Here is a 144,179-nt window from a genome sequence, read left to right on the forward strand (position 1 = left end):
AAATGACTTTGCGCATGTCAGGTGCACAAGGGGAAAGAATTTACATACAGTTAAAGAAGGCTGATCTTCTATTACCAATCCTGATCGCCTCACACTACCCTGAATCAGCCAGGTGCAATCTGTACCTGCTTAACCAGGAATTAAAACTCTTCGTGCTGCCGCTGCTTTAATTGATTGATGCTAAAAGTTTAGAAAATAAAACCTAACCAGCTATTACAAAGGGCCTTTAACCAAGCCTTCTCCTTTGAAAGCAGGATCCTCAATTGAAACTGGCAGACCACATTTTTAGGTTTTAAGCAGCTCTGTCATTCTACAAGGAATGTGTCTGCCACTTCACACGATAGCTTGAGCTGAAAGACATGTACTTTGAATCAGAGAATCAATAGAACACTTAATGGACAATTAGGAGAACAGCTGTAGGACTGTCAGAGACCCATCTGTACACAGCTCAAACAGCAAGCCTGGACAGGGCCCGGGAAACAAAGTACACTGCTCCAGGGCACTGGCCCCAGTACAAAACCTCCCTTTCATTTCTCATTTAATGTTAATATAGTGTTCTTTTTCATCACAAATTTTAACACGTGTAGAAAATTATGGAAATTGCTTAAGCCATTTGTCAACTTATATCATGTGAATTGATCAATAAATTTCACCACTTTGTTGTTAATGTAGATAAATTTTGGCATTTAATTAAGCTCCAGTGAAAATGCGGCCACTTTTAATCTCAGCAGATGCTGCCTTTTCATTTGTAATACATAACTACAGGGGTAAATACAACCCAATCATGAATTATCACTAAATATTTATAGACAACATAGCAATTCAGAAAATAGATACAAAAGATTTTTACAATGAAATAATTACTATGAGCAAAATCTGAAATAGGTGGTGATGAACTCCAATAGGAGCGGTGAAGGGAATCTTAATATAGTAGCTTACAAAAGAATTCCATTTGTATATTTTTCTCTCATGATGCTGCCTTTATAGATTATTCTCTATTAGGCAGAAATAATTTGAAATTCTTTTCCAGAATTGTTCCAAATGTTAAAAGACAGTTTCCTAAGTTTGTGGAAGCTTACGAAAATTCATAAATTAAGATAAAAACACATTCCTTTATATTTCTTTCTACTAAATTTATTCAGACATGATTAGGAACCTTCTCTTAATGGATAAGAGGAAAATCTTACAATGTTTATTTCAAAGACATGATTTGGATTTGGGCTATAAGGTTGGTCAAGAGGAGACTGAGATGGGAAAAGGAGATGAGATGCTAGACAATGGGAAAAGAAGAATGAATTTCTTAGTCTTCCTCCATATGGCCCAAGGGGCCCCAATATGAAATCGTGTTCCTGACAGCCAGAAGCCCTATAGGCTTTAACCCTCCGTGGAGCAATCTGACATGATAAACTACTGTATCTCATTTGAGGGGGAAGAGGCAGCCTCTTGGTGATTCTGCTGGTACCTTCAGGGAAAAGAGGATTCAAAATCACATTGCTGTCTTTGCAGTGTAACCCACTCCATAACACCCATTCCCACCAATGTCTACATGCTTCACTAAGAGGGTCCTGCTGGCAGTGCAATCACTGCCTTTTCAGCAGAAAAGCAGACTCAGTGCTTGTGTGTAGTACTTTTGTAAGTTTTTTTTTTTTTTTTTTAGTAAAGTTTGGGGAAATCAAAGCCGATTCCTTATTCCTATTTTTCCAATGTCTCTATGTCAAGTTGGCCATCACCACCGCGGTAGTTTGGCACTTTCCGTTGTTCTGGCAGAGGAGTACCTGGTCAGAAGAGATGATTCTCTAAATTCAGACTCTATTAGAGAAATCACAATGCAGCAGCCAAAGGCAAAATGGATTGGGTCTTCTTGCTGAACCAAATTACACATCTAAATTCCCAGCCAAAATTCTCTCTCTGGCTCACTCTTACATGTTCATATTTCTTTTCGTTCCAAAACTTAACTTTCCTAGGATTTGAAGGCCTTGTTTTCATACCCCTAGAGAGTACAGGGGGTTGGAAAATTCACTTCCATTCTCATGCAGATAATTAGGGATCTTTTTGCAATCTCTGAAATCTAGGCTTTCACATCATAATCCTAGCGTTTTCCTAAGTCGTGTATGTCTATGAATTTCTTTGTCTTTGGGGGAAACCAAGGAAAGATACAGATTATTGCCTCAGCTAAGGAAATACTGGCACTTGTTGAGTGTTTGATATGGACATTAAGATGGTAAAAAAGTTAAGATATAAGATTGATTGAGAAATAAAAACTGAGACCTAGACATGACATTATAATGGATTAAAGATGATCATGAAATTCTTTGCCATTTCTCTCCTCAGTAAATGAAATGTATTTCCACCAGCTGTGAATTTGAGCTGATCTTTTGAGTTGCTTTTGCTCAGTAGAACTTAGCAGAAGTGAAACTTGCAAGATTCTGGTATGAACTTTGATAAGGCCCAGAAGCTACCACATTTGTGCTCTCTTAAGTGTTGCCAGGCACTAAAAAGTTCAGGTTAGAATGATAAGAGATAACTTGAGAGTGGTCTTAGAAGTAAGAGACTATTTTGGATGTTCTAGTCCAAGACATAACTTACTGCAGCTTCACCATGAGGAGCAGAAGAAACTTGTAGCTGAGCTCAATCCACCTGCAGAACCATCAGGAATAACATCCTTCTTACGTTAAGGCATGATATATTCAGGTGATATGTTACATGGCAATCGATAACTGAAACAGATTTTATATTAAAGATCTTCATTCATTTTTTTCTCATATCCTACCCTCCTTTTAAAGTTATGCCAACTTGTAGTTATCACCTATATTCCTATGTCTCTTGCAGAAATGACGCAATAACAATAACACAAAAAGCCAAGATATGAATTGGGAGGAAAGGGTAGAATTTTTCAAAGGAGCTCAGATTGATTCCCTCTGCTATTAGGTTTTTTTTAAAAGAGGAATTCTTTAAAATATTTATTTATTTGGCTGCTCCAGGTCTTAGTTTTGGCACATGGGATCTAAGATCTTCATTGCAGCACATGGGATCTTTAATTGTGGTATGGGGGATCTAGCTCCCTGATCAGGGATCGAACCAGGGCCCTCTGCATTGGGAGCACAGAGTCTTAGCCACTGGACCACCAGGGAAAATAGTTTTCTATTTTCTCTCTTCATGGTTTCACTCACTCACTTTCCAAAGTCTACATCAACACTCAAGCCGGACACCAGAGGAAAGGCAACTTCTGTAAGAAGAACTCCATCTCTTTTCCAGACTCTAGTTTTAAAAGTCAACTGAACAATCCAATTTACTTAAATAAGAGTAGACTTTTAAAATGACATCAGTAGATATTCTGCTATTTATATTCAAATTGCTTAACATTAACTCTAAAATGAATTCTCTCTCAGCTGAAAGAAAAAACTGGATTCTAATTAGAGGTCTGTCCTGTGTAGCTGTGTAACTTGGGCAAGTAATTTTATCTTTGGGGGCCTGAGTTTCCTCATCTGTAAGATGAAGACAATGGACTAGATAATCTTTAAATTTCCTAAAACTTGGTCACCTTTCAAAGACATATATCATTTTTCAGGTGATGCCAGATCACTCATAATCCCTTATTGCAATCTTGTTAGTGTCAACTAAAAAATCCTTCTCTATTGCCCAAGGCAGGAATGAATATATTCTTAATATAATATTCTACCCTTGAATAACTGAGGTGATTGTATAATTAACTTTCTCTCAGAAAGCATAATCCTTATTTTTTCACTCCGTCATTCTATAAGAACAAAGAAGTATGACAATTTGTCTTTACCACGCGGGATATCCATTCTTCATAAAGTTCAAAAGAACTTAGTAGATGTTTAGCTCATGGGAAAGATCTGAGAGGAACTGAGAGAAGGTAATAACTTTTGCATGGAAGATAACAGCTTCAGAGTTCTTCTCAGTTGGCTCAGTGGTAAAAGAATCTTCCTGCAATGCAGGAGATGCAGGTTTGATCCCTAGGTTGACAAGATCCCCTGGAGAAGGAAATGGCAACCCACTCCAATATTCTTGCCTGGGAAATCCCATGGACAGAGGAGCCTGATGGGCTACAGTTCATGAGGTGACAGAGAGTCAGACACAACTAAGTTAAGTCAGACACAACACAACTAAGTCAGACACTTAGCAACTGAACAACAACAATAGCTTCAAAACTTACTGGTTCTTATATCTGATAGTGAAAATGTTAACACTGAAAATTCTGTTGTATTTCAGGGGTCTTCATGAAACCTTGCTAACTTCTGGGTTTTGTCAGAAACGGGTATTAATGTGTCATATGTGCCTATATGTAAAAAACAAATAAGCAAAAATAAAAGCTTAGGGCTCTCTCTTACATTATTATAGCAAAATATGGTAAAGATTTGGCCTGGTAAATGTGGTAAAGTTAGTCTTCACTTATATCTAGGAAAAGAAAAATATGGTTCATTAATTCCATATACAATCCCCAAATTGAGCAGTTTCAACCATTTATGGAATCAAATAGATCTGGGGTGGAATCCTGAATGAATCATTTTCCAGCTGGGTAGCCTTGGGCAATCTGACTAATCTCTCTGAGTCTCAAGTTTCTTCCCTATAAAGCGTAGATTTCTGTCTATGGCATAAAAATGAGATAATGAGTATAAAGTGCCTAGAATAGCAAGCACTTAGTAAATGGAAGTTACAACTAAATGTGAGTTCCATGAGAGCAGAGATTTTGTCTCTTTTATTTACCTTTCTATTTCAAGGGCGTAGATAATATGTATAAGTCAAAGATTATTTATCTGACCAACAATTCCAACTTCTTTTCATGGCTTATTACTTTATCAAGTAGAAATCATTTAGTTTGAGTTTCATGCCCTTTGACCTCCTCTGCTCATTACTAACAAGAAATGAATCATCTAAAAGACAAAACTCGAAGGGATAAACCTTACATAAATCACTGATCCCTGGTAAATTAAAAGTTATGAGCATGAACTAAAGGCAACCATGGCTCTCATGGAACAGGAGGATCCCTGATCACAAAATAGGTACTTTGGAAAGTTGTGCTAACTGCCTTTACAAAGGCCATTCTTTAGGTGAGCTTCTGCTTTGGTAAAAGTTTTCCAACAGACAAACAAGTGGATTGGGTTTTAGGAAATCCCGTGGAATAGCTGAAATTCAGTCTAGTAAAGGAATAAAGGGGAAAGAAGTTCTAGACAATTTTTCCCAAATCAGTAACCAAATTGAAATTAGAACTCACTTTGCTTAATTTTCCTAATAAGTTATTCATTATCAGCCATACATATTTGGTTCCTATATCGGGAATTTGGTTAGTGGTATGAAGCAACATTAGAAAACAAGGTATATAACACATGTTCTCAATCTTCCTTCAGGGAATCTGGGCTGAATTTGCAACTTACTTAGGAAGATCAATGATCAAAGCCTGCCCAGCAGACCTGCTGCCTGAGGTGGAGAATCAATTCTGGTTCATTGACAGAGTGGAGGTAAGACTGTTCCATCCCAAACTGTACCAAATCTATGCCTAATCGGTCATTTCTTATTAAATGAGTCAGCCTATCATTGGGTCTCCACATAAGGCAAACACAAACCACACAAAAATATTCACGCTCCCTAACAACACTCCTGAAGTTCTGTAATTATCGAGAATTCATATGGCTAGAGATAAAGCTAAAGCTGATGAAGATATGATTTAAAAGCAGAAAAGAGAGGGGCAGTCTGCCAGTGTATGTGGGGGATGGGGGGGTCAAATCAAATATGAACCCGGTATTAATTGTTCTAAGTCCTTGATAGTACATGGTATACAACATGAACTCATTAAAATCGCATTGACTTCTTTCATCTTTCTCCATCCCCACTCCTGTGAGAAAGAAGACAGCAGTCTACAGGAAACAGGAGAATATAGTTTATAAGAAGCTTTACCACCGACAGAACTTGGGTTGAGATTTGGGTGCCTTGTTCTTTGTACCCAGGGTTGAATAGACCAAGTTATGCAAGAGTTTTCAGATGATTCTACATCTTCATTTTCATACCAGCTTGCTTGTAGCTCTTGATGAGATTTGAGATTCTAAGAGTTAGTCATCTAAATGCAAACAGTAATAAATAATAATGGTGTTTCTTTTCTTTACATATTAATATTAAGAAAGCATCCTTTATATTGGAGAAGTCAGGTAAAGCATAATCAAGGTAAATCTGTCTGGGCTTGAGGAGAAGCAGACTTGAATCAGAGATGTGGATTTGGTTCAGTTTTCAGAGCATACCAGATAACTTCAGAGGGTGACAGAGAGCCTAATTCTAGTTCTCCTTGAGAGGCTGGTGTGTACATGTGCATAAAATGTATATTAGAAGTATATTAATGCAATTCTATCTCAACAGATTTAATTCTTAAATGCTACATATACTTGTTTAATCTCCCATTTTAAAAGTAGAAAAGGTTAGATTATAACATCAGGTTAGCTCTCTTTGAAGCAGGTAATAATTAAGTTGATTCACTGTTGCAATTACTGTCAAATCCCCCTTAATTACCAGAGATTTTATAGCAGCTTCATTATACGTCTGCTATAATGCATTGTGGCCCTAAGGAGAAGTGTTGCAGGAAATTCTGCATAGCATGGATAATTCTCACCTGCAGTTACAGCTTCCAGCAAAAGCTTCTGCACTAAATTTATCTTTTTTTGACATTTCTCTCTGTTACCCAAGCAGTTAAATGAGGTAACAATAGTAAAATACCTACCTAACTTTGAAAGTTAGAATTGATTTCTCCACAGATATTAAAAACAGAAAAATAGATGAAGAAGGGATAAATTAGCATTCCATAATTCCTGAAAAAGCATTAAATTATGTTTAATAATGAATGTAGATTATGGCATGCAAATAGATCTGAGATCTATATCTACATCATAAATGTATCTCATGTTTCTACTTCTTGTAGGTATTTCTTGTATGATAAGCAAGACAACATTACTGCTGAATCCCTGACAGATAATCTTGAAGAGAATTATCAATTACTTTTTGTTTACCAATGATTCTTCAACGAATTTCTGGGAAAAGTAACCATTTAAAATAGGTCATTTTAAAGTTTCCATATCACTGCTTGTTTTCACTGGAAAAATCTTTACAAATCAGAGCCTGTAAATTGAGTAAAGTTCAAAACAGATAACTGAATAATGTCTCTCAGAGATCTTTTTTTGACCAAGGAATTTACTCCACAGAATATATTAGATTCAGAAAGGGTTGCAGTGTCAATGACATTATTGGCAGCTGTGTTAACAGTTAAGGGCCTGGCTTTGTACAGCAATACAGTTATTAAATTTCTCCAGAGACCATGACTCATTAATCAAATATTCATACATCTCTGTAAATACACGCTGAACAGAGAATACCCTCAGAGCTGAGCATCCCAATACAAGTGCTCTTTCATGTAACACTGACAAAATCCTGAGAACATGCGGTCATGTTTTGCATTTCTAATGCACTATGTACTCTTTAATACTCCATTTCCTAAAAACAGAACACAAATGATCTTACTGATTGCATGTGTTAGTGGGTTACAATTAAAATTATTCCACTATTGCTTCATACCATCTTTTTTTAAAACAAGGACAGTGAACCAATTCTTCTGTTCTTTGTTTACCATCAAACAAGTAATTTTTTCCCAGGCGGATGAAGAAACCCAGGGCCATGCTCCTATTAATACAAGAATTTGTATTAGCATGAAAACAACAAATCACTACTTAAACTAGGGAGGCCAAATAACTTAACATATTAGCAGACATGAACTTGCTATATTTTGCAAAGTCCTCAGTCTGTTTTCTACCACTGGGAGTTTTCCCTCTATTGTACAGTAACAAAAGGTCTTTCTCAATTGTGGTCTCTGGAAAATTGGGGTCTGAAGGCCAGGCAAAGAAGAGAAGGCTCAAATTGTCGCTTCATAAGACTACTAAGATCAGACTCTTCACCTCAGGGTGAGCAGGATGTACTACATGAAGGGAAGAGAGAAAAGGAGCATCTTACGTAAACTTCCCATCTATTTAGCAGTTTTCTGAAACAACAGGAACCTGATTTGTAAAGCCAGTAAAATATAAGCCAATCTGTCACGTGTCCTCTCCTCTCTTATTCAACCTCCTCAAACTGTCCATGTCTTTAATCCCAGTTTTCCAAAATGCTGGCTATGTTAGCTCAAAAGCTTCTCTTCCACGGTTAGCCCCACTTTTATCCCCATCCAGCTCAGCCCTCCTTCATTCTATGGGCCATTTTCCCAGCATCCACTTCTAGGTTCTTTTGAGCCAGTAGCTCACTACCTTCCGGGGAAAACTAGAAAGCCTTTGGAATCACGAGAGGTTTAAACCCCAGCCCTGCAAATCATCAGCTGTGCTAACTTGGCAAGCTACCATGTCTGACACATCAGTTTCTTCATCTGTAAAATGATGGTAATAAAAATAATTAATTTCCCAGGATTTTTGTGTAGATTTAAGGAAATAATACATTTTTATAAAATACTTAGTGAGTACCCAATAAATGGCAGCTATTGCTATTGTTATCATCATTGCAATCATTAATTTTTTCTTCAGTTCAGTTCAGTCACTCAGTCATATCCGATTCTTTGAGACCCCATGGACTGCAGCACGCCAGGCTTCCCTGTCCTTCACCAACTCCTGGAGCTTGCTCAAGTTCATGTCCATTGAGTCTTCTCTTCATATTGACTCAAATTTTTCTTTGGCAATACTTGTTCAGTCACGAAGTTGTGTCTGACTCTTTGTGACCCCACCGACTGCTGCACACTAGGCTTCCCTGTCCTTCACTGTCTCCCGGAGTGTGCTCAAGTTCCTGTTCATTGACTTGGTGATGCCATCCAAACATCTCATCCTCTGCCGCCCTCTTCTCCTTTTGCCTTCAGTCTTTCCCAGCATCAGAGTCTTTTCCAATGAGTCATCTCTTCATTTCAGGTGGCCAAAGTATTGGAGCTTCAGCATCAGTCCTTCCATTGAATATTCAGAGTTAATTTCCTTTAGGATTGACTGGTTTGATCTCCTTGCTGTCCAACGGACTCTCAAGAGTCTTCTCCAGCACCACGGTTTGAAAGCATCAATTGGCAATACTAAATTCTCATTTAAATTCAACCAACAGAAACACCTCTTTCCATCTGAATATCTCCCATTGGGGTGGGGTTGACTTTGCATTCCTGCCTCCAGGTGCTGCTCTATCTTCATCTCTCACCCCCTCCTCCTCATGTGCATCCATTTACTTCAACACCAAAATGCTCCAACTCCATTTTTCAAGCCTTGCCTATGATCCACACAATCTTCTATCGTTCTGTTTGTTTCACATCCTCACTTTAAATCCTTTGGGAGTCTGGTAAAGTCTATGAACCCATTCTCAATAAAATATTTTTAAACGGAAATGAAATGTACATTATCAGGGAAAGAGTTATTAAAATATTTTAAAATTTGTGATATAAAATAATTGATTTGTTCCTTTATCAGTACATTAATAAGTCCTAGCAGCAAGTCCTAACTATAATTTCAAATCAGTATAAACATTTCAAGATAACCATATCAACAATCATCATGAAAGAATGTATGATTTCTATTAGTGACAAAGTCCTGGGTACTACTGATATTACTATATATTTTTGCTACATTCTTAGTGGAAGAAAATGCTATGTTTTAGTTAGATGATAATGAAAATAAAGATGTAGATTTTTTTCACATCCAAGTTCACAGACCGTTGAATTCTACTCATGGGTTCATAAGGTTAAGAACCTCTACATTAAATGACTGACCTTTCCTCAGCCCCATTGAAACTTACTAATTTCACCCATAGACTATAGAATTAATCAAAGTAAAACAGTTTCGAAGGGTAGGGCTTGAGAAATCATATTCCAATTTTAAATATTCATATTTTAAAGTGTTAGAACTAAACCCTAGTTCTTCTGACTTCTATACCCGTTTTTTTCTTTCATCATAGCATCCTTCCACCTGTGGCTCTCTTCCAGGCATCTACCTCACTCACATATGCTCAGTTGTGTCTGATTCTTTGCGACCCCATGGACTGCAGCCCACCAAGCCCTCTGTCCATGGAATTTTCCAGGCAAGAATACTGGAGTGGGTTGCCATTTCCTACTCAAAGGCATCCACCTACTTACATGTAAATTTCAGCATGACCCTCAAGATCTTCAGTAATAGAGCTTTGACATGTTTCCTGCTTATCACTTATTCTTCTATCCTCATCATTGCAGAACGTTTATTATCATCACCCCCTTACTAAATGCCACTAGTGCTCCCTGGTTAGTAGAACAACCAAAACTGGCCACATGTACCTCAAACGTGCCCCAAGGGATTTGTGCTGTTTCCTTATTAGTGCCAATACTTACTTCATCCCTGCCTATATATATATATATATATATGTATCAGACTTTTAGGGTTCATCTCAAATGCTGCCTCTTCCATGAAGATGTTCCTAATCTCCATAACCAGTTGTGAGCACTCTCATGAAACAAAATACAATTCTGTTAGAGAATTTCTATTTTAAGTCTTCTCTTCCTCTACAACGTGTGGCTACTTCTTTGTATTTCCCCCACCCTTAGGTAAATTCCTAAGCTTCCTGACAGAAGAAATGTCACTTTTATTACCTCAAGGTATTCTGCAGAGCCTGACACTCAATACTGGAATGGAATTAAGTAGTTTTAGGTTTTGGTTTTTTTTTTTCTTTTCTAGCTCTTGTTCTTCAATGCCAGTTTTAAAAAAAGCATACTCTTAAAGCCTTTTCAAATCTTAAGACAGAGATGAATGAAACCTTGACAAGTTTTAAAGGTTAACACTTACTGAGTACTCACTATGTGTTTTAGCATGTTTCCTCTCTACTTAATCCTCACAACAGCCCAATGTGATAGTTACTATTATTCATATTTTATAGATGAGATTAAATTATTTGCTCAAGGCCATGTAGCTAGGAGGGCTTCCCAGGTGGCACTAGTGGCAAAGAACCCGCTTGCCAATACAAAAGATGCAAGAGACACAGGTTCAATTCTTGGGTCAGGAAGATCCCCTGGAAAAGGGCATGGTAACCCACTCCAGTATTCTTGCCTGGAGAATCCCATGGACAGAGGAGCCTGGTGGGCTACAGTCCACAGGGTTGCAAAAAGTCAGACACAACTGAAGTGACTTAGCACACACGCATGTAGCTAGTAAGTGCTAGAGTCTCAATTTGAGGAGAGCCAGTCTGACTCCAGTTTAACCAGCTCATTAGTGCCATCTCCACAGTGTACCACTGGAGCTCAACAGGGAAATTAAGTATCTGTTTTTCCCTAAATATAAGGATTCATAATTTTTTCCAAACTAGTAGTATTAAGTGAATATGTAAAGTCTTACTTTTGAAACACCCGTTCTTGTCTCCTACATGACCTTAAATATAAAAGTTGGACTTTGGAACATCAGCTGACAAAGAAGTACTATGAGCTCTGAGCTGATGCTGTGTGCCAGTTAATATCATGATCTTTGTGTAGCAGCTTACACAGTATTAGAGTTTAACATTCCATTTCCCCTTATTTTGTAAACATGACAGGAAAATACAAAAATGAAAGTGCTAAAACACATGGTAAGAAATGTAGGTGTCAAATTTCATATAATTAATATATAAATAATCATTGCTGTTGTTTAGTTGCTAAGTCAGTGGGTCAGGTTTAGAAACCAGTCACAAGACACAGGTAGGACTATAATGCAAGTTAGAGAAACGACATCACTGTGCAAATAAAAGCTGAAAGACTGGTAAGTGGTGGCTCTCTCCATCAAACAGAATGCAGTTAAATTTTAAAAATAAGTATCAAAACTCAACTTATTAAACACAAAAAAGAAGAGAATATTGACAAGTGAAATTGAGGTACCAGAAGTGTAGGTGGATTGTCTTCTACGACATCTACTTAAAGTTTCTTGGGAATAACTGATGCATGCCTGCATGTGTGCTCAGTTGCCCAGTCGTGTCCAACTCTTGGCGACCCCATGGACTGTAGCCCACCAGGCTCCTCTGTCCATGGGATTCTCCTGGCAAGATTATTGGAGTGCGTTGCCATTCCCTTCCCTAGAGGATCTTCCTGACCCAGGTATCTCTCCATTAAAACTTTGATAACTAATGAGAGTCCTAACTGTGGACTCAAGACTGCTTAATTGTCTTTTTAATCCCAGGTCTAATTCCCCATCTTAGGTTCAATTTAACCAACTTAACAGATCAAAACAGTGCTTCGTAAATTAGCTAGTATGTAGATATTAGAGCTTCCCCGGTGGTTCAGTGGTAAAGAATCCACCTGCCAATGTAGGAGCCACAGAAGACACAGGTTTGATCCCTGGGTCAGGAAGATCCCCTGGAGCAGGAAATAGCATTCCACTCCAGTATTCTTGCTAGGATAATCCCATGGACAGAGGAGTCTGGCAGGCTACAGTCCACTGGGTTGCCAGGAGTCGGACATGACTGAGCATGCAGGCACGCATGTAGATGTTAGCTACAAGAATGCCACACTGCACAATTCCAGCAAGTGCCATTCATTAGTTGTGCAACATGGAAGCCACATATCTACCCTTTGGTATCAGTATTTATTTTCTTCCAATGTCTATACCAAATTTTAAATCATCCCATCCCCAGCCTTCAAGCCTTTTTATTTCCTACTTCTTATCTGTGTCAATTTGGTATGGTGTATTTGCCAAACACACTAACTTGCCATCAATAATTCATCTTTTCCATTATCAGACTTCTATTGGACTTATTTTCCTTTGTTTACCTTTCTTGCTTATTACTTCTTTTAAAACTCATGAATTCCCCATTCTTATGATATTATCTGAGTATAAAATATAAATATGTATTATATTTATACTTATTTTTAATAACTTAAAGGGGAAAGACAATTCTCCGTAGAATTTTTTTGTGATTCATTCTTGAATGACACCAGTATCTAATGACTATTGACTTAAAATACAGGAAGACTGAGCTTCTCAATTTCTAGAGGAATTGGTTAGAGGGTGGCACAATAATTTTTCTACCTAACACAAAGAGGTATTCTCCACTAAGCATATTTTTCTTACTGTGAGAGGATAAGTGAAATTTTATAGTAGTTGTGAATGTTTTGGGCCATTGCTTGCCCCCAATAATGTTGAGGAGGACTGTAAGAAAGAAAGAAAGGAAAATGCTAATTCAAAAATGTATCTGCAATACCGACTCTAAATATATTTTCCAAAGTTTATAGGCAAAGAGGAAGTCTTTTGTATAATCATGAAAATCACACAAAAATGCCAAAGATTTCTAAACTGACCCAAGATTCAAACTATAAAATGATAGAAAATTTACATTTTAGAATCAATTTGTTGTTGTTCAGTTATTCAATCATGTCTGATTCTGTGACCCCCAGGGACTGCAGCACGCCAAGCTTCCCTGTTCTTCACTATTTCCCAGAGTTTGCCCAAACTCATGTCCATTGAGTTGGTGATGCCATCCAACCATCTCATTCTGTTGTCCCCTTCTCCTCCTGCTTTCAATCTTCCCCAGCATCAGGGTTTTCTCCAGTGAGTTGGCTCTTCACATCAGGTGGCCAAATTATTGGAGTTTCAGCTTTAGCATCAGTCCTTCCAATGACTATTCAGGGTTGATTTCCTTTAGGATTGACTGGGTTTGGTCTCCAGGATGTTTCCAATTTTTCTTGGTTTGATGTTTGAACTTTTCAATTTGGTACCTCAAGATATTCAGTTTAAATGTTGAACAATATAGTACTATTAAAGTATGGTTGATTGACAATACTGAAGCTATAATAAATATCACTGGCTAAGTATTTATTCTCCTAAAATTTTTTGAAAGACATTGCTCTTCTTTTTTATAGAAAACAATAATCCATTATCCTTTCTAAGAAATTGCCTCTATCAATATATTCTGGATATCTTGCTTCTATTTCACTATTATTTTAAATTCTCAGTATCCTCCTTATCTTGTGTCCATTTCAATAGAAGTTCATATGGTGATTTAATGTTTTCAAAGCATTTTTTCATTATCTGTTCTTCCTACTGTGTCCCTTTTTTGGAAAAAATCCTTCACAGTGTTTTTATGACTGTGTATGAAAATAGTCAAGACACAGATGTACAATGCAAGCTACGGAAAGTGAACTGTGATAAACCATGAAAATAAAACTTTCTCCTAGTAGCAAAGAAATCAGCAGAGAAAAGGAAAAGAAAAAAAGACTGAATTAGTATGATTTTACCAGAAATACAGCACTTTCTGGCATAGAATAATAGAAAGTAACTGAGATCTCTAAAAAATAGAGATTTCTGACTTAAAATTAGACAGACTATACAGATAAGTTATTTTTACTATTTGTCTCCACTCTTCTAAAAATAAGAGGAAATTGACATATGCATATTTTAGATATTTTTGTCCTTTGACAATGCTAAACCCTTAGGTTAACAGGCTTCCCTGGTAGCTCAGTTGGTAAAGAATCCGCCTGCAATGCAGGAGACCTGGGTTCAATCCCTGGGTCTGGATGTTCCCCTGAAGGAGGACATGGCAACCCACTCCAGTATTCTTGCCTGGAAAATCCCATGGACAGAGGAGCCTGGGGGGCTACAGTCCATGGGGTCTCAAAGTGTTGGACACAACTGAGCAATGGACACTTTCTGGATCTATAAAAGAACCTGGCATCCAGACCCTGGGACTTCCCTGATGGCTCACCTGGTAAAGAATCTGCCTGCAATCAAGGAGAACCCTGGTTTGATTTCTGGGTTGGGAAGATCCCCTGGAGAAAGGATAGGCTACCCACTCCAGTATTCTTGCCTGGAGAATCCCCATGGACAGAGGAGCCTGGCAGGCTACAGTCCATGGGGTCCCAAAGAGTTGGACATGACTGAAGTGACTAAACACACAGGTTAACAGAATAGAAAAGTGACCTAAATTTTAATTCTCTGAAGTTGTCTTCTCACTACTACAAATTTAATAGGGTTCGTTTAATGTAAAAAACAGAAAAATGGATACCTCAGGAAAATTCTTTTGGATAGACTTACACTTTAAAGGATCTTCCCATGCAGTCATTCAACACATGATGACTCTCAAGATTGCCTGTTGCCAGTTAATACACTGACAAAAGGGGATTCAAAGTGTCAAATTTTATGAAGAAGAGAGTAAAGAAACCTTCACCACCAAAAAGTCACATCAAATATTTTAAAAATTCATTTATGAAATGCTAATGGTAAAATCTAGTATCTTAATATTGAGGTCCAAAGAGAGGATCCTTCTATCATAATTCTAACAGAACACCCATCTTAGAATTTTGTCCTTTTTCACTTTCCTTTAATTCCAGGCTGAAAGAGATCATCCAATAGCTTTATTGACTGAGTTTATTGGCTGTCAGAACTTGAAATGAAATCTGTGTTCAAACAAAGTCTGAAACATCTATTCTAACAATGTAGTCTTGTTGCTGCCTTTCCAATAAAAGATTAGCACAACTTTTGGCTGGTCCCCGGCTGAGGTTGATTTTTTTATTATTAATAGGTAAGATATAGCCATCAGTCATTCTCTCAACTGCCAGGAACGCATGCATTCATTCATACATATTGCTTGAATGCTTTTTATGCATATATTATTCTGATAATTGCTGATCCTAAGCATTTATTCTCAGACATGGGAATGACTGTATTTTAAGATCTGTCTTGCCTGTGCAATATTCTGAGTATCCTCAATATAATTCAATGTAAAGGAAGTTTCTGCCTCCTCTCACCTCAACTTTGTCCAGGTGTAATTTTGTCTCATTCCAAATTCCTACTTAAAAATGACATCCAAATATGCTGTGACAATAACAGAATGCTATCCTCTAATTCTAAGCTTGTTTATAGTTCTTGTAAGAGAACACTTACAATCAGTTCTGATTCATTTGAAGATATGGTGCTCTCATCTGATGTGTTGTTATACTGACAGAATCCTGTGACTACTGCAGGTATAAATAACAAACTGCAATACTTTAGATAAAGGAACTGTAGTGTATAAAATCTTGTATAAAGCTGCATTGTACAAAATCAGGTGCACCTCTGGCTTCTTGTACCTATATTACTTTTGCATACTAGGAAAATCAGTACTAGACTTAACTTGTCCAGATTTCATCTAGGTTAAAGGAAAATTTTAGATTTCTGAGATGAAGGAACTGTAGTGTATAAAATTGTGTATAAAGCTGCGTTGTACAAAATCGGGTGCACCTCTGGCTTCTTGTACCTATACTACTTTTGCATACTAGGAAAATCAGTACTAGACTTAACTTGTCCAGATTTCATCTAGGTTAAAGGAAAATTTTAGATTTCTGACTGTTTTTTCAGTTCGATAACCATCTTCACTGGGAGATGCCAAACCTGATCTCTCTCATCGGGCATACCAAGGCAATCTATCTGCCCCCTCTCTGTTTCAGTTTTGTATGCAACTCTAAACCTAACAAACAGGCTTCCTAATGGGGAAAAAAAAATCAATGAGTTTAAATGATACAGAATTTTATGTCTTTATGAGTCACCTTTTCACACTAAAATATGGAAGTTTCAGAAAACAAGTTAATATTTTTCTTTCAAAGCAACAATATTTGCCTTCATTATAAATAAACAGGATTCATTTGAGACAATGATTTTTCAAGTGAAAGGATTAAAATAATCCCATTAAAACCAAAACAAAGGCATTTTATGTTCTTATATCTTTATTAAAGTACTTACTTTATAAACCTGACTCAATAGTAACTCATATTTTTATTATTACAAATTTGCCTTTAAGCAATACATAATACACTTAAGACAGATTTACCTCATAGATGGTCTCAGTTCTAAACACCACTACACTGATTTATACAAATAGCAAAAATCACATAGAAGAACATCTAATGATAGCTTTCTTGGTACTTATCTTTAGATTTCAAAACTGTATAATAAGTCAAGTTTCCATAAATTTCATTTTTGAGATAGGAAACAATTTTGCCTTTATCTGCTTTGATTAGATGTAGTTATTATTAATAATATAGCCTTTAAATCTGTGGGGAAACCAGTACTTTACCTTTATTCCTCAGAGAAGGCTAGCAGCAGGCAAAATAAGGAACCATTATAGAATCATACTGTTAAGTATTACCTTAACTCAAAATTCTCATATAATTGTATTATATCACAGCTAAAAATTACTATTTAATATATCAAGATACATCCAAAAGTGTCCTTTGGTTGCATTAATATCAGGAGGCTTAGGTGGCACTTAAGATTCATTCTCTGATCTTCTGGTGATTAGTATAAACTGAAGCTTTTGAAACTACTGGGTGATGCCATTTGGGGGGCCCAATAGCACAAAACCTTCAGGAGAATAGTGGACCCAAGTGGAAGAATTTGAAGACTGGAAGACTTGCAGTTAAGGTAGATTTATCATTAGCAGAACTTCAGGGAAAGAGGAATGTGGTCAGAATCACTTAATATTTATTAGAAATCAGGATTCACTAAATCATTTCTCTTTCAGAAAAATATCTTTAAAATGTGTATATTTCCAAATGCTCTTTTGTTTAAAAGAACATATAAAATTAAGATACTGGTGAAAATAAACCAGTTTTGAATGTACTCGTTTCTCTTCATTTTTCCACCTTCAAAGGATTTCTTCTCATCAAGCATAAATGTGCTAATCTTTACAGCAAGACAAACTCTTCTGTGCTGAATCTTTTTATTCTTTTCTTTTCATCCTCTGAGAAAAGGTCTTCTTCATTCATTGTAGTAGATGTAAAATCATAGTCTCTGGAATGACCATTTACAAAAGTAAATAAGGGATATTTCTCCTTAGAAGAAATTTTCAGCATCTGTAACAGAAAGTACAGAAGAATCCCTTATTGGATGCAACAGCACACAGTAGGACCACATGATGAAATCTAAAGTTCTAGCCCTGAACTGCTCCTGTTAGCTTCTCCCATTTACATTTATCCAGTGCTACTGCTTTACTGTTCTGGCTAAAAGACAAAAGTTGACCAGTACTCTACAGTTTATTTACAGCTAAATACCTACTTCCTCATTAAGATTAGACCATCAAAAATAATATATCAAATCAAAAATAAGTATATTATCATTCCTACCCCAAGCCCCCCAAAGTAAAGTCTTCTAGTCACATTGTTTGAAGACTTACAGTGAGTTAAGATTTATCTTCTGTAATAGGCAGTGAAACAAAACGGCATCACTGATTATGACAAAATAATGTGAATGACTTGTTTAGTACCATAACACAGAAAAAAAATTAAACTAAGTCAAAAAGATCCACTCTAATCTCAATTCTACAACTTAATTTGATGTGACTTTTGACAAATGACTCTACCTGAGTATCATCTATAAAACTGGGCAAAAGATATCCAATCTCCTTACCTCAGAGAAAAGTTAAGATGGCAAAAAGCAATGAAAAGTTATTTTTTAAAATAAATAGGTTTTATTTAAAAGATCAAAATAATAAGTTTGGTCTTTTCAAAGATTTCCATTAAAAAAATATATTTCTGCAATAATCTAGTCAATACAAAAACAGTGTTTGTATATACTGCAATAATCCACACTTTACACATTACCTTCTAAAGTAATGTTATATAATATGGAAGTAAAATAATACCTGAAATTTTGTGGGAACACCAACAACCTTTATATAACCTTTGTCAATTTGCGATTCACTGACAAGCTAATAACTCATTCTAAACCATTTAAGTCTTTCTGTTAAATAGTCTATTTAAAAATTAAAACAATTTTAATTTAGAAGTGAATAAAAATTTTTGAGTGAAGGATGTTTTTATAGAAATAAACATTTCTATAGGTAATCAGGGCTTATAAGAAGGATTCTGAAAAATTTATGTGGGTTACAAAGAATACTGAAAAAATATCAATAGTATTTATACATCATTAATCATGATCAATTAAATATAACTTATTTAAGGATAATTTTAGGAGCAAAAAACTAAATTCTCCCAAATGTTGATATTCAAATGAAGGCTCATCAAATTCTTATATATTACATTTACAGATTCTCTTGAAACAAGGCTAAAACAAATATGTAGCCCTAGGATACGATACAATGATAAATTTAAAATATTTCAATGAGACAGTTAATATGAAATACATTTTCTAACAGTGAAAATGAACCATTTAAAAACAATCAAATACTTAAAAAGCCAGATGTGATGAAAATCTGATCCTATAAATTCATATTGTGCTCCTACTTTTTATTCTCAAATTTATTTAATTTACTTTCTAAAAAAATGGGAGAGAGAAGGGCAAAAATATGGAAATGAAAAAGAGACAGGGAGTTGGCATCTGATCAGGCATCTTTCACCTCCAGCCAATGGTTGGAATACAAGCCAAAATTGTTATCATTTTATATTCATTTAATGTCACTTGTAAAAGTCCAGTATCTAATAGGCAGGTATCATTACATCATTTTTAATTCAACATAGCAGAGCTAACATTATCATCTTTTCTTTCAAAATCAAGAATTAAGTCATTTAGGTTTATTAGTTGTACATTAACTAAAATTCAAATCTGTGCCTCAAGGCAAAATGTCAGAAAGAACTCCCAGTCCTTTAATTAGAAAATGCACCTACTTTTTGCAAACCCACTTGCAATGTAAGGCCTCATTATACATGTTTATTGATTCAGGCTTTGAGAATTATATTTTCTAACTTTTCTAGGTTTACTTTAAACATTTCTAAATACTAGAAGATGAAAAATAAATTGAAAAAAATGTGGAAATGAAAATTTTGTTTATTTAGACAAGTTGAAATCTTATACCATAAAAAAACTTGCACACAATGTTGTGGGTGGCTTTATTCATAATTGTCAAAACTTGGAAACAACAAAGATATCCTTCAGTAGATGAGTGGATAAACTGTGGTACAACCAGACAAGAGAAAATTACTACATACACTATGTAGTATGTATGTATGTATGTGTGTGTGATTCTATCTATATATACACAGACACACACACGCATTTTTACATACACACACACACACACAATTGAGTTGAGCAAAGCTAAGTGATAACCTAACAACATAAACATGATATGATAGGAAGAAGTAAATTTAGGACAAATAAAAGTGTCAAAGAAGATTTAAATTATCTAGCTTATTCTCATTTTATAAATGGGAAAATTGAGACCCAAAGGATTTAAACTGCTTTTCCAAGATGACATAAGAGCAACAGCAAAAGCAAAAAGAAATAAACTGAAAATGAATTTTATCAACAAGCCTTTCAAAGTTCTAAGCACCATATCAAGAATTTTTCAGATTTTTTTAAAGAACAATCTTTGATTTGAACATCTATCAGAAGGGAAAAGTTTAGTTTTCTTTTTTATACTATAAAATAGGATGCACTATCAAAACATTAAGGTCCCTCCATAATGGATAATATAAAATCTACACCAAAAAAATTCCACATTAGGTTACCTATATGACTTGGGGTATTATATCAATTGAGATAATATACAAAATAAAGATAATGAAAGTTATTTAATAACTTGGAGAAATAACTATCATATAATGGTAGAGGAAAAACAGCATATAACACTAGATATAAAATTTAATCTCAGTTTTGTTAAAATAATTTTAAACATGTACTTTAAGAAGTCTAGAAGTGGTAAAGCACTAATATGCAGAAAATAAAGGAATTACACAGTGAAAAAAAAAAAAAAGAAGTCTAGAAGAAAATACAACAAAATATTAACAGTTATCGCTGAATGAAAGACTTAGTGGTGATTTTTTTATACTTTTATCTTCCAAAATTTCTAATATGTATTTCTTATACAGTGAAGAAAAAACCAAGTGTTTTTCTTTTTTTTAATTTAAGCTAACTGGATTTACTATCCCATAGCTATAATTCTAAAGCAGTTCAGTAGTTTACTCAACAATAACTTTAGAACTGGCAAGTCTTCTGTTCTAGTTTAATAAGACAGCTAAAAATACACTGAAGAGGCTTTATTGTCAAAAAGGCAAATCATAAATGTCTTTTTAAGAGGTCAAATACTTTATATAATTTTTCCTCTGTGCTAAATTAATGGGTTTCAGAATTTACAAAGGAAAAAACTGGAAGACAAAAATCAAGTAATTTCTTCCATCATAAAGCTAGCAGTTGTAAAGTAAGAACAGAAAGAGAACCAGATGACTCCTTCTCCCCAGCCCAGAACCTTTTCTACAAGTCTCTGCCACTACACATGTCAAATCAGACCCAGCACACAGCAGTCTGTACCTATGTGGTCCATGCTGACCACAATGGAGGTACATATAAGGTAGGGGTTAGGTTCTAAAGTCAGGTCTTAAAGTGAAAATCAAATATAGTAAAAAAAAAAAAATTACCTTCAAAAAGTCTTTAAATTATTTAAAGGGTGCTATGCATAATTCTGTGTATACAACCATGTTTAGTAACATGTGTAAGTGTACAATACAGTGTTCAGTTCAGTTCAATCACTCAGTCATGTCTGGCTCTTTGCGACCCCATGAACTGCAGCACACCAGGCCTTCCTGTCCATCACCAGCTCCCAGAGTCCATCAAACCCATTTCTATTGAGTTGGTGATGCCATCAAACCATCTCATCCTCTGTTGTCCCCTTCTCCTCCTGCCCCCAATCTTTTCCAGCATCAGGGTCTTTTCAAATGAGTCAGCTCTTCACACGAGGTGGCCAAAGTACTGGAGTTTCAGCTTCAACATCAGTTCTTCCAATGAACACCCAAGACTGATCTTCTTTAGGATGGACTGGTTGGATCTCCTTGGAGTCCAAGGGACTCTCAAAAGAGTCTTCTCCAACACCACAGTTCAAAAGGATCAATTCTTCGGCGCTCAGCTTTCTTTATAGTCCAACTCTCACATCCATACATGACCACTGGAAAAACCATAGCCTTGACTAGACGGACCTTTGTTGGCAAAGTAATGTCTCTGCTTTTTAATATGCTGTCTAGGTTGGTCACAACTTGCCTTCCAAGGAGTAAGCATCTTTTAATTTAATGGCTGCAATCACCATCTGCAGTGATTTTGGAGCCCAGAAAAATAAAGTCAGCCACTGTTTCCACTGTTTCCCCATCTATTTGCCATGAAGTGATGGGACCGGATGTCATGATCTTAGTTTTCTGAATGTTGAGCTTTAAGCCAACTTTTTCACTCTCCTCTTAGTGTGGAATATAGCAATGCACAATATGAAATAAAAAGTACACATGGACAAATACATATCATTGAACTGAAGTAAGTGCATGTGATGATAACTTCATTCTGTCCCCTCACTACTCAATCTTAAATCCCTGTAGTTGAACTTTTAGCCCTTACTATGTTCAGTCACTCAGTTGTGTCTGACTTTTTGTGACCCCATGAACTGCATGCAGCCTGCCAGGCTCCTCTGTCCATGGGGATTCCCAAGGCAAGAATACTGGAGTGGGTTGCCATGTCCTCCTCCAGGGGATCTTCCCAATCCAGGGATCAAACCCAGGTCTCCCGTACTGCAGGCGGATTCTTTACCATCTGAGCCACCAGGAACTAACCATCTACATACAGGAAAATAAAGACTTATATTAGAAAAATCAAATAAATACATGTACTTTAATATACATGTATTCGCAAAATACAAAAGTTGAGGGATTAAGTGACAGTCAAAAGTGCTAAACCATAGGGATCAGTATTCTTCACTTCCTGCTCTGGAAGCACAGAGAGGCAACATACACTCTATAGAGAGATGGTAGATTTTTTCTCTGAAAAAATAAAACAGCCTTAGAGAAAAGATTACCACTTAATAACATTTGGGGGTCACCTAGTAAAAAGTAAGGCTCATCACCTGATCACCCAAGTATGAAGGTCACCAGCTAAAAAGCCATACTCAAACACAGGGAACATCTACTCAGCTCTTTTTTTTTTTTTTAATTTTCTTTATTTTTTTATCTTTTGGCTGCATTACAGCATGTGGGATCTTAGTTCCCCAACCAGGGATTGAAACTGCATCCCCGAGCATTGGAAGCGCAGAGTCTTAACCACTTGACTGCGAGGGAAATCCCATACTCAGCTCTTTAGTGCCCCACTTTCAAGTATAAACAGACACAGAAGATCACCAGTCATTTGTAGGAAAGCATCAAATGGAAAATTGGAAGATTAAAACAAAAAATAGAAAACCAACCAAACAAAAAAGGATCCAGAAGGAAGGGAACATAAAAAGCAAAGGAAATGGAAAATTTCAAAATTACTATAATTAATTTCCTTGGGGGAGAAGAGAAGATAATACACCCATTAAAAAATGAAAGAATGCTATGAAAAATGAGTAATAGAAAAATATAAATAACTCCTAGAAATTTAAATATAGTGATTGAAATTTGAGAACAAAAGCATTAAAAGATAGAGAAAGTTTCCTAATACAAAAACATAAAGACAAGGAAAATAAAAGGGAAAATATACAGGAAAATTAGTGGACAATTCAGAGGGTCCAACAACCATATAACAAAAATTCCAGAAAGAAACAACGAAGAAAACAAAAGATAGGAAATAATGTTATATCTATTTTTAAAAAAATTTTTTTCTCAGACTGGAAGGAAACCGGACTCAAGCAAAAGGAATAAACCAGGAAGTTTATTGAAACCAGGAAGTAATGAAGTTTTAGAATACTAGGGATAATTAGTAATAGCTGACACATTATATAGTACCTACTGAGTACTAATCTAGCAATCATTTACTCTTCATAATGATGCTACTGTGAGAAGTAGCTATAATTATTTTCATTCCATGAGAAAATTGATGCGCAGAGAGGTTAAACAGTGAGACCAGAGGTATACAGTCATGAGATGGTGGAGTCAGGATTCAAATCTGAAAACCTTCAGAGAGAAAAAAATGTTTACATTCAGAGGAAAATAAACCACAGTGACAATTTTTTTTCTTTTTTTTTTTTCACAGTGACATTAAACTTCTCAACAGCAACACTGGACGCTAGAAGGGAACAGAGCAATGTCTCTAACGTTTGGTGGGGCAGGAGGCAGGGGATTATTCCATTCTAGAATTCTATATAATATCAAATTACCAATAAATGAAAAGATGAAGATGATCAGACATGGAAGAATTCAAAAACTTTATCATCCACTCATCCTTTTCTTTGAAAGGTACTAGAAACTATGCTTCAGCAAAGTGAAAGTGACAGTCGCCCTGTGTTGTCCAACTCTTTGCGACCCCCCATGGACTGTATAGTCCATGGAATTCTCCAGGCCAGAATACTGGAGTGGGTAGCCTTTCCCTACTCCAGGGGATCTTACCAACCCAGGGATTGAACCCAGGTCTCCCACATTGCAGGTGGATTCTTTACCAGCTGAGCCACAAGGGAAGCCCAAGAATACTGGAGTGGGTAGCTATCCTTTCTCTAGAGGATGCTCCCAACCTAGGAATCAAACCAAGATCTCCTGCATTGCAGGCAAATTCTTTACCAACTGAGCTATGAGGGAAGCCCATGATTCAGCAATACAAGGGATTAAACTAAAGATTCAGAAGATAGGGGATTCAATGCAGAAAGGTAGCATTAGGAAGTTCCAAGCAGACAATTCTGCATCAAGTTAAGAGAAGAAAGAAGACTGGAACCAAGAGAAAACAGAGAGAAAAGTCTCCAGAAAAAAGAAGGAAAGAAGAAAATGATATATTTTCTTACATTTATATTCATGAAAAATTTGCTGCTAGGTACTTGACAGATATGAGTAAAAAACTAAAAAAAATATCAGTCAGTATGGGATTCCCAGGTGTGGTAAAAATTTCATCTACAATGCAGGAGACAAGGATTCAATCGCTGGACCAGGAATATCCCCTGGAGAAGGAAATGGCAACCCACTTCAGAATTCTTGCCTGGGAAATCCCACAGACAGAGGCGCCTGGTGGGCTACAGCCCATGGGGTCACAAAGAGTCGGTCAAGACTTAGTGACTAAACAACAACAAACAACTCAGTAGGTGCAAAGGAAATAAAAAGGGGAGAGGTAGTATTTACTCCAAGAAAATAAAATTCAGAGAAAAAAGAAATGTGACCATAGCATACCATGTGATTAGTGAACAACATTATGTTGCTGATGCTGTTGTTTGGTCGGTGGCTCAGTCAGTAAGGAGTCTGCCTGCAATGCAGGAGACCTGGGTTCAATCCCTGGGTCAGGAAGATCCCCTGGAGAAGGAAATAGCAACCTACTCCAGTATTTTTGCCTGGAGAATTCCATGGACAGAGGAGCTTGGCAGCTATAGTCAATGGGATCAGAAAGAGTGAGATACGATTGAGTGACTAACACTTTCATTTTCACAGTAGTCAGATAAGAGAACGTAGGAATTGCACAATTACTCAAGGGTATGGGGCATTATGTTGGTAACTTACTCTCAAATAGCTCAGAAAAAAATAATTTTATTATATTTACAACTTTTCTATAAGGATGCAATTATTCCAATTTTTAATAAAGACAAAATAAAATATATTAAAACAAACAAGAACTGAGTGAATTTATCACCAGCAAATAGCACAAAAGAAACAGTAAAGGAAAGTATTTAGAAAGAAGTAAAATGATCCCAGAGGGAAATAAAGTAATACAGGAAAGATTGAAGGGTATCACAAAGGATAACACTGACTTTAAAAAATAACACCTTGTGGAATTTAAAATATGTATAGGGTTAAATTACATAACAATAAAACACAAAAACAGGCTTCAAGGAAATAAATATTACTAGACACTTCCCTTTAGCTCAAACAGTAAAGAATCTGCTTGCCATGCAGGAGACCAGGGTTCGATCCCTGGGTCAAGAAGATCTTCTGGAGAAGGGAATGGAAATCCACTCTTGTATTCTTGCCTGGAGAATTAGATGGACAGAGGAGCCTCATGGGCTACAGTTCATCGGGTGGCAAAGAGTCGGACATGACTGAGCGACTAACACACACACGGTTCTTCACAGGCCACCACCAGCAGGGTACTACATAGAGAGGAGACTGAAACACTACCCTGTCTTCCTGTAAAAAGGCCTATTTACTTAACTAGAGCTTCATCCCAAGGGACAGGCTTTAGGAGCCCACAAACATACAGGCAAAGGAGGCACTCCCAGGGAAATCAGGCAGGGGGACACCATCCCTGAGCACTCCTGTACCCTCACTACAGTTCAGCAAGACTCCCCATGATGGAGCTTAGACACTGTCAAGAGCCCCACTTTTTGTAACTGTCATCCAGGGGACACCATCAAATCTCCTAGGCTGGAGTCCAGCAGTTACTGACTATGGCCCTACAAAACTGCATCAGTTCAGTCACTCAATTATGTCTGACTCTTTGCAACCCCATGCACTGCAGCAGACCAGGCTTCCCTGTCCATCACCAACTCCCGGAGCTTGCTCAAATACATGTCCATCAAGTCGGTGATGCCATCCAACCATCTCATTCTCTGTTGTCCCCTTCTCCTCCTGTCTTCAATCTTTCCCAGCATTAAGGTCTTTTCAAATGAGTCAGTTTTTCACATCAGGCAGCCAAAGTATTGGAGTATTAGCTTCAGCATCAGTCCTTCCAGTTAATATTCAGGACTGATTTTCTTTAGGACTGACTAGTTGGATCTCCTTGCAGTCCAAGGGACTGACTCTCAAGAGTCTTCTCCAAAGCCACAGTTCAAAAGCATCAATTCTTCGGGGCTCAGCTTTCTTTATAGCCTGACTCTCAAATCCATGCGTGACTACTGGAAAAACCATAGCTGTGGCTAGGCAGACCTTTGTTGGTAAAGTGATATCTCTGCTTTTTAATATGCTGTCTAGGTTGGCCATAATTTTTCCTACAAGGAGCAAGCATCTTTTAATTTCATGGCTGCAGCCACCATCTGCAGTGATTTTAGAGCCCAAAAGAATAAAGTCTGTCACTGTTTCCATTGTTTCCCCATCTATTTGCCATGAAGTGATGGGACCGGATGCCATGATCTTAGTTTTCTGAATGTTAAGTTTTAAACCAACTTTTTTACTCTTTTTCACGTTCATCAAGAGGCTCTTTACTTCTTCTTTGCTTTCTGCCACAAAGGTGGTGTCATCTGTGCATCTGAGGTTACTGATACTGATCCCATCCATCTTGATTCCAGCTTGTGCTTCATCCAGGCTGGCATTTTGCATGATGTACTCTGCATATAAGTTAAATAAGCAGGGTGACCGTATACAGCCTTGACGTACTCCTTTCCCAATTTGGAACCAGTCTGTTGTTCCATATCCAGTTCTAACTGTTGCTTCTTGACCAGCATATAGATTTCTCAGGAGGTAGATCAGGTGGTCTGGCATTTCCATCTCTTTAAAAATTTTTCACAGTTTGTTGTGATCCCACAGTCAAGGCTTTAGCATAATCAATAAAGCACAAGTAGATGTTTTTCGAGAAGTCTCTTGCTTTTTCAATGATCCAATGGATGTTGGCAATTTGACCTCTGGCTCCTCTGCCTTTTCTAAATCCAACTTGAACATCTGGAAGTTCACAGTTCACGTACTGTTGAAGCCTGGCTTGGAGGATTTAGAGCATTACTTTGCTAGCATGTGAGATGAGTGCAGTAGCTTGAACATTCTTTGGCATTGCCTTTCTTTGGGACTGGAATGAAAGTGGACCTTTTCCAGTCCTGTGGCCACTGCTGAGTTTCCAAATTTGCTGGCATATTGAGTGCAGCACTTTCACAGCATATTCTTTCAGGATTTGAAATAGCTCAGCTGGAATTCCATCACCTCCACTAGCTTTCTTCGTAGTGATGCTTCCTAAAGCCCACTTAACTTCATATTCCAGGATGTTTGACTCTAGGTGAGTGACCACACCATCATGGCTATCTGGGTCATGAAGATCTTTTTTGGATAGTCCTTCTGTGTATTCTTGCCACATCTTCTTAATATCTTCTGCTTCTATTAGGTCCATACCATTCCTGTCTTTATTGAGCCCATCTTTGCATGAAATGCTCCCCTGGGTATCTCTAATTTTCTTGAAGAGATCTCTAGTTGTCCCCATTCTGTTGTTTTCCTCCATTTCTTTGCATTGATCACTGAGGAAGGCTTTCTTGTCTCTCCTTGCTATTCGTTGGAACTCTACATTCAAATGGGTATATCTTTCCTTCTCTCCTTTGACTTTAGCTTCTCTTCTTTTCTCAGTTATTTGCAAGGCCTCCTCAGACAACCATTTTGCCTTTTTGCATTTCTTTTTCTTAGGGATGGTCTTGATCACTGCCTCCTGTACAATATCATGAACCTCCATCCATAGTTCTTTAGGCACTCCATCAGATCTAAACCCTTGAATCTATGTGTCACTTCCACTGGATAATCGTTAACCGATCTTATTTAGGTCATACCTGAATGGTGTAGTGGTTTTCCCTACTTTCTTCAATTTCAGTTTGAATTTGGCAATAAGGAGTTCATGATCTGAGCCACAGTCAGCTCCCAGTCTTGTTTTTGCTGACTGTAGAGAGCTTCCCCATCTTTGGCTGCAAAGAATATAATCAATCTGATTTCGGTATCAACCACCTGGTGAGGTCCATGTTTAGCGTCTTTCTTGTGTTGTTGTAAGAGGGTGTTTGCTATGACCAGTGCGTTCTTTTGGCAAAACTGTTAGCCTTTGACCTGCTTCATCTTGTACCTCAAGGCCAAATCTGCCTGTTACTCCAGGTTTCTCTTGACTTCCTACTTTTGCATTCCAGTCCACTATAATGAAAAGGCCATCTTTTTTAGTTCTAGAAGGTCTTATAGGTCTTCACAGAGCCATTCAACTGTAGCTTCTTCAGCATTACTGGTCGGGGCATAGACTTGGATTACTGTGATATTGAATGGTTTGCCCTAGAAATGAACAGATATTCTGTTGTTTTTGAGTTTGCATCCAAGAATTGCATTTTGGACTCTTTTGTTGACAATGATGCCTCCTCCATTTCTTCTAAGCAATTATTGCCCATAGTAGTAGATATAACGGTCATCTGAGTTAAATTCACCCATTCCAGTCCATTTTAGTTCACTGATTCCTAAAATGTCAATGTTCACTCCTGCCATTTCCTGTTTGACCACTTCCAGTTTGCTTTGATTCACAGACCTAACATTCTAGGTTCCTAAGCAATATTGCTCTTTACAGCATCAGACTTTACTTCCATCACCAGTCACATCCATAACTGGGTGTTTTTGCTTTGGCTCCGTCTCTTCATTCTTTCTGGAGTTGTTTCTCCACTGATCTCCAGTAGCATGTGGGGCACCTATTGACCTGGGGAGTTCATCTTTCAGTGTCCTATCTTTTTGCCTTTTCATACAGTTCATGGGGTTCTCAAGACAAGAATACTGAAGTGGTTTGCCATTCCCTTCTCCAGTGGACCTCGTTTTGTCAGAACTCTCCACCACGACCCGTCTGTCTTAGGTGGCCCTACACGGCACAGCTTAGTTTCACTGAGTTAGACAAGGCTGTGGTCCATGTGATCAGTGTGGGGTTAGTTTTCTGTGATTGTGGATTTCATTCTGTCTGCCCTCTGATGGATAAGGGTAAGAGGCTTATGGAAGCTTCCTGATGGGAGAGATTGATCTGGGAGAAAGAAGCAGTGTCCCCACAAGAGACTGACCCAGACCTGCCTGTGAGTGTCCAGGAGTCTCCAGCGGAGGCGTGGGGTGGTGGTGGACTGCTGAAGGGCGGGGGGCACTGAGTGCAGCAGTGCATGCATGGGGCCTCTTGAAGGAGGCTGCATTATCTTCATTACCTCCACTATACTGTGGCCTCAGCTCAAACAACAGGCAGGGAACACAGCCCTGCCCATCAACAGAAAATTGGATTAAAGATTTACTGAGCATGGCCCCACCCATCAGAACAAGACCCAGACCCAAAACTGCATTTAGCTGCATATTTTAAAGGCTGCTGACTGAGGGTCTGGCACCCAGTCAGCCTGAAATTAGGTATTAAATGAGGTTCCTCCCCTTAAAAACACTGACAGGTCTCGGTATGCTCTCAATAACACAGGTGTATCAAGAATAAACCAGGTACTCCAAAAAGAGCCAGGATGGGTGAGCACCCTGGGTCCTGCCCTGGTGCACAGCAGTCAAGGCACAAGATGGCTAGGCAAGCCCCCCAGCCCCAACATACCCACACGGCAGCTGACCCACAAAAGGGCCAGGCAAGTGCCTTGAACTCCACCCACCCCTCACAAATACAAAACTTTAATCAATGCTTACCTACACCATGCAGATACTGAGCCACAACTGGGGTGGGTAAGCAATTTAAGTTCTGCCCTCCCTGCACAATGGCCAAGTCACAATCAGGCCAGGTTAGGGCCCTGAGCCCTGCCCTCCCCACACAGCAGCCTCAGTCCTATCACAGCTCGCAGGCGCACAGCCCACACAAAGGCCTCCCATAGAGCGCCCGACACTGGTGACCAGGGGACAGTGCGTTTCTGAGCCACATGGTGCAACTCCCATACAAGCTCACTCCTTAGGTCAGAGGCAGCCACTGTAGCTAACACATACAGGCAAACAGACAGCCAAAAAGAGGAGACAGGAATATGTCCCAAACCAAAAAACAAAGCCAAGCCCGCCCCAAAAACCTTAATTAAACAGATAAGCAACCTATCTGATAAAGGGTTCAAAGCAATGATCATAAAGATCCTATGATCTCAGGAGAAGAATGGATGAGCAAAATGAGAATTTCAAAAAAAGACGGAAAATATAAGAAAGTACCAAACAGAAGTTGCAACAAATGAAAAATACACTAGAGGGGTTCAACAGCAGAATGGCTTCAAAATAGAACATGAATCTAGAAGACAAAGCAATGGAAAACATCCAGACAGAGTGGCAATATGAAAAAATAATTAAAAGAAGACAGGATCTCTTAAGGGGCTTTTAGGACAATATCAAGCAGAATACTGTTTCGATTATAGTGATCCCAGAAGGAGAAGACAGAGAGAAAGGACCAAAAAGTTATTTGAATAATGTCTGAAAATTTCCATAATTGGGGAAAGGACACAGATACCCAGGTCTAAGAAGCCCAGAGAATTCCAAATTAGATGGACCCAAAGGAAAACATACCAGCCACATTATAATGGTAAAAGTTAAGGATAAAAAGAGAATCTCAAAAGTAGAAAGAGAATGGCAACTTATTTTGTACCAGGGAAATCCCATAATGCTATGAGCAGATTTTCAGCAGAAAATTCACAGGCCAGGAAAGGAGTGGTATGACATATTCAAAGTGCATAGAGGAAAAAACCGCCAACCAAGAATTCTCTACCCAGCAAACTTATCATTCAAAACTGAAGAACAGATTAAGAGTTTTACAAATAAATAAAAGCTAAAAGAGTTTATCACCACTAAAATGCTACAAAAAGTGCTAAAGGGACTTCTCTAAGTTAAAAAGAAAAGCACTAATTAATAAGAAAGCATATAAAAGTAAAAATCTCAGTGGAAAAGGTAAATAAATGACAAAGGTAGTAAATCAGTCACTTATAAAGCAAATACAAATGGTAAAAGACAAAAGCAGTACAAAAACTTTAAAAATACAATAATTAGTCAAGGGATACATTAAGTAAAAAGATGCAAAATATGTCAGCAAAAATATCAAACATGGAGTCAAAATGAATGTGTTCAAAATTAAGTTACTATCAACTTAAAAGAGATTGCTATATGCAGAGAATGTTATATGTGAATCTCACAGTAAGCACAAAGGAAAAACTTAAAGTAAATATACAAAAGAAAGTGAGAAAGGAATGCAAATACATATGCCGCCTACAAGACACTCACTTCAAACCTAAAGACAACTGATCGAAGTGAAGAGATGGAAAAAGATATACCATGAAAATGGAAAGAAAAAAGCTAGGATAGCAATACTTAGACAAATGAGACTTTAAAACTAAAACTGTTAACAAAACACGAGGAAGGGCATTATAAGAATAAAAGGCTCAATCCTGCAAGAGGATACAACATTTTGCAAACATTGAAGCACCCACACGGTGTGTGCACACTCAGTCGCACAGTCGTGTGACTCTTCATGACCCCATGGACAGCAGCCTACCAGGCTTCTCTGTCCGTGGGATTATCCAGGCAAGAATATGGGAGTAGGTTGCCATTGCCCCCTCCAGGGATCTTCTCAAACCAGGAACTGAACCCATTTCTGAGTCTCCTGCATTGGCAGGTGGATTCCTTACCACTGAGCCACCTGGGAAGCCCATGCACCCAACATAGGAGCACCAAAATATATAAAGCAAATACCAACATCAATAAAAGGAAGAAACAGATGCAATACAACAATAGTAGGGGACTTTCATACTCCACTTATATCAAAGGACAGATCATCCAGACAGAAAAATCAATAAAGAAATATCAGCCTTAAATGATACATTAGACCAGACGGACTCAATATAAATATATACAGGACATTCCAGTCAGAAACAGCAGAATGCTCACTCTTCTCAAAAGCACATGGAACTTTCTATAAGATAGATTATGTGTTAGGTCAGAAAACAAGTCTCAATAAATTTAAGAAAATTAAAATCATACCAGACATCATTTTCAACCACAACCAACAACAGTATAAAATAAGAAATCAATTACAAGAAGAAAATTGAATACACTATATACCCAAAACTAACATAATATTGTAAGTCAACATATATCTTCTTAAATTAGGGTTTACATTTTGTTCCGATAAATACCCGAAGTGGTAATGCTGGATTGTATCATAGTTCTATTTTTAGTTTTTTGAGGAATCTTCATGCTATTTCTCATAGCAGCTGGACTATATATAAATATAAAGCAGATGGATTTTATATTACCATCACCAGTGCATGACAGTTTCCTTTTCTCCACATCTTCACCAACCCTTGTTACTGTCTTTGTAATTTTAACCATCTAGTGTGTGTGTATAAGATGGTAAATTATTGTGATTTTGCATTTCCCTGATAATTTGTGATGCTAAGCATCTTTTCAAATGCTTGTTAACTATCTGTATGTCTTCTTTAGAAAAATGTTTATTCATTTAAAAATGTTCCCTGTCCATTTTTAAATAGGGTTTTTTGTTTTGCTTGCTATTTAGTTGTACAAATTCTTTAAATATTTAGATATCAACCGCTTATCAGGTATATCATTTGCAAGTATTTTCTCCCATTCCATAGGTTGCCTTTTCATTTTGCTGATGGTTTTGCTGTGCATTAACTTTTTAGTTTAATGTAGTCTCATTTGTTTATTTTTGCTTCTGTTGCCCTTGCCCAAGGAGATATATTTCTTTTAAAAAATATTGCTAAGACTAACAACAAGTGCTTACTATCTATGTTTTATTTGAGAGTTCATCAGGTATACTGGCGTATACGCACCCCTTTCACTTTTGGTAGTGTCTTTGTCTGGATTTGGTATTAGGTTAATGCTGGCCAATGTTACTTTCTCTTCAATTTTTTGGAATAATTTGAGAATGACAGGAATTAATGCTTCTCTAAACGTTTGGTAGAATTCATCTGTTAAGCCATCTGGAACTAGATTTTGCTGGGAGTGTTTTTTTTTAAATTAATGATTCAACTTTAATACTAGCAATTGAACTATTCAGATTTTCTATTTCTTCATGATTTGGTCTTGGAAAATTGTATGTTTATAGAAATTTATCTATTTCCTTTAGGTTGTCCAATTTGTTGACATATAATTGTTCATAGTATTCTCTTATGCTTTTTTGTATTCCAATGGTATTGGTTGCAATTCTTCCTCTTCATTTCCAATTTTATTTATTTGGGTTCTCTTTTCTTGATGAGTCTGGCTGCACATTGTCAATTTTGTTTATCATTTCAAAGAACGAACATTTAGTTTCATTAATCTTTTTTCTACTATTTTTTAAATCTCTTTCATTTATTTCTGCTCTCATCTTTATTATTTCCTACATTCTACTACTTTGGGCTTTGTTAGTTCTTTTTTTCCTAGTTCCCTGAAATATAAAATTAGATTGTTTATTTGAGATTTTTCTTTTTTCTTGAGGTAAGCCTCTATAACTACGAACTTCCCTCTTAGAACTGCTTTTGCTGTGTCTACAGATTCTGGAAAGTTATGTTCTCATTTTTATTTGTCTCTAGGTTCTTAAAAAACTTACTCTTTGATATATTCATTGACTTCTTGATTGTTTAGTAGCACACTGTTTAACCTACAAATATCTGTGTTTTGTGTTTTTCCAGTTTTTTTTTTTTTTTTGCATTTTTGTACACTAATAACAAACTATCAAAAAGAGAAATGAAGGAAATCTCATTTACAACTGCATCAAAAAGAATATACCTAGGAGTAAATTTAACCAAGAAGGTTAAAGACCTGTACTCTGAAAACATGACAAAAGAAACTAAAGAAGACCAATAACTGAATTGGAAGACTCAATATTATTAAAATACTACTGAAAGTAATCTGCAGTAAATGTAATCTCTATCAAATTACCAATGGCATTTTTTGCACAAAGGAAACAAATAATTCTAAAATTTGTATGATTTCATAAAAGACACCAAATATCCAGAGAGATTTTTGGGAATGAAGAACAAAGCTGGAAGTTTCAAGCTCCCTTATTTCAAACTATACTACAAAGCTATAGTAAACAAATCAGTATGGTACTGGCACAGAAACAGATCAATGGAACAGATAAAGAGCCCAGAAATAAACTCACGTTCATATGCTTCATTAATCTAAGACAAAGGAAACAACAATACACAATGGCAGAAAAAAGTCCTCTTCAATAAATGGTATTGGGGATACTGGACAGCCACATGTAAAAGAATCAGACTACTTTCTCACACCATATGCAAAAATAAACTCAAAATGGATGAAAGACTTAAATGAAACCATAAACATCTAGAAGAAAACAGGTAGCAAGCTCCTTGACATTAGTCTTGGTAATGACTTTTTAAACTTTTAACACCCCAAGGCAATAAAAGCAAAAATTTAAAAAGTGGAACTATAACAAAATAAAAGGCTTTTGCACAACAAAGGAAACCATCAAAAAAAATGAAAAGACAATCTACTAAATGGGAGAAAATATTTGCAAATTAGATGCCTTATAAGGGGTTAAAATCCAAACTATATAAAAAACTCATATAACTCAATATCGAAATACAAACAACCTGATTAGAAAATGAGCAGAAGATGAGAATAAACAGTTTTCCAAAGGTAAAACAAAGATGCCCAACAAGCACAATAAAAGATATTTAACTTCACTAATCATTTGGGAAATGCAAAGCAAACCATAATGAGCTGTTACTTCATACCTATCAGAATGGCTGTTACCAAAAGGACAAAACATAAGTGCTAGTGAGGATGTGGAGAACAGGGTACCTTCATGCACTAATCATGGGAATGTAAATTGCTGTAGGCAGTATGGAAAATTATGAAGTTCCTCAAAAAACTAAAACTCAACCTACTACACAATCCAGCAATTCTAATTAAGGGTATTTACTCAAGAAATGAAAACACTAATTTAAAAAGATATAGGTACCCCAATATTCATCACAGCACTATTTACAATAGCCAAGATATGAAGGCAACCTAGATGTCCACTGAATGATGACCGAATAAAGTAGATGTTTTATACACACACACACACACACACACACACACACACACACACACAGTTGAATAGTACTCAGTCAAAAAAAAAAAAGAATCAAATCTTGCCATTTGAGACAACATGGACCTAGAGGGTATTATACTAAGTGAAATAAGTCAGTCAGAGAAAACCAGTATCTGCATGATTTCACTTATATGTGGAATCTCTAAAACTAAACAAATGAACAAACAAAACAGAAACAGACTCATAGATATAAAGAACAAACTGATCTCATGCTCTTGGATTCGAAGAATTAATATTGTTAAAGTGGGAGTACTACCCAAAGCAATTCACAGACTTAATGTAATCCTTATCAAATTCCCCAGACATTTACCATAGAACTAAAACAAGTAATCCTAACATTAATATGGAACAACAAGAGACCCTGTAAAAGCAATCTGCAGGAAAAAGAACAAAGTTGGAGGCAAATTCTCCCAGAACTCAGACAATAATGCAAAGCTACAGTAATCAGAACAGCATGGTACTTGGGCAGGGGGGGAACAGACATATAGATGAATGAAACAGAAGTGAGAACCCAGAAATAAACCCACACAGCTACAATCAATTAATCTACAACAAAGGAGGCAAGAACGGGGAAAAGATGGTCTCTTCAGCTGGTAGTGTTGGGAAAGCAAGACAGCCTCATATAAATCAATGAAATTAGAATACTCCCTCATACCATATACAAAATAAACTCAAAATTTCTTAAAGACTTAAATATAAGACATGACAACATAAAATCCTGGAAGAAAACACAGGCAAAACCTTCTTGGACATAAACCGTAGTAGTATTTTCTTAAATTAGTTTCCCAAGGAAAAAGAAAGAAAAGCAAAAATTAAAAAATGGGACCTAAACAAACTTACAAGCTTTTGCACATCAAAGGAAACCATCAAGAAAAAGAAAAGACAACCTACAGAATGGGAGAAAATATTTGCAAATGATGCAACTGACAACAGATTAACATCTAAAATATACAAACAGCTACACCAGCCCTTCAAGATGTCGAAGGGAAAGAAGGCTAAGGGGAAGAAGGCGGCCCCGGCCCCGGCCGTGGTGAAGAAGCAGGAGGCCAAGAAGGTGGTCAACCTCCTGTTCGAGAAGAGGCCCAAGAATTTTGGCATTGGACAGGACATCCAACCCAAGAGGGACCTCACCCTCTTTGTCAAATGGCCCCGCTACATCCGGCTGCAGCGGCAAAGGGTTATTCTCTATAAGCAGCTAAAGGTGCCTCCTGCAATTAACCAATTCACCCAGGCCTTGGACCGACAAACAGCTACTCAACTGCTTAAGCTGGCCCACAAGTACAGACCAGAGACAAAGCAGGAGAAGAAGCAGAGGCTGCTGGCCCGTGCTGAGAAGAAAGCCACAGGCAAAGGCAACGTCCCCACCAAGAGGCCACCTGTCCTTAGAGCAGGGGTCAACACTGTCACCACCCTGGTGGAGAACAAGAAGGCTCAGCTGGTGGTGATCGCTCACGATGTGGATCCCATCGAGCTCGTGGTCTTCCTGCCTGCCCTGTGCCGCAAGATGGGGGTTCCCTACTGCATCCATCATCAAGGGCAAGGCCCGGCTGGGGCGCCTGGTCCACAGGAAGACATGCACCACCGTAGCCTTCACACAAGTCAACTCGGAGGACAAGAGTGCCCTGGCTAAGCTGGTGGAAGCCATCAGAACCAATTACAACGACAGATACGATGAGATCCATCGTCACTGGGGAGGCAATGTCCTGGGGCCGAAGTCAGTGGCTCGCATCGCCAAGCTGGAAAAAGCTAAGGCCAAAGAACTGGCCACCAAGCTGGGCTGAGTGTACACTATTGAGTTTTCTGTACATAAAAGTAATAAAAAGGCTGCTTCAGCTGGTATCAAGAAAAATAAATAAATAAATAAAATAAAATATACAAACAGCTCATACAACTCCATATTTTAAAAAAACCACCCAATCAAAAAATGGGAAGGAGACCTAAACAGTTACTTCTTTAAAGAAGACATACAGATGGCCAACAGACACACAAAAAGACATTCAACATCTATACTTAAATAAATAGATAAACAAGGTCCTACTGAATAGCATAGGAAACTATATTCAATATATCATGATAAAACAATAGATATAACATGAAAAGGAATATATATACATATAACTGAGAATATATATGTATAACTATACAGCAGAAATTAACCTACATGTAAATCAACTATACTTCAAAAATTAAAAAAAAAAAAATTTGTAATGTACTATATTGTAAAATGTAATTTTGAGTAATGCTCAAAATTCTCCAAGCCAGGTTTCAACAGTACGTGAACTGTGAACTTCCAGATATTCAAGCTGGATTTAGAAAAGGCAGAGAAACCAGAGATCAAATTGCCAACATTCATTGGATCACAGGAAAAGCAAGAGAGTTCCAGAAAAACATCTACTTCTGTTTTATTGACTATGCCAAAGCCCTTGACTGTGTGGATCATAACAAAATGAAAAATTTTTAAAGAGATGGGAATACCAACCACCTGACCTGCCTTGTAAGGAATCTGTATGCAGGTCAGGAAGCAACAGTTTGAACTGAACATGGAACAACAGACCTGGTTCCAAATTGTAAAAGGAGTACATCAAGGCTATTTATTGTCACCCAGTTTATTTAACTTATATGCAGAGTACATCATGCAAAATGCCAGCCTGGATGAAGCACAAGCTGGAATCAAGAATGCCAGGAGAAACATCAATAACCTCAGATACACAGATGACACCAGTCTATGGCAGAAAGCAAAGAACAAACAGCCTCTTGATAAAAGTGAAAGACGGGAGTGAAAAAATTGGCTTAAAACTCAATATTCAAAAAACAAAGATCATGGCATCTGGTCCCATCACTTCATGGCAAATAGATGGGGAAACAATGGAAACAATGACAGACTTTATTTTTGGGGGCTCCAAAATCACTGCAGATGGTGGCTGCAGCCATGAAATTAAAAGACGCTTGCTCCTTAGAAGAAATGCTATGACGAACCTAGAAAGCATATTAAAAAGCAGAGATATCACTTTGGCAACAAAGGTCCGTCTAGTCAAAGCTATGATTTTTCCAGTAGTCATGTATGGATGCAGAGAAGGCAATGGCAACCCACTCTAGTACTCTTGCCTGGAAAATCCCATGGACAGAGGAGCCTGGTAGGCTGCAGTCCATGGGGTCACAAAGAGTCGGACACGACTGAGCGACTTCACTTTCACTTTCACTTTTCACTTTCATGCATTGAAGAAGGAAATGGCAACCCACTCCAGTGTTCTTCCCTGGAGAATCCCACAGACGGCAGAGCCTGGTGGGCTGCCGTCTATGGGGTCGCACAGAGTTGGACACAACTGAAGCGACTTAGCAGCAGCAGCAGCATGTATGGATGTGAGAGTTGGACTATAAAGAAAGTTGAGTGCCGAAGAATTGATGCTTTTGAACTGTGGTGTTGGAGAAGACTCTTGAGAGTCCCTTGGACTGCAAGGAGATCCAACCAGTCCATCCTAAAGGAGATCAGTCCTGGGTGTTCATTGGAAGGACTGACACTGAAGCTGAAACTCCAATACTTTGGCCACCTGATGCAAAAAACTGACTCATTGGAAAAGACCCTGATGCTGGGAAAGACTGAAGGCAGGAGGAGAAGAGGACAACAGAGGACGAGATGGTTGGATGGTATCACCGACTCAATGGACATGAGTTTCAGCAAGTTCTGGGAGTTGTTGATAGACAGGGAAGCCTGGGGTGCTGCAGTTCCATGAGGTCTGCTGCCGTCTCTTTGCTGCCGTCTATGGGGTCGCAAAGAGTCGGACACAACTAAGTAACTGAAGTGAACGGATATTGTAAAAAGTATTACTCTTTTGCAGTTTAAATGTATCAGCTAGACCAACATGAACAGATAAAATCTCCAAGTCAGTCAAATGAAAAAGCAAGTTCCAAAAGGATATATATATTTTTATACAAATATATAATTAATGACAAGTTTAAGAACATACAAAACAGTATATGTTGTTTATGGATATATCAAGTATACTAATTTACACTAATTTAGGATAGTGGTTGCCACTTGGAAGGAAATAAGAGAATAAGATTGGGGAAGGGTAATACACTTCAATAATATATGAGGGCTTTATTTTTCCTTAAGCTTAATAATAGCCCATGGGTATTTATTATGCTATCCTCTATATTTCTGTACGTTTGACATCTTTAAAAACTAATCTAATAATGTCAACATATTGTAAAAGTACAAACTTCTTCAGCCTGGCATTCAAAATTCTCTACAATATTATTCCAACCTCCTTTTCTAACCTCATCCTTTACTATATTTACTATAGTTGTTTCCTTATTTTCACTGTATATGTCATAGCTATTACAATTAATGAACATTTTTCTTTTCAGAATTTTATTTTTTTAATTAATCAATTTATTTGGCTGCACTTAGTCTTAGGTGTGGCATGTGGGATCTAGTTCCCCAACCAAACATTGAACTCAGGCCCCCTGCAATGGGAGCATGCAGAGTCTTAGCCACTGGACCACCAAGGAAGTCCCTCTTTTCAGAATTTTGACTCAAATAGCCTTGTACAGGTCAATGATAAGGAGGAAACCACATGTTTAATAAGCCAGCTATACTTTTCTATTATGAATATGTATATATAAGTATTAGAGTATTTGTCCTACTGTCACCTAAAAACATCAAGTATTACACCTTGGGTTGTGTATCAGTGGTTCTCAAATTTGATGTACAAGGTTACCCAGGAGGTTTATTAGAAATGAAGGGTCCCAGGCCAAATCTCTAGGACTTCTGATTCAGGTCATTAGAAGACAGAAATACTGCCCTACATGTATCCATGGCCCCTAACAAATTGGACTATCTGCCATTTTCTAAAGAAACTACATTTTTCTTTTCTGATACCTTTCCTTTTGTTATTTCCCCTGCTTAAAGCACACTCCCTTCTCCCTGAGCCAATAGAAATTAAGCCTACACTTTAAGGCCCATATTAAATATCATCATCACAATAAAGAACTTTGACTTGGACGTGACATCTCTCTCATTTTAACCTTCTTCCTTCCCCTATCAATTTATTTCTATTTCTGTATGAATGCTTATCACATTCAATGTAATGCATGTCTTCTCTGATTCTGCCTCCTGAACTATAAATGCTACTTGAGAGCAAAAGCAGGGATTATGGCTTGGTCATTTTATGCTTTCAACATGATAGTTATTCAGATACTTGCTGGACTGAGCTCTGCTAAACACTGAATTAACAATTTTTATTAACATTTTAAAACTCATGTGGCAAAAGCATTAAAATATTCATTCATATAGCATTACAAATTAAACATGAGAATCTAGATTATCTGGCCTCATTTTCAAAATGAGAAAATGGAAAATATATCCTATATAGAAACAAATAATTTAAGTTTTAATTTTCAAAGAAAAAAATTAGTTTAAAAATGCCAAATTCAGCTTTTAAGAAGAAAAGCTGCTTAACTTACAATCTTCCAAGCAAAAGTAAATGATCAAGCTATTAATTGACAGAGTGAATTTTTGATACTGCTACAAAACACTATTAACTTAAGAAAAAAAGTATAATTAAACCAAAGTTAATAGACTCTAGCAAAATTCTCAATACTTCCATATGATATTTCAGTATGTTTTCTCTTTGCTTTAACATTACATATCACTAGGATACATCAAACACAATAACTTCTAAGTAGTTTTCCAGCATAAAAACTATAATTATTAGTATAAAAAACCACAAAACTATCTGTTTTTAATCAGAAAATATCAACATGCAACTCATTTATGAATATAATTGTTTTTCAATTTGGTAATAATAATTCGGGCTGTTTTCTATTCCAGAGGTAATTACTTCATTGTTCAAAATATACTTATTTTAACCTAGATAGAAAATAAACTAATGGAAACAGAAATGGGACTTTTTAATGGAAAAATGTTCATCAACATCAATCTATATTACAGTATCATCTGCATCTGTATATTTTAGTACATACATAACACCTTTTAAAGACAGAGCATTGTCAAAATGAAATATACAAATGTACATACTAATTTCAACTAATAAAGAGAAAATGGAGAAAACATATTTCCTTATGTTCACTTGGCCCTTCAGGTTGAAAAGGAGAGTGAAAAAACGACAACTGTGAGAAATGAGGAATAAGAAAATGTTCTCACATATCTCATTTTCTCCTCTTCTCATTCATTTTTCTGTCATATTCCCGTTAAATTTCCTCTTTTACATGGCAAGTCAAGTAAACTAACCTAACTCAAATGAAACTTTTTATTTAACTTTTTCATTCTATTTTTACATTATAAAGATAAAATTTCAACCCACTATGTCCATTTTCCTGAATAAAATTAACTGGAAATAAAACAGTTATAAGGCAAACCATTATAACTGAGCTCAAGTTAAGAATTCCTAAAAATGATTCTAGTACTGGCTTTACTTACCATAAATGATAATCTGTAAGTACTGATACTAATAAAGAGAGCCATCCAATTATGCTTACTTTCTAAATAAGTAATCTTTCCAAACTACCAAATATACACAGACCTTAAGGCCCTATAAATATTTTAGCAGTACTCAATGGCCAGAAAAATGCAGAAGTTTAAAGGTAATAAGAGGAGCCAAATAAACGTATTTCAAAGATCCTATAAGTAGAATAGATCAGATTAAACAAGCTTATTGGAAGGTAACAACACAGCTCATTTGATAAAGCAGTTCTGAGAAATCCAAAAATACCATTTCTCTTTAAAAAAAAAATCAAAGAAGCACTTGCACTAACAAGAAATAATGCACAATTTGGCTTGATCAAATACTTCATTAATTTTTTTCTACCCCCTAAGGTATTGCCCTTTTGAAATCTTCAAATAAAATATAACCTAATTGCTTGCACATGGCTACAGTTTGCACAGATTTTTATTTCAACAGTGCCACCTAGTGGATCAGTCAATACTTTCAACTGGTCAAGAAGTGGTTTCATCATCTTCAAAGGCTAGGAATTCTCAAAGTTGTATTTTCTGGTTCACAACATTCCTAATAATATTAACACTTAAGGGGAAATTTTATAACTGTAGTATAAATTATGGATTCTTATCTTCTGATAGGCTATTTCTAATAAAAATTAGATCATTTACAAATATTATTATAATATTTAAAATAAAAGTACCTTAGTGATTTCTTCAGAAGCTCGTTTGAAGTCCTGAACATTTCGACAGTAAAATCCTATTGTACAGCTAGGATCCATTTTTCGAAATGACATCTTTTTGGGAGAAGGGCAGTGGAATGTCTGTAATTTTAAAAGTTCTTTAGGATTAATTTATTTTATTTAATGGACTTTATATACAAAATTACCACTTCATTTAAAATTTGCTATCTAGCTATTCTCCAAACTATAAACATGCTTTCAAATGGTGTTTTAGTATATCCTATGCAGATGATCCCTCCCAATATCCAAAGCTGTAAAACATAAGAGCCAACGTTGTGTATATTCAGTTTACCAAATTCCCACCTTACACATTAGTGCCATTCTGCAAAAGAAAGGAAGTGTGTCAAAAGCAGGGTGCATTTCTAACACTTGCAGAAGGGAAAAAAATGTTATCTCTGAAAAAGACATGAATAAGCTAGTACAATGTTTAGCATCAAATTAGCTATTTCTATGAAAGTGCCATTAAGTCTGTTCAGTTAGAGATTTTTAAAATATTTATAAACCTTTGGATAAGAAAACCAAGACTTTGTAAACAAATATGCAGGTTCATGAAAATGTTCCATGATGATACGAAGAGGTCAACTTGAGAGTTTTAGTAACTGACACAATCAGCACACAACTGCACACTGTCCTAACCCACTCTTGTACCGAGTTCTACCTCACGCCCTTGTTTCGTCCCACACGGGATACGGTGAGAATTGCTCTGCTCAGGTCCTTGCCCTCCTCCCTTGGTTCACTCTTCTGCAGTAGTCCCAGTGTTATTAAAGATACAAACGGGCCAAAAATGCTGCTCTAGACTCTCTACTCTTGCCAGCAGGATGTGGCTATTAGTAGAATCTGGTTATCTTTAGAGAATGCAAAAGTAGGAAAAGGGTAGAATATAAAGCTAATCATTCCAATCTTTTTTCTTCACCATGACACTCTAGTGCTTGGTTTAAAACATTTTTTTAACTGCATAAATGCTCAGATACTTGTCCTTAAAAATCACTGATGCAACCAAATCTCTTTTTTTGTATATATAAGAAAAAGAATGTTTATGTTAAAAAAGAGGGCCATAAAATATATATTCATATTTGCATAGGGATATACAAAAATTAACAAGTTTAGAGAAAAGGGAGAAAACTTCACAGATGGGAGACAGGTATGAGAAATTCTTAATTTATATTTTTTAATTAAAGAATAAGCTCAAGAAATAATCTAGGCTGGATATAAATCCATAAACTTAAAATTTCCCTACATTTAATGCCTAAAACTAAGGAATTTAAACTTGGAATCATCTATAAAAAGGCAGAAAAATATAGACTTTCATATTTATATTCATGGTAGATCAATCAAAATCACTCTTTTCTCTACCCCTACATATATCCTGTGATCCAATTAATGTTCCATATTATCACCAGAGGATATGCAGAACAAATATATTCAAAGTGTTTTTTTTCCCCTTACCAATAGTTTAGTCATGTATTAGATTCAAATCCAACATCATGCTAATAAATAACCAAACAAATGTGTTTTTAAATCTACGACTACTGTGAAACCCTTAGCTACTATGAAACCCTTACTGTACAGTAAGACTCAACCCAGCTAAACTGGAACGTCCATCTTTCTAATCAGTATGAGAACTGTCTTAGCTGGACTTTTCTAACATTGTTTTACTGATTTTGTTTATAAAGAGATATTTAAAAACAGATCTGGAAAGGTATAGAAGAGCTAGGTAAATTTGGTAGTTAACAATCTACAGGAGTATTACTATTTAAGGCTCGGACAGTTCTAGGTCATATTTACAAAACAAAAATTATTTGCAATACAAGATATCTAACAATAGTCATTTGCCCAACTCTTTCCAAAGCCAATAATAAGAAATGCTTGTTTAGTTTTTGCTACTTGGGGATAAGAAAGAAGAGTCAAAAGTTTGTATGGTCCAACAAAGTATTTTCTTAACTTGTCTACATGGATGCCCTAAATTATATTTAAGCATTAATTAAAGTTTTCATTAAGAACCATTAAGAATAAATCAATATAGGCTTAGTGCTATTTCACTGTATTGTCTCCATCACCATAGATAATAATGACAAATACTAGTTAAGCATAGTTATTTTCATATCTATAAAAATTTTTTTAAATTATTCACAAAACCACAAATATAAATATCTGATGACTGAAAACTGCAAATTGCTATTTGGTGCTCCTATATGAGTACTAGGACTCATATTTCAGAGAGGCATTTTATACCATTTAAATCATATTGTTTGTTCACCCAAGAAGATTCTGAAATCAAACCAAGATTAATTTATAATTCAGAATCAATTCTCTTTATTGTAGAACAACTTAGACCTTAAGGTATTTTCCCAAGTGGCATTACACAGCTGTGTTCACTCTGTGATAATTCTCTGCACTATGCACTTAGATTTCTTTTTTAGTTTTTAAAATTCTCATGATTTGTTAAGAGTAGCAGCTTCTACTTAAACACATTTTAGCAAGTATCACTAGATACGCTTCTACACTTACTGAAAAAACTGGCCGGAGTGAGTCAATTCCCATTTATTTCATTTTCTAATACAATATTTATTCACTGCCTCAAAAAATAGTCACTAGGCACCTACCAAATGGTAGGCACTCTTCCAGACTTATTATACCAAAGGGTGGATTCTATTACCTAAACATACAAATAATACTGAAACAAATAATTTTAGGTGTAGCTCTGTTATCTTGGTGATTTAGATAAAACTTCCCAAGATAACTAATTAGAGAACACATCCTTACTAAAAAGCACCTCCTACTCACTGCAGTTCACATGTGTGATTCATAAAGGGTCCATCTTTCACTGAGGAATTCACTCATCTATCTACATAATCACATCGCATCATTCTAATAGCTTTAGTGCCACTATGTGTTGAATTTACAAGGATATATTAAAACAGTTACCACTGTATACACCTCCTAAAACCTGGAACTTGGAATTGGGGGCCTAGCAATCAGAAGAGACTAACATATCTATAATAAGGTTTTTTTTAACCTTATTAGTAGAATGTTAAAATTAAGGTAATACAATATTTGAAGAAGGAAATGGCTAGCCACTCAAGTATTCTTGCCTGGGACACAGACAGAGGAGCCTAGTGGGCTCCAGTCCATGGGGTCACAAAAGAGTCGACACGACTTGGCGACTAAACAACGACGAACAGTATAATACTTTAATAACAAAATATTTGTATTTGTAAAGAGATAGAATCAGTCACTCTGAAAGTATATCAGAAATAGCATGAAGCAATAGTTTCTGGTTTAAGAAAACTTAAATATATACACACACATACAGATACATGCCTGCATACACACACATATACATTATAAATATGTATAAGATAATGTATATCCACTAGTGCTCTCATCCAAACAATTGAAACTCTGCCCTGTCCTAACTACTAACAATGAGAACCCACAGTTTAACACAGCCTCACTGCTAAATCTCATCTTAAACCCACTTTCTGGCATCTCAATATATAAAAAATAAGTGCTTCTGTGCTTTTAAGAAGTTATCTAATTTCACCAAATTTTACTTTACAAAATCTCTTAAAATCAAATTATTTTCCATTCCCACTACCACCCACTTCAAGCTTCTATTGACTCACCTGTGAAGTGTTGCAACTGTCTCCCAATGAGCTACAACCTTCCTAATATTGATTGTGTAGACATTTGTGAATAACTGTGAATAACATGGATATTCACTGACCTGGCATCTTTGTAGTCTCTCAAAATATCAGATGAATAATCTCTTTTTACTGGTCATAACAGCTGACACTAATAATCTTTTAATTTGCCTATTTTAGATAATGCTTAGAATACTATGAACAAGTTTCCATCTAAATCTCAAGTATTTATTTTTTTAAGGAGTCAATTTGACACAGCCACAAGGGAAATGTAACTGAAGGCATAGGAATCGGTGCCACAAGATCACAAGGCAGCAGAAACAGATTTACAGTGTGGTTCACATAGCACAATTCTAGAGTGCCTCCCACAGTATTAATCAGTCAACTGGAAATACTTACTAAAGTTTATATGCAACATATAGTGAAGGAAGGAAGTAAAAAGCAAAGCTGTTCTCTTGCCCATACTTTAGTTGAGATAATAGTCTACAAAAAATGCTAGGCTGGTATGACAAAACCCACTAAAAAAAAAAAAAAAAAAAAATGCTAGGCTGTTTTATAATGTACCACTGAGTACCAGATTTTAATCTTGTGCTTTATCCATCTTCATAATCTACCCCTTATATACTTATTAGGTATTAATATTAGCTAGCAAGCTATTACTAAAACAAAGGACTAAACCACATTTCCAACTTGTCAAGCCCTGGAGAATTAGTGATCCATGTGCCACTCAAGTGATTAAGATGACTTTAAAAGTCTCTAAAAGCATCAACTGGGAAAACAAGAACCAAAATCATGTAACAGTTACATTTCTCACTTATGCACTCTCAGAATTTTCTGAAATATAATCCTATACAAGTATAACTGATTCACTTTGCTGTACAGCTGAAACTAACAAAACATTGCAAATCCAATTTAAAAATTTTGTAAATGCTGGCTCAGAAAATGATCAACAGGAAGGAAAAGAAGACTTTAAGAAATCAAAGCTAAAATAAATATTAGAAACTCAACTAAAATTCATGGAAACTTAACTAGAGGCTAAGACTTAATTACTGAAATGCTAAAAATAATTATTAGACATTATTCTTGTTTTCACTGAAACTTGTCTTAATTATATACTTAAAGCAAAATAATGTCACACTCTCCTTCAATCATTTTGTCATTCTAACCCAACTCCATTGTCTTCTTTCTCTTTTTCCCCCCTTTCTTTCTTTCTTTAAACATGTCTAACATTTTAAATTCTTCAATACTGTTCAGCTGTATATGTACAAAATTACTTGGAAGCTTGATCATTTATTTTGGTTGGGCTAGGATATCTAACAAGTTAGAGACAAAGATAAATGAAGAAAACAGTGTATTATAAATTAAAATTCAGCAATTAATTATCTAACCTTTGGCCACTGTATGTATTATGGCTTTGTAAATTAGTAAAATATTTATTATTAACTTGGAATACCATAAAAGCATAGCTGCTTAGCATATCTCTGAATAATTAAGAGTTTGCTTCATATGGTAAGAAAACAGTACCAGCTCTTTATCCACAGTACCTCAAGAGGGAAGTCCTTTATGCTGACATCTACAAAAGATTGGCAGTAATGAGGATCCATGTAAATCAAACTGTCATCTACAAGGACAAAACAGAAGACAAGTAATTCAAAAAACACCTTATTATTACACTGCTTACAATCCAATTTCTATGTAGAATAGCTGAAAAAAATCTGGGAGTAACAGCTTGCCAGACTGATATTCATTGACTGAAACATAGGTTTGCACAGGACAGATTAACTTTTGCATAATCAAATATGCTTGTATAAGCAGAATTTTTATAAAGTGATGAGATTGTCATTTAATTTTTGGTGATAAAATTACTTCCACAAACACACAATTATATTCTACAGTTTGCATATGAAAAATGTATTGCACTACTTTATCCTGACAGGAAGAACATATTGCTTGTCATTTTATCATCAACTAGCACCACTAAAACTGGTATAAGGTAAATATGTAAATAGCAACTGCCAGAATATGGCAGCAATGTCTTCTAAAGTTTACTAAAAATCAATAAATTATGCCTTGTTTATGCAATAACAGAAATTAAATATACATTTTACAGAATCCAATTATACTATGTACCAATGACAAATGAATGGCTATGGCAGGACTGATGAATTTATAAGGTACTCATTTTGCTCCGTTACTTATCCTGTTTCTGGATGATCCTATGTTAACTTTCTGACTTTTAAAAGAAAACAAAGAAGAAATATACTTTACTAAACCACTAACCTTGAAATCCAGCAAAGTAATATGACTGTTTAGGTTTGCCGCCGATAATACCCACACAATATTCAAGGCTTAAAATTCCCTGGCAAAATAAATTAATTCAGATTTAGGGTCAAGAGACAAATGATAATTATTCAAAACAACTAAATTTGTATTACTAGTAGTAGTAGTAGTCTGCAAATTTTTCACCATCAGTTTTATTTTTATTACATTTTCCCCCATGTTCTGCAACCCTTTTGTCTACCAAACTATCTTCTATTTAACAACATTAAACAATTACTATGTGCCAGTTATAAACAACATAACTATGAAAAGGCAATAAACATTTCTGCCAAAGGCAAAACAAATGGCCTTTCAGTTAGCTGGTGCAACTTTGCTGTGATCAATGTAATATTTTCATCACACTTCTTGAAATGCTAGAAATAATTATTAGGCATTGTTCTTGTTTTCCGTGAAACTTGTCTTAAAACAACAAACTAAAAATCATTTTTAATCAATGGCATTCACTTGACAAAAATTTTGTGCTACTTCATTTGGAATAAAAACAGACTAATGAAAACAATCTAGTCCAAGGAAAAGAATAATTATTATTATATTTAAAGTCAGTTTACTTTACTAATCATAAAATATCAACGATACCTCAATAAATCATTTAGTAGTTCCCTAAGCATCTACTTAAGGTGGGCCAAACAATTCTTTTTTAAAATTAATTCATTCATTTATTATTTTGGCTGTGTGGAGTCTTAGTTGCAGCGCAGGGACCTTTTGCTGCATCCCATCAGCTCAATTGTTGGGCTGTGTGGGCTTAGTTGCCCCGTGGCATGCAGGATCTTAGTCACCCTGTTGTTGTTTAGTCACGAAGTCACCTGGGACTCTTTGCGACCCCATGGACTGCAGCCCACCAGGCTCCTCTGTCCATGATATTTCCCAGAAAAGAATATTGGAGTGAGTTTCCATTTCCTTCTCCGGGGGATCTTCCCAACCCAGGGATCAAACCCCATCTCCTTCATTGTAGGAGGATTCTTTATTGTTGAGCCACCAGGGAAGCCCCCTTAGTTCCCTGATCAGGGATCAAACCTGTGTCACCTGCATTGCAAGGCAGATTCTTAACCATTGGACCAACAGAGAATAATTCTGGCCTAAGTAATTCTATACTTAAAAAAAAAAACCATGTCCATATGCCCAGTGGAATCAATTAATATCCATATTCTATTAATGTAGAAACTATCAATAGCATCTATATTAATTTTAGCATATATTATGATAGAAAACATTAATAATGACAAAGTTTATTCTATAAACCCCACAAAGTATTAAACAACAGACTTCCCTTCTTTTAAATGAGAGAATGTTTCAAAATCTAGAAGACACAAAAATAGACTGTGTGAACAAATGCTCTTTTAACAAGTAAACAGAACAGTTTTGTTTAAACTTAATTATTTTCTTAAAAATAGTATGTGGTGGTTTACTGAAAAACATACACAGAAAATAAATCAAAAAGTAAAAATTTCTCAAAACACCAACACTCAGAGTTCATCATTAACCACATTTAGGGGAATACCTTCTTGACATCTATCTATATTACATATATTCACATACAGATTTATAAATACAATTATATATATATATATGTCATTATATAACATATGCCACTGAAACTTTTGTCACTCATGATCTCTTAAACATTTTCCTATCAATAACTATAGATCTATATTATGATGTTTAATGGCTGCAAACTCTGTATACTTTGTGAAAATATCATAGAGGTGTTTTTTGTGGGTTAAGGAGAACTGTAACTGAAAAAATTAAACAGAGAAAAATCAAATGGGGCTTCCCAGGTGGCTCAGTGGTAAGCAATCCGCCTGCAAATACAGGAGACGCAGATTCAATCCTTGGGTCAGGAAGATCCCCTGAAGGAAGTGACAACCCACTCCAGTATTTTTGCCTGGAAAATCCCAAGGACAGAGGAACCTGGTGGGCTACAGTCCATGAGGTCACAAAAGAGACGGACTGAACACAATTGAGCAACTAAATAACAACAACAACAAAAATTAATTAAGATGCAATTACACCAAAAAACTTGATAATAATACTTATTATTATTCTATGTTATTATCATTCTATTTACAGTCCTATTATTCTATTGCATTTCCCCAAAATAAAGATCTTTAACACAATTAGAGAGTGCCTTTGACCTGAGGCAATCTGATCAGCTGAAATACAATGTTTCTGATACAGGGACCCATGAGAAAGTAAAAGTTCTAAGTCCCTCAAAGTCGAGAGAAAAAAGAAAAAAACGTATAGCAAGAATCATCACACACTGTCAGAAAAAAGAATTATTTTGGGTAATGGAAGAAAGACTTTGGTTCTTGACATCTATATTTCCTTTACAACAAAATAGAGCAGATTTAGCAATAAACACTTAGAAGTAGATTAGGAGCTAAAATGCCATTACATATTAGAAGCTGTATCTTTGGAAACTTGAAACACTTTTCAGTTCCTAAAAAAGCTTTTTCACAGTTATCTAGTGGTGAGAATTGATTGTGCTGTATCCATGAGGCAATAAATAAGACTGAAGTAATCAGTCAAAGAAGGAAAGTCCTAATTTGTCTTGCTGAAGAAAGAGAACATATTGGATTTTCCTCATTCCAGGTCCTTTTAAAAATAAATAAATAAATAAGTAAACTTCTTGTGGTAAGGAATGATAAAGCACCACACCAAATTTTTCTCCTCACAGAATGTAGCAGGTGATGGTACCATCTCTGAAATACCATGGAATTACCTTTGGTAATAAATTTAGATAATAGAATTGAGTGGTGAATTTTAGAGAGTATAATGTACAGTGGTTTGGCAGGAAAAAGTACGATGCTGACAAAGGAGAAGGAAGCAGCATAGACAGCGGAGAAGAGGGAGGGGGAGTGCGTGGGGTGGGGGAGGTAGAAGCGGAGAAGGAGGAGACACAGAGAAAAGCGAGCAGAAATGAAAGAGGAAGAAGAGGACGATTACTTTCCTCTTGGGTCTATTAGACACACTATTTTTTTCACTCCTAAATGAATGGCTCTTTACTTGATCTCATTATGGCTTTTGACCCATCCATCCTGTGACCAAGCACCATACCTAACATAATACCCACTCCACTCAGCCATTTTAGACATTTTTACCTGATAATCAAAAATTTTAAACATATTAATAGTTATTAACACTATTCTAAAAGTGGACTGTAGCATAAATTAAATTAGTAGAAGATCAAAGAAATGTTACACTTTAGGAAGTGCAGATTCTCGGGGGAACCCATGAAAAACAATGAAAGGTCAGGTCTCCATCAATAGTTTTGTTATCTGAAGTTGAACATATCACTTAACTTTTGTCATTTCTGTTTTTTTATAAAGACAACTGAGTTCCCAGCTAGTGTGAGGGCAAAATGAGATAAATCTGTATTACAAGTGTTATACAAATATCTGTCAAGCAACTCCTATATGCTAGGTACTAAGGATCACTTTAACAGCTAGCCGTGGTTTGTTTCACTACAATGCAGACTCCAATGAATCACTCAAGAAGATTACACAGTCCTGCCATCTGATAACTGCTCTCAATGCCGCCAAACAGCAAAGCCCTCAGCGAGATGAAGCTATCCAAAGCCCATTTCACCAGAAAGGGGTTTTGGCAAGTCGGTTCCAAAATTGCCTCAGTTTCTGATCTTCTCATGGTAGTAGAGAAGCAGGCAATCCATTTTAGATTTGGTTACAACGGAGACATAACAGCATGCCAGAAGTCTCAAAGCCCCCATGAAATGGTGCATAACTTCTCACATTTCACCAATAAGTCTACTAAAGAGTCCACATGTTAGAAATCAAAGCCCCACTTTTATCTAGTGGATTCATAATTTATTGGTTACAGTGGCGCCAGTGGTAAAGAACCCGCCTGCCAATGCAGGAGACCATAAGAGATATGGGTTCCACCGCTGGGTCAGGAAGAGCCCCTGGAGAAGGGCATGGCAACTCACTCCAGTATTCTTGCCTGAAGAATCCCATGGACAGAGCCTGGTGGGCTACGGTCCACAGTGTTGCAAAGTGTCAGACACAACTGAAGCAACTCAGCATGCACACACTGGTATTATTAGTAACAAGTAGCCTGCAAATTTTTATTAACTATTAGGAAAAGTCAAGATATCAGCTAGAAGACTTGAATATACCATATATTGAAATGAATTGCTCTAGATTTTTAGAATCAGTACAATCTAGAGTGAGGATACATATCCTCACAATACATGTGAGGATACCTATATACATTGGGACCACAATATGGGACTATTATTGTGTTTCACATGAGGTACAAATCTAAACTTTATTTCAAGATTACTAAAGCCATGACAGTCCATTCAAAGAGGAATTCCATCTCTGGCTTTGATTTTACTAAAACTAGGCAAATAATATAAATACTAAACTTTCAAACAGACTATTTCAAAAGTTGAAGTTTTGTGACAAGATAACCTAATTAGACAGGTTCTTTTGAAAAAAAAAATTATGTGTTCTGAAATAGAACAGATTTGTAACTGGTTAATATACGGAAAACAAAGTTCGAACCTCCCCAACATTATCTTCATCATCTCTGTCTATATAAAAAAGTGTTCTGCCTACTTATGGACCTTATGATAGCACATGAAACAAAGTAGAAGATAATGCAGCAGTAATTTTAAAAACTCATCTTGTTTCAATAGTTACCCAGATATAGTTTAATGTGGGCTTATGAATAAATAAAGGTACATACATTTAAAAATCACACAAAAGAATAATGAGAACTATAGACACATTTCAGATTATGATTATTGCTGCTATGTATCCCCTTGATTAGCTGCAAAGATTAAAAGGCTTTTTATTTTGTTATAGAACACCTACTCTTCAAATCACAACTGATCTTGTAATACTGAAATTTAAAATCTATAATGTCAAATTTTATAACCTACAACTATAAAACCATCAATCTGCAATTGTAAAATCATTCCATTTCATAGAAAAAAGATTGCAAACCTTCTGTATTTTTCATGTTAGCTAGCATTGCCTTCAAAAAATTTTAGTTCTTATTTCATACCTTTACAAAATCTAAATAGTCGGCATTGGTTCTTTCTCCACCAAGTCTAACAGGAACTAGAATAATAACTGCTTTGTCATTTGTATTATCAGAGGCCATGGAAGTGCACTGTTTATCAATTACATCAGAACTGTAAACTGAGAAAAAATACAATTAATACATATTGATTTTTAGAAAATAATTTTCAGAAACACTTGTACCCTAGTTTTCCTCCCAACAATGGCCAGTCATGCAATTTCTAACATCATTAAGAAGGTCTCAATGAGTTAAAAATTACCCACATCCTTCATGCATTCAATAGATATTTATCAGATAACTATTATATGGCACTGAGTCTTTAGCAGTGAGCAAAATGGAGAAAAACCCCTACCCTCATAGAGCATATCCTCTAACACAGAGAAGTAAAATATAAGACAAGACTGATGGTGATAGCTGCTCTGAAGGAAAACAGAGGGGAAGAAAGATGGATAGGAAGTGTCGAAATGGAGCACAATTTAAAATCAGCTGGTAGGGAACTCAAGACTTAAAAGAAAGTAATAAACCAAGAAGTGCAGATACCTTGGGGAAGAGCTTCCAGATAGAAAGATGAGCAACTGCAAATGTCATAGGGCAGAAGCACGGACAGCTTGTTCCAGGACCAAGAGGCCAGTGCCTCTGGAGGGACTGTGAGTAAGGGTACAATAGTAGATAATGAGGTTAGGAGATAAGGTTACAACTTGAGAGAGAACAAAGACAGATGGTAGGAAATCTTAAAAAGCCATCATAAAGACTTCAGTTTTTACTCTGAGTAAGATGGTAAGCCACTGAAGAGTTTTTTAGGAAACAAATGTCCTGATCTGGATTTATATTTTATCAGTGTGGCTCCTGTGTTTATTAACACAGGACTGCAGAAGGCAAGGGCTGAAACACAGAGAAGTTAGGAAGGCACCGCAAGAATCCAGCAACAGATGATGGTGGCCTGAACAAAGGCAATAATTGTCCAGATGCAGAATGGTCACAAGATGATCATGAGGAGGTGGCGAAAAGTGATATGCTAAACATAATATACGAGAGGAAAAAGGAGTCATAGATGATTGGCGTGTTTTTGATACAAGCAAACAGAGTAGGAGAGCTGCCATTTACAAAGACATGGAAGACTGTAGGAAAGGAAAATATAGGAAGGAGACATGGGAATTCAGTTTTAGACATGCTAAGCTTGAGATATCTACTATATATGCAAGCAGGGACGATGAGTAGGCAGTTAAGGACATAAAAGGCCTCGATCTGGGGACAGGTCTGAGATGGAGCTAAAAATTTGGGAACTGACAGAAGACAGATGGTACTATAAAGCCACGAGATTGGGTAAATCCAAATATGTACACAGACTGTGTACCTCCCATAGTCAGTCTACACCAAAGCTACAAAAATGGAAAAAAGTTCTATGTTTCAATTCATCTTACTTTTGTCAAGCTACTCAGTAAAACTTCTAATTATAAATCATTAAATTCTCTCACTTTTCTGACACAGCACACACATGACCATTTCTATCTTTGACTTTTCTGAACTAATACATACTCCAATCAAATGGGTTTTTCCAAAGGACTACTCCTTCAGAAACAAATATTGTTGCAAAAAGACAAAGTAATAATATTCCCCTGGCATATAAAACAATTTCTTCCTTATCAAGCGCTTCTTACTCTTCAATTTCTTCTTACTCTTCAATTTCATTCAACACACATTTATTGAGGGCCAACTATTTATTGAAGCTTTGTATGTCAGGGAAATATAAATGCAAATAAAATCCTTAATTCACAGTTTCTGCCTCAATGTTTCTGTATTTTTCCTCCACCTTCAACACATGGAAGGGCTATAAAACAGTCCAATTCTATAACAGAGGCTCACTACAGTAGTGATTCCCAACGAAACAGTTCAGGTACTTTCCCCCTAACACTGATCTACAAGGACTTACAGATAAGCACAAGGTGTTATTAAAAGCAAATTACAAGTGCAATATTTAATATAAGTATTTCCACAATGTTACAGAACACAGAATAAAAAACTAGTTCTACCTGATAGGAGCTGGAAAAGGCTTCAGAGCATGTTCTTAAAGAATGAGTAAGAGTTAATAAAAAGCATTTTAATAATAAGGGGCATTCTAAGCAGAGACAATAATATCAGCAAAGACATGGAAAAAAGGTAATGATGGCATATCCAAAGAATGGTGTGCAGGCTGATGGTACCCTGGTGTACCAGCATGCAAGACAGTTGACAGCTGATGCTGGAAATGTAGGTCAAGACAAACGGTAAAGGACTTCAAGTGCTTTATTTTAAATGCTACAATAACTTGAGACTGGAGTTAATAGACAGTCATAGGTTTTCAAATTAAGGGACATGATCAATTTCTTTTGACTAAATGAATGAGAAATAGAAAAGGAAGATAGGGAAACCATGTTCAAGTTCTAGTTAGAGATAAGGGTCTGATCTGTATCAATGAGAGTGAAGAAGAGAGGACAGATTTCAGAACCATTTTAAGTATAATTTGTTAAGCCTTTGTTGACTAACTAGACATAAGCAACAAGAAAAGAGTCAAGAATAAGTAAGCATACATGTGGACATGATACTACCAGTGAAAATAGAAAGTAAGAAAGGAGCCATGTACAGAGAAAAGTGATAGGTTTAATTTTAAATGTGCTGAATTTGAAGTGCTTGTAGAACATCTAAATGGAAATAGTTAAGGATGACAGAAAATACAGGTTACCTCATGTTAACACAAGTAGCACTAGAAATGCAGTTTTAAAAGTTCTAGTAATATAGAGCATAGTACTAACTATTTAAAGCCATGGAAAAATATGTAATTACAAAGGAAAAGAACACAGAACGAGAGGAAGAGAAAATGAATAGGAAGTGGAGCTTCTAAAAACACTAATGAAAAAAAACTAACAAAGATGAAGGAATGTCGGGGAACTAATTATTGACTCTAGCTTCACCTAATTTCTAACCTCAAAATCAATCAAAATGCACTACAGTAATATAAACTCTCCCTTTATAATTTTAAATATCAGTGTTCAAAATTTTAGATATCTACTTCAAATTACACAAACCACCTAGATATTGAGCAGTTTTGTGTTCTCTAATTAACAGTATGTGACACTAAAGACCAAAGTTGATTGACATCAATAAAAGTGTAAAAGACAAATTCATATATTATTTAATGACTAATTGTTGAAGTATATCCTTTGGCTTAATTAGAACTCTTAACACAGTACATTTTATTTATAAGATTTCCTACCTGAAAAACAAATATAGTATCTGCAAAATCATACACTCATCTGAAAACTTAAAACTTTCATGTTCATATGGTTATAATCATGGCTTATCAGTCTTTCTTAAAAATCCAATTAACCTTAACAAAAGCCCAAACAAAATGCATGTGTATTTGCTAACCATTATTTCCATACTATCAGCACTAGTCAGTTACCAGGGTATTCTCAAACCTCTTATAAACACCCTTATATTAAACATAAGTATAACAACTTTCCCCAACATTAACATACTTTGTCCTGTTGAAAGCATTTCTATAAAAAATAAATAATTTTATTTTGAAGGCACTTTATTTTATCAGGAAATTAAGGTCTCTATTTTATCCCCAACAGAATTTCAAAATTACTATAAATACCGGTCATTAAACGGAAGACCCAAAACAATAAAACAAAGCTACATTCTGGACAATACCTGCATCATGATCAGATGATTTATTGAAGGACTAGTAAGGGACAAATCAAACTGAGAATTTTCCTCCCTTGAAACAAATCCACCAATGAGGAGGTACTTGGCAGACATACAGACCACATATATACTTATGTTAAATTTTTCCACCTATCTTTTTTAAGTAGCCTTTTTAAATACTGAAATTTTCCTCAAGAATTTATGTTAATATTGCAACTTATAATTCATAGTATATATTCAGTCAAGAAATATTTAATAAGTGCCTACATAGTACATAGGGTGCCATGTTGGAACAAAAATGTGAAAACATGGTCCCCACCTTCATAACCACTTACAGTATAATTGGGATAAGCTAAATATTTTTGAATTATAAATGGTGTTGAGACAACTGTACAGCCATATGCAAAAGAATAAAACTGGACCACCATCTTATACCATACACAAAAATTAAATCAAAATGGATCATCAAAGATTTGAACATAAGACCAGAAACCATAAACTCCTAGAAGAAAACAGGCAGAAAGCTCCTTGACATTGGTTTTGGTAATAATTTTTTTAACTGGGCATCATAAGACAACAAAAGCAAAAATAAACAATGGCAATACATCAAACTAAAAAGCTTCTGTTACAGTAAAGGAAAACATCAACAAAATCAAAAGGTAGCTTACTGAATAGAAGAAAATATTTGCAATCACATATATGATAAGGGGTTAATATACAAAATGTACAAAAATATTTGTATATAAAATATATAAACAGACTCATACAATTCAGCATCAAAAAAACAAGTAATCCAATTTTAAAATGAGCAGAAGACCTGAAGAGACACTTTTCCAAAGAAGTCATACAAATAGCCAACACATACATGGAAAAGTGCTCAACATCACTAACCATCTGAGGCAAATCAAACCACAATGAAATACCATCTCACACCTGTTAGAATGGTTATTATCAAAAAAGATAAGTAACAACAAATGTTGAGGATGTGGAGCAAAAGGAACCCTTGAGCACTGCTGGTGAGAATGTAAATTAACACGGCCACTATGGAAAACACTTATAGTAGTTCTTCAAAAAAAAAAAAAAAATAGAACTATAATATGACCTAACAATTCTACTTCTAGGTATTTATATGAAAAAACTAAACCACCATCTCAAAAAGATAAATGCATCCCCTTGTTTTCTGCAGCATTATTTACAATAGCTAAGGTATGGAAACCACCTAAGTGTCCATCAATAATGAATAAAGAAAATGTGGTGTATTTATATGTGTTTATAGATATATATAAATAATAATATTATTTAGCCATAAAAAAAAATGAAATCTTGCCATTTGTGACAACATAGATAGATTCTGAGAGCATTATACTAAGTATAATAAGTCAGACTGAGAAACACAAATACTGTATCATCTCACATATATGTGGAATCTTAAAAAGCAAAACAAAATGAATAAAACACCAAGCTCATAGATACAGAGAACAGACTGATGGCTGGCAGAGGTAGAGTGGGGGAGCAAAAAGAGTGAAGGGGGTTAAAAGGAACAACTCCTAGCTATAAGATAAATAAATTATAAGGATGTAATATACAGGATGGGGACTATAATTAATAATATTATATTGTATATTCAAAAGTTTCATCACACACAAAAAAACTTGTGTACGGTGCATCAGAGAATGAGATGGCTGGGTGGCGTCATCAATGCAATGAACATGAACTTGGGCAAACTCCAGGAGATGGTAAGGGACAGGTAGCCCTGTCAAGCTGCAGCCCATGGGATAGCAAAGAGTCAGACAACAGGACTGGACAGTCCAACGACTGGACAACGGGAACGGAATGGACAGAATGGATGGTGATGGATGCTAACTAGACTTACTGTGATCATTTCACAATATACACAAATACTATTGTACATCTGAAACCAATGCAACATACAAATTTGTATACACAAATACAAATTATGCTGTACATCTGAAACTAATGTAATGTTATATATCAGTTATACCTAAATTTTTAAAAAGGTCTAACCAAATAAATGGATGAAAAGTAGAATTATATAATAGATTCCTCACCTGTACAATCTTGTGCAACATAAATAGTTATTCCTTTTAAGTCTGGGTGTCTTGCTTCTTCAACTGCTTTTCTAAGAAAATAACAAGCATTATCCTTTAAAATCCTAACATTTCCAGTTAATAACTAAAGATTTCATTTAAAGAAAAAGAAAGCTAACATTTTCTTGACTTTCCTATTTACCCTTTAGTGCCTGCTTTCAAAACTATTACCTGAATGGTATTTTTAAAAAATCACGTCAATTTTTTCAAAGTAGAATATTCCTCTAAATTACTCAAAGAACATAAAAACATAAGTTTAAAATTTTAAATTCTTGGGTATAAAGGCATGAACCCTACCCAGTCTTCCCAAAGAGAATTTCTCTCAAATTCCCCTGGCTATATTAAATGCTTTCTAAAAAGTGCTATTACAAGACGCTTCAAGATTTGCTTCATATTAACTCATATTAAGTGAAAGTGAAAGTCGCTCAGTCGTGTCTGACTTTTTGCGACCCCATGGACTGCATAGTCCACGGAATTCTCCAGGCCAGAATACTGGAGTGGGTAGCCTTTCCCTTCTCCAGGGGATCTTTCCAATCCAGGGAGAGTACTGGAGTGGGTAGCCTTTCCCTTCTCCAGGGGATCTTTCCAATCCAGGGATCGAATGGAGGTCTCCTGCATTGCAGACGGATTCTTTAACAGCTGAGCCACAAGGGAAGCCCAAGAAAGCTGGAGTGGGTAGCCTAACCCTTCTCCAGCGGATCTTCCTGACCCAGGAACTGAACCGGGGTCTCCTGCATTGCAGGCGGATTCTTTACCAACTGAGCTATGAGGGAAGCATACATTACTGATTAGCAAAATATGATTGCTCTCTAGGACACTTAAGAAAGTTTTTTATCTTTTCTTTAAACAATAGCATGACTTTTTTCCTTCATTCAAAAACCTATAGGACCTGAACAGATGAATTTCCTACTTTCAAGTCTTAGAATTCTGTAAGTATAACTGCAAATTGAAAAATATTTCCAAGTGAATACAATGCTATATCTCCAAGTATGCCCTCAATGGTTCACAAGATATGAAAAAAAAATCATAATATCTGTAAAAGGAAATTACACAAATTGTAGAAAAATACTTTTATTTAACTGTATCTTTATATTTTTTAATTTAATATGCCTTATTTTGCATGTTTTTATGTGCTAGTATAAAAGAGGGATGGAAAATTATGGCCCACAGTTCAAACATGAGCCTGTTTCTGTACAACCTGAGGCTAAAAAATGGTTTTTAGTTTTCAAAGACTGTAAAACAAAAAAATTTAAAAATGAGAAAACTGTGCAATAGAGCCCTTATAGAGCCTGAAAAGCCTAAACTATTTATTATCAGGTCTTTTCAGAAAAAGTGCCCTGATCCCTGGGGGTATAGAATATAACATCTTGAAGAGTAGAAACTATGTTTTTATGATTATGTTTTTATAGATGTCATACTAAACTGGACTTGATATTATTCTTAATAATCCATTTAATAACATTAGGCAAATATTTTTTCAACTGCAAGCATTGGCCTATAAAATATAAAGTCTTTTAATATGCAAAAAAATTGCAACCATTTAGATCTTCTATATTATTCTAAATGAACTAAATTTACTATAACATGCTGTACTTTGATGATATTATTAATGACTCAATAATAATAATGGGACATACAACAAATGAGACAGTTTTTTTAAAACTTCAGTAGTAAATGGCACTATAAACCTGAGGTATAGTCAAGTTTGACTTTCAACTTTTTTCTAAGTACTCTGAATATCACATACCCTTTATTTTTACTATGATATAATTATATTAATAATCCCATACATTTACAATTCACAAGAATTTGATGTGTGCAAAGAAATGCTGGAAACATCAATTTTAGCTCTTGACATTTCATTACACTATCAGTACATTACAGCCCCCAGGTTACACTGTTTAAAAAAAAAAACTATAATGTCATGCATGTTCCAAGGTTGAAAGAGTTGTTAGTCTTAAGAACATTTCAGTAAGGTAGTCTAGTGAAAACCTGGATAGAAAGAGACCTTGGATATCCATACCTATGAGCAAAAGAAGAAAAATTTGTCAGTAGATAAATTAAATGTGACTAGAGTCACAATATGTCTTGTCTTTTCCCTAATAGCAAATGAAAGCTCCTTTATGAATATTCTCATACAGTTAGATTTTAAATGTTCTAATAATAAATATGCACTGCAAAAACCAGTATCTCTGAGCCTGAGGACCACTGTCATAAGATGAAAGACTTTAAAACAATTTTACCTTAAAATGTGAGCAACCACAGCTGGTCCATACCAATCTCCAGCTTTTTTCCCAGACTTCTTTCCATATTCTATTAGCTGATGTAAACCAAAGACAGCCAAGGGGGAATCACCAAACCAAGAGATGATTTTCCGGTGATAAATTTCATTTTCCATCTCACGATCATCAGAGTATCTCTCGATTTTTTCCTTCAGAGAAATTGTTGGGGTTTTGAGTTCTCTTTCCCCTGAAAGTGATGCTTCAAATGATGCAGTAAATTTTTTTACAGTGTTGGAAGTCCATGATTCAGAGTCTGAATTTTCAATGTTCAAAGCATCGGGCCAGGTCCAAGCTATAGTAGTTACAAAGCAAATCATTCAGATCTTTTAAATAGTTAGACACCAACAATTCTACTAAAATAAGTATGCAGCATTTAAAGTTACATGAGTTACTAAACTAAAATAATAAAGTCAGAAAGTAGATTAATCGTTGTATATGGGGAAGGAGGAATATTGGGAATGACCACTACTAGTATGGGCTTCCCTTGTAGCTCAGCTGGTAAAGAATCTGCCTACAATGCAGGAGACCCCAGTTCAATACCTGGGTCGGGAAGACCCCCTGGAAAAGGGAATGGCTACCCAGTCCAGTATCCTTGCCTGGAAAAGTCCAGAGGAGCCTGGCAGGTTATAGTCCATGGGGTTGCAAAGAGTTGGACACAACTGAGCGACTGAACACAGCAGAGCACTATCAGCATGCGGTTTCTTTGGGGGAAGATGAAAATGTCCTAAAATTAGATCACGGGGATAATCGTAAAATTTTGTAAATATACTAAAAACCACTGAAATATTGTTCACTTTAAATGAGTGAATTTATAGTACATAGATTAATAAAGCTGCTTAAAAAAATAAAGGTACAACAGAGAAAACATGCTAATTTATCAATGATGTTTTCTTTAGAGTTGAAATATTATTCTCCAAACTTTTCTGTAGTTTCTAAAATTTTTTAAATGGGAATATATTACATATGGAGAAGGCAATGGCAACCCACTCAGTACTCTTGCCTGGAAAATCCCATGAACGGAGGAGCCTGGTAGGCTGCAGTCCATGGGGTCGCACACAGTCAGACACGACTGAGCGACTTCACTTTCACTTTTCACTTTCATGCATTGGAGAAGGCAATGGCAACCCACTCCAGTGTGCTTGCCTGGAGAATCCCAGGGATGGCGGAGCCTGGTGGGCTGCCATCCATGGGGTCGCACAGAGTCGGACATGACTGAAGCGACTTAGCAGCAGCAGTAGCATATTACATATAATCAGGAAAAAATTACCAAAATGAAAGAGAAAAAAACAGCAAACTTAGGTACAAATGGACAATTCAAGAATATGTTTCCCTTTCTTTTTTTTCTTTTCTTTTCTTTTTTGATAGTACTAAGATGGAATAAAGACTTTTATATTCCATTACCAATACTGCTCACCAGACGTCCAATCTTGACTACCGAAAGGCACAATAAATATATTGAATATCATTCACAGTATTCATGAGAGAGTCACTTCAGAAAATGTGTTTTGTTTTGGTTATACATTAAAATAAAAGTTTTACCATGGAAGTTTAATATTTCTTTTCAAGGTTTTTTTCTCATACACTCCTTTCAAAATAATTTAATTATTCTTTGGGGAGTAATATCAATTCTCTAGTAAATGAAGTTAATAAAGCCATTAGAGATCAAAGATTCCCCCCACACAAAATCAACTATATCACTACTTCACTCTTTTTAATAGTAAGACAGTCCCCAAATATTCATGCAATTTTAAGTTAGCCAAATGAGTCACAGGCTCAGAGGCCAAGTCAGGATTGTGAAAAGCGTTCCAATTTGTGTCCGTGATTGCAGGAGACTACAAATAAATCAGGAAAAGCTGAAAAGTTCCTTTCCTTGCAATATCTTCACCATTCTGGAATAAATATTCTCTCTAAATGATCTCATCAATAATACCTACAGAAAGGTTATTAAATATTTGCTGGGCATTGCAGAAAATTATCTAACACTTAAAAAAATATAATGATACTTAGTAGTAACCAGATACGATAGCCTAAAATGGTAAACTAAAATCCTCCTACAAATGTACATATTACGTAAAAATAAACTAGTGGAAATGTTAAGAAAGATGGCACATCAGAAAAAATAGATACATGTAAGTTAGGTATCAATGACATTTTTGAGAGTCTAAAAGTATGATGACCTTATTTATTAATAGAAAATAACAATCAATTTAACTGATTATAGCCATATTTATAAACATAAAAATAATTTTAAAGCATCACTGATAATATGTAGAGAGAAAAATAAAGAAACCAATACAAAATTTCCTAAGATTTAAATAATATAAAAATATTTTAATGCAAAAATATTAACTGCACAATAATTATCTGCTCAGTCATTGCTGCCAGAATTTACAAACTGCAGATAACCCAGAGAGTCCAATTGAAAAGAACTAAATAATAACAAAACCAAAAAAGTCCAAAGACTACTAAAACTTGAACTTAATTCATAGTGGTAACCATGAATAATATTTACATTCAACCTGTATTTTGGAAAGGTGAATCATGAAAGTTAAAGTCATACTTGTCCAATTCAACAAAGATGTTATGTTACTTGCTAAATTAGTTACAACTTCAGAAGACATTAGAGAGTCAAGAAAATTAACATCAGGGAATTTCATTCAGTTTTCAAACTAGAGTTCAAAATTAAACAACAACAATAAAACCCACCAAAATAAAAAATTTGATTTACCTCTACCAAGAAAGTGTAGTATGAGTCCTTGAGCCAATAGCATTTGGCCAGTTCTTAACGTACAGCCCCAACCACAGTCTGTTGTCAAAGCTGAGCCTTCTATTTGAGGAAATTCTTCCCTGTAGGTAAGCCATATTCTTGAAATGAAATCTTTACGAAATTCTTCTACATTTCCTGCAATCACATGATCTTCTATTGTACACCCTGATCTTGCAGGTAAGAGTTCATTTTCATCTACAAAATAAAAGTATAAACAAATATATACAAAGTAATATATAAATATATACAAAGAAATGTCAGTAATGGTAATATGTTCCCATTACTACTCCTATGGAGTATGGCACAATCTAATTCTCTTCTCAGATTTAAATGAAGATAAATCTTACATTCTGTTCAGGTTGTTATGAAAATCAAATGAGAGTGAATGCTGAAATGTTTTGTACACTTTGGTACTAACTAATATAAGGTATTATCAGTAATTCTGTTGTTAATAATAATATTCTATATTTCAAATATAATCAACTTTAATGAGATAATATAAAAATGTTTCCTTTTTGCCTCACTTGGCTCAAGATATAGATATTAGTGCTCTCTAAAATGAGATTTGCAAATAAAATATCATGATTTGCCAATATGTAAAAATATATATAATCAGATAACTAGCTCAAATAAAATACAGACGTATTTATTATTAGGAACATTTATACTCAAATTATAAAACCAAAACTAATAAGCTAATGGCATCATCAACTCAATGGATATAAGTTTGAGTAAACTCCAGGTGACAGTAAAGGACAGGGAAGTCTGGAGTGCTACAGTCCATCATCAGGTCGCAAAGATTAAGACATGACTAAGCAACTAAACAACAACAACAAATAAAATTATTAAATATATTGTTATATAAAATATATAAATATATTGTTACCTGATCATGTTAAAATATATTTTTAAATTGTTGCCACTCACATATGTAATTTTTTAAAGCCTTTCCAAATTGATTCTCTCTACTACAATTTCTATGTGAAAACTATGGTCACTATTTGCCCAACAATTTATCAAACACCCATGCTCAAAATGAACTAACATTCCCTGATCTTTCCAGAGAGAAAGTCTTAGTCATCTTTTCAGCTTCTGCATGCATATAATACCTAGCACAAACAGATCCTAACAAATGTTGGCTGGTTTGGGTGGATGGATGGATAGGTAAATAAATCTGCCTATAACTCTCAATTCCAAGGAGTTTAATTTTTAATGCCATTCTGCAGGATGTTAAAGCAGTTTTATCATGCTTTTATTCCTCATGTTTTCTGCCTCTATCCCTCTTCAAACTCTTTCTGAAAAAATTACAATCACCCAAGCTTCATAATATTCAGTTTAATGGAGCTAAATTGTAGCATACAGTTTTAATAATTAAAAGAATACATGCCAAGCCTTTCTTATCAATGAATTTCTCTTAATACTAAAGCTTGAATCTAATTATAAATAAAAATTAAAGTGCCTGGAAACTGAATATGGCACTATAAATATGTCCAAAGTTTCTACTTTAGGAGACATTTAAATTTGTTTTAAATTGAATACAATAACACATAACTATAATACTTTATCCTGTGGCTTGCCAAACACATAGTTCCTAATTTCCTACCTTGACAAAGTGACTAATTCCTTATCCTTTTAAGATCTAGTCTCCCTCTTAATATTTACTCTAAATATTATTGGAAAACTGCTACTACTAAATGAACTTTGTTGCCCTGTTCACTTTCCACTATAATACTGCTCCTTCTATTCCACTATTTGATTGGCTTTACTTTTTGCAGTATTAATTATATCAAGAATAATTTTTAATTTACATCTGCTTCCCATCCAGATTTCAAGTATACCAGAGAGGAAGAAATGTGTTTATCTTCTGGACGTCTCAATGTTCAGTGCCTAACACAGAGTTCAGTCCATAGGAGATGCACAATAAACATTTGTCAGGTGAATGTAAGATAAATGGAATCAAAGGAAGAGATGTTTTTTAAATTTTGTTTTGCTTTGCTTTTGTTTCCCATGATGGAAGAGACTTCTGAGCAGAGGTTTATGAAGAATGAGAACGCCTAAAAGAACCACTAGAAGAGTGAGAAAGAAAGCTGATAGAGGAAAGAGAAGAGAACTGCTAGGAATACTGAGAGCTCAGTTAAAGTCTGCTTCTCACCAACAAAAATCACAACCAAGCTAATATGAAAAATAATCAGAAGCAAAATGAATTGAAAATAAAGCCTGAAAGTGTAAGTATTATAATTATCAGATATACGGTAAAATGAGTATGCATGTGTTTGAAAAATAGAAGGGAACTGAAAGTTGGACAAATAACATAAAACAGACTATTAAAATTGACCAGGCACATATAAAAGAAAACCAAATGGAACTACTAGAAATAAATAATAACAACAGAAAATAGAAATTTGGTATAGATTAAATAGAAAACTATACATAACTCAGAAGATAATCAAGGAACCAGAGAAACTAAAGAAATTACTTAGAACACAGCACAGAGAGGCAAAATAACAGAAAGTATTTAAAAACCAAAGAATTTAAGAGACATTAAAAAAAAACTAATAACAGAAAAGCTTGTCAGAGATGTACAGGAGAACAGGAAAAATGGAGAAAAACTATAATTAAAAGTGACTGAAATTTTCTCAGATTTTAAGAAATATATGAATTCTGAGTAGAATAAAATGAAGCCCACACAAAAGACAAAGAGCTGATCTTAAAAATAACCAGAGAGAAAACATACACACACAAAACGACAGCTTCAAAACACTAGAGAGAGAAAATCATGTCCTAAAGTGAGCAGAGATTTATTAAACAGAATCCAAAAACTACTAACCATTTAAGAAAGTAAAAACGTCAACCAGATTATATTAAAATTATGAACTCTTTAAAATTATGAGCTCTTCAAAACATAAACAATGAAAAAGTAACTAAGGGAGTAGGGGACAACATTTCCTGTAGATATATTCAAAAATGGATTCATATCCAAAATATATGAAGACAATCTATAGAGACAATTTAACAGAAGACATGTTTAAATGGAAAAATATCTATGAAAATATGCTCAATTTCATCAGTTATCAAACAAATGCAAATTAAGATAAAATGTTTCTCTAATAAATATGAAAAATATCAAGTACTGGTGAGCTGAGAGCAAGCAGAATTCTCATACACACCTAGTAGAAATATAAATTAGCACAACTGGTTTGTAAAATTATCTGGTAGTAAATACTGAGACTGAACATATGAATACCCTGTGATTCAGCAATTACATCCCCAGGTACACATACTGTATGAAAATCCATATACATGTTCATTAAAGCACATGTACAAAAATATTCACCACGGGGCTCTTACTGATTGCCAAAAATTGAAAACTATCCAATCTCCACCACAAGTAAAATGGATTAATAAAGTGGCATATTCATACGATGCAATACTCAGAATACAAAAATATCCAGCACCCAAAAAGGTAAATAATACAATGTCTGGCAATCAATCGAGCATACAAATAGGCAGGAAAACACAAGCCAAAAAGAGAATACTCAGTCAATCAAAACTGAACCCAAACTAACAAAAATGCTAGAATTAGCAAACAAAGACATTGAAAGAGTTATTAATATTACAATATTGTGCTGTGCTGTGCTAAGTCATTTCCATCATGTCCAACTTTTTGAACTCATGGCTCTTACATCTCCTGCACTCGCAAGCAGGTTCTTTACCACTAACACCACCTGAAAAACCCTACAACAATATTACATATGTTCAAAAAGATAAGCAGAAACAAAGAAGTCTTTTTACTGGAATTTTAGACATACAAACTACAATGTCCAACATAAAAGATATACTGACTGGGATTTATGACATATTAGATGTTGCTGAGGAAAAGATCAAAAGACTGGTGAACTTGAGGACAAAGCAATAGGAACTATACAAATTAATACACAGAGAAGAAAAAGAATTCTTTAAAAAAATAAAAGCACATCAGTGAGATGTGGCACCATTTCATTCGTGCCAATATATGTTCAACTGGAGATCCAGGAGGAGAATGAAGAGAGGAGAGGCTAGAAAAAAATATTTGAAGACAAAATGGCTGAAAAAATTCAGAACTGGTGAAAGCTATGAGACAACAGTTTCAAGAAAACACCAAAATCCAAGCAATCATGAAGAAAACGACACCACTTCACACCATAGTCAAACTATTCCAAACTAGTGATAAAGAAAAAAATCTTAAAAGCAGTCAAGAGTAAAAAAGACATTATGTACAAAGAAAAATAAGGATAACATCAGGTTTCTCACAGTAAACAAAACAAGCAAGAAGATAAAAGGGCAACATCTTTAAAGCTACAGAAAGAAAAAAATTATCAACCCAAAATTCTATACCTAGCAAAAATATCTTTCAAAAATGAAAGCAAGACTCTTTCAGAGACACAAAAGCTGAAAGAATACATCACTGGCACCCCTGCATTGTAAGAAATGTTAAAATAAGTCCTTCAAGCAGAAAAAGAATGAAATTTAGCAGACAGAAATATGGATTCATACAAAGGAATAAGAAATACCAGAAATAACTACATGAGCAAATATGTAAGCTTTCTTACCACTTAAATCTCTTGAAAGATAATGACTGTTGAAACAAAAACAATAACAATATATTATGGCATGTATAAGACACAAATAAATAAAATATATGACACTAATAGCATAATAAAGACCAGGAGGAGGGAAGTACAATACACCACTCCAGGGTTCTTATAATATATATGAGTTGATACAATACCACTTGAAGGTGGACAGTGATAAGTTAAAGATGTATACCAAAACCTTAAAGTAACCAGCAAAATAACATAATAAAAAGTTATAGCTGATCAGCCAGCAAAGAGATAAAGTAGAAAATAGAAACCAGAAATATTCAAATATTCTGAAAGAAGGTAGAAAAGAGGAAAAGGGAACAAAGCAGATTTAACAAATAGAAAGTAAACAGTGAAATGACAAACTTTACTATATCAATAATCATATAAAAGGTAAACACAGGCATAACTTGTTTAACTGTTCTTCACTTTATTGTGCTTTGCAAATAGTGTATTTTTTACACCTGAAGCTTTTTAGCCATAAAGGTAAATGATGATTAGCACTTTTTAGCCATAAAGTAATCTTTAATTAAGGTATGTAGAAGCAACTGTCAGAACCGGACATGGAACAACAGACTGGTTCGAAATTGGGAAAGGAGCACGTCAAGGCTGTATGCTGTCACTCTGCTTACTTAATTTATATGCAGAGTACATCATGCCAAATGCCAAGCAGGATGAAGCATAAGCTGGAATCAAGATTCTCAGGAAAAATATCAATAACCTCAGATATGTAGATGACACCAAAGGTAAAAAGCAAAGAGGAACTAAAGAACCTCTTGATGAAGCTGAAAGAAGGGAGTGAGAAAGTTGGCTTAAAACTCAGCATTTAAAAAAGCAAAGATCATAGCATCTGTTCCCATATAAGTAGATGACACCAAAGGTAAAAAGCAAAGAGGAACTAAAGAACCTCTTGATGAAGCTGAAAGAAGAGAGTGAAAAAGCTGGCTTAAAACTCAGCATTTAAAAAAGCAAAGATCATAGCATCTGTTCCCATCACCTCATGGCAAATAGATGGGGAAAAAATGTAAACAGTGACAGATTCTATGTTCTTGGGCTCCAAAATCACTGTATTGGTGATTGCAGCCATGAAATTCAAAGACACTTGCTTCTTGGAAGAATAGCTATGACAAACCTAGACAGTGTATTAAAAGCAGACACATCACTTTGCCAACAAAGGTCCATATAGTTAAAAAGTTACGGTTTTTCCAGTAGTCATGTACAGATGTGAGAGCGGGACCATAAAGAAGGCTAAGGGCTGATGAACTGATGCTTTCTAACTGTGATGTTGAAGAAGACTCTTGAGAGTCCCTTGGACTGCAAGGGGATCTAACCAGTCAATTCTAAAGGAAATCAATCCTGAATATCCACTGAAAGGACTGATGCTGAAGCTGAAGTTCCTATACTTTGACCATCTTATTAGAAAACACTCTGATGCTGGGAAAGATTGAGGGCAGGAGGACAAGGAGTGAAAGAGGATGAGACGGTTGGATGGCATCACTGACTCAATGGATATGAGTTTGAGCAAAATCTGGGAGATAATAAAGGACAGGGAAGCCTGACATGCTGCAGTCCTTGGGGTCACAGAGAGTTGGACATAATTGAGTAACTAAACAACAATACTATTTTTTATATATAATGCTATTGCATGCTTAATACACTATTATACTGTGTAAATACAACCTTTATATGTACTGGGAAACCAAAAAATTTGTGCAACTTATTTTATGGCACTATTTGCTTTATTGCAATCGTCTGGAACCAAACCCACATTATCTCCAAAGTATGCCTGTAGTCTAAACAACTTAATTAAAAGGCAGGTATTATCAGATTGGATAAAAAAAGCAAGATTTAACTATTCACTTCCTATAGGAAACAAACTTTAAACATAAAGACAAATAGATTAAATGTTTTAGAATATAAAAAGATATACCATATAACCCTATGCAAAAGAAAGCCTAATATAAGACAAGCATATTTCAGACCAAAAAATATCACCAGGGATAAAGAAGGGTTTTATAATTATAAAGGAGTCAATTAATTAACAGACCAAAACAATTCTAAAGGTTTATGCATCCAATAACAGACCTTCAAAATCAATGAAGTAAAAACTAATATAACTGTAAGAAGAAATAGACAAATCCACAATTACTGTCCGAGATTTCAATATGCCTCTCAACAAGTAAGACAGTGCAAGAATAAAGATTTGAACTCAACCAACTTGACTTAACTGTCCTTTTAGAACGTTTCAGTAATAGAATACACATTCTTGTCAAGCACACAAAGAACATTTACCATATTTAGAACATTATACCATATTTAGACCATAAAGCAAGTCTCAATAACTTTAAAGAGATTAGAATCATAAAAGTGTTTTCTTTTAACACAATGGAATAAAAAATCAATAACAGAACAAGATCTGGAAAATGTCCAAACTGAGCAATGTATTTCTAAATTATGAATTTCTTCCTACATACCCCTTTCTTAGTAAATGGCAAAAGTCCTGTTTCAAAAAATTCCACATTGTGGGATCTTATTTCTATAACATTTGGGCATAATCCTGGCAATATCTGGAATAAGAGAGATCCATGAAAATAGTAGAGATAGAATAAGAACAAAGACCATATCCAAGAAGACCCTTTGATATGTTACTTTCATGCCCTTCCTTCTGTTCTATAAAGAGATCCCTAGGCAAAACTCCTGGAGAAGGAAATGGCAACCCACTCCAGTACTCTTGCCTAGAGAATCCTGTGGACAGAGGAGTCTGGTGGGCTGCATAGAGTCGGACACGACTGACGCGACTTAGCATACATGCATGCACTGGATAAGGAAATAGCAACCGACTCCAGTATTCTTGCCTGGAGAATCCCAGGGATGGAAAAGCCTGGTGGGCTGCCGTCTCTGGGGTCACACAGAACCAGACACGACTGATGTGACTTAGCAGCAGCAGGCAAAGTTCCACTCTGGGCTGGTTTCAGCTCAAAAAGAAACCTTTATTATTTTCTAGCCTCTGTGCTATCCTCTCTACTTCTTAAAACTTTTTTCCCCCTTTATCCATGTACATTTTTTTTGTCCATAGGTTAGAATGATTGTCTACAGGTGTTCCTCAGCCCCAAAATTAGGAAGGAGAGAGCCTTATCTCGTTATTCTTGTTAAATCCTTTAGGTCCCTAAGAAAGAACTGGTATGCTAGAGATAACCACAGATACCTTTTTTCCTTAATGGTCTCTGGACCCATTGTTTCCTGAATCATCTAAGAGAAAATCTAAAAAAATCCTAGCCAGATGGAGGCATGGTATCTAAGCGGAAATGAGGCTTTCTTAAAATAAGATAAAATCCTTAACTGCTTCTCTTATAGATACCTGTAATATTTTTTTAATTTTGGCATTTGATCAAAATAATACTGATTGGAAGGACCATTTGGATTTATATACCATGAACATTGACATAACAATGCACAGCATGATATCAAACTCTGGGAAAGAAAAATTGCATAATATAAGTTTGTAGTTCAGGAAAGGTAGCAATATAAATTTAAAACCTGGAAAGAGCAGGACAGACTTTGCATAAAGTAATATAATCATATTAAGATTATAATCTTATAAGAATCTTATACTTATTTATCATCATAAATTAATTCATTGTAGATAACTCAGAGGGAAGCAAAATAAAACTATTGTGATTGGAAGACACCACTTTCTAAGCACTTAGATCTGTAAGACAGATTGCCAACACCTTCAAACTGAAAGGGAATTGAAACAACTAAACAAAACTATCCACTAGATAAATGTCAATAAATAATGAGAGATGAGTGACTATGTTTAAAGTAATTTAACTAAAATCCTTAGCAGAACAGAAAAACTACTAGAAAATATTTACATAATAGAAGATGATAATTTAAAAATCAAGAATTTAAATGGGAATGTGATCCATCAGAACTAGATTGGAACAACTATTATAAACTGATGGCTCTATAAGAAAAACAGAAAAAATATTTATCTTCTCTGGCTCTGTCAACTCAAGTGGCCTGGGGCAATGTCATCTCCACAATGAAACCTTTTTCTACACAAGAAACCAGAGTTCATTGGGAATGGCTGGTTTCAAATATGAGGCTGAAAAGTATAAAGTGGGCATGGCACACCTACTTATGGAAGAAAATAGGAAATTTCCAAAAACTAATTAGCATTTGTTCAAAGATAAGCCAATCTAAAAGAAATTTCCACTGGCTAGTAATTTGAATACCATAAGAAGATTACTGGTGGAGACTGACCAATGCACAGTATAGAATCTAAAAACCTATGAGTCCATAATGACATACAAAGAAAGGAAAGATTAGCATTAAAATATTTCAAATGTGATAAACAGAATGTTATATTTCTATTGAGCCTACTTAAATCTACCTTGTAGGCTTGTTGTGACAATTAAAGACATTTCTCAAAGAGTTTGGCATGATGCTTGACACATAGTAGGCACTCAATAAAGAGTATAAATTATTAGAAGAAAATATATGATAATTACAGAAAGAATGAGTATATGTGAGAATTCAGAAACAATAAATACAGTAAACAATTTCAGAAATTGGACCATCCTTACAAACTGGAAAACTTACCATTTTTAGGTTAACTAAAAGGTGTACTTGTAATTATTATCATATACTTTAAAGTTATCAGAGAATTTGATAAAAAAGTCAAGATATCAATTCAAATAATATTCATTTAGCACTCATACTGTAAGTCCAAAACTATAAGGGAATATAATAAATGGAGTACAATGGTATGAACTTTAATTTCAAGGAATTTACAAGAAACTCAAACCACATGGCAGTATTTTATGTAACATATTTTATGTGTTAGGAATTAGCATAGTTAACCTTCTATCCATATTTACATAAAATACAGGTTCTTAAAAGATATATGCCAAAATATATGCATAAAAAGTAGAATGCATATTGCCAGGGGCTGAAAGGAAGAGAGGAATGAGGAGTTACTGTTTAATGGGTACCGAATTCAGTGTTACAAGATGAAGAGTTCTATAGATGAATGGTAATGATAGTAACACAACGTTATGAATGTATTTAATACCACTGAACTGTACACTTAAAAATGAGATGGCAAATTTTGTGTTATATGTATTTTACCACAATAAAAATAACTGGAAGTAAAAAACAAAAGAAATATGTCAAAGGTAGATTAATCTAGAAATAAAATAATGAAAACAACACAGTGAGTTTCTACAAAGATTTTTAAATGGATTACAAGTTTAGCACTTACCTTCATATTTAAAATGGTAACACTTTCCAAGTAATAATACAGGAGAATTTCTACTAAAATATGTCTTCGTTTTCAACACCCAACCTAAATGAGATAGAGAAAGACAGTTTTGCAATTAAGGGATTTCAGACTAAAAGTTTAGCAGCATTTTCTTTTATTTCATTTCAAATCACTAATTCTCAATACAGATGTACATCTTTTACAAGTGGAGCAAAAATATGTTGACAATGAACTGAAAATACAGGGCACTTACATTAAATATTTTCAAATAAAGCTAAGTATTTTAACCACATTCTATCCACTTAAAGACCATGACAGAGAAAACATTTTATTTTTAATTTATTTTCAAACAAGTCACAATGTTCTCATGGTATAAAAATTAAAAGTTAAAAACTCTACCTCAGTTTTCTTGACATCAACCATCTTCCAAAAGGCAATAAGTGTTACCAATTTCTTGTATTTCCTTCCATTTTAGATAACTTAAAAGTTTAAAATATTTGAACATTCCAATGAAGTAATTTAGGGATAAGATCACAGAGTACACTGCTGCTGCTGCCACTAAGTCACTCCAGTCGTGTCCGACTCTGTGCGACCCCACAGACGGCAGCCCACCAGGCTCCTCTGTCCTTGCGATTCTCCAGGCAAGAATACTGGAGTGGGTTGCCATTTCCTTCTCCAGTGCATGAAAGGGAAAAATGAAAGTGAAGTCGCTCAGTTGTGTCCAACTTTTAGCGGCCCCATGGACTGTAGCCTACCAGGCTCCCCTGTCCATGGGATCTTCCAGGCAAGAGTACTGGAGTGGGTTGCCGTTTCCTCCTCCCAGAGTATACTAGTGCTTATGATAAAAGTGGACCTCTGAAGTTTCCTAGGGAAATCTGTTTTAACACCATCATTTCGGCTTAATGAGGATTTCTGAAAGTGATATACAAAGTTTTCAGACATTTTCATCTCAATTTTCCACCTCCCAAACCAAATCCTCAATCCTCAACTTTTAGCTGCAAACTCTAACTTTTTCAATTTTCTTCCTACTAAACTGTTTATATCTAAAAGGTACTATCCTTTTGACTTTTTATGATGTCATTAATATTCTCAATTTCCTAAGAAAAGCACTTGCCCATTACATTCCTGAATATTCCCAAGTATATGAAATTCCTGAGAGATAATGTAGCCTTAAAAAGCAACTCCTAAAATGTAAGAACATAGACATAGAATCTGAAATTGGGAGTCAAGACTAGGTCTAGTCTCAAGCAGATCAGCATTTATATTTAACACAATTGTTACAAATTTTAAATGAGTGACTTTTATGAAAGTGCTTCCCTGAAGACTATAATACAAATTAGTACAAAGAACAAGTACATTAAAATATGTATTTATAATAAAAATCATAAAAGTATCTGAGTTTGGTACTGAAACAGAGAGAATGGAAAGTCAAATACACTGATTAGACTTTGGATTACTGCAGTACTTCCCCAAATGGCTTCTCTGTCATCAGTCTTTCCCCATGCTAGCATATGCCACTTATCCCTGCCAAATTAATCTCCCTGTGGCTCAGCTTTGATTAGGTAACTCATCTACTCATCTGCTCAAAAACCAAGCTCAATGACTCATTAACCTAACAGATTTATAATGAACTTCTCTGTGATACTAAAGACTTTCTTCAACATGATACAAATTACCTTTAGAGCTATCTTTTCCACTAATTTTCATCTATACTCAAAGCAGACTTTACTATTTGGTTCATATTATTCCATGACAAAACTATCCTCCCCAATATCAGCCCATTTCAATCCATTTAAATCTTCTTCTAATTCAAACATGCAGTTTTTGTTGTTCCCAATTTACGAGTGTTATTAGTACCATGCTAGAATGATTTCAACCCCCAAACCAGTAACAATTCCCCCCTCCCCAAAAGGCAATATTTTCAAAGTAAGTCCTAAGAACTTCATAAAAACAACCTTAAAAATAAACAAAAAGCCTTTAAGGAGGACTTCTCTGTCCCTATGCTTTACCTTCAATCTACACCCTCTTACCAGTCACCAGTCCTTCCAAAAGAAAGAAAAGTGAATCTGAGTCAGGGTCTGAGGCTCTGCAATGATCCACATTTTACATAAGCCATAAGTTACAGTGCACAAAGAGAGTAGTTGTCTCCTAACAGTTAGGCCTAGAATTGACATAGCCTCCTTTCTCATTCTATTGGCTGACGTAAGACACAGGACAGCCCGGATTCAAATGAGAAAAAAAGACAACATGAAACGTGATTCACTGAGGACTGTCTTAAGAGAGTCACCATAAACAAAATGTTACCCAAAAACCTACAGTCCATTAAGCTAGCAATTACAAAATCATAAATAAAGCTTTAAAAGATGCAAACAAGTCAAAGCATAGAAAACAGTAGAGATGATAATGATTTTCTAGAGGAACAGAAATCATGAAGGATGATTTAGAAGAAGGATGAATTATTTAATATTTTAAAAAGGAAATCAAGTTTATATACCTCAAAACCTCATGTAAATAAGGAGGGAGGAAAGCAAAAATTAAACATTTTTTTCAAGAAAGTAAGGTTCAGTCATTTAAAATTTAAGTGTTATGCCATTTCTAGTTCTGTCTTCATAATACTGACATTGATCAAAAAAATAATCCTAAATTATATTCAGTGTATCCAGAGAACAGCAAGAATAGGGAGCCAAGGGAGGCTGGACTTGAATACAAGTTTCAAGACTTATCTAGATATGTGACCTTGAATATGTCAATCTCTGTTTTCTAATTTACAAAAAAAAGAGAACCTTAAAAAGATAGGAGATTTAAATCTCAGAAAGATATCTAACTCAGAAAGATATGAGATTTAATTGATAAGGTACATAAGCTATAACATACTAGTGGGTGCTCAATCAATTTCAGTCCTTCTTCACTACATAATGATCAAGGGATCAATCCAAGAAGACATAACAACTGTAAATACTTATGCATCCAACATAAGAGCACCTCAATACACAAGGCAAACACCAACAAACATAAAAGGGGAAACTGACAGCAATACAATAATAGTAGGGGACTTTAACACCTCACTTACACCAATGGGCAGATCATCAAAACAGAAAATTAATAAGGAAACACAAGCTTTAAAATGACACATTCGACCAGATGACCTAACTGATATCTTCAGGACATTCCATCCAAATGCAGAAAAATACACTTTCTTCTCAAACGCACATGGAACATTCTCCAAGACAGACCACATTGTGGGTCACAAATCAAGTCTCAGTAAATTTAAGAAAACTGAAACCAATCATCTTTTCTGACCACAATGCCTAGATAAAAATTACAGGAAAAAAAACTTAAAAACACAAACACATGGAGATTAAACAACACATTTCCAAATAATCAACTAGTCACTGAAGAAATAAAAAGGGAAATCAAAGAATTCCTAGAAACACATGACACAATGAAAACACAGTGACTCAAAACCTATGGGATGCAGCAAAAGCAGTTCTAAGAGGGAAATTTATAGCAATACAATCTGATCTCAAGAAATAAGAAAAACACCAAATAGACAACCTAACTTGATGCTGGAAAAAGAAGAACAAAAAAACCCCAAAGTTAGTAGAAGGAAGTAAATTATAAAGATTAGACTAGAAATAAATGAAAAAGAAATGAAGGAAACAATAACAAAGATTAATGAAACTAAAAGCTGGTTATTCAAGAAGATAAATAAAATTGACAAATCACTAGCCAAACTTATCAAGAAAAAAAGGGAGAAGAATCAAATTAACAAAATTAGAAATTAAAAAGGAGAGGTTACAACAGGCAACACAACAATACAAAGGATCGTAAGAGACTATTATAAGCTATTTTATGTCAATAAAATGGACAATCTGAAAGAAATGAACAGATTCTTAGACAAGTTCAACCTTCCAAGACTGAACCAGAAAGAAATAGAAATTATGAAAAAGCCAATCACAAGCACTGAAATTGAAACTGTGATCAAAAATCTCCCAAAAAACAAAAGCCCAGGGCCAGATGGCTTCACAGGTGAATTCCATGAAACATTCAGAGAAGAGCTGATGCCTTCCTTCTCAAACTTCAAAAAAACTGCAGAGAAAGGAACACTGCCAAACTCATTCTACAAGGCTACCATCACCTTGATACCAAAACCAGATAAAGGCATCACAAAAAAAAGAGAAAATTATAGGCCAATATCACTGATGAACATAGATGCAAAAATCCTCAACAGATTCAAACATCATACACCACAACACATTCAAAAGATCATACACCATGATCAAGTCAGGTTTACCCCAGGGATGCAAGGATTCTTCAATATACACAAATCAATCAATATGATACATCATATTAACAAACTGAAAGATAAAAACAATATAATCTCAATATCTGCAGAAAAAGCTTTTGACAAAATTCAACACCCATGTGATAAAAATTATTCAAAAAATGGGCACAGAAGGAATCTACCTCAACACAATAAAGGCCATATATGATAAACCCACAGCAAACATTAACCTCAATGGTGAAAAACTGAAGAGGCATTTCCTCTAGATCAGAAATAAGACAAGGGTGCCCACTCTTGCCAGTATTATTCAACATAGGTTTGGAAGTCCTAGCCATAGCAATCAGAGAAGAAAAAGAAATAAAAGGAATCCAGATTGGAAAAGAAGTAAAATTCTCACTGCTTGCAGATAACATGAACTACACACAGAAAACCCTAAAATAGTGTCAGAAAATTCCTATGACTTCAATAAAGTCATAGGAAACAAAATCAATACCCAGAAATCACTTGTGTTCCTATACACTAACAATGAAAAGTCAGAAAGAGAAATTAAGGAAGCAATCCCATTTACCATTGTAACCAAAAGAATAAAATACCTAGGCATAAACCTAAGGAGACAAAAGAGCTGTATACAGAAAACTAAAAGACACTGATGAAAGAAATCTAAGATGACATAAACAATGAAAAGGTATTCCATGTTCTTGGGTTAGAAGAATCAATATTGTGAAAATGACTATACTACCAAAAACAATCCCTATCAAATTACCAATGGCATTTTTCATAGAACTAAAACAAAAAAGTTCATACGGAAATACAAAAGACCCCGAATAGCCAAAGCAATCTTGAGAAATAAGAATGAAGTTCAAGGAATCAACCTTCCTAACTTCAGACTATACAGCAAAGCTTCAGTCATCAAGACAGTATGGTATTGGCACAAAATAAAAAGAAATACAGACCAATGGAACAAGATAAAAGCCCAGAGATAAACCTATGCACCTGTGGGCACCTTATCTTTGACAAAAAAAGGCAAGAATATACAGTGGAGAAAAGATAGGGTCTTCAATAAGTGGTGCTGGGAAACTGGACAGTCACATGTAAAAGAATGAAATTAGAACATTTCCTAATACCATACAAAGATAAACTCAAAATGGATTAAAGACCTAAATGTAAGACCAGAAACTATAAAACTCTTAGAGGAAAACATAGGCAGAACACTCTATGACACAAATCACAGCAAAGTCATCTCCCTCGAGTAGAATGGAAATTAAAACAAAAATAAACAAGTGGGGGCTAATTAAACATAAAAACATTTGCACAGCAAAAGAAGCTATAAACAAGCTGAAAAGATGATCCTCAGAATGAGAGAAAACAATAGCAAATGAAACAACTGACAAAGGATTAATTTCCAAAATACACAAGCAACTTATGCCACTCAATACCAGAGAAACAAACAACCCAATCAAAAAGTGGGGAGGAGACCTAAACAGACATTTCTACAAAGACATACAGATGGCTAATAAGCACAAGAAAAAATGCTCAATATCACTCATTATTAGAGAAATGCAAATCAAAACTACAATGAGGTATCATCTCACACTGGTCAGAATGGCCATCATCAAAAAATCTACAATAAATACTGGAGAGGGTGTGGAGAAAAGGAAACGCTCTTGCATTGTTGGTGGGAATGTAAATTAATACAGCCACTATGGAGGACAGTATGAGACTCCTTAAAAAACTAGGACTAAAACTACCATATGGCCCAATAATCCTACTATTGGGTATATGCTCTGAGGAAACCAGAACTGAAAAAGACACATGTACCCCATCAACACATGTTCATTGCAGCACTATTTACAATAGCTAGGACATGAAAGCAACCTAGATATCCAACGATAGATGAATGGACAAAGAAGCCGTGGTACATATATACAATGGAATATTACTTAGCCATAAAAAGGAATGCATGTGAGTCAGTTCTAATCGGGTGGAAGTCAGACAGAGAAAAACAAATATCATATATTAACACATATATACAGTATCTAGAAAGATGGTACCAATGAACCTATTTCTAGGGCAGCAATGGAGACGCAGACATAGAAAACAGACTAACAGTCACAGCAAGGGAATGGGGAAGGTCGGGATGCATGGAGAGAGTAGCATGGAAACATACACACTACCATACATGAAACAGACAGCCAGTGGGAATTTGCTGGATGACTCAGGGCGCTCCAACAGGGTGCTCTGTGACAACCGAGAGGGATGGGATGGGATGGGAGGTAGGAGAGAGGTTCAAGGAGGGGACACCTACGGCTGATTCATGGTGATGTATGGCAGAAACCAACACAATACAGTAAAGCAATTATCCTTCAATTAAAAATAAATGAATTCAAAAAACTGTTTTAGTACTTCTTAAACCACACATCGGAGAAGGCAATGGCACCCCACTCCAGTACTCTTGCCTAGAAAATCCCATGGACGGAGGAGCCTGGAGGAGTCCATGGGGTAGCTAAGAGTCGGACACAACTGAGTGACTTCACTTTCACTTTTCCCTTCCATGCCTTGGAGAAGGAAATGGCAACCCACTCCAGTATTCTTGCCTGGAGAATCCCAGGAATGGGGAGCATGGTGGGCTGCCGGCTACGAGGTCGCACAGAGTCAGACACGACTGAAGTGACTTAGCAGCAAACCACACACGGTAAAGAACCCATGTGCCAGTGCAGGAGACATAAGAGACACAGGTTCAATCCCTGGGTCAGGAAGATCCCCTGGAGGACAGCATGGAAACCCACCCCAGTATTCTTGCCTGGAGAATCCCACAGACAGAGGAGGCTGGTGGGCTGTAGTCCACAGGGTCGCAGAGTTGGACATGACTGAAGTGACTTAGCATGCACACAAACCACCCAAACAATACAAACTCTAAGCCAGGAATACATATTAAACATTTTAGAATAATTTTCATCAATAAAATCAAACTAAAATACTATTCTATAACTTAAAACTATCTAGAACATGTGACTGCTCAGTCATTAAGTGGTGTCCAACTCTTTGCAACCCCATGGACTGTAGCCTGCCAGGCTCCTCTGTCCATGGGATTTCCCAGGCAAGAATACTGGGGTGAGTTGCCATGTTCTTCTCCAGAACACGTAGTTACCCTAAACATTCTGTTCTTCAGAGATTAGGGATTACCATAATCTCGCTACACCCACTTAATATCTAGATAGGGAAAGCTACGCATATGTAAATAATAGTTTAAATAACAATCCCGAGGATACTGCTAAAATGTGTTAGTACCAGTATGATAATTTCCAGACCTTATAAATGAAATGTTCATCACCTAACCTATCCATCAGATTAAATGACTGAAAAGAATGTAAATCTCTATTTGCAGATGACATGAGCTTACATAGAAAATCCTCTAAAATCAACAAAAACCAATTAGAATTAATAAAGGAGAACAAGTTTACAAGACACACAGTCAAATCACAAAAAAATCAATTGTATTTCTATATACTAACAAAGAATATTAAAAGAAATTAAGAAGACAATTCATTTTAAAATAGCATTGAAGGACTTCCCCAATGGTCCAGTGGTTATGACTCTGCTTTCCAATGCAAGGGATGAGGATTCAATCCCTGTTCAGGGAACTAAGATCCCACATGCTGCAAGGTGTAGCCAACAATTGGAAAAAAATTAAAAATAAAATAGCATTGAAAAGAATAAAATACTTAGGAATAACTTTAACAAAAGAAGTGTAAGACTTACACACAGAAAACTACAAAATGTCATGGAAAGAAATTAAAAATCTAAAAAAGTGTAGAGACATCCCATGTCCATGAATTGGAAGACTTAATATGGAAATATTCTGTTAATATGTCAATACTCTGAAAATTGATCTACAGATTCACTAAAATCTATATAAAAATCTTAGCTGAATTTCTTGCAGAATTGATAAGATGATCAAAAATTCATAGGGAAAATGTATGGGATCCAAAATAGTTAAAACAATCTTGGAAAAGAAGAGCAAAGTTAGAGGAATCATACTTTCCAGTTTCAGATTTCACAAACAGCTAAACTAATCAAAAGAATGTTCTATTGGCATAAGAACAAATGTACAGATTAATGGAATAGAATTGAGTGTCCAGAAATAAACCCTTTACATATATGCTCAACTGACTTTAAATAAGGGTGGCAAGACCATTCAATGGGAAAAGAATATTCTTTTAAACAAACGGTGCTGTGACAACTAGACAGCCACATACAAAGAATGAAGTGGGACTTCTACCTCACATCACACACAAAAATTAACTCAAAATGCATCAAAGACCTAAACAGAAGAGCTAAAAAGAAAAAATATCTTTAAAAATAGGAATAAATCTTCATGATCTTGATTTAATCAACATTTCTTAAATAGAGCATCAAAAGCATAAGCAACAAAGAAAAAAATAGGCAAAGTGGACCTCATCAAAATCAAAGTTTTATGCTTCAGTGGACATTATTAAGAAAGTGAAAAGGCAACTTAAGAATGTGAAAAAATATCTGCAAATCATATTTTTGCTGAGGGATTTTCATCTAGAATACATAAAGAACACTTAGAACCCAATAATAAGAAGACAATCCAATCTTAAGATGTGTAAAAAATTAAATGGACATATCTTCAAAGAATACATACAAATGGCTAATAAACACATGACAAGACACTTACCTTCATACAGTCAGCAGGGAAATGCAAATCAAACTTACAGTGAGATATTTCACACTCACTAAAATGGGTCTAATTTAAAAGATGGACATTAACAAGTACTGCTGAGGATATAGAGAAATTTAAACCTTCAAACACTGCTGTAGGAATGTATAATGGTCCAAACAATTTGGTAGTTCCTTAAAAAGTTAAACTTTGAGTTAGTATATGATCCAGTAATTTTACTCCTAGGTATATATCCAAGAGAACTGAAACTAAGCTTACACAAGAACTTATACACAATATTCACAGCAGTACTATTCATATGGCCAAAAAGCAGAAATAACCCAAATGTCTATCAACTAATGAGTGAGTAAAGAAAATGGCATATATCCATACAGAGAAATAGTATTCAACCATATAAGAGAATGAGGTATTGATACATACATGCAACAACATGGATGAACTTTGAAAACACTGTGCTAAGTGAAAGGAGTCAGAAACAAAAGACCACAAGTTATATGATAGCATTTATATGAAAAGTCCAGAATAGGCAAATCTATAGAGGCAGAAAATAGCATGGTGGATGTCAGGGATTGGAGAGAAATGGGGAAGAATAGGGAGTATTCTTATACCGCTAATGGGTACAGGGTAACTTTGAGGGGTGATAAAAATGTTCTGGAGTTAGTGACAATGGTTGTACATTTCTGTGAATATACTAAAAAACCACTGAATTATACACTTTAAAAGGGTAACCTTTAGTAGCAAATGATTTATCTCAAATTTTCAAAATATTAATGTCTATTGAATCTTCAAAATGCAATGTTAAGTTATTACCAAGTTTTAACTGTCTAAATAGCTAGCTGGCCATGACTTCCAGTGAATCAGGAACCAACAGCCAATTGTGTTTTACCTGAGTTTGCATTGCCTATAGGTTTTACTAAATTTTTCCATTTCTATTTTATGGATATGAACTTCTTCCTGTTGATACTAATTCTCTGAGTATTTCTCCACCTTTGAAAGATTCTTCATCACCAGTTTGTTTCCAGTCTGAAGTAGGCTTCAAAACAACCATATGATCCTTACCGAATTTGTATGCAAACCAAGAATAACTAAGTTATAAGTAAGTGTCTGAGTGTGCTCCTAGAAGAAAGTTATATGTATCAGAGTATGAACTTTATATGGTCTGCTTTGTGTGAAAGATATTTATTTTGCTTGGTTCCTGGTTCAGACATGAGGCTGCCTGAAACTGAGTCTGAAAAACTGAGGTAATATCCATTACCTGAATAAATTATATCTGCTTTGGAATTTTCTTTTTTAAAGGACCACATGATATGCCTGAGTTTCTAAGCAATATTTATGAGAAATTTTGGCTCTTTCTTCAGGAAGTATCCTTATATACTTTGTAACTGAAATACATAGAGAATATATTATATTTTATTCCTTACAGAAATATTTCATTTGAGGAAAATCTCAGCAATTGTTACTGACTGAATAAGGGAGATAATACATATCTTCAAATATTTCTTTGGATTATATAATTTTCAAATCATGATACTTACTATATTTCATATTGTTCCAAGCAGATATAAATTTAGTTTTCAGCTTATCGACATCATCTGTTCCTGTGGCCTCCATATTCATATTCTAAAGAAAAAGCCATCACTTGATTGCATTCTTCTGTAAGTTTAGTCTTCTGCTATGACGTAAAGAAAAAGTTAAAGAAAAATTATGAGTACATATTCTATGGTGTAATACCTGCTAAAGTTACTTAAGCGATTAAATACAATTTGAACTGGAAATGAGCAAACAAATTTTTCATTTTACAGACTAAAATATAATATATTCTATACATATTTCAATTACAAAATATATTTAACGCCAAATATACAACAATAAAAATTATCACACAAGAGACTTCCCTAGTGGTCCAGTGACTAAGACTTTGTGCTCCCAATACAGGGAGCCCAGGTTCAATCCCTGGTCAGGGAACTAGATCCCACATGCCACAACTAACAGTTTGCATGTCACAACGAAGATCTAAGATGAGGCACAGCCAAAATAAATAATAATAAATAAATAAATGTTTTAAAAAGTTATCGCACAAATCCAAACAATAACTCCCCACAGATACACAGTTAAAAACAATAATAGTAATACAACTGAGTTTTGGTGAAGCTATCCAAGATTTGTTTCTTTTGTAATTAGAGAAGGTGATCTGAAATCATAAGAAATGATAATTATCTTCATAATGGAGACTTCCACTTGTATTAAATCACTGCTTTCATATAAAGTCTAATCATTTTTTTAATTAAGGCATTTCCTGTATTTCCTATATATCCTTCTTACAGCAGCATTTTTTTAAAAAAATAGAAAGACTTAAATTTGCAAAAGACAATGTTTTCTTATTCTAAAACAAGAATAAATGTAGCTTATATGTATTTGTTTTTTAAATGACTTGATGGAAAATTGAAATATGTTATATGTAATCTGAAAGAGGAACAAATTATTACTGAAAATACTCCAGTTTATTTGTAATAATTCACAGACAGTTTTCTTTTCAAGAAAAGAATGCAGGGGCTTCCCTAGTAGCTCAGTGGTAAAGAATCTGCCTGCCAAAGCAGAAGACACAGGTGTGACCCCTGGTCCTGGAATATCCCACATACCCAGGAGCAACGAAGCCCGTCCACCACTACTACTTGGTCTGTGCTCTGGAGCTCAGGAGCTGCACTCACTAAGTTCACACGCCTCAACTACTAAAGCCTGCAGACCCTAGAGCCCACGCTCCACAACAAGAGAGGTCACCACAGTGAGAAGTCCACACACTGCAAAAAAGAGTAGTCCCCACTCTCCACAGCTAGAGAAAACCTGCATGCAGCAACGAAGATCCAGTACGACAAAAAAAAAAAAATTATAAAAGGAAAGGAATGCCACATAGAACATTATCCTTTCAGAGTTATAAATATCAACTCAACGGGATTGGTACATTTGCCTCTCTAACAATAGATATTCCATTTTATAATATGCATTAGATGTTACTAATTAAACATTATAATTGTGGCAGAAGAAAGCATGGTCCGCTAGAAGAATTTAAAAAGTCAATGTGACTAAGGAGCAGAGTCCAAAAAAGTGACACGTGTGTGGCTACTGGGTTAGATATGGGCCAGAGCACACAGAACCCTGCATTCTGTGTTAAGAATTTTGTTCTTTATGCAAAGAGCAAACAGGAATATCAGAATCCGATTCTGTGGGTTTGTGTGATTTTTTTTTTTAACACTCCAACACAGAGAAAACTGATTGAAAGGAGACAAGAGCAAAGAGTGAGAGTTTACTATTATTGTATAGGATGAGGAGAAAGATGGTAGCCTGGACCACATGGTAGCAGTGGAGATGGAGACAAATCGGCACATGAAGAAATGTATCAAAAATTCAGTTGGTCTTGGTGATAAAATGAAAGTGAAAGGTGAAAAAGAGAAATATGTCAAAGATACACCCAGGTTTCTAGCTTGTGAAATTAAATAGATGGTGCCAATCCCTTAAACAAGCAACATCAGGAGAAGGGCAGATTAGAGGGATAAGATCATGACCTGGATTTATGTGGAGTTCGATACACCTCTGAGATATAGTAAGGAATCGTTCCTTTTTGAATTGAATCACTCGGGCTAACTTATTGCCAGGCACTGTTCTAGGAAATGCAGACACAGCTTAGGACAAAAGAAGTAAAATTCTTGCTTTCATGGAGTTTACTGTCTAGACATTCTAAAGAGACCGTCGAGGCAGTTGGATATATAGATCTGGAACTCAAAGGTGAGGTTTGGGCAAGAGCTGTCGAGAATTGCTGATGTACAAACAGAAGATTCAGAGCTATAAACATGTTTCTCAACGATTCTGTCTCATTCATGATGACACCCCAGCCTTAAGGATGATATTCAAAGCCCTTCATGAAATTACCTGCCCACTTACTCAGCTTTCTCTCTTGCCACTCCCTCACATGCACTGTAGACAGAAGCCACTTCGAATATTAATATTACAGCTTCCTAAACTCAACATGCTAATACCTCCTTGCCTTTGCATGTGTCGTTCCTTCTACCTAGAATGCCTTCCTATTTACCCTCACTTTTTGACGGCCTTATTATCACGAGCACTAAGACTCAGTTTAAGTTTCTCCTCCTCAGATTCCTTAAAAAACTGGGAATGGAAGTGTCATATGACTCAGCAATCCCACTGCTGGGGATATTCCTCAAGGAAACCAGAATTGAAAGAGACACATGTACCCCAATGTTCACTGCAGCACTATTTACAATAGCTAGGACATGGAAGCAACCTGGATGTCCATCAGCAGATGAGTGGATAAGGAAGTTTCGGTACATCTACACAATAGAATATCACTCAGCTATAAAAAAAGGAATGCATTTGAGTCAGTTCTAATGAGGTGGATGAACCCAGAGCCCATAAGAGTGAAGTAAATCAGAAAGAGAAAGATAAATTCTGTATATTAACACATATATATGGAATTTAGAAAGATGGTACCAATGATCCTACACGCAGGGCAGCAAAGGAGACACAGATGCAAAGAACAGATTTTTGGACTCAGTGGGAGAAGGAAAGGGTGGGAAGATTTGAGAAAATAGTATTGAAACATATACATTACCATATGTAAAACAGATGACCAGTGTGAGTTTGATGTATGAAGCAGGGCACCCAAAGCCAGTGCTCTAGGACAACCTAGAGGCATGGGTGGAGCGGGTGCTGGCAGTGGGGGTTCAGGATGGGGGGATACATGTATGCCTATGGCCAATTCATGCTGATGTATGGCAAAAAACCATTACAACAGTGTAAAGTAGTTATCCTCAATTAAAATAAGTACATTAATTTTTCTAAAAAAAAAGAAGTTTCTCCTCCTCTGGTAAGATCAGTAAATTTTCTACCCTTGTCCCAACCTCAAACCAATACAGAAGTCCCTCTTTTGAGTCCGTTAGGGTCCTACGTCTTCCTCTATCACAGTACTCATCACACATATAATCATTTTTTTCTTACATTCTCTTACACTAGCCAGTAAACTTTTTAAGTGTCCTTAAATTGTGCCTGACACACAATTGGTCTTCAAAATGTGTAAGTGAATCACAAACTGATAAATTAATGAAAAGTAGAGCGACTTCACTTTCACTTTTCACTTTCACACACTGGAGAAGGAAATGGCAACCCACTCCAGTGTTCTTGCCTTGAGAATCCCAGGGACGGGGGAGCCTGATGGGCTGCCGTCTATGGGGTGGCACAGGGTCGGACACAACTGAAGTGACTTAGCAGCAGCAGCAGCAGTATTTTACCTGCTATATTTAGAATTCTTTAATTGACAACAAGAATAAAGGAAAAAAATTTCCTCCCAAAAGTGCATTATTTAACAAAATTTGGAAAAGTAGGAGTAAAGTCTATAAAATGTGTGAATTATACATAGTGAATCTATATGATGGGCTATATATCCATATAAAATGCCCCTGAAGAGTCTGTGAAAATGGGGAAACAATACACAAAACCTAAAACTTTATGTATCATATAATACTTACTGGTTGGGGTCTGAGGGGGAGGTGAGGAAGTTTTCAAAAAAGGTACACCAAAACACTGACAACAGTTTCCCTAACAAACTGTGACTGATTCTTTTTATATCACTATGGCCCACATTTTCCAAATCTTATACAAAGAACATATGTAATGTTTAGAATTTTAAAAGTTTATCTTTAAAAAGCCACCAATCATGAATCTTCTAAATCAAAAATGTTTAAGAGAATGTGAGGAACCACTATACTGTTCTCCATAGTGGCTGTACCAATTTACACTCCCACCAACAATGTAGGAAAGTTCCCTTCTGTCTACATCCTCTCCAGAATTTATTATTTTTAAACTTTTGGATGATGGCCATTCTGACCAGTGTAGGGTGATACTTCACTGTAGTTTTGATTGCATTTCTCTAATAATTAGCGATGTTGAGCATCTTTTCATGTGCCTGTCAGCTATCTGTATGTCTTCTTTGGAGAAATGCCTATTTAGATCTTCTGCCTATTTTTTGATGGTGGTGTTTGGTTTTTTTATATTGAATTATATGAGCTGTTTTGTATATTTTAGAGGTTAATCCTTTGTCAGTCACATCATTTGCAAATATTTTCTCTCACTCTGTGTGTTGTCTTGTTTTATTTATGGTTTCCATCACTGTGCAAAAGCTCTTAAGTTTAATTAGATCCCATTTATTTTTTTTTTTTACTTCCATCACTCTAGAAGATATATCCAAAAAGATACTGCTGTAATTAATGTCAAAGAGTGTTCTATGTTTTCCTCTAGGAGTTTTATAGTGTCCAGTCTCACATTTAGGTCTTTAATCCATTTTTAAATTTCTTTTTGTGTGTGGTGTTAGAGAATGTTCTAATTTCATTCTTTTACAAGCAGCTGTACAGTTTTCTCAACACTACTTACTGAAGAGACTGGAGGTTCTTTAAAAAACTAAAAACAAAACTACCATATGATCCTGCAATCCCACTGGACATATATCCAGACAAAACCACAATTCAAAAAGATATGCAACCCAATGTTCAGTGTTCACTGCAATACTATTTACAACAGCCAAGATATGGAAGCAACCTAAATGTCCATTGACAGATAAATGATAAAGATGTGGTACATATACAATGGAGTATTACTCAGCTGTAAAAGAAGAATGAAATAATGCCATCTGCAGCAACATAGATGGACCTAAAGAATATCATATGAAGTGAAGTAAACCAGACAAAGACAAATATCATATGATATTGCTTATACTGTGTTGTAAAACAGGAACAAATGTTGTCAGTCAATTATGTGTCAAAAACAAACTCAAAGAAAAGAGATCAGATTTGTGCTTACCAGAGGCAAGGGGTGAGAAGAGAAGAAATTAGATGAAGACAGTCAAAAGATATAAACTTCCATTTAAAAGTACTAGAGATGTAATACACAACATGACAAATATAATTGTGTATGTTATATATGAACATTGTTAACAGAGTAAATCCTAAGAATTCTCATCACAAGAAAAAAATTTCTTTAATTTTGTATCTATAGGAGATGATGACTAGTCACTAAACTTACTACGACAATCACTTCATGATGTATACAAGTCACATCATTATACTGTACACATTAAATTTATATTAATACATGATACTAAACATAGAAAATTCTAAAAATGCTACTAAAAAGCTACTAGAACTTATCAATGATTTCAGAAAAGTTGCAGAATACAAAATTAATACAAAGAAATCTGTTGCATTTCTATACATTAAAAATGAAATATCAGAAAGAGAAATTCAGCAAACAATCCCACTTATCATCAAATCAAAAAGAATAAAATACCTAGGGATAAACATACTTATGGAGACAAAAGGCCTGTACATTAAATCATAGCTAATGCAATAAGGCAAGAAAAAGCTGTAAAAGGTATATAGGTTGGGAAGAAATAAAACTGTCTTTCTTCATAAATGACATGATTATCTCCAGCAGATATTTTAAAGAATCAACAATAACAACAACAAAATCTCCTAGAAATAATAAGTGATTTCAGCAAGGCTGTAGGCTACAAAGTTAATACACAAAAGTTAATCACTTTCCTATACACCAGCAATGAACAAGCAGCAACTGGAATTAAAAAAGATATTATCATTTATATTAGCACTCAAAAAATATTAGATAGATATAAATCAAACAAAATATATACAATATCTATATGAGGAAAAGTATAAAACTCTGAGAAATACCAAAGAAGAATCAAATAAATGTAAAAATATTCATGGCTAGGAAGACTCAATACTGTCAATATATCCACTCTTCCATAACTGATCTATAGATTCAATACAATCTTAATCAAAGCTTCAGTGAGTCATTTCGTGGACATTGACAAACTGACGTTAAAGTTTACATGGAGAGGTAGAAGACACAAAATAGCCAACGCTATACTGAAGAACAATTTTGGAAGATGGAGTCTACCCAACCTCAGGATTTATTATAAAGCTACAGCAATCACAACAGTGTGGCATTTCAAAAGAACAGACAAATAGATTAATGGAACAGAAATAGATACACATAAATATAGTCAACTGGTCTCTGACAAAGGCAAAAAGCAAAACAACACAGCAAAGATAGTCTTTTCAACAAATGATGCTGTAACAATTAGACATCCACATGCAAAAAATTAAATCTTGACAAAGATCATACATCCTTCACAAAAAAAATTAACTCTAAATAGATTATAGACCTAAATGCAAAACACAAAACTATAAAAGTCATGGAAGATAACACAGAAGAAAATCCAAAGGGCTATCAGTGTGGCAATAAATTTTTAGATTTAACACCAAAGATATAATCCCTGAAAGAAATAATTGGCAAGCTGGACTTCATCAAAATTAAAAATTTCTCCTCTGCAAAAGACAAGGTCAAGGACTTCCCTGATGGTTCAGTGGATAAGAATCCACCTGCCAATGTAAAGGACACAGGTCTGATCCCTGGTCTGGGAAGATTTCACATGCCGCAGAGCAACTGAGCCCGTGCACCACAACCACCGAAACCAGCACACTCTAGAGCCCACAAGCTGTAACTACTGAGCCCCCATGTCACAACTACTGAAGCCTTTGCACCCTTAGAGCCCATGCTCAGCAACAAGAGAAGGCAGTGAAATGAGAAGCTCACGCACTGCAAGTACAGAATAGTCCCCACTCGCCATAGCTAGAGGAAGCCCACATCCAGCAATGAAGACCCAGTGTCACCAAAAATAAATAAATAACGTCTTTTTTAAAAAAGACAATGTCAAGAGAATGAAAAGATCAGGCCACAGACTAGGAGAAAACATTTGCAAAAGACATATTCGATAATGGACCATTATCCAAAACATAAAACAAACTTTAAAACTCAACAATAACAAAACAAACAACCCAATTTAAAAATGGACGAGGACTTTCCTGGTAGTCTGGTGGCTAAGAATCTGCCTGCCAATCCAGGGGACAAAGGTGCGATCCCTGGTCTGAGAAACTAAGCCAACGTATCACAACCACTGAGCCCATACACCACAACTACGGAAGCCCTCGCACCCCAGAGCTTGTACTCTGCAACAAAAGAGTAGCCCCATCTCGCAGCAACTAGAGAAAACCCACACACAGCAACAAAGACCCAGCACAGATCAAAACAAATAAACAAATAATTTTTTTAATGGGCTAGAGATCTTTATAGATACCTCACCAATGAAGATCTACAAATGGAAAGTGAGCATGTGAATAATGCTTCACATCATATGTCATCAGAGAAATCAAAACAATAGTGAGATCCCACTACACACTTATTAGAATTACCAAAATCCAAAACACTGACAACACTTAATGCTGGTAAGGATAGGTACTCTCATTTACTGCTGGTGGGAATGCAGCTAATTTGGAAGATGGTTTGGTAGTTTTTTTTTTTTCAAAACTAAACATACTCATAAGATCCAGTAATTGTGCTCCTTGGTATATACCCAAATGAAATGAAAACATTCCCACACAAAATCTTGCCCACAGATATTACAGCAGTTTTATTCATAACTGCCAAAACCTGAAGACAACTAAGATACCCTTCAGTGAGTGAATGGATAAATAAACTGGGGTACAAACAGACAATGGGGTATTATTTAGAACTACAAACAAATGAGCTACCAAGCCATTAAATGATATCAAGGAAAACTAAATGTAAAGTAAAAGAAGACAATCTGAAAAAGCTAAATACCACACGATTCCAACCATACAGTGTTCTGGAAAAGGCAAAATTGTGGAAACAGTAAAAAAGTGGTTGCCAGGGAATGGGGGCTTAGAGGGACAGAAGGAGTAGGCAGAACATAGAGGATTTTTAGGGCAGAAAAACTATTTTATATGATACTGTAATTGTCTATACACATCATTATACACTTCTTCAAACACAGAATATACAACTCCAAAAGTGAACCCTAATGTAAACTATGGTCTCTGGGTGAAAATTACATGTCAAAGATTCTTCAGTTGTACCAAATATACCACTTTGGTGCAGGCTTTTGTAAGTGGAGAAGTCATGTGTGTTGTGGGGAGGAGGTATATGGAAACTCTGTATACTTTCTGTTCAATTTTGCTGTAAACCTAAAAATGCTCTAAATATAGTTTGTTAATTAATTTTTTTTAATATCTCCAGGATATTCAGTGAAAGGAAAAAAAGAACAGGATAAATACAATTTATGCATCTACATACACATGTATTATGTATGTATATACATGTACACACACACAAACATATATGCATTAAAAAATGTCTAGAAGTCCATAATGTTAAAAGTGACCTCTAAGAGATGTGAGGTCATTTTTTAAACATTAGGATAAGCTCTATATAACAAGATATGATTAACGGTGAGACTAATTTTTAAAATGTTGATATTATGCAATGTTATTTCTTTCTTTTTTGTACTTCTCTTATTATTTACATTGAGCTTCTTTTAAAATAACAAGATTGTTTGTTGAAAAATAAGTTGATCAAGTGAAAAATTTAATACACAAATTATAAACATGTCCAGGCTATGTTCAACTCTAACAAAACAACTGAAACTGCTCAATTGATAAATCTACAGAGAAGACACTCTATCGCAAAATTCCTAAACAGCCTGTAAGAAAAATAAAAATGCTAAGATGAAGTGCTTTTTCCTTAAGATAAACAACATTATTCTTGAGGTTCCTAAAGACATCAGATTCAGCTATTTAGACATTTGCAAAACTTAACTTCCTCAATGTAGTTTCCTAGAGCAGCTTTGGGTGAATAAAATGACTTGGAGGAGATCCCTTGTTAACTGATAATTTTTGTTTTTCCTTAAAAGAAGTGTGGTGAGATCTGGAAAGGGGGAAAAGAATAAATTAATGGTCGCAGCCATTCAGTCTACTAAAATATATATTTTTTTTTTTTAAGATTTTTTTGATGTGGACCATTTTTAAGTCCTTACTGAATTGTGTTGTAATACTGCTTCTGTTTTATGTTTTGGATTTTTTTTTTTTTTTGAGGGGGGCAGATACGAGGTCTATGGGATCTTGCCTCTCCGACCGGGGATTGAACCTGCACCCTGTGCACTGGAAGAAGTCTCAACCACTATACCACCAAGGAAGTTCCTAAAATGTTTTCTCTATATGAGTCACAGGTATGAATGTACATTGTATGGAATATAGTTAAAAATTATGTAATATCTTTGTATGGTGATATATCGTAACCAGACTTACTGTGGTCATCATTTTGAAATGTATAGAAATATCAAATCACTATGTTGTGTAACAGGAACTAACATAGTGTTTCAGTCAGTCAGTCAGTTCAGTCGCTCAGTCGTGTCCGACTCTTTGCGACCCCATGAATCGGAGCACGCCAGGCCTCCCTGTCCATCACCAACTCCTGGCGTTTACTCAAATTCATGTCCATTGAGTCAGTGATGCTATCTAGTCATCTCATCCTCTGTCATCCCCTTCTCCTCCTGCCCTCAATACCTCCCAGCATCAGGGTCTTTTCCAATGAGTCAACTCTTTGCATGAGGTAGCCAAAGTACTGGAGTTTCAGCTTCAGCATCAGTCCTTCCAATGAACACCCAGGACTGATCTCCTTTAGGATGGACTGGTTGGATCTCCTTGCAGTCCAAGGAACTCTCAAGAGTCTTCTCCAACACCACAGTTCAAAAGCATCAACTTTTCGGTGCTCAGCTTTCTTCACAGTCCAACTCTCACATCCATACATGACCACTGGAAAAACCATAGCCTTGACTAGACGGACCTTTGTTGGCAAAGTAATGTCTCTGTTTTTTAATATGCTGTCTAAGTTGGTCATAACTTTCCTTCCAAGGAGTAAGTGTCTTTTAATTTCATGGCTGCAATCACCATCTGCAGTGATTTTGGAGCCCAAAAAAATAAAGTCTGACACTGTTTCCACTGTTTCCCCATCTATTTCCCATGAAGTGATGGGACCAGATGCCAAGATCTTAGTTTTCTGAATGTTGAACTTTAAGTCAACTTTATCACTCTCCTCTTTCACTTTCATCAAGAGGTGTTTTAGTTCCTCTTCACTTTCTGCCATAAGGGTGGTGTCATTTTCACATCTATTTCTGCTTTATTGACTACGCCAAAGCCTTTGACTGTGTGGATCACAATAAACTGTAGAAAATTCTGAAAGAGATGGGAATACCAGACCACCTGACCTGTCTCTTGAGAAACCTATATGCAGGTCAGGAAGCAACAGTTAGAACTGGACATGGAACAACAGACTGGTTCCAAATAGTTTGAAAAGGAGTACGTCAAGGCTGTATATTGTCACCCTGCTTATTTAACTTATATGCAGAGTACATCATGAGAAACGCTGGGCTGGAAGAAGCACAAGCTGGAATCAAGATTGCCGGGAGAAATATCAATAACATAGTGTTTAGGTCAACTATATATCAAAAACAAACTCATAGAAAAAGAAATCATATTTGTGTTTACAAAACATGAGAGGAGGGAAGGAACTGGATGAAGGCAGTCAAAAGGTAGAAACTTCCAGTTATAAGATAGCTAAGTACTAGGAATGGAATTAACAACATGATAAATATAATTAACCCTGCTGTGTGTTATATATGACGGCTGTTAAGACAGTAAATAGTAAGAATTCCCACCACAAGAAAAAAAATGTTCTATTTCCTTAGTTTTGTATCTACAAGATGATGGATGTTCACTCCACTTATTGATAGTCATTTTTTCATCATGTATGTAAGTCAAATCACTATGTTGTACATCTTAAACTTATATAGTGCTGTATGTCAATTACACCTCAAGAAAGCTTGACAAAAAAAAGAGTATGTATTTATTTAAAAATCAACAAAGAAAACAACTTTTTTCTTCATATTTATATGAAGAAAGCCAGGCGAAAAGCAAGACAAACAGCACTTTAACTACAAACAAGAAAATAAAAAATGAAGAAACCACAATTCTAAACTATCCCCACCCACTAATTTCCTTTCCAAAAGCTTTCCTGATTTAAAAATAAATAAAAATGAACTAAAATTCATATGTTTATCAAGTATGAAATGAAAAGATGATTTACTTATTATCCAGTATATTTCAATCTCCTGTGATACCTCAAATACTTGGTGGAACTGCCCCAGGGGGAAAAAATATGCCAAAATTCTTGGTAATTTTATGTAGTGCTGTCAGAGTTTCAGTCTGGAAAACCATCCAAATAGCATTCTTCACAATTTCCAAATACTTCTCACAAGAGATTCATGATTGATTTCTTAAAACTTAAGAGAAATTAGTAACCTTTTTTTTCAAATAAACTTTCTTTACTAATGCATACTAAAATGAATCTTATCATCCACCATTTCCACATTTCTGTTTGCTGTTTGCTGCAAAGTCACGTCAGTCGTGTCCAATTCTGTGTGACCCCATAGATGGCAGCCCACCAGGCTCCCATCCCTGGGATTCTCCAGGCAAGAATACTGGAGTGGATTGCCATTTCCTTCTCCAGTGCATGAAAGTGAAAAGTGAAAGTGAAGTCGTTCAGTCGTGTCCGACTCTTCCCGACTCCATGGACTGTAGCCTACCAGGCTCCTCTGCCCATGGGATTTTCCAGGCAAGAGTCCTGGAGTGGGGTGCCATTGCCTTCTCCGTTTGCTGTTTACCTTCTGACAAATCCATTTTTAATTAAAAAATAATAGCATTTGGATTTCCCTGGTGGTCCAGTGGATAAGAACTGCCTTCCAACTTGGGGGACGTAGGTTCAGTCTCTAGTCACAGGTTCGATCTCTGGTCAGCTAACTAAAATCCCACAGGCACGGGGTAAGTAAGCCCGCATGCCTCAACTACAGAATCCACACGCTCTGGAGCCTTCGGGTCACAACCAAAGAGAAGCCCATGCACCACAACGAAAAATTCCACATGCTGCAAGTAAGACCCAATGCAGCAAAAAATAAATAAATATTTTTTTAATAGCATTAAAGAGGAGAAAGGGAATTCTGGTGGCTCAGCAGTAAAGAATCTGACTGCAATGAAGAAGATGTGGGTTCAATCTCTGGGTCAGGAAGATCCACTTGAGAAGGAAATAGCAGCCAACTCCAGTATTCTTGCCTGGGAAATCCCATGGACAGAGGAGCCTGGTGGTTTACAGTCCATGGGGTTGCAAGAGTCAGACATGACTTAGCAACTAAACCACCATCATGAAAATGAGGAAACTCTTTAATTCAGTAAACACAGATAAAGCTACTAGATGAGGTTTATTACTAAACTTTATTGTTAATGATTTGAAAAGACAGTGAAGACTAAATAGATCTATTTTGGAAGGCAGAACTACAACATTTGATATGAAAATATCCATTGAGACCTAAATGTCAGTTTCAGAGAGTCACTTACCTAACCATACCATGCATTAAGACAGTCGATAAATTACAAACTGATAAATGTAAAAGATACTCAAATCAATGTCCTTAAAGGGCAGATGAAGGTAACCAGCTTCTCTCACGTGGTAATAAATAGAACATTTTATCCACTGAGGATTTAAAGCCAGTAAAAACTCCTGACAGAATTTTAGGGACTGACTCTACAGAATATATCTCAGTCACATAGTACAACCAATGAAAACACTGCAGGCTTCTGGGATTTGTGTATGCTTGCACATCTTCCTCAAATGGTATTCTGCAGCAAAAGGAATATAGATATTGATTTAGAATTTTTCATGTGCGTTTAGCTATACCATCAAATAAAATGAGCTCTGAGGAAGTTTTTCATCTACTGTAACCTTTTCTACCTGCTTCCTTTTTTAGCAACAAATATCAATCCCTTGTCTGACCTTGAATGTCTCTCAATATGTTGGCCTGCCATCTCTGTTGTTATTTCTTATTACCATCTCAGTTCTTTTGTTTACAGAAACATCAACTGTTACACTCACTTCTATTCCCTCTCTTTTCCGATACTTGCCAGTCTTCTATGTTCATGCACGGAACTAAAACTAGCCTAAAAATGTTCAGTTTTTAAAGCTAGGAAGGCTTTTTTAAAGTAGCAAATATGAAGAAAGGGAGAGTACAAGTAATATTTACGCAGATTGTCCTCTTTCAGAGCTAAGGGTTAAGCAATGTAAATGGCAATACGAGATAAAAAGATTGAGGAAAAGAACAAGAAACATAGTAAGGGCAGGACATGCATATTCAGTGGCTTCCTGGGTGGCTCAGTGGTAAAGAATCTGCCTGCCAATGTAGGAGACACATTAGACGTGGGTTTGATCCCTGGGTTGGGAAGACCCTCTGGAGGAGGAAATGGCAACCCACTCCAGTATTCTTACCTGGAAAATTCCACGGACAGAGGAACCTGGTGGGCAACAGTTTATGGGGTTGCAAAGAGACTTAGCGACTGAGCACGCACGCATATCCAGAAGCTGATGTGGTAGTTTTCCCTCAAGTATACATCCTGCAAACATTCTTAGAATTCTTCAGGATTGCATCCTCCATTTAAAGACACTAAATCAATGCACAGCTACTGTGTAATGATGATATAAATAAAATGCACTATTTATGTGTTCGCTTAAATTTGAAATGAAAAAAACTTAATACTAAATAGACATTTACCCTCCCATATGAGTTGTATTGCAAAATTCAGACTTAAATTCAAGAAAGTAGGGAAATCCACTAGGTCATTCAGGTGAGACTTAAATCAAATCTCTTACAATTAAACAGTGGGAGTGGCAAATAGATTCAAGGGATTAGATCTGATAAGAGTGCCTGAAGAACTATGAACAGTGGTTCGTAATATTGTACAGGAGGTGGTGATCAAAACTATCCTCAAGAAAAAGAAATGCAAAAAGGCAAAATGGTTGTCAGAGGAGGCCTCACAAATAGCTAAGAAAGGAAGATAAGCAAAAGACAAGGGAGAAAAGGAAAGCTATATCCATCTGAATGCAGAGTTCCAAAGAATAGCAAGGAGAGATAAGAAAGACTTCCTAAGAGATCAATGCAGAGAAATAAAGAACAACAGAATGGGAAAGACTAAAGATCTCTTCAAGAAAACTAGAGAGACCAAGGGAGTATTTCATGCAAAGATGGGTACAATAAAGGATAGAAACGGTATGGACCTAAGAGAAACAGAAGATATTAAGAAGATGTGGCAAGACTATACAGAAGAATTATACAAAAAAGATCTTAATGACCCAGATAACCAGGATGGTATGATCACTCAACTAGAGTCAGACATCCTGGAATGCAAAGTCAAGTGGGCCTTAGGAAGCATCACTATGAACAAAGCTAGTAGAGGTGATGGAATTCCAGGTGAGCTATTTCAGATCCAAAACGATGATGCTGTGATAGTGCTGTACTCAATATGCCAGCAAATTTGGAAAACTAAGCAGTGGCCACAGGACTGGAAAAGATCTGTTTTCATTCCAATCCCAAAGAAAGTAAAAGTGCAAGTCACTCAGTTGTGTCCGACTCTTTGTGACCCCATGGACTATACAATTCTCCAGGCCAGAATACTGGAGTGGGTAACCTTTATCTTCTCCCGAAGTTGGGGATCTTCCCAACCCAGGGATCAAACCCAGGTCTCCTGCATTGCAGGTGGTTGTTTACCAGCTGAGCCACAAGGGAAGCCCATCCCAAAGAAGGGCAGTGCCAAAGAATGTTGAAATTAGTGCACAATTGCACTCATTTCACGTCAGCAAGGTAATGCTCAAAATCCTCCAAGCTAAGCTTCAACAGTACATGAAGCGAGAACTTCCAGATGTGTAAGTTGGATTTAGAAAAGGCAGAGGAGCCAGAGATCAAATTGCCAAAATCCATTGGATAATAGGAAAAGCAAGAGAATTCCAGAAAAACATCTACTTCTGCATCACTGACTATGCTAAAGACTGTGTGTGGATGAAAACAAATTGGAAAACTCTTCAAGAGATGTGAATACCAAACCACCTTACTTGCCTCCTGAGAAACCTGTATGCAACTCAAGATGCAACAGTTGGAACCAGACATGGAACAACAGACTGGTTCAAAATTGGGAAAGAAGCACGTCAAGGCTGTATATTGTCACACTGCTTATTTAAATTACATGCAGAGTACATCATGTGAAATGCCAGGCTGGATGAAACACAAACTGGAATCAAGATTGCTGGGAGAAATATCAATAACCTCAGATGTGCAGATGACATCACCCTTATGGCAGAAAGTGAAGAAGAACTAAAGAGGCTCTTGATGAAAGTGAAAGAGTGAAAAAGCTGACTTAAAACCCAAACATTCAAAAAACTAAGATCATGGCATCCAGTCCCATCACTTTATGGCAAATAGATAGGGATAAAGTGGAAATAGTGACAGACTTTATTTTCTTGGGCTCCAAAATCATTGCAGATGGTGACTGCAACAATGAAATTAAAAGACGCTTGCTCCTTGGAAGAAAAGCCATGACAAACCTAGACAGCAAATGAAAAAGCAGAGACATTACTTTGCCAACAAAAGTCCATCTAGTCAAAGCTACGGTTTCTCTGGTAATCACGTATGGATGTGAGAGCTGGACAACAAAGAAGGTTGAGTGCAGGAGAATTGATGCTTTCTAACTGTGGTTTTGGAGAAGACTCTTGAGAGTCCCTTGGACAGCAAGATCAAACCAATCCTAAAGGAAATCAACCCTGAATACTCATCGGAAGGACTGATGCTGAAGCTGAAACTCCAATACTCTGGCCACCTGATACAAAGAGTCAACTCCTTAGAAAAGAACCTGATGCTGGGAAAGATTGAGGGCAGGAGGAGAAGGGGATGACAGAGGACAAGATGGCTGGATGGCATCACCAACTCAATGGACATGAGTTGAGAAAGCTTCGGGAGATGGTGAAGGACAAGGAAGCCTGGCAAGCTGCAGTCCACGGGTCAAAAAGAGTCAGACATGACTGAGTGACTGAACAACAACAATGAGTTGTATCAAGTGCCAGTAGGCAAAAGCCTTCATCTGTGCAGCACAGAGTATTACTTGTTCACAGATTATAAAGTCATCATGATAACCAACCTAAACGGTTAAAGATTACAATAAGAACTTTTAATGTTTTCTGGGTTGTCTTAAGCATTTCTTGATCTTATCTCTAAGAAGAACATAATATTGAGTGTGGTTTGATTTGTTGTTCAGGTGCTAGGCTGGGTCCGACTCTTTTGACCTGATGGACTGCAGTGCACCAGACTTCCCTGTCCTTCACTATCTCCAGGAGTTTGCTCAGATTCATGTCCATTGAGTCAGTGATGCTATCTAACCATCTCATCCTCTGCTACTCTCGTCTCCTTTTGCCTTATGTCAGTACCTCAGTAACCTCTGATGATGCCAAGATAACTATGAATGCTTGCAGCCTCCATACTTAAAAATGCCATTTTGCAAGCTATTAAGTACACAGTCTACATATAAGAAATAAAACACTAGGTCAAGTTATTTAATCAACAAAATAAACTTAACCTCTATAAAAACTCAAGGATGTCAAAATCTTAGGATTAAAGAGGAACTTAAAAGCATCTAGGAACTATTAAGTAATAATATTAATAGTCTTGGCCAGTTTCCCACCCAGTACACTCCAGTCTACCATTAGCTTCTCCTAATCCTATCTTCCACATGCTTGGATGGGAGCAGCAGTGAAAGAAAATGTGTAAGTTAAATTTAAAAAATCCCTCTTCTCTCAGGAATCTAATCTGCTCTCCGGTTTGGACTTATTAATCACTAATCAGGCTCATCCACTCCTACAGCAGCACAATTTCCTTCACAACAACCTTGCCAAGTGCATTCAACCAGTCTCTGAATGAACACTCCTAGGACAGGGAACTCAGTATATAATGAGCTTTGTACTGAGCTGAATATACAGCTATAAGTTTAAAAGTTTGATAATATTTTAAACTATTTATTCCCTACTAACATAATGAGTCCCTTGGACATCAAGGAGATTAAACCAATCAATCCTAAAGGAAATCAATCCTGAACATTCACTGGAATGACTGATACTAAAGCTGAAGCTCCAATACTTTAGCCACCTGATGCCAAGAGCCAATTCATTGGAAAAAATCCTGACGCCAGGAATGACTGAGAACAGGAGGAGATGGGGACAAAAGAGGATGAGATGGTTGGATGGCATTAGTGACTCAATGGACATGAGTTTGAGCCAACTCCAGAAGATAATGAAGGACAGGGAAGCCTGGCGTGCTGGAGTTCCTGAAGTCACAAGGAGTCGGAGACAACTTAGCTACTGAACAATAACAACAATTATAAACACCTACACTTGCTTGAAAGACATATAGAACCAAAAGTCTCTGTCCTGATAATTTCCACTAACAGTTCCTGGCTGTGTTTTCTGAAATCAATCCCTCTTCCATTTGATAGCCCATCAGAAAGTTTAAGACAAACTTCGTGGGCTCCCATCATGGTTGAGGGGTTAAGAATCAGCCTGCCAACGCAGAGGACCTGGGTTCGAACCCTGCTCTGGGAAGATCCCACATGCTGGGAGGCAACTAAGTCCCTGCACCGCAACTGCTGAGGGTGTGTTCTACAGACCGCATGCTGCGACTAGTGACACCTGGGCACCTAGAGCCTCTGCTGCGCAACGAGACAAGCTGCCGATCGGGAAGCCGGGGAAACGCACCCGGAGAGCGGCTCTGGCTCTCCACAGCTAGAGGAAGCCCTCGGGCAGCAACGAACACCCAGTGCAGCCAAAAAGAAATCTTAAAAAAAAAAGACATACTTCTTGCTCCTCGCCCCACCCCATCATCTCTTTTCACTTTCAATATTCTTAATTCCTTCAGTTAGTCAGAGGATTGTTATATGAGTGGTAATGAGTGCCTCAATCAGGGTGCTGGTAAGGGGATAAGGAATAAGGAGATACAAGCAAGAAACTTGAGACGGCAGAATGAGCAACATCATATATGAATATTTATATGCCCACATACAGGAAAGAGACTAAAGTGACTGAGATTTCAGGTCTGATGTCTAAGAGGATAATGACACTATTAACAGAAAAGGGAAACCCAGGGATAAAAAGCTAAAGAAAGATGGGGGGTTCAGTGTGAGACACAGTGATTTTGAGATTTGTAACAAACAAATTTGGATAAGATCTCTTCTAAGTCCCATTCCATTAGATACTTTTGTCAAGGAAAAGGTGCAACCATGTTATTGAAACTAGAAATTACATATCATATAAACACAAAGCATCATATCTATTCATTCATCCAGTATTGCAGTGCTTACTTCTGTAAGGCACTATACGAAATACAATAAGCCATAAAACCCAGTTCCTGTCCCCGTTAACACTGCATTTTAATAAGCAAGATGTTTATAACTAATCAGAACTCAAGACTGAATGTGGCTATGTCTCACATTAGAAATATAAAATGCTCAATTATTAAGAGAAATATTTTTTCCCTTTCCAGTGAGAATATTCACACATGGAAAGGCATTCTTTAAAAACGAAGAACAAGGACATACAAATAACAACTTTCTATTCTGGGTGTAAATACAGGAAAACACTAGCCATAGTTTTTAGGAGTGAGTTAAAGTACCCTGCACAATTATATCTATTGTCAAAGATTAATGCTTGAATTGTATTATCAGTCAAAAGAAGAGCATTGTTTAAAATGTTCACAAGCACAATTGTTCTGGCTTACAACTGGAATTCTTTGATGTCATTTTTCTCAACATTTTTAATTTTAAATAATAAAAAATTACACCAGTTTGAAAATAGAGCTATGAGTTTAAAGCCTTATAAAGATAAAAACTGCATATTTTCTAACTGTTCTAGAGTTTCCTATTACTATATATTATGATATCATTTTAAATTATTATGTCTACTTTAGTAGTTTTACAGATAAGCAATTTTACAGGAAGTCTATTAAAAAGTAGTTTAGTAGGAACTTAACTATATTCTAAATTGATAACGTAATCACAAAAAAATAATTCAAATAACTCTGAACATCTACTTCGACTATACATCTTTAGAGGGATATATTCTAAGGACATAAACTGGCCACAAAATCTTTACTTGGTAAATCTGTTGTAGGAGGGAATATCAGTACAATAATTCCAAAACTATGATATGTGTGTGTGTGGTGTGTGTGTACTTGTGCGTGCATGCTTAGTCGCTCAGTCAGTCATGTCTGACTCTTTGCGACCCCATGGACTGTAGCCTGCCAAGCTCCTCTGTCAATGGAATTCTCCAGGCAAGAATACTGGAGTGGGTTGCCATGCGCTTCTCCAGGCATATATGTGTGTAAGACAGAGTAAATATAAATGAGTAAATATATTAATATGACTGAGAATCAGAATTCTCCCTGTAGGAAAAGGGAGACACAGATATAAACTGAGTGAAGGTAAAGCTGAACTCTGTGGTTTTGAACTTGAAGGTATCCTATAAAATCATGATTTCTTTTAAAACATGTGTGTGTGCCTGTGTGTGTGTGTGTCCATTTAAAGGGCCCAAAAGCAATGATACTCCAGTAGTAACAAGCTTTTTGAATGCCCAAATTTTGGTTTCTAAGTACCATTTTTCCACTAAAATGAACAAGGGTGCTGGTGGTAAAAGAGGGTGATAAAAGTGTTGATTCCAAACCTCAAGCAGACAATATATAAGGTAAGCCTGGAACACTTACTGTACAAAAAAGGAAGAAGGTACCCAAATATGGACATATACAAAGGTCATAGGAACTACTTTGAAGGGACTAATCAAATTTGAGATTAACTCAATCATCGAAAAAGAATAAAGCTAACACGAGCTCCCCTGATGGCTGAGTGGTAAGAAACCACCTGTCGATGCAGGAGACCTGGGTTTAATCCCTGGTCCAGGAAGATTCACCATGTTGCGAGCAACTAGGCCTGTGCACCACAACTACTGAGCCTGTACTCTAGAGCCCAGGAGCTGCAATTACTGAGCCCACGTGCTGCAACTACTGAAACCTGTGCACCCTAGGGCCCACGTTCCACAAGAGAAGCCACTGCAACAAGAAGCCCACTTGGCAAACAACAGAAAAGCCCGAGCGGCAGTGAAGGCCCAACACAGCCAAAAATAAACTAACTAATTAAGGTAATTGTTTTTTAAAAGAATAATGGTAACAGATCATCACACTGGATAAATTTTTAAAAAAGGAATCATTGGTTACACAATGAAACTAAAAAGGAAAGGAGAAGGAATACATTTTCTTTAGAGAGACAGTCAACCAACATATGTAGATGGAATGAGAGAACTGGAAAACCATTATTTGCAAACCACCAGTGCCATGGTTGATGCAGAAAAGGATCATCTATGTTTACTAAAACCACTGTTATAGAAAAAAATTAATAGAAAACAGAATATCCAATGATAAAGTAACACCCCCAGAGATTAATTACTAAATACAAAACAATATATATCTTTAGAACGTAGGAATCTGTCTAACCTAAGTGGTCAACCTTAACATCACCAATAACTTACAATTATTACATTACTCTTGAAGTAATCAAATGAAAAGTTTACAATAACTACCAAATAATAACAATCTTAGGAAAAAAAACACATAGCCTGCAACTGTGAGGAAACATTCAAATTCAGTTTGTGAGACATTCTACATACAAGTGGCCTAGACCTTTCAAAAAAACTGTCAAAGTCTTGAAAGACCAAAAAAAGAAAAAGCAAGGAAGACAGGAGGAAAAAGATGAGGATTGTTCTAGAAAAAAGAAAACAGAGAGATGTGACAACTAAATATATTTTATAATCTCTTCTTAAATTTAATATTTTTTTCCTGAAAAGTTATAAGGGAAACTACTGGAACATTTGGGTAAATATGAATTTTTTTTATATGGCCTGTACATTAGGTAATATTATCAAATAAATATCAAATTATTTGGGTATGTTAATAGCATTATAGTTATGTTAAGAGGATGTCCTAGATCTTAGGAGATGCATGACAAAATATTTAGGAAGACAGTGTCATGATGTTTCCACTTAACTTTCAAATGGTTCAACAGGAAAAAAAAAAAAAAAGTGTGTATTTGTGTGTGTGCTTCCAGGTGGCACTAGTGATAAAGAACTCACCTGCCAATGCAGGCAGACGTAAAAGATGTAAGTTCCATCCCTGGGTTGAGAAGATCCCCTGGAGGAAGAAATAGCAACCCACTCCAGTATTCTTGCCTGGAGAAACCCATGGACAGAGGAGTCTGGTGGACTATAGCCCATGGGGTGACAAAGAGTTGGACATGACTAAAGTGACTAAGTGCACACACACGCACATGTATGTGTATGTGTGTGTGTGCACACACACGCTAGAGAAAAAGCAAATGAGCCATAATGTTAACAAGTGAATCTAGGTGAAGGATATATAGGTATTATATTACTCTTTCAACTTTTTTTATAGGTTTATAACTTTCAAAGGAAAGTTAAGTTGGGGGAAAAAAGTAGGGTGGAAATTAAATTGACTTTAGAGCAGCTGATCAGATTTTATAACATTTAACTACTTTTTCACCCTATCCATAAGACCCAAAAGCCAATAAAAGTCCAAAAAGGTTGGACTAAAAAATAAAAGTAATAATTTTAATAAATAATAAGTAATTACAAGCTAATCCATCGTTAATTTCCAATTGCAGCTATTGTTGTTGTTATTTAGTCGCTAAGTTATGTCCAACTCTTTTGCAACCCCATGGACCATAGCCCGCCAGGCTCCTCTGTCCATGTGATTCTTCAGGCAAGAATACTGGAGTGGGTTACCATTTCCTTCTCTAGGGGATCTTCCTGACTTAGGGATCAAATCTGAGTCTCCTGCATTGACAGGCAGATTCTGGTGAGAATTCTGTGAAAGATGACATGTACTAACTCATTTAGGACGAGTAATTGTGAATATTTAACTTATATGCAGAGTACATCATGAGAAACGCTGGGCTGGAAGATACACAAGCTGGAATCAAGATTGCCAGGAGAAATATCAATAACCTCAGATATGCAGATGACACCACCCTTATGGCAGAAAGTGAAGAGGAAATAAAAAGCCTCTTGATGAAAGTGAAAGAGGAGAGTGAAAAAGTTGGCTTAAAGCTCAACATTCAGAAAACTAAAATCATGGCATCTGGCTCCATCACTTCATGGGAAATAGATGGGGAGACAGTGGAAACAGTGGCTGACTTTAACTTTTTGGGCTCCAAAATCACTGCAGATGGTGATTGCAGCCATGAAATTAAAAGACACTTACTCCTTGGAAGGAAAGTTATGACCAACCTAGATAGCATATTAAAAAGCAGAGACATTACTTTGCCAACAAAGGTCCATCTAGTCGAGGCTATGGTATTTCCAGTGGTCATGTACGGATGTGAGAGTTGGACTGTGAAGAAAGCTGAGCACTGAAGAATTGATGTTTTTGAACTGTGGTGTTGGAGAAGACTCTTGAGAGTCCCTTGGACTGCAAGGAGATCCAACCAGCCCATCCTAAAGGAGATCAGTCCTGGGTGTTCATTGGAAGGACTGAAGATGAGGCTGAAACTCCAATACTTTGGCCACCTCATGCGAAGAGTTGACTCATTGGAAAAGACCCTGATGCTGGGAGGGATTGGGGGCAGGAGGAGAAGGGGACGACAGAGGATGAGAGGGCTGGGTGGCATCACCGACTCGATGGACATGAGTCTGAGTAAACTCCGGGAGTTGGTGATGGACAGGGAGGCCTGGCATGCTGCGATTCATGGGGTCGCAAAGAGTCGGACACGACTGAGCAACTGAACTGAACTGAACTGAATTGTGAATTAACAAAAGCTTTCTTATATTTTCCCTAAACCCATATATGCTAGTCTATATATACTAGCATATATGGGTTAAGATATGTAAGTTAAAAGGAAGTCTAAAATTAAAACGTTGTACAGAAATCCAGATGATCTCAGACACATCACTATAATAATAATCATAACAATACTGTACTGGGAATTTTATTAACCTATGCACACATCCCATCTCATTTAATCTTCCCAACAACTCTATAAGCCAGGTACTATTACTATACTCATTTTATAGAGTTAAAAACTAACAAAGGCTAAATCCTGCAAGATTATACTGCTACAAAACAGCAAAACACACCTTGAATTCAGGCAACTTGACTCCAAGCCCAAGCTTTTTGTTCTGTACTCTCTACAGCTTTTTACTATGAAATATAAATTTTAAATAACCAACTGTACCAACTTGACTCCAAGCCCAAGCTTTTTGTTCTGTACTCTCTACAGCTTTTTACTATGAAATATAAATTTTAAATAACCAACTGTACTGATCCAATATCTACCAAAAATTACATAAAGTAGTCATTTCAGAAAAAATCAAAAGCATTCCCTAAAACACATTTATACTTATATATATATATATATATATATATACACCAACTGAATGAAATTAGAATTTAACCAGATGCCCAATTTACTGCCAAATCCCAAGTGAAAATAAAGATGATATACAGCTTTATTACTCAGTTATCTATTCATATATATGGTTAAATATGTTACATATAAATTCAAAACAAATTCCAATACTTTTCCAAAGACCTTCATCTAGAACTTCCTCCCTGCCCACTCAAGAAAAATAATACTGAAGAAACTTACTTCAGGTATACTATTCGTCAAATATACTTAAACAATGACATAAAGGGAAAAAAAGAATAATTAAGACATTAACCTTTAACACTGATGCCACAGTGAAAACAAACAAAGCATGTGCCCCCCAAGCCCAGTCATCTTATACTGTTTTCTGTCTCATGAACTGTACCACAATCCATCTAGTTACACAAGCCAAAAAAATCTAGTGGTGACCAGTGTCACCTTTCTCTCCCTCATTTCCCATACCCAATTAATCACCAAATTCCACATCTAAACATCTCTAAAACCCATCCACTTTTATCTATCTTCACCATCACTTTATCTAAGGTATTACCGCCTCTTATATGGTTTCTTCTCATCTGCACTCTCTTCTCTGTAAACAGTGTTTCTTCCGTATAGCATCTAGTCTTTTTTCATAAAACATAACAAACAGTTGCACTGTTACCTTTTTTGATGGAATACTTGATTTATGTCTGCCTTCCCTCGTACATTTTGTGTGGTAGAGACTATTTCCTCATCACCATATCACCATGGCGTAGAAAAGTGCCTAGTAAATAAATATATAAATTTTAAATGACTGAATGCATGTCAAAGATTACAAATTATTTATAATTATTTCAAAAAATTAAGTAGTTATAAGGTTCATGAACCATTATAAGGAGTACCTATTTCATCATTTCTAGATCACACATTGTTACATTTTTTTCATTTTTTTTTTAATTTTTACATCTGTAACTCTGAAACTGAATACATCTTATAGTCAACAATCACTGTATGCTTAATTGGCATTTTTTTCTTTCATAGCAGTTCATAAAATAATGCCACATCTTGGAATAAAATAAACAAGGGGGAAAAAAACCTGATGATTTGATGAAACAGGTAAATCTGGCTCACTCGGTTCAAACCTGGTAGGCTAACCTCTCTTTTCCATTGGCTACTGTGCTACTGCCAGTATTCAATAATTAACAGGGCTTACTGGTTCTTTCACCAACAGCTATCAAATCAATTCCTTTCCTTAAATCCCAGAATAATGATACTACACCTACCTAATTCCACGTTGCTGGCTGAGTTCTTGCCCTAGCTTCATTCATTTAAATACTTGCTTCAAATTCTACCAACACTATGGACCTATATGCAAAGAAATGAAGATACAAAACACTCCAGCTATCTGTTCTTCCCACTAATCTCTCTCCTATAATTTAGAATTTTGCTCATTTTATGCCTCAAACTGGAACTACTTTCCTCCCCATTTCTATCTACCAAATTCCTACTCAATACTTTAGTTCTAGATCATATTTCTTCATGAAATATCCCCTAGTTAATCTGTCTTTCAACCTTAACATTCTAAAACACATGAAATCTAATGCATATTGGTTACATTTTTTTTTACCATCTGAGCCACAAGGGAAGCCCCCCATATAGGTTATATTTTCTGTTTCCTGAAGGCAAGGTTGACATGTCACACATTCTGATAGAGTGTAAGCTCCCTAACAGAAGGGATTTTTGTCCCTTTTGTTCACTGCTATATTCTCAGCATCTAGAAGAGCATCTGGTACATAATAGCTGCTTAGTAAGTATCTACTGAACTAAAGCTCTCTAGTATGCAGTCAAGAAGCAACAGTTAGAACCAGACATGAAACAACAGACTGGCTAAAAATTGGGAAGAGTATGTCAAGGCTGTATATTGTCAGCCTGCTTATTTAACTTAAATGCAGAGTACAGTCAAAGCTCCATTACTTTGGCCACCTGATGCAAAGAACTGACTCACTGAAAAAGACCCTGAGAAAGATGAAGAAAGATTGAGAAAGATTAAAGGCAGGAGGAGAAGGGGATAACAGAGGATGAGATGGTTAGATGGCATCACCGACTTGATGGACATGAGTTTGAGCAAGCTCTGGGAGTTGGTGATGGACTGGGAGGCCTGGCGTGCTGCAGTCCATGGGGTCACAAAGAGTCAGACACGACTGAGCAACTGAACTGAACTGAACTGCAGAGTACATCATAAAAATGCTGGGCTGAATGACTCACAAACTAGAATATAGATTGCTGGGAGAAATAGCAATAACCTCAGAAACGCAGATGATACCACTTTAAAGGCAAAAAGCAGAGGAAATAAAAAGCCCCTTTTACGAGGGTGAAAGAGAATGAAAAAACTGGTTTAAAACTCAACGTTCAAAAAATGAAGATCACGGTAGCTGGTCCCATCACTTCATGGCAAATAGAAGGGGAAAAAAGTGGAAGCAATGACTGACTTTATATTCTTGGGCCCCAAAATCACTGCAGACAGTGAAGCCATGAAATTAAGACACTTGTTCCTTGGAAGAAAAGACATGACAAACCTAGACAGCATATTAAAAAGCAGAGACTTACTTTGCCAGCAAAGGTTCATCTAGTCAAAGTTATGGTTTTTCCAGTGGTCATGTATGAATGTGAGAGTTGGACCATAAAGAAGGCTGAGTACCGAAGAATTGACGCCTTTGAACTGTGGTGCTGGAGAAGACTCTTCAGAGTCCCTTGGACTGCAAGGAGATCCAACGAGTCAATCCTAAAGGAGATCAGTCCTGGGTGTTCACTGGAAGGACTGATGTTGAAGCTGAAGTTCCAATACTTTGACCACCTGACCCAAAGAACCAACTCAGTGGAAAAGACCCTGAGGCTGGGAAAGACTGAAGACAGAAGAAGAAGATGACAGAGGATGAGATGGTTGGATGGCATCACCGACTCACTGGACATGAGTTTGAGTGAACTCCAGGAGAGAGTGAAGGACAGGGAAGTCTGGCATGCTGCAGGCCATGTGGTTGCAGAGTTGGATACAAACTTGGTGACTGAACAACAACAATAATATACTCCAGGGTATAGAACAAATCTTTGCAGCTGTAGTAAGACGGAAGAGTCAAAAGGAACTGGACTAAATGACTGGAACTCCTTGAGCTTCAGTTTCTTCATCTGCTAAATGTAAATAATACACAATAGCATACTGAGTTGTTACAATGATCCAATGTAATAATGCTTTAAAGCATCTAGGACAGAGCTGAGGACAAGAGGATGCTCTCAAAAAAAAAAAAAAGAGGATGCTCTCAGTAAATGTTTTGATGATAGTGTGACAATAGTTAAACAGTAAGAAGTATTCAATAAATGCCTATTAAATGAATAAAATCTCAGGAAAATATAAAAAGTTTGAGTAATGTTGAACCTCATCATTTATCCAATAAAAAATTCATGAGTGAATTAATTCTGAAATATACGTACATTCACCTTCAATCTTAAGCAAGGTTGAGATCATTTTTGATTAGTTAGGAATAACACCACCAATTAGACAGTGTACAAGTACTAATAATTATACTTTACTGACACATAGAGATTATATTTGATTCCTAAAGAAGAACAATAATTTTACTATCAGAGTAGTAAAATACAGAGAATAAAAGAAAGCTGCATAGTTACTGAAGTTACATGGTCCCCAGAAAGCCAGGAAGTACAGAAGTTTATGTCTACAAAACACCAGTGAATAATAAATTATATAAAGCTGTTTTACCAGCTCCATCAAAATATATATGTGATAAACAATCACAACAAATAAACTCTTCAATATATTTGTATTCCATATTACAGGATAAAAAAGAGAATCAGTTAAAATGGATTTTAAACTCTTTTTACAAACCTATAATACTTCTTGTATTGGCTACTTTTTAACTTTAAACAGTTCCCAGAACTTTACAGTGAGATTATTAATTCAACATAGCATCAGATTATTGGACTAACTAGAAACTCTCCCTTGTTTAGGGAAGACACTTCATTACTTTGTAAATTGGTTATACACAAACTTTTCCTTTCAAAGCTTTTCCAATCCCTCTGGGTACTTTCAATGACTCACTATCTAATCACCAATCATAAACAACAAAGGAAGAAAGAGCTATTGTGTCTATCTACTATTAATTGTCTCTATCTGCTATTAATTGACATAAAATCATCGCAAAAATTCCACCAGGGACATACGTCTTGAGTAGGAAAAGAGAAAAAGATCCCATCTAAGTATTTCAGATACAAGGAGTTCTAGGAGGAGGTATTCTCCTTTAACCATGGGGTAGCAGTAACCCCTTGTGGGAAAATAATCAATACAAACCGAAAACGTAAGCCAAAGAGATCTTAAGTATAAACTCCACAGAGTCACGTTTAGCTGATCGTTGACGTCTCTCCTATTCACCAGTCATAACAATGTATTTGAACCTGTAGCCTAAAAAGCCCTGAGATTCGATGGAGGTGGAAGGGTTGAGGATGAGTAGGAATCAAATAGAGTGAGTAAACTGTTAAGGTCTGGATGGAAAAGCATTAAGATATTCAGGCAAGTGTATTAAGTGTCTGAAGCAGTAACAAAGGCCTAAAAGGGGATAAAGGAGTGAGGAATGAGAAGATTAAGATCTTGAGGATCTGATTTGGTTTTCTTCTTCTTCTTCTTCTTCTTCTTTTTTATCGGAGAAAAATAGGGAAGGAGCTAAATAGATGCAAGAACTGAGGAGAAAAGAGATCGTGCCTGAAACACCTAAGAAAACCCTCTAGAAGAGGGGGAACTGCTGCCCACAGGAAGGCTTACGGTTAGTTAGCTCTGGAGACCAGGAAGGGCAAGGAGTCAGAAAAATGATACCAGAAAGGAGAGATGAGGGCGACGCCAAAACCCTCAGAGAGCCGAAAAGGTTGGCCACAGGGGTTCCATCGAGGGCAAGACACCCCTCCCCCACTTTTCCTCAAGGACCCCGATCGTTCGAGGGGACCAGAGACACTTAGTCCCAACCTTCTCCTGAGGCTAGCAGAGTCAGGAGAAGAACCTCAAGTCGCTCCCTCAGCAAAAAGAGAACTGGAGAAGTGTAAACAATGTGCAGGAGCCACCAACCGGGAAATGTTCCAGCTCCAGCAGCAGCCGCCCCAAAAGCAGCCGGCACGCAAGCCGACTCTCCGACCTCAGCGCAGCAGCCACAGGCACCTCGAGCTCCCCGGCCACCGTAGTCAGAGAAACGCCCCGCCCCACCCCCTTCAAACCTAGTAGGTCAGCCACTTCCGGGGCATCGAAGCCTATTGATTGGCGGCAGCAATAGCCAGACCAATGGCAAGACCCTGATGCTGGGAAAGACTGAAGGCGGGAGAAAAAGGGGACGACAGAGGATGAGATGGTGGGACGGCAACACCGACTCAATGGACACGAGTTTGAGTAAACTCGGGGAGTTGGTGATGGACAGGGAGGCCTGGCGTGCTGCAGTCCATGGGGTCGCAAAGAGTCGGACACGACTGAGCAACTGAACTGAACTGCACTGTGAAACAGCCACAGCCACAGGCCCCTGATCTATTTACTTCATCCACCCTTTTTTCGCTCCTTTCGCCAGCCAGGCTGTAAGCCACCAATATAGCAAGCACAGAACCAAGGGAAAGTATCCACCTATAAGCGGTGTCTCTGATAGACAAAACATCATTCCTGCCTTGAGTTCCTGTTGAACAGACTTCAACTCCCAGCGTGCCATGAACACCACGCCCTCTCCTCGAACGCGGGAACTACAAGATCCAGCATGCACTGTGCCGCTTATTTTTCACTCTCCCCGAAACACCCGCAGACCCCAAAAGCGGTTTCAGAAGACTCACTAAATCCTTTAGATTAATGTAGACCTTTCTACCAAGCTCCACTTTGGTAAAAAACAAACAAACAAACAAGTATTTCTTTTCTTTTTGTGAAAGTATTCTGAAGGGACTATAGTTAAATGCTTATAAAATATCAAGGAATATGTGCTCTCATTTTCCATGTTTAGATTATTTTCCAGAATTGAAACAGAACAGTCTGCGAAGGCTTTTTATGAAATGGAAATTTTTATCCTCTTCCATAAGGTGTGTTGAGAGAAATACTAAATTATTGCAAAGTGTAATGCTGTAAGATTCTGCTGGAACAGAATCTACGAGACATGCTTCTGAATTGCGTAGGGAATTACAGTAAGAGCTAGAAGTGAAAAATTAACAGTCTGTACTAGCGGACTATGAAACCACATGGGAAAGAAAATCTTTCAGAATGCAGAGTTGAAAAGTTCAAAATTAGATTTGAAAACGTTTTCATTTTTTTATGTGTTTAATGGTTTGAATTATTTTTATTATTCTCACAAAAACAGGTAACTGCACAATTATTTATTTTCTGCTATGCAGTAGAGCAACCAAATAACCAATCACACAAAGAATATAGTAAGATGTAACATTTATTAGAGTGAGCGAACAAAAGAACTGTTTTCTTGCCTGATTAGACAGCTAGTGGATCCACATTTTAAAATATAAAACTCTGTTTTGACTTCTTAGGGCAGATAATATACATTTAACAAGCTGTCTGGGTGATTTTTTGTTACTTTCATGAAGTCTTAGATTACAAGAGCAAATATATTTTATTTTTAATATTATACAATAACAGTGTGAGAAACAATGCTTTGATTCTTTAATGAAACTACATGGTAATTATACAAAATAAAACTGTGTATACCACAAACATTGGTATTCTGTGGATTTACTTGTACAAAACAAATTTTAATTGGTTAGTAAAACAGTAGAATACTTTCCACTTTTACAACTTCACATAGAAGTCACAGAGGGGAAATATATTCTGTAACCTTGGCATGGCCTCTATCCAACTCCCGAGTGCTAAATTATGCAGCACAAGCAGGTAAATATTTAAAACCACGATCATAGAAAACAATCTGCTGCTTTCCATACTCATGTACCAAAGCAATGTGAACTCTGTGAGAGAAAACATTTTCATTGGAATGATTCAGAGGTAATAATAAACTATAATTAGGTTATCTGCTATTCATAGGTGTTTGTAGTAAATAAACACTTATTAGGGATGTTATTAAGGAAGCTTTGAAATATGCTAAATATTTGGTACACATTTCTAAAGCAATTTCGATGATCAGTTGTGTAAATGAACATGGGAAAGAGTCTAAAGAGTATATAATTTATGTAACAGACTTTAGGTTTTTAAAAGAGAGTCTTACAGCTTCAGTACTCAGCAATATTCTGTTCTCTAAATTGACTCCTATTCAGCCAATTGCAAACTGCATAGGAGTCAAAATTAGACCAGATGTTCATTTTTATTCAACAAATACATAAGTGCTTCTGGGGCAAAGCACCCTGCCTAGGCACTTAAGTCTTTTTTTGAATCTCATAATTTTAGGAAGTGTGACTTGTATATTCTGTGCTTCCCTGGTGGCTCAGCAGTAAAGAATCCTCCTTCAGTGCAGGAGATGTGGGTTTGATCACTGGGTTGGGAAGATTCCCCTGGAACAAGGCATGGCAACCCACTCCAGTATTCTTGCCTGGAGAATCCCATGAACAGAGGAACCTGGTGGGCTAGAGTCCATAGCGCCAGAAAGAGTCAGGCACAATTGAAGCAACTTAGCACACACACATGCACGTGTATACTATGGTAACAATCCTGAAGTTTAAACTGGTTGTAAAGGAAACCGTTTAGGGAATGACAGATCGCATTTTTGACTCCTGGTTGCGGGATTATAGAGAATGTCTTAGAATGGAAAAAACAGTTAGGAGATTGTTTTCATAAATCAGATTTAAAGAAAATGGGAGATCTGAAATACATAGTAATTAGAGAAGATATTTTAAAAAACTGCTCAGATATATTAGGACAGTAGAACCCAGAGGAGGGGTGGGATAAGGAGGAGAGAAAGCAAAGGAGACTCCCAGGTTTCTGTTTTTTCAATTTTCTACCTGTTGAGTTAGTAATGTTTAAGCACCATCAGAGGGTGATGCCCAGGAGGCAATTAGCTATGGAGCTTAAGAAGAAGATTTGAGCTGGATATATAGCTTCCAGACTCATTAGCTTTAGGTGAGAGTTGAAATCATGGGCATAGATAAGATTATGAATCAGGTGGGTGGGAATCTGAGCTAGTAACCAGGAAGCCAAAAGGTGACAGAAATGAGAGAGGTGGAGAACAGTATAAGTAAACATTATGAAATTTTTAAAGGAACAGGATTTTTACATAAAGATAGAGGGTTCCTGGTTTAGATGTAGCACTGAAAAATAAGGAGAGAGCCAAATACCAGGATTGGGTGTTTATGAGTAAATGAGATCAGAAAGACAAAAAAGCATAAATTCAAAAAAATTGCATGGAGACAGAATCTTCAGAAAAGAGTCAGCATTTATTAAGACCAGAGAGTGAAGGAAAAATTCCCTGGGTTGGACTTTCCCAGTGGTCCAGTGATTGGGAGTCTGCTTGCCAATGCAGGGGACGTGAATTCAATCCCTGATCTGGGAAGATTACACATGCCGCAGGGCAACTGAGCCTGTGAGCCACATCAACGGAAGCCCAGCACCTAGAGCCTGTCCTCCACAGCAAGAGAAGTCATCATGGTGAGAAGCCCACACACCACAACTAGAGAGTAGCCCCCACTTGCTGCAACTAGAGAGAAAGCTCATGAGCAGAAACAAAGATCCAGGTCAGCCAAATAAATAATTTTTTTAAAAAAAGAATTCTGTGAGAAGAATTGGAAAGTAGGAAATTAGAGCATCAGAGAAGGAATGCAAAGATTTCAAGTGGAGAAAAGTAGTGGGAGATTGGGTCATAAGAAAGGAAGCACGAGTGAAAATAAACACAAGAGATGATGATCAGGCTTCCCTAGTGGCCCAGTGATTGAGAATCCCCTGCCAACATAGGTTTAGTCTGTGATCCGGGAGTATCCCATGTGCTGCTAGGCAGCTAAACCTGTGCATCACTACTGCTGAGCCTACCAACTGAAACTACTGAGCCTGCGCGCCTACAGCCCCTGCTCTGCAACAAGAGAAGCCACCCCAAGGCATAGTCCACGTACTGCAACAAAGAGCACCTCCTGACTAGAGAAAGCCCGTGTGCAGCAATGAAGAGTGAGTACAGCCAACAATTTCAAAAAAATACATTTTAAAAAGAAAAAATGATGACCAGCCAGGAACATGAGGTAGTATTCACAGCCTCAAGGTTTCAAAATAGAAATCCTATATGAATCTGCAGTTCACTCTAACTTGTGCATGTAGCCTTCACTAGTCTTGGCAGCCAAGAGTGTAATTCACTGACTTACACTCACATTCTCTTTTATAGTGAAACTCAGAGTCCACACTGAAGCTAAGAGCTTCAGGAAACAAATAACTCCCACCCAAGCCCTACAAGTCATAAATTGTAAATTGCTTAACATATAGACTCTAAAGCAAACACTGTGGTCTATTTCTATTGGTTTAAGCATGAACACGTGAGATAATTTCAGGCAATAACATGTGAGGGAAAATCTGCCGAGGCAGAGGGGAGGAAAAACTTCTGGAAAAAGTTTTTCTCTCTAACAAAAAGCAGTGCATGTTGTGTACTCTCGTCATGGTAGCATTATTCACATCAGCTAAAAGGTGGATGCAGGCCAAGGGTCCATCAACAGGTGAATGGATAAGCAAAATGCGGTGTATAGACATAATGTACCATTATTACTAAAAAAAAAAAGTGGGAAATTCTGATACATGCTACAATATGGATGAAACTTGAGGACCTTATACTGAGTCAAATAAGCCAATCAGCCAATCACAACAAAACAAATACAACTGACCCTGGAACAATGAGGGAGTTAGGGCACCCATCCCCATGCAGTTGAAAATTTGCACATGTAACTTGTAGCCAGCCATATAGAACCACATTTCTGCATCCACAGACTCAATCAACCTTGCAGTATATATCACTGTAGTATTTACTATTGAAAAAAATCTGAGAATATGTGGACCCATTCAGTTTAAATCCATGTTGTTTAGGGGTCATCAGTACTGTAGGATTTCACTTACCTGACTTATCTAGAGTAGTCACATTCACAGTGATAGAAAGTAGAATGGTGATTACCAGGGGCTGGAGGAGAGAAAGGAACAGAGTCATTATTTAATGGATATAGTTTCAGTTTTGCAAGATAGAATGGATTCTGTAAGAATTTTTTTTTTCTGGAGCTACCCAACCTAGGAGGCCTGGTTTATTACAAATTCTTTCACCAGTACTGAACATCCTACAGGAAAGTGTTTGTGGACCAGAACTTTGACTCTGAATGAATGGTGTTAGAGACATGGTGATGGTGACACAGCAGTATGAATGTACTTGGTGTTACTGAACTGTAACTTAAGATGGTTAAAATTGTATATTTTGTGTGTATTTTACTGCAATAAAAATAAATGAAGTGGGACTTTCCTGATGATTCAGTGGCTAAGACTCCACACTCCCAGTGCAGGGGTTTGATCTCTGGTCAAGAAACTAGAACGCAACTAAAGATCAAAGATCCTGCTTGATGCAACTAAGACCAAGCACAGCCAAATAAGTAGATAGATAAATAAAATAATAAAAATAATCTCTCTCTCTTGATAGAAAACTAACTATTTTGGGTGTTTGGAGACCAAGGAATTCAGTTAGCTTAGAGGAAGAGGAAAGAGTCTATTAATATTAAATGTTGATATCACAAAAGCTGTAGTTTTTAAATAAAATTATAAAAACTTTCTATTTATACATTTTAAAGTAAAAAGACAGCCAAAAGAGAATTCTTCTTGGTATTAATTCTTTTTGACTTGTCTATAGAAACACAGAAGCTGGGAAGGATCTTGTTTATTAAGTCTCAGTAGATAGTTAAAGGTTATTATTTACTCAATAAGTACACAAATTTTACTGATGAGTGTCAAAAGTCTGTTTTTTAATGAGTCTACTCTAGTTTTGAAAATATTTAGACTTTGAGGCATAACCACCACACACTCAGTTGGTCAGGTACCTATGAAAACATGATACTACCTTGCCCTTGAGGAGTTTTAAATCTATTGAGACAGACAAGTATATACACACTGAGTTATAAAACAAGGCAGAATGTGAAATGTGTACATAGGCTTATTGTGGCAAAGAAGTATGTGTATACTTCAGAATGGGGCTTCCCCAGTGGTTCAGCAGTAAAGAAACTGCCTATAATGCAGGAAGTACTAGAGACACAGGTTCCATCCCTGAATCAGGAAGATCCCCTGGAGGAAGGCATGGCAACCCACTCCCGTAATCTTGCCTGGAGAATCCCACGGACAGAAGAGTATGGTGGGCTACAATCCATAGGGTCACAAAGAGTTGGATATGATGGAAACGACTGAGCATGCATGCACATGCATACTATAGAATATACATATTTTGATTTTTAAAATAACTCAGGTCTTTGGTGGGGCTTCCCAAGTGACTCAGTGATAAAAGAGCCACCTGCCAATACAGGAGACTCAGGTTTGATTCTTGGGTAGGGAAGATCCCCTGGAAGAGGAAATGGCAACCCACTCCAGTATTCTTGTCTGGAAAATTCCATGGATATAGGAACCCTGGTGGGCTGCAGTCCATGGGGTCGCAAAGAGTTGGACACAACTTAGCGACTGAGCATGAGCACAGGTCTTTAAGCACAAAGTCTTTGATAAAAAAATCAAACATTGACCAAAATAATGACCCATAATAGCTTGGTTATAATCTTAACTTTTTATAACTATAGTAACATGAAATATTACTGCAGACATTTGTTAATACTAATGAGTATGAATGGATTTTATACAATGTGCTAGCGAGGCATTGTTTTAGGGATTGGGGTTATGTCAGTGAACACAACGAGTGATTTCTGTTTGAGGAGCTTACATTTTAGTAGATTGAGAGAAGAATAAATAAAAAATAAAATAAGTAAATAATGTAGAATGCTAGAAGATGATACATCCTACAGGGAGATAGAAAAAGGAAGGAAAAACATAGGATGAAAAAGAGAACCAAAGTCCTGAAAGCTGAATTGCAATTTTAAAATGATGTCAATGTAAGCCTCATTTACAAGGTAACATGTGATTGAAAATTTAAAGGAGACAAAGGAATGAGACAAGCACTTATGAGGGAAGAGCATTCAGGTAGAGGGTGCAGGCAGTACAAAAGTCCTAAGGTGGGCATGTGCCTTACCTGTGCACTTTTCTAGTCAGATCTTCTAAGTATCTGGTTACTGACAAGCTTGCTGTGGCTGATACTACTAGTTTTCCAACATTGTAATTTTTACTTAAAGTGAGTGTGGTTTACCCTAAAATGAGTGACAGGTTTGCCTTATTCATTTTTGAAAAAAATTTCTGTCAAATGCCAAAGTCTAAATAGATATGGTTGGTCAGTTACTCTTTCAGGAAAAAAACGGCATTCCAAGAAAAATTGTCTAGTTTAGCTGGCAACTCATAATCACATATATGTTTCTCCTCAAGAAAATCATCCCACTTTGGTACGTAGCAGAAATGCTTTAGTCATACTGCCTATCTTGTCACCCAAAAGGTTTGCACTTAAGAGTTGAGATTCAATGAAATTAGTAATTTCTACTGCTTCATCAATGTCAATTACAAATTAAAGTGGCATGTTTACTTCAAGTTCATGACATGATGAACTTGTCATGGTCACTAGTATAGTTTGATGTGACTGCCTTGATTCACACTAAGTTGCCAACAGTTTTATCCTCCATTGTTTTTGTAACTTCAGTGTAAATGTCAACACAGTTTAAAAAAACAGATAATGTCTTAGAATAATTATGAAAGCACTTTTGACTGTAGACTTTTTGAAAGGATCTTGGAAACCCTAGAAGTCTGCAGATCACACATTGAGAATTACTGCTTTAAACTTTCAGTCATCTACATCTTAGCAAACATCTAACATATTCTAGTCTCAACTCTACGTGCTTTCCTAATTTTAGAGCTGATGAAAGTGAAGCTAAGAGAAGTTCACTGATTTGCTCAAGATCTCACAGATTTAAGGGAGAGACGCAGAATTCACATCTAGAATTCTCTATATCCAAATCCCAAGCTCTTCCTCTACTTTATATTCTTTGGATAATAATGATTAAACACCTAAACTCTTTTTTAAAAATATTTAATTATTCAGCTATGCTGGAACATAGTTGTGGCAGGCAGGATCTAGTTCCCTGATCAGGGCTCAAACCCATGCCTCCTACATTGGGAGTGCAGAGTCTTAGCCACTGGACCACCAGGGAAGTCCCCAAACATCCTAACTTTTATTTTCTGTTTTGCAGAATGAAGTGTTTACAAGTACTTTTTGTATGTCTCTCCTCAACTGTGTGGGAAAATGTACATATGGGCTCAACATTACCCTAGTTATAAAAGTAATAGTCACTCACTTGTGTCCAACTCTTTGACTCCAAGGACTATAGCCTGCCAGAGTCCTCTGTCCATAGAATTCTCCAGGCAAGAATACTGGAATGGGTTGCCATTTCCTTCTCCAGGGAATCTCCCGACCCTGAGATCAAACACAGGTCCCCTGCACTGCAGATAGATTCTTACCATCTGAGCCACCAGGGAACCCTACTATTAAGAGACATTTCTAAGCACAAAGACATTTCTAAGTATAAAAGTAATAGAGGTAACATTTTGAACAACCCCCCGCCCCAAGCTCTCTCACTTCAAAATGTAAATTCTGTTAAAGTGCTGCACCCAATATGCCCCCAAATTTGGAAAATTCAGCAGTGGTCACAGGACTGGTAAAGGTCAGTTTGCATTCCAATGTCAAAGAAAGGCAATGCTAAAGAATGTTCAAACTACCACGCAGTTGCACTCATCTCACACGCTACCAAATTAATGCTCAGAATTCTCCAAGCCAGGCTTCAACAGTATGTGAACCAAGAACTTCCAGATGTTCAAGCTGGATTTAGGAAAGGCAAAGGAACCAGAGATCAAACTGCCAATATCCATTGGATCATCAAAAAATAAGAGTCCCAGAAAAACATCTACTTCTGCTTTATTGACTATTCAAAGTGTATCAATGCCAAGCGTATCAGCAATGTAAAGCATATCAGCAACCAATGCAAACAAATAGAGGAAAACAATAGAATGGGAAAGACGAGAGATCTCGTCAAGAAAATTAGAGATACCAAGAGAACATTGCATGCAAACATGGGCACAATAAAGGACAGAATTGGTATGGACCTAACAGAAGCAGAAAATATTAAGAAGAGGTGGCAAGAATACACAGAAGAACTATACAAAAAAGATCTTCATGACCCAGATAATCACGATGGTGTGATCACTCACCTAGAGCAAGACATCCTGGGATATGAAGTCAAGTGGGACGTAGGAAGCATCACTACGAACAAAGCTAGTGGAGGTGATGGAATTCCAGCTGAGCTATTTCAAATCCTAAAAGATGATGCTATGAAAGTGCTGCACTCAATATGCCAACAAATTTGGAAAACTCAGCAGTGGCCACAGGACTGGAAAAGGTCAGTTTTCATTTCAATCATCTCAAAGAAAGGCAATGCCAAAGAATGCTCAAACTACCACACAATTACACTCATCTCACACGCTAGTAAAGTAATGCTCAAAATTCTCCAAGCCAGGCTTCAACAGTATATGAACCATGAGCTTTCAGATGTTCAAGCTGAATTTACAAAAGGCAGAGGAACCAGAGATCAAAGTGCCAACATCCGTTGGATCATTGAAAAAGCAAGAGAGTTCCAGAAAAATATTTACTTCTACTTTATTGACTATGCCAAAGCCTTTGACTGTGTGGATCACAATAAACTGGAAGATTCTTAAAGAGATGGGAATACCAGACCACCTGACCTGCCTCTTGAGAAATCTGTATGCGGTTCAGGAAGCAATAGTTAGAACTGGACTTGGAACAACAGACTGGTTCCATATCAGGAAAGGAGTAGGTCAAGGCTGTATATTGTTACCCTGCTTATTTAACTTATATGCAGAGTACATCATGAGAAACACTGGACTGGAAGAAGCACAAGCTGGAATCAAGATTGCTGGGAGAAATATCAATAACCTCAGATATGCAGATGATACCACACTTATGGCAGAAAGCAAAGAAGAACTAAAAAGCCTCTTGATGAACGTGAAAAAGTTGGCTTAAGACTCAACATACAGAAAACTAAGATCATGGCATCTGGTCCCATCACTTAATGGCAAATAGATGGGGAAACAATAGAAACAGTGACAGACTTTATTCTTTTGGGCTCTAAAAGCACTGCAGATGGTGACTGTGGCCATGAAAATAAAAGATGCCTGCTCCTTAGAAGAAAAGATATGACCAACCTAGACAGCATATTAAAAAGCAGAGACATCCCTTTACCAACAAAGGTCCATCTAGTAAAAGGTATGGTTTTTTTGGTAGTCATGTATGGATGTGAGAGTTGGGCTATAAAGAAAGCTGAGCCCTGAAGAATTGATGCTTTTGAACTGTGGTGTTGGAGAAGACCCTTGAGAGTCCCTTGGATTGCAAGGAGATCCAACCAGTCCATCCTGAAAGAAATCAGTCCTGAATATTCATTGGAAGGACTGAGGCAGATGCTGAAACTCCAATACTTTGGCCACCTGATGTGAAGAACTGACTCATTTGAAAAGATCCCGATGATGGGAAAGATTGAAGGTAGGTGGAGAAGCAGGTGACAGGGGACAAGATGGTTGGATGGCATCACCCCGTCAACGTACATGAGTTTGAGAATACTCTGGGAGTTGTTGATGGACAGGGAGACCTGGCATGCTACAGTCCATGGGGTCACAGAGAGTTGGACACAACTGAGTGACTGAACTGACTGACTGATTGAAAGCGTTTGACTATGTGTATCACAACAAAATGTGGGAAATTCTTCAAGAGATGGGAATACCAGATCACCTTACCTGCCTCCTGAGAAGTCTGTATGCAGCTCAAGAAGCAACAGTTGAATCAGACATGGAACAACGGACTGGTTCCAAATTCAGAAAGGAGTAAGTCAAGTCGGTACTTTGTCACCCTGCTTATTTAACTTATATGCAGAGTACATCATGTGAAATGCCGGGCTGGATGAAGCACAAGCCAGAATCAAAATTGCAAGGAGAAATATCAGTAACCTCAGATATGCAGATGACACCACCCTTATGGCAGAAAGTGAAGAGGAACTAAAGAGCCTCTTGATGAAAGTGAAAGAAGACAGTGAAAAAGCAGGATTAAAACTCAAGTTTCAAAAAACGAAGTTCATGGCATCCAGTCCCATCACATCATGGCAAAGAGATGGGGAAACAATGAAAAGAGTGACAGACTTTATTTTCTTGGGCTCCAAAATGACTGCAGATGGTGACTGTGGCCATGAAATTAAAAGATGTTTGCTTCTTGAAAGAAAAGTTATGATCAACCTAGACAGCGTCTTAAAAAGCAGAGACATTACTTTGCCAATAAGGGTCCATCTAGTCAAAGGTATGGTGTTTCCAGGAGTCATGTATGGATGTGAGAGTTGAACCATGAAGAAAGCTGAGCACGAAAGAATTTATGTTTTTGAACTGTTGTGTTGGAGAAGACGCTTGAGACTGCAAGGAGATCAAATCAGTCAATCCTAGGGGAAATCAGTCCTGAATATTCATTGGAAGGATTGACGCTGAAGCTGAAACTCCAATACTTTGGCCACCTGATGGGAAGAACTGACTCCTTGGAAAAGATCATGATTCTGGGAAAGACTGAAGGAAGGAGGAGAAGGGGACAGCAAGGATGAGATGATTGGATGATATCACCAACTTGATGGACACGAATTTGAGCAAGCTCTGGGAGTTGGTGATGGACAGGGAGGCCTGGCGTGCTGCAGCCTATGGGGTCGCAAAGAGTCAGACACAATTGAGCAATTGAGCAACTGAACTGAACTTAAGCTCTCCACTTTAAAATGTATAGAAATGCTGAGTGAAAAATAAACAAAAGAAAGAGCAGGAGGGAGGGAGGGAGAAGAGAGAGAAAACCAGAGGTAAATTTATCTGTCTTATTCTGGCATGTGAATAGGGAAAAAAAGAAGTGAGTGGAGGAATTTTACAAATTCCTAGAATTTGTATTTGAGCCTGTTGTCACCCAGGTCTGGAGTTATACTCACTTCATGGCAGAGTCCCTAAGCTGAGAAATTTATGTGAAAAGGACCCAAGAACCAAAACAGACATCCTTGACCCCACTGCCTGAACAGTGACACTGAAACTATCTGCACCCTCCCTCTTCACACATTCACACAGCTTCCTCTGCAAGAACTTGACTTTACTATTTCATTGTCTACAGAGCCTTGTTTTATGTGTGCTTCTGTCTAAAATCATCTTGTTTAATACAAATTATTCACTTATTAACATTGGATCCATATCCAACAGTACTATAACACAAGCCTGAAGGGAACTTTTCTAACATGAGTATTTTCTCTGTAACATGCATCTCAGCCTCTTGTTCATAAAGACACTAGACACAGCACATTAGCAGTAGCTTAGGGATAATTTCAAGCAACAAAATCACCAACAAAAAGCCCAAATATGAGAAAAAACATAGTAATCAATGTACCACTAAAGAGACACTTGTTTACCTATAAGATCTAAAACAAGAAGTCAGAGCGTTATCTTGACCTCCGCTGAGAACAGGCACAGGGGTTATATTTTTCACAGCTCCACTCATGAGTATGTCCACAAATGACAGAGAGCCACAGGTATTGCTTTTGAGGTTGCAAACACATTTTAACCAGTAGGTGAATTTGCAAATACAGATTCTGCAAATAGTACGAATCCACTGTAATTGCAAAACTTTCCTGAGGTAACATACCTTAAACTCAAGTGCACGTGCTAAGTTGCTTCAGTCATGTTTGACACTTTGCAATCCTAGGGATCACAGCCCACCAGGCTCCTCTGTCCATGGGATTCCCTAGGCAAGAATAGTGGAGTGGGTTGCCATTCCCTTCTCCAGGGGATCTTCCCAACCCAGGTATCGAACCCGCTACATCTCCTACAAGTGCAGGCAGATCCTTTACCAGTAGCACCACCTGGAAAGCCTACCTTAAACTCAGGCCACTCAAAAATTCTATTCTGTTTAAGATGTGGTCACAATCCAGTTACGTACACAGGAAGAAACTATCTACCACAAGTGAGACAGCACACAAGGACTTAGAAACCCAAGAATATCTAGAAATATAATTATTCAATAGAAACTATAAGATAAAAATGTTTAAAGTGATTTTTAAAATAAAAAAAAGGAGAAGAAAATCAAGATGTGACCTTAAAAGACCAGATAGATATGAAAACAACCAGACAGAATTTCTAGAAATAAAAAATATAGTCAATTAAAGAAAAAAGCTAATGGAAAGGTCAATAGGTAAACTAAACAGTTAAAAAAAAAAGAAATAGTTCACTTGAAAACAGATCTGAAAAAGTACTCATTCTAATCAATACAGAAATCAAAAGCAGAAAATCAGAAAATATAAACAAAATCATAATCTTGTTACCAAGTGTTAATATTTGTTGACATTTTGTGTATACTATTTTACATATATATGCATATGTGCAAACATATAAATTATATTTTATAGAAATAATAATAAAATACTGTAGCTTATTTAATTTGGCAATTTGTTTTGAACAGTTTCCAGTTAATTATACTTCTACAATGTGATTTTAATTGACTGTATTTATTCCACTGATGTGTTATTTTCTTAGCTATTCCTCTGCATGAACTATTTGATTTTTATTTTTTATTAAATAAATATTGCTGTACTGATTATTTTTATACATATTATTTTGACCATGATTGTTTATCTTCCTAGAATAATTTTGTAGAAGCACTATGTTTAGGGCAAGACTTATTTTTTAAGCTTCTTCATTAGTTACATCTGACTCTTAGGAAAGTTTTAACAATTTTTGTTCTGTATAATGCTGTATAAGAAAATCTGTTTCCCCATATTTTCTCCAATTTTGGAGTATTAGCATTAGTATTAAATTTTGCTACTTTCATCAGTATGAAATGTACCATCTTGTCTTAATTATCATTTACTAAAGTGCTATAGAGGTCTTAGCATCTCTGTGTCCCCTGAACACTGTAAAAAATGGCTGGCTGACTCTAAGAATATATATAAGGTGGCAACTTTAGTGAATTTATCAGGTTCAAGGTCTGACCTCTAATTAACTTTGTAAATTTGGAAATATCAGTATCTATTATAAAGCAATTTATTCATTTTAATGAGGAGCTGTGAGGAAATAGAGATGTTGAGTGAAAGAAGGCAACTCTTTCAAAATGTTTAAATGGGATAGAAAAGAGAAAACCAATTTAATGAATAGCCATCATCTCAGACACATACAAAATTTTTTAAAAAGAAAAAATATATTTTCCTTGTGATGAGAACTCTCAGGATTTATTCTTTTAGCAACCTTCACAAATAACATACAGCAGTGTTAATTATGGTAGTCATGTTGTACGTTACATCCCCTGTACTTATTTATCTTATAACTTGATGCTTATATCTTCTGATCATCTTCATCCAATTCTTCCTCCTCCCAATTCCCCCTGTGATCACATATCTGAACTCTTTTTCTGTTTGTTTGCTTGAGTCGCCCAAAACACTATGTTATTTCCTGGCACACAACATAGTTATTTGATATTTCTATACACTACAAAATGATCAATATCAATGAACATTTTTATGCTCCTTACCTTGCACTCTTCATGAGGTAGATTTGTTATTTCCACTTCTGAGGTTATGTTTTTTCCTTCTCCAATTTCTCCGCTTCCTCATTTTGGCCAGTTCTTTGTTTATTTCTATTTGTTAGCTAGGTCATGTTGAGTCCTGCCCCCGGCCACAGGTGCAGGGCCTTGCACCAAGGCCTCAGAAGCAGAGCCCAGAACCAAGGTCACCTCCAAAGCTGACTAAGTCCCTTTGTAACTGTTGCCAAAAGCCCCTGATCATCACTCACAAGCTTCCTGACTCCAATTAGGCCAAGACGTCCACTCCAGCAAACACCGTATAACACCCCAACCAATCACCTAATGGGAACCTTCCAACAGGAATTTCCTCTGTCTTGAGGCTATAAAAATCAGCTATTAATTCCCGAAAACTGTTGGCTTTCCCTGATCTGTCAGGAGGTGGGCCCACTAAGCTCGCAATGGCCACTTTATGTATCCTCTTTGTTGTTAATAACCTCACTCCTTCTGAAATGCTCTGTGTCTAGAATTTCTTTTCCAACCTGTGCTTGGATTGCCTCAACAGGTCAGTTACATTTCCCATCTTGGAGAAGTGACTTTATGTAGAAGATGTCCTATGGGGCCTGACAGTACATCCCCCTTGAGTGTACATGCTCTAGGGAGTGTCCCCTGTATGGGCCAACTACTATGGACATGCAGGTAGGTGGGGGCCTCAAGGCTGTACCACATGCAGTGGCTGTGGCAGGGGTGGTTTGGTTCTCTTCTCAGTCATCCACTTTTCTGAAATAGTATTTTCTTAATTTGGAGACCTACAGTTCCACCACTGTGTCATAAATGCAAACACCTACAGATTAATATTCATTTATTTCAAAATAATAATAGCTACTATGTATTGGGTACCTTTTATGTGCCTGGAGCCTGGAGCTTTAACATGCACTATCTCATTCTATCCTTTGGGCAGGCTCCCGGAGGTGGTGAAGGACAGGGAGGCCTGGCATGCTGCAGTTTATGGGGTCACAAAGAGTCAAATATGACTGAGCGACTGAACAACAATCCTTTTAATAACTCTTAAAGTTCTCACTGTCACATTCAAACCTGAAGGACCCAACAGAAGATGGGCTTTTCTTTTTTTTTTTTTTGGTGATGTATGTTGTTGTTGTAAAATACAGATAATATGAAATTCATCATTTCAACCATTTCAAATTATACAATTCAGTGCCATTTAGTAAATTCACAATGTTGGGCAACTGTCACTACTATCTGGTTCTAAAATGTTTTCATCACCCTTAAAAGAAACCTCATATTGATTAAGCAGTAATTCTCTATTTACTCTGTCCCCTAGTTCCTGGAAACTAGTAGTATACTTTCTCTTTCTATGGATGTACTTATTCTGGTTAATTCTTATAAATGGAATCATAAACATATGGTCTCTTTGTCTGACTTTTTCCTCTTAGCCTATAGTTTTAAAGGTTCATTTATGATGTGCATGTAAATACTATATCCCTTTTATGGCTGAATAATATTCTATTGTAAGACTATGTCACTTGTTTACCCATTCATCTGTTGATGGTCACTTGAATTATTTACATTCTTTGGATATGTGAATAATGCTGCAATGAACACTGGCACACTGTTTACATCCGTTTTCGATTATGTTGGGTGTATATGTGGAAGTGGAATTACTAGATCATATGGTAACTCTGTTTCACTTTTTGATAAATTGCAGAAATCTTTCACAGCAACTGTACCATTTTATATTCCATCAGCAATGTGTGAAGGTTCCCACTTCTCTACATCTTTTCCAACACATACTACAATACTTAATATTTTTCACTTTTTGGTTATAACATCCCAGTAGGGATGAAGTTGTTCTAACTATATTTTATTAGAGTCTGTGTTTGTCTATTTGGCATCCATTCATCACAGGTCAAAACTTGTATTAGCTTTTTTTTTTTTTTAGTTTTTTATATTCTTTTTTTTTCAGTCTCTAAGTTTTTATCAACAGGAGTTTCCAAAAACAAGCATCCATATTAGTTGGGGTGGGGGCGGGGAATGTGGGCAATGAGAGACGGGCAGGGAAGAGGAATTCTCCTCTATTGGTAATAAAGTTCCAGGTTCATCCCATAATGGGTTTCATAGTCCCCCAGAGACACATGGTCTTTAAAAATCATGTACCACATCTTCAATACCATGTTTTTCCAACAGGTACCACTTTGGGCTGTGATCAGCCTTTTAAGGTCCCCAATGGTGTCATCAGTATTGCATTTCATGAGGACTTTCTTCCCCAGACAGTCACTGCCAACAACCTTGATCATCCTGACTGGAGCTCAAATCACCTCGAACCAGCTGATGCCACAATCTCCTCACTTGAGTGTAGAGCCCAGGCCCTATTTACTATATTCTTGATGCCCTGGCACTTGGGGACCTCACAGACCCAGGGAGAGAATACTCCTCCAAAGGCTAGCTAATTCCTACAGATAATAACTATTTGTCTACTGAGCATGCCTTTAATGTGCCAACCAAACAATCCCGAGTCTATACACTCAACCATCTCCTTATCTAACTCTCACACTAAACCAGTATCTCCCCTGCTCTAAATCATCCCAGGACTGGGTATCAGGCAACTAGAGATCAAGTCTATAGCCCAGAGCCCATGGAATTATTCAAATTAGTCAATCTTAAACTATTTAACCTACTCTGCCTTGTCTTTTTTTTCTTTTATGATTGGTGATGGTGAGCATCACTAATTATTTTGCTGAAATGAAGGCAAGAAAATTAACTTTATGGGAAAAGTATGTGTTATTGGTGGAACAGTGTCCCTCCTGAAAGTCATATGTTGAAGTCCTGACCCCCATTGCTTCATCATATGATATTACTTGAAAATAGAGTCCTCACAGATGTAATTAATTAAGCTGAAGTCACACTGGAGTAGGGTGAATCACTAATCCAATAGGACTGATGACCTTTTAAAAGGGGGAAATTTGGACAAAGAGACACTCACACAGGGACAACACCATTTGAAGACTGGAGTTATATTGCCACAAGCCAAGGAACTACTGGAAGCTGGAAGAAAAACCTGGAACAGATCCTTTCCTAGAACCATCAGCAAGAACATAGCCCTGCCAACACATTGATCATGGACCTCAAGAACTGTGGGACAATAAATTTCTAATGTTTAATTCAAAATTTTTGTTGTACTTTTTTATGGCAGTCCTAGCAAGCTGATAAATCATGCAATAATTTATGCAGGAGGAGAAGGGGTGACAGAGGATAAGATGATTGAATGGCATCACTGACACAATGGACATGAGTTTGAGCAAACTCTGGGAGATAGTGAAGGACAGGGAAGCCTGGTGTGCTGCAGTCCATGAGGTTGCAAAGAGTCAGACACGACTTAGTGACTGAACAATAATTTATGGGTCATACATATCTTTTTTTGTTACTCATCCAGACATTGCCAATCCATTAACAAAATACACAAACATGTACAGTAATAATTAAATGCAATCACCTTTTCTATTTTGATGACATTCAGTCATATAAAACCATAAATTTAAATAAATTTTTAATTTGTTGTTATAAAAGTATTTTTTGGCAACATAGGAAGATAGAATATTAGCCCTTACACTTAGGTCTTTGATTGATCCATTTGGAGTTCTTTTTGGTGTATGATATGACTTCATTCTTCTGCATGTGCATTTAGTTTTTCTATCACCATTTTTAAAAAAGATTATTATTTCCCCAGTAAACTGTGGTGGCATCCTTGTCAAGTATCAATTGCCCATAAATATATGGGTGTATTTCTGGACTTGCAATTCTATATATATCCTTATGCGAGTACCACTGTCTTTGACTATTGCAGCTTTTCAGTAACTTTTGAATTTGGGAAATGTGAGTCCTCCAACATTGTTGGTGGATTCTTTACCCCTGAGCCACCATGGATTCCCTTTCAGTGGTTCTGAGAACAAATGCAAAGCAATCAATTTAAACCTGTACCTCATGCCTTACGCAAATATCAACTCAAAATAGATCATAGACTTAAATATAAGAGCTAAAACAATACATTTTTCAGAAGAAAACCTAAGAGTAAATCTTCACGATTGTAAGTTAGGCAAAAGTTTCTCAGATACAATAACAGAAGCACAAATGATTAAAGAAAAAGATTTTGAATTTAACTTTATCAAAATTAAGTGTACTTTGCTTCAATTTTAGTATATGTTCTGCGAAAGCAAGCACTGTATTTTGCTTCAAAAGTTTTTTATTTTCACTAAGTGACAAAATAAGCATATTATGTTGCTGATAAAAGACTTATCTCCAGAGTGTATAAAGAACTAAAAAATAAAAAGACAAACCAACTCTAAAATGGGCAAAGAATTTGAACTGACATTTCTCCAAAGAAATGTACAACATCATTAGCATCAAAGAACTGCAAACCAAAACCACAAAGAGCGTTTACAAATAGCTCATACAGCTCAATATTTTAAAAGAAACAAAAAACCCAATCAAAAAAGTGGGCAAAATGTCCAGACATTTTTCAAAACAAATCATACAGATGGCCAGTATGCATAGGAAAAGACACTCAACATTGCTAATTATTAGAGAAATAAAAATCAAAATTACAATGAGGTATCACCTCACACAAGTCAGAATGGCTATCATCCAAAAAATCTACAAATAATAAATGCTAAAGAAGATGGGTAGAAAAGGGAACCATCCTACACTGTTAGTGGGAATGTAAATTGGTACAGCCACTCTGAAGGACAATCTGCAAGTTCTTTAAAAAACTAAAAATAGAGTTACTTTATGATCCAGCAATCCCACTCCTGGGTACACACCCAGAGAAAACTAAAATTAAAAAAGATATACACATGTCAACATTCACTGCAGCAGTATTTACAATAGCCAAGACATGAAAGCAACCTAAATGTCCACTGACAGAAGAATGAATAAAGAAGATGTGGTATATATACACAATGGAATATTACTCAGCTGTGAAAAAAGAATGAAATAATAGCAACTGTTGACAAGCATTTGGAAAGTCAGAACTCTTGTGTATCACTGGTAGGGATATAAAATGGGGCAGCTGCTTTGGAAAATAAGTTCCTCTAAAAGTTGAACATAGAATTACCACATAACCAATACCTTTCCCAGGTACATACACACTCGAGAAAGAGAACATATATCATATAACACAAAAACTTGTATGCAAATATTTGTACCAGCATTATTCATACCAGCCAAAGGGTGGAAACAGTTCAAATGTCTGTCAATTGCTGAATACATAAAGAAATGTGCCCTATCCTTACAATGGAATGATATTTAGTCATAAAAAAGAGAAGGAAGTACTGATATAAACTTCAATACAGATGAACTTTGAAAACATTATACTATAATAAAGAAGAACTTTGAAAACATTATACTATAATAAAGAAGAACTTTGAAAACATTATGCTATATTAAAGAAGCCAGACAAAAAAGGCTATGTATTGTATGGTTTCATTTCTATGAAGTGTCCAAAATAGACAAATCCATATAGACTGAACTGAAGCAGTGGTTGCCAGATTCTGGAGGGAAGGATAAGATGGTAAATGCCTACTGATATAGGATTTCCTTTGGAGGAGCAGTGATGAAATATTCTAAAATTAGTGATGACAGTTGCACAATTTTGTGAATATACTAAAAAAAATGCTGAATTGTATACTTCAAAAGCATGAATTTAATAATATATGAACCATATCTCAACAACAACAAAAGAATATAGATAATGGAACAGATTTGGTGATAGAGGGGAAATGTGTTCTGGTTGAAGAAATTAACAACTTAAGTCTTGGTGGCTCAGATGGTAAAGAATCTTCCTGCAATGCAATAGACCCAGGTTCAATCCATGAGTCAAAAAGATCCCCTGGAGAAGGGAATGTTTACCCACTCCAGTATACTTGCCTGGACAATTTTATGGACAGAGGAGACAGGCAGACTACTGTGGGCTATAGTCCATGGGGTTGCAAAGAATCGAACATGACTGAGAAGTCAAACATCATTGGAAGGACTGATGCTGAAGCTGAAGCTCCAATAGTTTGGCCATCTGGTGCAAAGAAGTGACTCATTGGAAAAGTCCCTGATGCTGGAATGATGAAGGCAGGAGGAGAAGGGGACGACAGAGGGTGAGATGGTTGAATGGCATCACCGACTCAATGGACATGAGTTTGACCAAGCTCCGGGAGTTGGTGATGGACAAGGAAGCCTGGCGTGCTGCAGTCCATGGGGTCACAAAGAGTCAGACATGACTGACCGATTGAACTGAACTGAACTGAACTGATAGTGTATCAGGAGAAGGGTGTAGCAACTCGCTCCAGTATTCTTGCCTGGAGAACCCCATGGACAGAGGAGCCTGGCTGTCTACAGTCTGTGGGGTCTCAAAGAGTCAGACACACCTGAGCAACCAAGCATAGCAGCACAGGGTGATGGACCAAGGCCTGGCCTTTGCGCTTCTCCTGGCCTCATCTTTCATCACTCTGTGTCTCAAAATTTTTCGTTAACAGTAATGAGTTGCATTCATTGATTAAACAAATATGTAGTGCCCAATATGAGGAATAAAAGAGTGAGGAAAGCAGACATAGCCCCTGACTTCAGGGAGCTTGCATTCTAGAAAGGTAAGCAAGTAGTTATATTTTAATGTGCTTGGTCCCATGACTAAGAAAACAAGCTAAGACACTATCCCATTCTTCCTCCATCTGGTTGAGCTAAGTGCCTCTTCATGTGGTCTTAGAGCATCCTTTACATACTTTAATTAGCTTACCACATTATTTTTGCTACAATTATCTACATTTGCATCTGTCATCCTAAGTAAATGTCACTTTCTCAAATTTGACTTAGTATCTCTATAAACCATAACAATGCTAATGAGATAATATGAACTCAATAGTTGTTTGCATCCGGTTGTGGTTAAGAGTATATACTCTGCAGCCAAATTCAGTTCAGTTGCTCAGTCGTGTCTGACTCTGCAACCCCATGGATTGCAGCATGCCAGGCCCCCCTGTCCATCACCAACTCCCGGAGTTCACGCAAACTCATGTCCTTACTGATGCCATCCAACCATCTCATCCCCTGTCATCCCCTTCTCCTTCCACCTTCAATCTTTCCCAGCATCAGGACCTTTTTTAAGGAGTCAGTTCTTTGCATCAGGTGGCCAAAGTATTGGAGTTTCAGATTGAGCATCAGTCCATCCAATGAATATTCAGGACTGATTTCCTTCAGGATGGACTGGTTGGATCTCCCTGCAGTCCAGGGGACTCTCAAGAGTCTTCTCCAACACCACAGTTCAAAAACATCAATTCTCCAACACTCAGCTTTCTTTATAGTCCAACTCTCACATCCATATATGTCTAGGTTTGTCATAACTTTTCTTCCAAGGAGAAAACGTCTTTTCATTTAATGGCTGCAGTAACCGTCTGCAGTGATTTTGGAGTCCCCCAACATAAAGTCTGTCACTGCTTCCATTGTTTCCCCATCTATTTGCCATGAAGTGATGGGACCAGACGCCATGATCTTAGTTTTCTGAATGTTGAGTTTTAAGCCAGCTTTTTCACACTCTTCTTTCACTTTCATCAAGAAGCTCTTTAGTTCCTCTTTACTTTCTGCCATAAGGGTAGTGTCATCTGCATATCTGAGGTTATTGATCTTTCTCCCAGCAATCTTGATTCCAGCTTGTGCTTCATCCAGCCCAGTGTTTCTCATGATGTAGTCTGCATATAGTTTAAATAAGCAGGATGACAATATATAACCTTGACATACTCCTTTCCCTATTTGGAACCAGTCTGTTCCAGATTTTTGAGTTCTAATCTGCTCTCTGAAATTTCTTAGCTGTTTGACTTTTGGTAGAGATATCTAGCTTCTATAACTTCAGTTTCTTCACCTACAAAATGAGAATAATAATAGCTCTTAATTTATAAGGTTTTGTGGAGGTTTTAAGAATTAATGTAAGTAAAGTACATGAAACAGTGCTAGAGACATATTTTTCTTTTTTCTTTTTTAAATTTATTTAATTGGAGGATAATTACTTTACAATATTGTGATGGTTTCTGCCATACTAGACATACATTTTCTGCTCTTATGTTGTACAGTTCACTAAACATCATATATCCTGTTGTTAGCATTCTTACTGTAATAGTCTAGTTGGCTAACAGTAAAAGAATAACTCCTCCACGTGAATATATGTGCTTCAAGTTATAACTATGATATTATTTAAAGATATCCTCCATAAAAAGTATGGCAAAAAGATTGGTCAGATTGAATTTAGCCAGAAAGTTAATCACAGTATCACCTATGGAAATACATTTGTCAGAGAAACCTGATAAATTAAACAGATTTCAATGAGCTACCAGTAGATGGCTCTCTTAATTTGCTGTTTTATTTCAGTTCAGCTTTGTGCTTTTATGCATAAAGTCACACAATCAAACAACCCTAGTAACAAGGTAGAAATGGCTTTCTAGGAATTGTCTAATGTATTTGTCTATCTTCTGGTAGGGCTTATAATCCACAGTTGTAAATTCATTTGCAGAGGTCCTTCTTCAGTGGGTACTTTTGAGGGTTCTTTTTTTTTTTTTTTAAGAAAATAATTTTGGAAATATTTTCTTGGAGCCTAGAATCTTGATTATTTTTTATACGTCATGATAGATGGATGAATATAATTTATGTCTTAAATTTTTCATGAAGAGTGAATTTCCCATTTTTCTTGATATCTCATTTCTTTATAATAAATTTAGATCTGGTTATTTCTAAAGTTAATTCTTCCCTTAGTTTTTCTCTGTATTGTAAAACTAAATAATGATGTTCAAAATTTGTCTTTACTATATCAGTTAGCTACTCAAGACCTTTCTATTTCCATAGCATTTTATCTTTATTTTATTATATTATCATTTATTAGTTTTACTATTTGTTCCTGAACAAACGTTTGGAGAATAAAGTTATACTCTATTCTCCAAAGTATTTATTGCTATAGCAGATATATCCAAATATTCACTAGTTAAACCTTATAACCTTATAACCTATAGTGTTCATAGCCCTACCCGCTATTTATGCAAAGTTGTAGAATTTATTTCCTCAGATCATGTCTCTAAACTTCCAAATATACCCGTATTCCATTCTATCCTAGGCCAGTTACAAGAGGATGCCCAATCTCTTCACTGCTTTCACACACACACACACACACACACACACACAAACGCTTGCACTCAAATACTTGATGGAGATCTGCAAAGTCCTAATGAGGGGTCAGAGGCAAAGTGCATGGTCTTGTCTTAGTTGGAATAATCTTTGATTTCACTTAGTATTTGTTCCTCTTCTCTTCTTTCCACTACTATCCTATTATCCAGAATTTTACAAAATAAATTCAATATCTCTTCTTTATAGAACAGATCTGCCAGAAGTCAGATCTCAAGTTCCTCAAACTTCTCAGCCTCCCACATGGATAGTTCTAAAGCTTTAATGAGCCTTCGGATATATCTTCAGTAAAGGAAAGAGGCCAGGCTTTGGTATTCCTCACTGGTCAGTTTTTGGATGCAAGCCACTCCCAGGGAGGACGCATAGCCCTCGCTCTGAGTGAGGTTCCTCCTTGTGCAAGGGCAATTCCCAGAGAGACAATCAGCCTTAAGCCATCAACACCAACACTCCCCAAAGCTGGGGGAAACCAGTGCTGCCATCTGAAAAGTGACTTCTGAATGGTACACCACAGAATCCACCTCAGAATCCATAATCATCAGAAGAAGATGAGGCCCAAACAGCAAGAAATAAATCCAGACAGAAATGGAAAGACCCAATCCTAATATTATTTGAGTTCCTCTGTTCAGTTCCACCCTGGACTTCTTAGTTATACGAGCCAGTAGATTGCATTTTTCTGCATAGGCTATTTGAAGTTGGGATTCTGTCACTTGCAACTGAAAGATCTCTGCTGAATAACACCTCATGTTTGAAGCAAGTCATAATCACTATTCTCTTCTTTCAGCAATTACAATGTCATATTATAATTTGTTTACACATCTATCTTTCGAATTAAACTGTAAATTTCTTATGGGATCTTATTTTATTTATCCTCTCTCTAGCATCTATAGCAGGTGTAAGTAGGGGAGATAATGAAAACAAACTTGTTGAATTAGTGAAAAAGAAAATTCCAAAATGATGACAACGCACAGGCATAGACACAGATGAGTTCACAGAGCACATTAGATAAGGAACGTAGAGTCAAAAGTTGACTTGAAAGGCTTAATAGGATTTCACATGTCCTCTCTTAGCCCAGTCTAAGTTGGAATTTAAACCAAGATACTCAGATTCATGCATATTAGTTCAACATTTAAGCTAGATTTGGTGGATTGCTCATTCCTTCTTAAAATACATTTTTTACCTTCTCTATTGGTTCTGAGCTCCATGTTCATTCTTGGTCTGTTGATTTGTTCACTGTATATATGGTCTCAGGTCTTGTGTTGGACTCTGAGAGTATTGAAATGAGTATGAAAAGAAGATCTGCACCCAGGGAGAGCATATTCTTTAAAAAGAGGTAGACTTTAAATAAGTAATTATAAATGCAATATTTATCATAAAAAGTAATTATAGGAGTGTACATCATGGGAGAACAACCTAAATTGTGAGATTAGGGAAATTTTCCTGAGAAAGCGACATTTTTATACAGAAACAAAGGAAAAATAGAAGTTAGCTCCCAGAAGCCCCCAACAAACACGCCATTGTGTCTCATTCGGCCTAAAATAATCAGTATAGTCAGAGGAATAGGTGAATTAGTTAATTCACTACATCATTAGGAATTCAGTGAGTAGCTAAACTAACCAGAATCCACTTCTGTAACTGAAGGCCCACCCAAATTATGTGATTGAGGATGAGATAGGGACTTTTTTTCCCCCAAAGGAAATTTTTGAGTCCAGCTACCAAGAAAAAACAGAAATTGATGCTGGGCAGCAAGCACAAGCCTCCTTTATAAGGAGGCTAGAAGACCTTTCCAGTATCCAAATGAGAGATGAGCATGACTAGGATAAGGAAAGACCCCTGAAGGTTGACAGGACTGAATAAATAATTGGCTGAAAATGTAAAGAGTGGGGAGACTGAATCAAAAATGACTCCAAGGTTAAAGTTTTTTCTTGCCCAGACTGTGACATAGTTACCCTTGATATTTTAAGAATTTCTAGACTATGGCTCAATGAATGAGAAAATATTTCCCAAACTTATTATTAAGTTCCTATTTGGTAGTTTGTAAATGTCTCCTTTGCCATTTAATGTTCTCTCTTGTTCTTCTGGATCCTCATATGCTTTTTAAAATAACATACTGCTAGTCTGAACCATATTCACTAATCAAATGTTAAGGCTACTTCTACCTTAGGGCTTTCCCAGTGGCTCCCAGCTCCTGGGAATTCAGAGCAATGCATGATATGCAAGAGATGGGAGCTGTATTGCCTGTGGTTGGTAAGATCCCCTGGAGGAGGCATAGCAGCCCACTCCTGTATTCTTGCTGGGAAAATCCCACAGACAGAGGAAACTGGTGGACCATGGTGTATGGGGTCGCAAAGAGTCGGACAGGACTGAAGCAACTGAGAATGCACTTCTACTTTAGCTTCTTTACACAACATATTAGGCAAGCATCTGACCCTTAATACTGACCAGTGGCGAATGTCATGAAGTTTAAAACTATTTCAAAGTAGTTCTTTAAGTATCAAAAATAGTATGCCCAGAACTTTAGATACAAATTGGAGTGGCTGCTTACTCAATTCCTCTGTGATTGTATCTGATTTGAAAATTCCTGTCCACAAAGATAGGCACATGATCCAGACTGGGTCAGTTTAAATTCCTGATTCCCCAGCCCTGATGATTCATTCAAGGAACGGGCTCATCATTCCTTCCTAGAGACTTCAGAAACTGAAGTTGAGAAAAAGATTCATTTTCTTCTAAAATAGATAAGCTTGAAAGAATGAAATTACAAGTTGCTTTGTCTGTGTACTCTTCATGAATTCACTCCATCTATAGAAGCAAAGATTGACATCACTGTGCAAAAAGATACAGAGACACAAGAATGGAAAAAGAAACAGAGACAAACAGAGATCTTGAAATCTGGTAGCATTTATATGCTTGGGTCTTGAAGTTAGCTGGAGCTATCCCAACTTCTGACTTTCCTGTAGTTTGGTCACTGCTCTATAAAGGGAAGGATTGCAAGTGACTGGCACGTGACAGGCACACCAAGAATCATTGTTGAGACAGATATTTCACTTTGGACAAAGATGAAGTGACAGGGACCACATTTACCTTCTTTCTGAAACAATTTAAAAGAGAAAATACATGAGGGAAAAAACCAGTTTTTAGATATTGGACATCAGACAGTACAGAACAATGTGATTTCTGAGAGAGGTAACAAACAAAATTAGCTCTATGATTACCCCATTTTAACATTGGGAGAGTTTTCATACTGCATTGCAAAGAGGGGGAGCCCAAGTGGAGCCTCACCATCTCTCTGAGTTGAGAAGAGGGAGTTGGGGTCCTGGGAGGACAAGGCAGCTAGAGGTCTCAGCGCAACACACCAGGGAGGAGATTGCTGCACTCAGAGAGTGCGCTGCAGATGGGCAGAGTTCCTCTTTATTGTTTAGCTGACTACTCATCAAGAGTACAGAAATGAGGAAGTCTGAAGTGGGAACTGTAAAAACCCAAAAACGTTTCCTATAGCTTTCTTTGAGTAAATCTGTTTTCCAACTTGGAAAATAAATAACATATCCTCATAGTTTCCAATGAACAAAAGCTCTACTACCTCAAAAGGATTCTTGAATGAATGTGAGTCAATGCATTATTCCTTTTTCCTTAAGTTAGTTCTACCTGGGTTTCTGTTGCTTGCAAACAAAGAATCTTCACCAATATAGCTGACAATTTCATTTCTGAAGTTTTCTTCAGAAATTAACAAAGAATTCCAAAGACTTTGGTTATAAGAATGTCTACCATTTTAATGTTTCTACACATCAAAACTCAGATTTTCTGATATTCCCAAATAAAGGTCTTTCTATGGAAATTTGATAAATTAATCTAATAACACACTATGTAATAACTAACATGACATTTTGGTTTCTCACTTGACATAGGAATATGCTTAATTGATTAATTTTTTAAAAAATTTAAAATTTCCATTCCAAGTTATAAGACAGAATATATAGTTTTTATTGTACAGATGGATACATGCATATAAAGTATGGAAGGATGCCTCTTAAAATTTTAATAATCCTTATCTCTGGTTGGTGGGATTTCAGGTAGCTTTTAATTCTTAAAAAAAAAAGTATCTGTGTTTTCTCATTATCCACCATACAACAAATTTGCTTCAATTTCTTTTTTAATGCCTGTCTTCTTAGTTACTGGGCTTTCACAGTGGCTCAGATGGTAAAGAATCCTCCTGCATGTAGGAGATCCAGGTTTGATCCCTGGGTTGGGAAGATTCCCCTGGAGAAGGGAATGGCTACCCACTCTAGTATTCTTGCCTAGAGACCTCTGAGGGCTTGATTTTGATCTAAGTTTACCCCTGATTTCCAGTTTGTTTGCAAAGCAGAGAAGACTGGCATACTTTTAGTCAATTGAATAATTAAGATTTTCCTATTCAGATTACAAATTCCTCCTCTTTCCCCAAGCCCTCTTACAGAGCTCTAATCATTGCAATTTTGAAACAAAAAACCTTATATATGGTACACTTACTAGAAGCACAATTATTGTTGTTTAGTCTCTGCGTCGTATCTGACTCTTTTGAGACCCCGTAGACTGTAGCCTGCCAGGCTCCTCTGTCCATGGGATTTCTCAGGCAAGAATTCTGGAGTGAGTTGCCATTTCCTTCTCTAAAGGAATTGAACCTGTGTCTGCTGCATTAGCAAGCAGTTTATTTACTGCTGAGCCACCAGGGAAGCCTCTAGAGACAAAATAAAAATCATTAAATAGATGATTATTCTCTCACAAATATAGTTACAGAGAGATGTCACATACCAAAGATATATGTTCTATAAAATAGGGCCAGAGACGTTTTAAACTTTTACCAAAAGACGTCGAAGCTGCTCGGTTACTAAGCTTAGAAATGTTTTCCAGTGCCTGGCTGATCTAACACATTAGCAAATATTGAAAGTGACCTATATCCCTAGGGGAGAAGCATATTGCTAATGATTCAGTGTCCCAGATTTTTCAGAAAAGACCTGATTTTTCTTTTGTTTTTCCATAGCAAAGGTCATTCCTTTGTCAGATTTTAACTTTTATGTTTCTTGAAGATTTTTCCTATAAATAAATTCATGCATTCTAGTAAAATATTTTTTGCTAGATTACAAACTTCGATTTTTAATTCAGAAATAAAACTCACCAAAGTATTAGGGTTGGAATAAGTAATCCTCCAGTAGGGTAATGTTGCACTGGTGATCCCGACAGGTTCAAGGAGAGATACAAATGTTGTAGATATTAAAAATCTAATTTAGGGGCTCACCCTTCAGTAACTATAAGAAACAACCACCTTGAATTTCCAGACAATTTTCATCTGACCTTGAGTCCTCATCTCAGATGTAAAGCTAACTAACTGTATAAAAGAGGCTCAGTCAGTCAATATCTGGTTTCTTTCATATCTTCATTTCTCAAGAAGCATTTTGAAAAATGACCTGTCAGCCATACTGAGTTGTTTTGAGGATTAAATGAAATATTAAATGCACAGTGATTTGAAAAAAGCACCGTTTGTCTTTGTTGATGAGTTCTTTGTTAAAATATTACCACGGAAGTTAAAAAAATAAAACACAAAAAGAGCTGAGCTGCTCAGGTTGACTACTGTCTTATAGCCTTCATTACCCTCCTGCACATCTTTAGTCATTCTTCACTCTAGGAAGTTTTTACTGACCTCTCTAGGCTGGGCTATGTCCCCCCCTCTGTGCTCTAAACCCATCTATGTGTACTTCTATCCTTTCTACTTCTGCCTTGTGTTGAAATTTTCTGTTCGTAATCTGTCTCCTTGGCAGTTTATGGAGAAGCTGCCATTTTCTCCTTTCCGTGTAGAAGCTGAACTGCAAGCTTCTATGTGGAAACCTCCCACAAACTCCAGATGGGATTGAGTTCCCCTATCATGTGTCCTCAATTCCCTATAATTTTTCTTTATAAAAGTTATGGGTATGATTATTTGGGGCTTCCCAGGTGGCTCAGTGGTAAAGGATTCACTTTACCACTGAGGAGAATCCAATGCAGGAGCCGCAGGAGACACAGGTACAATCCCTGGTTTGGGAAGATACCCTGGAGAAGGAAATAGCAACCCACTCTAGTATTCTTGCAGAGATAATTCCGTGGACACAGGAGTCTGGTGGGCTACAGTCTATGGATTGACAAAGAGTCAGACACAACTGAGCAACTGAGCATGCACGTGATTATTTTTGTATTAAGGATGCTAATTACCACTCTCCAGAACTATATAACCATTGGGGCTGAAGGTTTCCCTCATATACCACTATCACTTTCCTCTCATATACCACTATCACTTCCTCACTTCATTCACTTTGTTTTTCAAAGGACTATTTGGGAAAAATTAAGTAGGTATTTATTGTTCTTTTATGTAAAACAATAGTTTATCTTTGAACAGAGTTCTAAAAGTTAAATAATACTGTAAGACTCATAATGTGAAAAAGAGGTATACTGTT

General features: G+C 36.4%; 1 protein-coding gene and 2 pseudogenes across 6 annotated transcripts; 1 reads left to right on the forward strand and 2 right to left on the reverse strand.

The window, feature by feature from the left end:
* Positions 1–16,672: 16,672 nt before the first annotated feature.
* ATG4C (autophagy related 4C cysteine peptidase) lies at positions 16,673–114,040 on the reverse strand. Of its 6 annotated transcripts, none has more exons than XM_065928704.1 (12): positions 113,931–114,036; positions 109,488–109,589; positions 85,022–85,155; positions 74,500–74,583; positions 64,576–64,809; positions 61,809–62,139; positions 59,527–59,597; positions 53,753–53,889; positions 48,668–48,746; positions 47,932–48,008; positions 42,705–42,824; positions 16,673–17,818 (listed from the first exon to the last, which is right to left on the reverse strand). In XM_065928704.1, exons 3-12 carry the CDS (start codon positions 85,101–85,103, stop codon positions 17,651–17,653), a joined length of 1,383 nt encoding a protein of 460 aa, XP_065784776.1. In that variant the 5' UTR covers positions 85,104–85,155; positions 109,488–109,589; positions 113,931–114,036; the 3' UTR covers positions 16,673–17,650. The 6 variants fall into 6 exon arrangements, with proteins under 6 accessions (XP_065784776.1, XP_065784784.1, XP_065784802.1 ...); XM_065928712.1 differs by having other exon boundaries at positions 85,022–85,158; XM_065928730.1 differs by lacking the exon at positions 113,931–114,036 and adding an exon at positions 111,413–111,536 and having other exon boundaries at positions 85,022–85,158.
* Positions 36,514–37,381, forward strand: LOC136163887 (large ribosomal subunit protein eL8 pseudogene; annotated as a pseudogene).
* Positions 114,041–130,598: 16,558 nt separating the features above from the next.
* LOC136163923 (ubiquitin-like protein 5 pseudogene) lies at positions 130,599–130,820 on the reverse strand (annotated as a pseudogene).
* Positions 130,821–144,179: the final 13,359 nt, after the last annotated feature.

The sequence above is a fragment of the Muntiacus reevesi genome, chromosome 1, assembly GCF_963930625.1.
Source record: "Muntiacus reevesi chromosome 1, mMunRee1.1, whole genome shotgun sequence".
NCBI lineage: Eukaryota > Metazoa > Chordata > Mammalia > Artiodactyla > Cervidae > Muntiacus > Muntiacus reevesi.

Excerpts from the sequence above, each read along its gene's own strand:
- ATG4C (XM_065928738.1), bottom strand. The coding sequence starts at position 85,103 with ATGAATATGGAGGCCACAGGAACAGATGATGTCGATAAGCTGAAAACT. Across the intron at positions 53,890-59,526 it reads TGTTGCACAAGATTGTACAG|TTTACAGTTCTGATGTAATT; the intron begins GTGAGGAATCTA and ends ATTTTTTCTCAG. Across the intron at positions 48,747-53,752 it reads ACTATTTAGATTTTGTAAAG|GGAATTTTAAGCCTTGAATA; the intron begins GTATGAAATAAG and ends TTATTTTGCCAG.